A 121,896-nucleotide genomic window follows, 5' to 3' on the forward strand; every position below is an offset into this window, starting at 1 on the left:
AATTCTCTCTTTCACTCCATTTTCTCCCTCCCCATTTTCTCCTCTTACCATTTCCCCCATATTATTACAGTAGCACAGTCCTTCAGTAACTGTTACAAGTTTAACAATCTGCTTGTAAAGTGCATCATGGCATTGTAGATATAGACAAAGGTAGGAAAGCTAGAGCCCTATCATCAAGATATATTTAACTGTTTCATTGGGAATCTTCCTTCTATTTGGGAGAAGAGATGCAGACTGCAATATGTTATCTTGTAGCTGAGACTCAAACCCTCTGAGTCACCTACTTGATTTGCAACAGGATCAGGATGAAAGCCTGATCCCACATATTTCTGATATTTCTGTTAGATTGTTTTTTTTTCTGCTATATCATGGGACATTATCTTACAAGCACTTATCCCCTCTTTTTCCAAGCCTGTGGCATGTTGACTGGTATGATTGCTTTGGAATAAATCCAGTCCTGGAAGGGGAGAGGGAATTCAGCAGCCCTTTTTGATCCAGGCTCCACGAAATCACCAGAAAGGTTTTGAGATGATGTATTAGTCTCGGAGAGCTTAGTTTTCTATTTAGCAAATTTTGTTTGGCTTGACTTCACAAATAAGAAAAATGCTGAGTGATAAAGCTAATAAAATCATCTGTTTAACGTTTTCCTCAGTATTTCCAGTTTGTGCTTATACTCAGAACTTCATCCTAAGAAGCAAAGGTTACTTTCATGATTAAGGTCAAAGTATGCCTAAGAAGGCTTCCTGAGAAACCAAGATGTGTGTCCTTAAAATTACTGTGTTTTTTTTTTTTCTGAGAGCAGCTGATGATTCTTGCTGTTTGTAATCTGTCATGAAAACTGAGCATTTGAGATTCAAAGATTTGTCTAAACTACGGCTATCTTAAATCATCTTGAGGAAAACTAAAACAACAACAACAAACAGATTGTCTGGGTATTTTGGCTATTTCATGACAAACACATACCTATTTACAAATGTGCCTGCATGAGGTCTTTTATCATCATATTTACAATCATGGACCGAGATAAGTGCAAGTCTGTATGATCATCAAGGAAGAATTTGTGCTTACTGGAATATAGTTGGAATTGTAAGTCACAATTGTGGTGATTACTGGTTTAATGAATGGACCTAGTTTATTAGGGTATGAAACAGCACAACTCATATAATCAAAAATTAGTTGTAAGGATGGAAGTAACCCAGCTGTGGCTGGTGACTTGACTTGAAACCAGTGGGCTGTTGGCATAATGAGGTGCATTTCGCATACGAATGCTCATTAGGGAATTGTTCTTAACGTTTCAGTATAATGGCAGGGTCTCTAAGCTTTGAGCCTATTGATTACTGCCAGAAGAAACAGCCAGACATAACTTGCAGCTTCAAAGATTCACACTCATCTGGAAGTTTCCAAAGAATCCCTGATGCCTAGAAAACAGTGAAGAAAGAAACCTACAAAAGCTGGAGACTCTACCAAAGCAGGAAAGTCTGTTTTATCTACACTTATTTATTCTTCATAAGCTTCAGGGCTCAGAGTAACCTCTAGCAGCACGGCTTTGTTGCCTTGGTTCACCTAAGGGAAAACTACCTTTACGTATGCATTTATTATCTGGTGATGAATATAATTCACTGTTAATGACGCAGTAACTTAAGACAGCCTGATCAATATCACCTGCTCTGAGACCTTGTGGCTGACCACCCAGTGTTCATATTGAGCACCTCCTCCCCATTGGTTTATCTTATTTTCATCAAAAGAACCATACATAGCAGCACTGACCCTCTTACAATGCTCATGTGTGTGATTTCTCCAAGGAGGATAAGCCCAGAAAGATCGAACTCCTTGGCTATTCACTGTTGACCCAGTGTGTAGGACAGAGCGTGTCACATGAAAGATGGCACAGAGATATGTGTTACACGAACTTGTGAAAATTGAGGCACAACATCCCAATTAGATCTCTTTGCTTCCTAGAATAGAAGCTAAATTCCAAATCACCATGCAAATGTTACCAAAAAATTTATGGAAAACAGTTCTCTATACCAAACAGAAACTGGAAAAATTAGTAAATAATAACAATGTCAACAACAACAAAAAGATCATGTCTGAGTATCACAAGCAAAGCACAGATGTAAAGAATAGTATTACTTTTAAATAATTTTGCCAAAAGAAAGTAAATATTCAAAAGCAGAAATCAATTTGAGCAAAAATCAAAGTCTTGTATCGATTCAACATTTTTATTCATTTTCATTTTGAAAAGCAGAGAGATACACACAGAAAGAGACAAAGAGGGAAGAAAGGAGAGAGGGAGGGGCAGGATGTGGAGAGAGAGAGAGAGAGACAGAGAGAGACAGAGAAAGTGAGAGCCAGTGAGCTAGGAGATTGACCTTCTCTCTGGATGCCTGAATTGGCTGGACCAGGAGACGGCCAAGAGCTGGAACACCAGTCAAGTCTCCTACATGGCTGGCAGAGACCTCGGCATACTTGTATCTTTACCTGCTGCTTCCCAGGGACTGCTTCAGTATGGAGACAGAACTGGAAGCCGAGTCAGGACTCAAATCCCCTTACTGTGACACAGGATGGGGGAATCTCTGAGAGTGTTCCAATTGTTACACCAAACACTTGCCTCCCAATCCCAAGCTTGGCTGCAGAATTCAGATGCTTCTTGCAGTGATCCTTGGGAGTGAGAAGCTGGGCAGGTGAGCAAGGCAAAGCATTTGAATTTCTTGGTACCATAAAGAAGAGGCCCAACTGAAAATAAAGGTAAATCAAATCTTGATTTTTCCATTTTCTGTAGTGTGGTCTTAGGCTACTTACTTAGCCTTCTCAAATGTTGTATGAGTCCATTCCAGCTGCCATGATAAACTGCTTCAGACTGGGTAACATACAAACAATGGAAACAGATTGTCAAAGTCCTGAAGTCTGGGAAGTCCAATATCAAAGTGCTGATAGACAAGGTGTCTGACCAAGAGCCATAAACGGCCCATTCCAGGGATGTGAAGAGCAGAAGTCTCCCTGGTGTCTCTTTTATATGGATGCTAATCTTATTCAAGAGGTCAGGCAGGGCCCTCAGGACTTAATCATCTCTCATTCTCCAAAGGTAAATTATAACCTCCAGTTGGATGACCTCATGTGAAACGTGGAAGATGGAAGTGGAGCCTGGGCTGTTGTCAGCTGCTACAGACTGCATACATCGTTGGAGTAAGCATAGTCAGGAAGGTACTGTGTTTTCTTTTAAAATTTATTTCTTTATTTAAATTTTCACTTTATTTGACTCTTGTCAAATAAAGTGATATTCCATGCTCTGATTTATTCTTCATAAGCTTGCAGCAAGCAGTGGCAGGAAATTCAATCCAGGTCTCCCAGATAGGTGACAGGAACCCAAGTATTAGCTTCTTTCTGTTGCTTGGTGCACATTAGCTAGGAGCTGGAATCAGCAGCGGAGCTGGGGCTCAGACCAGGCACTCTCATGTCAAGTCACAGTCCAAAGCAGCATCACAACTGCTTCACCACAATTGTCTTTGATGTTGCTTGGTTTCTCCAAGATTGATTTATTTGTAAAGCGCAGTTATAGAGATAGAGCAAGACAGCTCTTCCATTTTCTGATTCACTCCCTAGATGGCCGCAGCAGCTAGGTTTGGGCCAAGTTAATGCCAGGGTCCTGGAGCTTCCTCCAGGTCTTCCATGCAGGTGCAGGGATCCAAGCACTGTCCCATATGCATTAGCAAGTAGCTGGATCAGAAGTAGAAAAACCAGGTCTTGAACACACACTCACTCAGGATGCCAACATTGTAGGTGGCAGCCTCACTTACTATGCCACAACACCAGCCCCAAGTTTTGTATATGATTCTGAAGCCTGCAGGGGACCACACACACACACCTCTAAGCACTTAACATTTGGTGTCTCATCTAAGTCACGTAACAACCGTGTAAGACATAAATCTTATTAATCCTCATCTTAAAATGAGAAAACTTAGTCATGCAGAAACTTAGAAAGCATGCAGTATCTTATAACTCTAACCTGTGTTTTGATTCCCGCAGCTTCCAAACCTGTGGACAGTGTACTTCTCTGCTTTAGAAGATACCCCTCATTGCAGAGCCCAGCCATGAATCTCATTTTAATTTAAATCAACTTCCTTCAGATATATTTTTATAGCTTAACTTCCTAGTCACTCTGACCACATCATTTAGTTACTACAGTAAAAAAAAATTAGACTCAGAACTGTCTTCTCTGGGAAGTTAAAGCTTCTTGGGCAAATGCTAGCCTTTTTAAAAGTCTAATAAAAGGTATTTAAATTAAAGAATAGCCTGGAGTAATAATTGCTTTCAGATACAAACTAAAAATTCTCTGATTTGTATAAATTAGCCTCGAAGTGAAGAAGAGCAAAACTGACCTTTAGGTCTATTCATTTTTTACAGAAAGCATTATACATTTTCAAGAATAGATAAAATAGTATTATTTTTACTGCAGAATCCAACATTCTTTTTTTCTTCCTAATCATGTTTTCACATTTTCAAGATTGCATCTGTAAGATTTAATAAAATCATATTATTCTTCTAATACCTAGAAATTAATAATGTAGAAGAAGATATTAGATGTCCAAAGAAACTTTTTACAGAGATGTGCAGAAACACACAATGAATGAAAGGAAATGGACTCGCTTTTTATTCTTTGTAAGATTTCTACTCCACAGAAGTTGTCACATATCAGTATCAAAAGGGAGGAATTCTTAAAACTACTAAATTGTCATTTTAATACTCACTGAGTTTGTTAAAGAAAAGTACAAGTTGAATTTTCTTTTAGCATTGTAGGCATTTTCAATTTAAACATAAGTGTATGTATTTATGAAGCACAGTTTATTTCAGTCCATGTATACCAGGTGTATAATAATCAGAGTAAATGGTGTATTCCTATCATTAAGCATCTTTTATTTCTTCATGTCAGGAGTACTCAAGGTCCTTGCTACAGTCTGTTTGAAATATGCAGCTTAATGGTGTCAAGCACTGTTGCCCCGTGCTGGGCTGCACAGTGGAGGTTACTTCCACCATTCAGCTGTACCTCCATACATCACCCTTCTGTATTTCCACCCCAGACAGGAGCATGTATGTAGCCAAAGTCAGTTTTATTTTTCCAAGCAGGAAAATAGGAACGAGTTGAATTCAAATTTCAGCTCTGTCCTGAACTTTATTGTGGCTTTGGACCATAATCTAACTTCAATATTAGTTTTCTAGTCTATGAAACTTAGAGTAAATAACTCCTACTTCATGAGGTGTTACAACGGTAACATAAGATAATATTAGTTTTTTTTCCTGGGTTGAATGTCTGCAGTTCTGGAGCTACAAAAGAAAAGAAAAAAAAATGCAACAGGCACACACACACTAAATAATCAGTCTGAGATAGTAGAGATCATGGGACAAACTGTCAAAGGACTTTGGATGAATATTGGAATTTTGCTCCTAGGCAATGTTTGTGGAAAGGACACACTTATCCTTTGTCAAAAAAAAAATGAAAGTTTTGATTTACTAAGTTTGCTGTAATCCTGATGATTCATGTTTTAAGAATATAAAGATAGAACTTCAAAGTATAGTTTAAAAGTTACACTTTTTCTTACATTCTGAAAACCATGAATTATACTTTTTATTATTTATTTTTTTTCCTCTTTTTTTATTAATAAAATTTATTTTGACATTCTTTACATACTTAGTTAGAGTAAGAAGGTTCAAGGGCTACAGGAAAGTGGATAATACTAGTATGTTTTCCATAATGTTACCTTCATGTTTAAAAGGGGGGTATTAAGGGAGAAGGCCCACCCAATTTCCCACCCTCCCCAAGTCCCGGGTGTAGGGCATGCTCTGAGGTTCTTGCTCAAGTGGTTTTGATATTGCAACAGTTATGAATCGCTGTCAATCTTGCCACTCCAAGCACTATGAGGTCTTTGAAAAATCCACTGATTGACATAGTCCATCATAGCTGAGATGGTTGGTTGACCCGTTCTGTCTTCTCTCTTTTCTTCGGTAGGGTTCTGAGTCCAGCATTTAGATTAGGAAGATCTCCAAAGAAACTTCTTGTATGTGCTAACAAGTACAGGGCCTGGCACCGTCCATCGCTCCAATCAGCTGGTGGTTGTAATTGCTGGGTTGGTTCTGTTTTCCCTCCCGACTTCCACTGGAACCAATGGGTGTTGCAGTCCAGCCTGGTTCTGCCCCGCACATACTTGGCCCTCACCTAAACCAGTGGGAGCTGCAGCCTAGTTGGAGCGACCCACAATAACCCCCACCAGGACCACCCCTACCCTGGTTTGCCAGTAAGTGTAGCAGTAATCCAGTCTGTCCCACACCCCATTCCACCCCAGCCACTGTTTAGTTTTATGTCCTCCCGTGGAAGTGGTGAATTATACTTTTTATACACCCATACTTCCTCTCCTTGTGTTACCTGGTTTTTCCAGCAAATGAGTCAGTTGACATGGAAACCTCTATGTATCTGATGTCATGTGTCAAGATGATGTTGAGGATATTTCCAGTTTGTTTTGAGATCAAGTGACATCACCAAAAATAATCTGCAATACTAGGATAAGTCAAAGCGATGCCTCTCCTTTAGTTACATTCCTTTTATTTCACAAATGTGTTAACTGACCCATGCTGCATGATTAGTTTCATGAATTAGACTTGCTTTTGTTTTGACAATTTGGACAGACTCTCACACCTTGTATGAATGAACCATTGGATCAAGAGGCCTGCAGAGGAAGGACTGGAAGGCTCTGGACCCAGACCAAGAACTCAGTTGCTCACACTGAAATTCGATACAGCAGACAAATTATGGAAAAATGGCCAATCCAGCAGGTTAAAGACCAAAAGAGCACCCCCCACACACACACACAAAAAAACATGAACAGAAGTGTTAGAAGTAATGTGGGTGTCAGGGAAATGAATGGCGTATTCAAAGTGCAATGGGGCTCTGTGAGGAAGGTGTGGCCAATTAACTACCTGTTCTGGTACTTAATACATGTTAGCTTGACTAGGCTGTGATGGCCTGTTGCTTAGCTGAACACCAATCTAGGCTTTGCTATGAAGGTATTTTATAGATGTGATGAGCACATATAATCAGATATTAAGTAAGGCAGATGACCCTCCATCATTTGGGTTGGTGTCTGAATCAGTCGGCTGAAGGACTGGAACAGCAAAAATCAATCGTTCCTAGAGAAGATGGGATTCTTCTTCAGGAAGCCAATACATAAATCCTGATTGAGTTTCCAGCCTAATGATCTCTTTTATGGATTCCTAACCCGAGATTGTAACAATAACTCTTCTTGGAATGTCTCACTGATCCGATCCATAGAATTCAGACTATGCAACCCCCATAATTACATGAATCAAAATCCTTAGAATCTTCTCTCTCATCCTGATTTCATCTTCCTCTCATTCCTCCTCTGCTTCTCTTCCATTTAATTTTCCCCCTCTTTATGATTCTTCTTCCCCCAACCCCAATTTATTGGTTCTCTTGATATTCTTCTTAGCCAATGTAAATTTGCAAGCCACAATTGGTATAAAACTTATGCTTGACACTGGAAGAATACGATCAAGCTGTGTCTCCTGGAGAAAGAGAAATGATTATTTATTCTTTATGCAGCACTTTTTCAACAATGCTACCTACCAGGCACCACATTAAGTACTAGGCAAAGGCTGGAATTGCCCAGAAGTAAATGCTAAAATAAGAATTTAATTATAAAGAATGTATTGGGGATCATTCCCAGAAACAGCTGTAGAAGGGAAGGTAAGAGATTAGGGAAGGGAAGATTGAACAGGGCATGGTAATGAGTACTGTAGGGCTGTGGGCCGCAGAGTTCAAAGTTCTTAGAACTTCTGTATGCTATGGGTATATAGTTCTATATCAGAAAGCATATTGAAAATAAGACAGTGATGTTATTTTTGATATTATACATTTAAAATGGTTTTATGTTACAATAGACAGCATATTTTGGAATTGTACATAGTCTCACAAATTTTTGACATAAAGCATGAGAACTCAAAACAACTTGAGCTAACAAGCATTGTTTTAGTGCATTCTTTGTCTTTTTCCCCATCTCTCATCTCCTTCGTATCCAACATTAAGTTCAATGTTTGAGAGACTGCTGTTCTTAAGACATCTAGTTCATTCCAGGGCCTTTGGCCTTGCTCCTTTCACTGCCTAAAGCTTGTTCCAGAATCACTGCTGGTGATAGACTCACAGTCCCTGTCCCAGACCCCCTTTCCAATAAATGGCGTCTCCCAGGGAGTTGCTGGTTGTTCATAAGAACTCCATGCTCTATTTACACACTGGCTATACTCCAAGACTACTTGGCCTCTGACACATCTAGTTTTATAACTTGATCCCTCTTACCCATTTGGATCCTTTTGGACAAATTCTTAACTCAGAGAATAGGTAGAGATAGATCCAACAGCAGTTGTCAGTTTAATCTCAAGTACTACTATTCTAGTTATCCCAGTCTCATAGGTATTCTTGTCCCGCACATGGTGCTGTACCTTTGCACATTGAAAGGAAGAAAAGATGGTAGATAGATAGCATGCAAACTTTCCAAGAGGCAGCGGAGGAAAGAGCCCAGAAAACAAGCAGGAGGGGCCAGCACCATCGTGCAGTAGGCTAAGCTTCTGTCTGTGGAATCAACATCTCAGCTACTCCACTTCTCATCCAGCTCCCTGCTAATGACCTAGAAAAGCAGAAGAGGACGGCTTAAGTCGTTGCGTACTTGCACCTGCGTGGGAGACCCAGGAGAATTTCCTAGCTTCAGGCTTCTGACTTAGCTTCAGTGGTGGTGGCTGTTTGGGACATGAACCAGCAGCCAGAAGATTTCTCTCTTGTTCTCTCTCTGTCTTTCCTTCTTTCTCCAAATCTGCCTTACAAATAAAAACAAACCTTTAAAAAAACCATTAAAAGGAGATTTCCTAGAATGGAAATATTTGAGTTATGGTGGCAAGAAGGGAGAAAATGAAAATGTGTGTGTGTGTCTGTGCGTGTGTGTGCTGTGTGTTTGTGAGTGTATATATGTGTGTGTTGGATGCAGTTTGGAGGAGATTGGAAAGCAGAATTATATGAACGTAATTTTGACATTCATGAAATACAGTGACGAAATAGATTTAGTTTGATGCAAACCTTATTGATGCACAGTTTTAAAATAAGATTTATTTATTTTTATTGCAAAGTCAGATACATGGAGAGAGGAGGAGAGACAGAGAGGAAGATCCTCCGTCCGATGATTCACTCCCCAAGTGACCACAATGGCTGGAGCTGAGCCAGTCTGAAGCCAGGAGCCAGGAGCTCCTTCGTGTCTCCTACATGAGTGCAGGGTCCCAAGGCTTTGGGCTGTCCTCAGCTGCTTTCGCAAACCACAAGTAGGGAGCTGGATGGGAAGCAGGGTAGCCGGGGTTAGAATCAACACCCATATGAGATCCCAGTTCATTCAAGGCAAGGATTTTAGCTGCTGGGCCACCATGCTGGGCCCTGATGCAGTTTTGAACGAATGCACATATTCCTGAGCTTTCCATAGACTGCTCATATGCACATGCTTCAACCAAGACAAGCTTATTTAAATCCCTTTGTATGAACTTTTTGGAGTTCCCATGCCTCATGATCAGAGAATTGAAGAGACCTTGAGGCAAAAGGATTCTGCTCTCCTATCTTACTTCAAACCCAGAGGAAGTGTCTAGAAGATAGAATTTCACTTACTACCAGTAAGCCTGAAATCAGTACACATTATACTAGAGACCAAACTGCTTCCAGTGTTCATTTCTCTGGGTACAACTAGAGAGAATCATCTAGAATCCCAATAGCCTATAGGTATAGAAAATCCTTAGTGGAAAGTAATTCATAAACAAGCTGCTCTTTCCTGGAGTCACCAATTCTTGTACTTCTTTTCTTTTCTTTTTTTACAATAACATCTGCAAATGTTCTGTGCTTGTCATATAATCTTGTACTCACAAAACTTATTTTGCAGAGGGCCAACATTATTTGTTTTTAGCTTTTAAAATGTCACTATGATATTGAGAAAATGCCACATAGCTAAGTAATATAATTTAGATTCTGAGCCTGAGCTGCACAGAATCAGCTCTGTGTGAATGGTAAGTCACCTGGATATTGCCCAAGTCATTTAATTTATTTGTGGTTTGATTGGACCAAACATCCATCAGAGATGCTTATTTACAATTGTCCCTATCACAGCAGTACCAACCAAGTGGCCATTCTTCTCCTTTGTCTTTCTCCCAACAGGTTCTATACAGATTTCCTTTAGCGAGGGTGGTCATGTGACACAGCTTCAGGCACTAGGGTACTTGATGTTTTCTTGAGATCTTCCTGCAAAGCTACTCCTCAGAAAAGAGAGATGCAAAAATCATTGAGAATGCTTTGGTTTTGCCCCCTTCCTTCCTGCCTTTTATGGCAGCAACAAGTCATCATGTTTGCCATAAAGCAGCCATGTTGAGACTGTGGCAATGTGCTGCAGAGGGAGTCAATATGCTGAGGATGATAGAATAAAACTTAAGGAAGGAGCATGGAATCTTGATGATGTTATTGAGACATATTGTGATTATAAATATCCTGTGAGTCAGAACATCATTTGCTGGTGTAATGGTGCTCTGTTTTCCATTACTAGAATTAAATGCCCGAGGCAGGCTAACTTTGCAAAGGAAAGAGATTCAGTTAGCTCACAGATCAAGGTCATAGCTCTGATATCGTTCAGTGTGGGGATGATCTCATGGCAGATGGTAGGTGTGAGAATGTGTGTAAGAGGAAGACAACACATTCTCAGACAGGAAGCCAGAGAGCAATTCAGGTGTTGGACCTGCTCTTAGAATCAAATACCCTTGGGTCCCATGAGAGCCACCTCAATGCCTTTCAAGGGCTGGGTCCCCAGTGACTTCAGGACTTCCCACTGAGCCATCTCCAAATGTCTTCACATTAAGGACCCACACCCCAAAACATCTGCCCCTGAAAAACACACCCAACCCACATCAGTGAGGTTTCCCCCTGTAAGCTTTCTGTTGCACATGGAGACTACACAGTCCCTGGGATTATTAATGGATCCGGTATCCAGTCCTCCTCACTCATGTGCAGGAAAGAGAAACGAACTAGCTTGATCTGATACTCCACACAGTTTACAAAGGAGATAATATCCCAACTATGTGAAGTAGCAAAATCAGAAACTTTGTGGATCTGGAGGTTTGGCACCTTTTGGGTTTTGCTGTTTTGGTAGTACTGACAAGCAACACCCTCAAGAGAAGTTTTAGGACTTCAGCCATCATCGCATCAAGTCAAGCAGAAGATCATGGATAGTTTTTTTCCCCCTGATCCTGAGGATCTCTGGGGGTAGAGAAAGACTTTGAAAAGGGCTGAGGACTCATGCTAGTTGGTGAGGTGCAGCTGTCTGGTAATCGGTCATCCACTCCACACCAGCATGAGCTTGGTTTTTTTTTTTTTTAATCAAAGATAGTGAAGCCTGTGGCATTTGTGACACACACATAAATGCAAATACTCATTTTGTTTAGCCTGTATAAATTCCTGTCTACATATATCTCAACTTGCTCTGCAGACACAGTATGCCAAATGTTGGCATCTCTGACAGCCTCAGAAAGCAGCTTGCTTTGTAAGTGGTGGGGTTTATGAGAGCATACTCATGTGAATAAGGCAGAACTGTGTTCTAGGCCCCCCTGGAGTGTGCCTCTGTTTCCTGCTGGGCCAGGACAGTGTTTCTGCGGTGGGTCGCATTCCTGTTATAGATGCTACTGGTCACCAGGTTTCTTCCTACTTCTAGGTGAAGTCCAGCATTCTATGTGAAATAGATCAAAGCAAAACAGGTCTGAGGAAGGCAATGTTGGACCCACAGCACCCACGCATGCATTCTGGCCTAAAATTATGTCTATTCTAAACCCGAGAAAATCTTGCGGAGACATCCTTCACATGCTTTCCTTTGAGCTGTCTACAAAGCTACAGCAACCCAGATGAGAGGAGACCCTCCCAGCTATGTATCTATTAGAATAGCTTATGGTTTGCTCTGAAATGTCAGAGTTGGAGCACTTTCCCAATGTCCACCCACTCTGGGTACCAGAAGAGTTCCAAGGTAAAATTCTCCTCCCCTTCCATGGGACTGTAATGAGAATCTTCACATTTATTCTGTTTATTGTTGGATAATGACTTTAAAGTAATCAAATTTCCATATGCTTGGGTGGGAGGCTACAGGAGTCTTCCTACCAGCCCAGCTGTATGCATAGACTCTCATTGTCGCTTTGGGTCTCAGAAGTCTTGGAGAGCAGGGAAAACTCACTTGCCTCAGTCAACCTGAGTTGGGCTCCTTTGCACTCCTAGTCTGGAGCAGGTGTTCTGAAAAGTCTTGCTATAGAGGGCCCTGCGCGGTGGCGCAGTGGTTAAGGTCCTTGCCTTGCACTCCCCGGATCCCATATGGGCGCCGGTTCTATCCTGGCAGCCCCACTTCCCTTCCAGCTCCCTGCCTGTGGCCCAGGAAAGCAGTTGAGGATGGCCCAAAGCTTTGGGACCCTGTACCCACGTGGGAGACCCGGAAGAGGCTCCTGGCGTGCGCTCACTCAGGGAGTGAATCATCGGACGGAAGATCTTCCTCTCTGTCTCTCCTCTCTGTATATCCGCCTTTCCAATAAAAAATAATAAAAATAAATCTTAAAAAAAAAAGTCTTGCTATAGAAATGGAGAAACAGAGCAGAAGGCATTCTAGAATTTAATTTTACTCTAACACACGTGTTCTATGGGAGAAATAACTTTTTGAAAAAAAAATTATCTTTATTTGAAAGGCAGGGTTACCTAGAGAGAAGGAGAAAAAAAAAAAGAGAGATTTTCTGATTGCTTCTTCACTCCCCATGTGGCCACGATGGCCAGAGGTGGACTGGCCTGAAGCTGGGGCTTGGAGCACCTCCCAAGTCTCCTGTGCATGTGCAGGGACCCAAGAAACCAGGTCATGCTCTGCTGCTTTTCCAGGCACATTAGCAGGGAGCCTTTTGGAAGTGGAGCAGCCAGGATGAAAACTGCTGGGCACAGGGAATGTCGGTGCCACAGGAAGGGGATTACCATGCAGCACCACCACTATGGGTATCTGGTTTGGAATAATTTCAGAATGTTTTCTCAGAGTGCTAGTTTTGTTTTGCTTCAAACATACATAAATTGGAAATTAGTTCTTGATGGTACTCGTGAGGTTATTCTAACATATGTATTATTCCTTTTGGCTCTCTTGCAATTGACACCAACTTTTGGAGAATTCATTTAATTAGTTAAATCAGCAACTTTATAGCTCTCCTAATCATCTTTTATTTATTTCTTTGAAGGCAAGGGTTTCATTAAACATTGTAATTACTCAAAATGTTGAGCACTGAATGAAATATGAATGAATGAATGCATGGAAGATGGGGGGTCTGGAGGGTCTATTCCTCAAAGACTAGGACAACGTCCTGCTCATCCTTAACTCATCAGTGCATCCCAGAAAACCCATCAACATTGTTGCCTGGTCGATTTGTAGCTGTCTCGTTATTTCTGGCATAAGAGTCCACAGAACAGAAACGAGGGAAGATATGACAGCAAGAACACTGTGCAGTCTGGGTAACTTGGCGATTATTACCTCAGATAGTCATCACATCATCCTGTGAGCTGGGTATTATTTTACACAAGTGGGAACTGAGTGCTGAAGTGTAAGCACGTTGCCCAAGTTCACTCAGTCAGTGTCAATCTGACAATTCCTGGGTGTAATTGGCTGTAGTGCCCATAGCCATGTTTCTGCAGAGACTGGGAAGTGCCAAAAGGCACAATTGCGTGTACCGTAAAATACAAACAACAGTGACTTTAGCTTTTCTTTGTACAACAGAGGCGCTGTAGCTTTGAAGCAAAGAGTTTGTGTTCCCACCCCTCAACTACTGACTAGGCAGGAACAATAGACCGCCAAGCTTCCTCCCTGTCCCGGTTTCTTTGTCCCGGCGGAACGCAGGTGCTGAGGCCTCCGGGTGGCGAGGGGGACCGCAGAAGGCGGGACACACGCCCGGCAGTTGCCTGGTAACGCCCGCCGGAGGAGTGCCCGCATAGTAAGGTCCCGGACAAGTGTCACTTGGCTCCTGGCGGGGCCCGGCAGCCCGTTCTCTCGGCGCCCCCGCGGCGGGCGGGCAAGGACAGGGGAAATGTTGCAGGAGGAGTCGGACCTGTCTCTCATGATAGCGCAGATCGTTCAGAAGCTCAAGGGCTCCAATTTGTACGCTCAGCTGGAACGGCAGGCCTGGGTGAGTGCGGCCGGGTGGGCAGCGGGATGGCCCGGCTCCTTGTGCCCCGTGCTCACCGAACCTGCACTCGCCTCTGCTCCGGCCAGCTTCGCTGGGATGCACGGAACCGGCTCCTGGGCGGGCCTCGGGCGCGAGCCGCTCCTGAGGCAGGGTGGGGCGCACCACGCCCTTCTCAGGCCCGAGCAGCGCCGGGCTGGCTCATTCATTTGTCTGCCTTTGTAGGCATAGGCAGGTGTGCAGAACCCCAGCTCGGGAGCTTGGAGCACCCTTCCGCCGCTGTTTCCTCCAGAGGGTGGATTTGGGCCCCCAGGGGCGTCTTGCTTTTGCCTCAAAGCATGCCTTTCTCTGCTGTCCCCTCCCTGTCCTTCTGCCAGCCCCTTAGTGAGTAGTTTCTGGAATTCACTGAGTACTTTCTAGCATTTGCTAAGTGCTTCTAAGGAGCCAGGCACTGCGGATGTGCAGATTGGGAATGCGCTGCCTTCTTGGTGGATGTAAATGAAATCTTAAAGAGTATTTTTAACTTTTTGTGCCTGCTTCCCATCTCTTGACAGGGTCGTCTGTGGGTGTTTCAGTGATCCTGGCCCTTTTTATTGCTGAGTAATATTTCATTCTTGGCGTGGCGTGCACCCACTCACTGGTTGATGAACGTGGGAGTTATTTAGGGTTCAGAGTTAAAGGCATACATGCTGCTGCTAGAGATTTTTTGCTTGGATACTTATTTTCTTTTTTTCTGGGACCAGCATGTGGGGATGGAATCGCTGTGTTGTGTGTAAGTGTGTGTGTCATTCAATAAGAAACTGCCCAACTTTTCCAAACGGGCTGCATCAGTTTACATTCCTGCTAACAATTTAGGGGAGTCCCAGCTGTGTTGTGATTTTTAAAATGTATTAATGTTTTATTAACTAATGACATTCTTAGTAGGAGCATAACAATAGTTTATTGTAGTTTCCTTGCACAATTTTGCTGACTAATTATTTTGTGCCTATGAATTCTTTGGTTAAGTCCTCTATTACAACCTTGACCATTTAAAAATCGTATTGTTTTATTGTTAAGAAGTAAGGCTGTGTATAGGATAAAAGTCATTTGTCAGATATGTTGTCTTTTCTTATGTTTTAATGTCCCTGAGTCTGCCGAAGAGCAAGGAAGCTTTTTTACTGTTATTTATGAAATAAAAATATTGTATCGACTGGAAGGATGTAGAGGTACTCCCAGGCTCAGCTGTATTTTGTGCGGATGGGAACTGAGAGAGAGTGAACTGTGTCACCGGCAGAGTCCAAAGACCTGGAAAATGGGGAGCCATGTGGCAAGGTCCTGAGCGGCTGGAGAGCTTTGCCTCCTACCGTTGTGTCCTCAATTAAAAATGTGCTGCACATGTGCTTCTGTCAGTTCCCTATGACCGTGCTTTTCTTTTCCCTCTACCTAGAAACTATGTCTAATCCAAGGGCTTTAAAAAAAAGTCTATATTTATTCTAGAAGCTTCATGCTTTTTGATTCTCTACTTAGGGCTGGGATCTGTCTTGAGTCAGCTTGTGTTGATGGTAATGCCTGTGGATGGTGCGGTGTTTCCGGGACCTAGCTGGTGAAGAACCTATGCTCTACAAATTTTCTAACATTCTTGTTGAAAGTCAGTTATACACACACACACACACACACACACACACACACACACACACACACACACAGAGAGAATAATATAGATATGCATGCACTCACACACAATCTCCATTACTTTATTATATACCATTGTATCTTTTTTTTTGGTAACTTTTTAACGAGCTTTGGAATTTGATAGCTCTCCCACTTGGTTTCTCTTTTTCAAAATTGGTTCGGCTAGAGTAGGTCCTTTATTTTACCATATAAGTTTTAGATTCAATTTGTGATTGACTACGAAACTGAATGGAATTTGGGCTGTGATTATGTTGAATCTATGGATCAGTTTTGGGAAAACTGACATCGTAACAATGTTGAGATTTCTGCTCCATGAACATGGTTTACATTGTCACTTATTTTTATCTTCATTATTTTCTCTTGTCAGTGTTTTATAATTTCAGTGTACTTTCTAGAGATTTTTCTCGAATTATTTATTTATTTATTTATTTATTTATTTATTTATTTATTTATTTATTTTTAAATGTTAGGGCAGGGATACTACTGTCAGGAGAAATGAGATTAATATGAGGTGTATTCAGGGAATAACATGAGTTATTTATAATTGAAAGTCACAAGCCCAGCTACTTTTAATGGTCAGATTTTAGTCACGACCATAAACTTTTATTAATAAACATTGAACATGCAGTAACTTCAACTGGAAAACTGGGTTTAGGTAAGCAATAATAAATCTAGTAAGTTGGAGATTATTTGCTTTAAGATATAATTAGTTTCTAATGTCTTCAGAGGAAGAGTATTGTCTCTGAAATAGACTACTGAAAATAAAGCTACTAATTAATTTTAAGCAGCATATTTCTGGGCATAGGTAAGAGCCAGATGGATAAAGAACGCGGGAATGCTTGAGGTTGCTCCAGATGGTTAAAACGAAGCAGGCCTTCTTTGCACATCACCAAAGTCAAACAGAACTGGTGGATGAGATTAATTACTCTGTCAAGATACTGCTCAGAGGAGTCTCAGCAGGTGCTTCTCTTGAATGCTTTGCAGGGTTTTTAGGGATAGTGTGTTCCCATTATTAGAAATTATTTCCCTTTCACACAATTTCTAAGTATTTATTGTTAGTATATCTAAATATAATTTATATTGACTTATTTGTCACACATTCAATGAAATATCAGGATCTTGGTAAATTTACTGGTCACGGTATCTTTTTTGTACATCACTTGAGGTTTTCTAGGTCCTTGTGTCATATGCACGTGTGCTTGCTCTGTATTTCTTCTCCTTGCCTTTTTGTGCTGGACAGTACTTCCAGTGCATCTTTAAAAAACCACCAAACTGAGGAGGCTCTCTTCTAATGCTGATTCTATCTTTTTGAGAATTTTGTCTTGAGTGGATATTGAATTATGTTAAAGTCTTACATACATAGAGATGTATGCCTTTTATGTTCACAAATATTTTATTTGAAGGAAATAGAGATACATAGAAACAGAATTCTTCAACCTGCTGATTCACTCCCTAAGTACATACGACAGTTAGGGCCAGGCCAAACTGAAACCAGAAGCCAGAAACGTAATATGATCTTCCATGTACGTGACAGGGGCCCAAGTACTTCAACATGATGTGCATTGCTACCTGCTGCCTCCCATGATGCGCATTGCTACCTGCTGCCTTCCATGATGCACATTGGCATAAAACTAGAATTGAAAGCAGAGCTAGTGCTTGAACCCAGTCTCTCTGATATGGAATGCCATCTTTTCAGTGACTTAGCTGATGTGCTAAATGTCCACTCTTTAATTTTTCCTTTCAGTATGATGAGGTGGTGAATAACAATAGTTAACATTTGAATGCTACACCAGTTTTTCATTAGAGATTATTACTTGATTATGATATATCTTTTTAATGCTAATATTTTATTGAAGTTTATGACTATATTCATAAAAGATTAGTTTATGACTTTTAAAAGATTTATTTCTATTTGAAAGGCAGACTTACAGAGAAAAAAGACAGAAACATTTTCCATCTGCTAGTTTACTCTACAATGGTAGTAAATACAGGAGCTGGGCTGGGCTGAAACCTGGAGCCAGGAACTTCATTCAGCTTCCACATGTGGGTGCTGGGGCCCAAGGACCTGGGCCATCTTCGGCTGCTTTCCCTGGCCACAAGCAGGTAGCTGGATCAAAAGTGGAATAGCTGGAACATGAACTAGCATATGGGATGCTGATGTTTGCAGTTGGAGAATTAGCCTGTTGAGTCATGGGACCAGCTTCAATTTATAACTTTTAAAAGTATTTCTTTATATTTGAAAAGTAGAGCCTCTCTCCTCTCTCTCTCTCTCTCTCTCTCTCTCTCTCTCAGAGAGTAAGAATACCATCCATCTTTGTGGAATGTTGAAACTCTTCCAGAAAATTTTCTAATACTTGACCAAATGTTTGTGGGGCTTCTGTGAAGCCTTGTGGTAACACACTGCAACAGTATTGTTTCCTTCACTTCCAGGATTTTCCCACTTAGAAACACGATCCCTGCTTTCTTGGTCTAAGGTCTAAGCCCCCTCCCCACCCTACCAATGTTTTAATTCCACCACCTTAAGCCATTTGTGTTCAAATGGAATCTTACTAAGGAGAGTGTGAAAGACAATGAGCCTGAAAATTTGATTTCTAGCTCTAATCTTGTAGAAGTCTATAGGATCCATCAGATTTTTGTTTTCTTTTGTTTATTTATTTGTTTTTCCTGGAAAATTGGAGTATTGCATCATGACAAGCAAGGTTCTAGTAACTCATCTCTGATTAACCTCTCTATCACTTGCTATAATCCTTCTAGTTTTCAATAGAAATGGTATATTGTGTCTTCTACAAACTTGAGATTTTGAATTCTCCCCTGTCCACACTAGGAGATCAATCATTTTATTTTCATAGGGTTATTTGTTTTGGGGTCCAGCACGATAACTCAGTGGCTAAATCCTACCCCCTGTAAGTGCTGGCATCCCATATGAGTGCCAGTGTGTGTCCTGTGTGCTCCATTTCCTATCCCGGCTTCCTGCTTGTGGCCTTGGAATGCAGTAGAGAATGGTTGAAAGCCTGTACCTGTGTGGTGTACATGAAAGAAGCTCCTGGTTCTTGGTTTCAGATTGGCTCAGCTCCGGCCATTATGGCCATTAGAGGAGTGAACCAGCAAGTGGAAGAACTTTCTTTGTTTCTCCTTCTCTCTGTAAATTTATGTTTCCAGTAAAAAAAAATAAATCTCTATAACAAATAAGAGTTATTGATTTTAGTTGAACATCAGAATTAGAGAGAGAGAAAGGGAGAGAGGGAGAATAAGAGGGAAGGAGGAAGGGAGCTAGGGGGAGAGGAGAGAGAAAGGTGGGGAGAGCAGATTGAGATTGATCTTCCCATTGCTGGTTCATTCTCCAAATAGTCACAGTGGCCAGAACTGGCCCTGGTCTAGACTGGGAGCCAGAAGCTTTCTTCAGGTTTCCCATGTGAGTGCAGAGACCCAAGGTCTTATGCTATCCTCCACCTCTTTTCCTGCTATAAGCAGAGAGCTGGATTGGACATGGAGCATCTGAGACTCCAACCAGTGCCCATATGAGATGCTGGTGCCACAAGTGTAGTATTAGCTTACTTTGCCATCTCACTGGCCCTAAGGATCAATCTCTCCTTCCTCTTCCTCAAGTAGGATACCCATTAGCACTTTTATTCACCTATATCTGCTCTTAATCCTAAATATAATCTCACAATCAAGTCTTGGCTCAGGAGATTAATTCCTGACTTAGGTAAATATTGGAACCTGGAATTCCACCCCCCTTTATTTCCAAGATTTTCAGTTTCCTGATGATTTCTGTGCCCCTTGGTTGATACATCAAGAAAGAACAAACAATTCTAATGTCAACCAACAATGTTGTCTCTTCCCTTTCAGGTCCCATGAAGTTCATTGAAGTTTCCTGGTGGGATGCACTCAGAAGAGACCCCTGAATTACCTAATTATCAAACGCTGTGAAGGAGGGCTACCTTGTCTTCTTTCTTCCATTCTGTATCTATCTTTCCACACTTGTAACATGTCTTTACAGTTTAAGAACTCCCATCTATATTTACCCCTAACCATTTGATGAATTGGTATTTCCCCATCTTTTGCAAGGGGAATCTGGTGCAGTCTCTTTTTAACTACTCTTGTTCTTTTAAGATTTATTTATTTATTATTGGAAAGGTAGATTTACAAAGAGAAGGAGAGACAGGAAGAGCTTCCATCTTGCTGGTTCACTCCTCTAATGGCCATAATGGCCGGAGCTGAGCCAATCTGAAACCAAGAACCAGGAGCTTCTTTCAGGTACACCACACAGGTACAGGTGCCCAAGGCTTTGGACCATTCTCTGTTTTCCGAGGCCACAAGCAGGAAGCCAGAATGGGAAATGGAGTACACAGGACACACTGGCACTCATATGGGATGCCAGCACTTGCAGGGAGTAGAATTAGCCAATTGTGCTGGGCCCTGAACTGCTCTCCTTCTCCTTTGGAAATAAGGATTTTTGCTTTTTTTGTTTTTGTTTTTTCTTTTATGAGAATTTTTCTCTACTTGCCTTAATAGTTCCTCACCTGATTTCTCATTCTACCCATTAATCGTTTTATTATTTTGCCAGATGTTAATTGCAAAATTAACTTGCAAAAATCTTTGTCCCATTGAGTCTTCTGTATGCAGTCCAGATGATTTGGTCTCTAAGTCTCTTTAGACAGCAGAGGAAGTTCTTCTTTTTTCTATTGAATTTCAAAAACCTTAGATACCTTTGTGACTTTGGAGCAGACTCTGATTTCTTTCATTGTTCATTCTTGGGATCCTTTATTTATGCTCATCTCTGGGTTCCTCATCCTTCCACTCAGGATCAGCATTCATAAACTTTTGGCTCATAAGACCATTTGGGGAAAAGGTGTTCCCCTCTTCCCCCCAAATGGCCTTGACTGCGCTCCTAATTGCTTCCCTCCTCTCCTGTGAACAATACTTTATTATAGATCCCAGTTGATTTACTAGCCCCAGATGATCCTCTAGAAGTGGCTTTATTCTCTTTGAGATCTCTGACCTCAGCCTTGGTAAGGGCAGCATTAGCAAATTCAATTTTCTCCTCGTCCACTAGAACTTCCCCAAAAGGGAGCATGCTCCATGTTTGTTGTTTGTGAGGAGGGGAAGATAGAGGTTTTCTAGGTCCTTTTTCACAGTGTTGCACTGATTGTACTTCATGTGATTCTTCTGTTGCTCCTTGATTTGCTTGTCCTCCATCTTGATGGACATAGGGCTGGGCTGCATAAGGGATGCCAAGGCTTTAGCTGGGGACTTTCCTCCTCATTTTCAAGGGGAAAACAATGGCCAGCTCCTTTATCCAGCAGAGAAAATAATCCTTGTAAAGATGGGCTTTTATTGTTCACACAGAAAATGAAAACCTGGCACATCAAATCTTCATCTGAGTTAAACTTGGACCAAAAGACTGAGGATTCATAAATTGGGTCCATAGGCCAAATGTAACAGCCATACTTAATCATTTTTTGGTTTTCTTTGTTCAAGGCCTGTGGATCATTCCTCCCATCCCCAGGACAACATGTTCTCTCCAGTGGGCTATCTGGGGGGATGTCAGAGGGACCTTCTCACTTTCCCTAGGGCTGGAATTCTTACTTCCCATTTTTGAACCATATCTGTGTCTGAGTTTGCCTGTGTACTCAATTTCCCATAATGAAAATTTCTAGCACAGTGCCACAACATTTACTATCAGCTCAACCCCTTGTAGTGGAGGTTTCTTTGTCCATCTCTAGTCATTTTCCTCATGGAAGAATGAAATCTTGAATTGGGAATCTGCATTCACTTTATATCTAGGATGGATCTCAGGCACATGCCCTCAATCCCTAAAATACCTGACCACCAAAACAGTACTTATATGTTTCCTGCCCTGATTCATGAACAAGTTTGCCTGGTTGCCATGGTATTGCCTTTTCTTTTGTGTCTTCCAAATAATAGATTTGAGCTTTTCTGTGGGGTTTGCAGGCAGGCTGGGCATCCAGACAGAGCATGCCACCCAAAATCAGGGTGGATATTTCTCCCACTCAGCTGGAGTCCCACTTCCCACTTCATGCAGGCATACAGATCCTGGTTGTGTCCCCCGCCATCCACTTATGAGTTGGACTCAAACTCAGGAAGTACAATGAGAGCTTTATTGTTGGTCTTATAAGATCTAGTGTCTTATGAGCAGGCACACCAGGAGGAATTAAGTGTAAGAGTTCCTGTCTTAGTACACAGATGTTCCCCTCTAAACCCCAAGTCCTCATGGGCTAAATAATGTATACACCTTATTTACAAAGTTACCTTCCTTCCTTCTCTGTGCTTTAATTTCGTGTTGTGGGTTGGCTGCTCCATAGTATCTTATTTGCCTATTGAGTTTCCTAGATCTGCAAGTAGGCTAATAATAATGTTCCTTACTGTGTTTGAAAACAGACCACCAGGCACTCTTTTTTTTTGAATAGGAAGATCAAGTTTTAGCATTGTACAATACAGTAAAATGACTATCATTAGAAATAATTTATTGTATATTTCACTTAGAAGAGAGGATTTGGATATGGTCCATGTTTGATGTGACAGAAGTGCTAATTACCTAGGTTTGATTGATGCACATTGTATACAAGTGTTGAGATGTCATTGATCTCTTTAAATATGCACAGTTTACAATAAATATATTCATACAATAAGCTTTTGCCTTTAATCTATATTATCAAATTTATTGACATAAAATTATTTATGTAATTCCCTATTTTGTTTGCAGTTTCTGTAGGATTTGTAGTGATAACTCTTCTTTCATTTTTGATGTTATATTCAGCATTTATTTATATTTTGTTAACTAGTCTGGATAGAAAACTACCATTTTTTAAAATCTTTTCAAAGAACTGTTTCTTATTTTCTTTGTTTTTCTGTTCTTAAGCTCTATGAGTTTTTTCTTAATTTTCCTTCTTGTTTTGATTTTAACTTTCATTTTTTAAGCATTTAGGTATAACTTTAGATTACTGACTTGAGACCTTTGTTTTCCTCTTGTAACAGATGCTATAAATTTTCATCCATGTACTGTTTTAGCTATTCCTCATGAATTATGTTCTACAGGGATACTTCAACTATTTGTAGAAAATGGAACTAAAATAAGCTTATTTTGTTGCAGAAATGTGAAAATCATGCAATTTTTTTTCATAATGTACATTTCTGGGAATTTTTTTGAAGACCTTTTGTATTTTCATTCAAAAAGTTTCCTATGAGTTGTTTCTAAATGTGCTATTTAGTTACTGACTTTTAGAAGATGTTGCAGATCTCTTCTCTGATTAATGTCTAGTTCAGTTCGACCGTGGTGAAGCATGTATTGTCCATTATTTAAGTTCTCTTAAGGGATTGTATTCTTTTATGGTCCAGACTGCTCTCTTACTGATGAGTGTTCCAGGTGTACTTGACAAGCAAGGTCCTCTGATGCTGTGATTCTTTAAGTTGCAGTTAGGTTCTGCAGGTTGTGGTTTTGTTCAGCATCCTGTATCCTTGCTGAGTGTGGAGAGTGTATCACCACTGTCATAGAGCAGGCCAGATTTTGGATTTACTATTGCATTCATTACATTATATTCATTCATTACATTCTGTAGTGGTAGCTTTTGCTCTTACTTTGCTCCTAAAGTAGGGATTGCCATCCTGGAGAGTTTTTCTCAGTGATTCTGATCTCAGCTTCTGACAGTTTCTGATTGCTTGTTCTTTATTTTTTTAAATATTTTTTATGGATTACATTGCATTATGTGACACTGTCTCATAGGCTCTGGGATTCCCCCAACCCCTCCCCATCCCCTCCCTCCATGGTGGATTCCTCCACCTTATTGTAGTATTTACAGTTCAAATTCAGTCAAGATTCTTGCAAGTCATTGCAAGCATAGAGTCCAGCATCTTTTTGTCCAGATAAATTCAACGGTTTCTTGCGGAGACCAGCTCTGGTCTGAAAGCAGAGCTGGCAGAATATCATCCCAATCAATTAAAAGCCACAACATAACATCAACATCAATTTACAACATTATGGGATTGTTCTTTATTTTTTAAAAAAGATTTATTTATTTTTATTGGAAAGCCAGATATACAGAGAGGAGGAGAGACAGAGAGGAAGATCTTCCGTCTGATGATTTACTCCCCAAGTGACTTCAATGGCTGATGCTGATGCTGTGCCAATCCGAAGCCAAGAGCCAGGAACTCCCTTCTGGGTCTCCCATGTGGGTGCAGGGTCCCAAGGCTTTGTGCCATCCTCAGCTGCTTTCCCAGATCACAAGCAAGGAACTGGATGGGAAGTGGGGGCTGCTGGGATTAGAACCAGCGCCCATATGGGATCTCGGAGCACCCAAGGCGAGGACCTTACCTGCTACACTATTGTGCCAGACCCTGCTTACTTGTTCTTTACAAGCAGATCTCTTTGCATGCTCTTGTCCCTTTTATAGCAGTAGTGTATTGTTAACTGGTCTTAGGTTCATGTTGGGTATATGAATTTTCTATTTGCTTTCTCAGATATGTGCCTTTCTTTTTTTCAATTTTTATTTTTATGATAAAGTTCCTTGACTTATAGATTTCTCCTTCAACTTTCTACATTTAACATCCCCACCCCCTACATTTTTATAATACATTGTGTTTTTATTTCCCCCTACATTATTTTAATAGTGTGATCCTTCAGCAACAGTCACAAGTCCATCATTCTTCTATTTAAATATATTGTCACATTATAGGTATAGATAATGGTAGGTAGTCCATCACCTTGTGTTCTTGTTGATATAAGGCAACCTTCACTCAAAATACAAGATTAATAGATATTTGGTAAACATGCATATACACATATTCATCTAGAGGTACTGTATACATGAGACTTATCATATTGGCAAGGGAAGTTACCTTGCAGTATGCATCTCTACTGAAGAAAAGATGGACTCCCAACAAAACTGTTAAAGGCATCTTGACAATAGGATCCTGGACTCCCTATCATTGTCTATTCCTGCAGTGTCATGTGCCTTTCTTGACAGTTCCTTCCCCTTCTCCTTTTGGTGTTCAAATGCTGTCTTGTATCTTTGGCAGGTACTGGTAATGGAGGTATATTTGCTCTTCTCCCGTGGTTAGGCTACCTTTTGCTTTGTGTTGGCGCAGAATCCTGGGCCCCAGACAATTTTTATGTATTTGTGAGTCAGAAAACATTGTAAATATCATGCCTTAAGAAGCATTGAATTGCTTCTTTGTGTTTTGAATGGGAGGCTTTATGCACCCTCTCACAGTGGTTAAGACCTTTACCCTGCGGCAGAAGACCTTAGCTGTGATCTCAGAATGTCCTTTATACTTTTCCTGCATTGGCTGCTTATCCCTTCTTGCATCCCTGTGCTTCAAAAGGGTGATCTGTCAGCAGCTTCCTGTCTTCCTCCAATTGTTTTTGTGCGCACCTGGTGGAGACTTCTGCAAGCAAGCATGCAAATTAATGTGAACTCCTCTTGTATTTTGTGCTTGCAGCTCTTCCAAACTGACAGCCCATAGCTAGTCTCTAACAGTCAAGGTTTTAAGTGTATTTTTTCTTAACCTCTTTGTATAGTAGCCTTATTTGCCTGTTTTCAGTTTTGCTAATTTGTTCTTCCTGTTTCTCTCTTGTCAACAACTGGGACGGTATTATCTCTTCCATTTTGCGATCACTTTTTCTTACCTCTTCATTGTCAAGGCAATCACTGCTCAGAGAGCCTACAATGGCAGCACACCCCACTCACACAGTCACAAGAGCAACCAAATGATCTTCCCAGTCCTCCGTATGATCACAGAACCCTCTGCAATGGCCTACCCCAAGTCTCCAGGAAGTCCCAAGCCTCTTAAGCCAAACATAGACACAGGGATTGCTTGGAGATCTAGCTACACTTCATGACTTGTTGTGTGGTTACAGAATTCCCGCAGACATAGCATGCAGGGTTCCCTAAGACCCAGAGGCCAGGAGATCTACTCTTAGCCTAGTGAGACAGAAGTGGCAACAGGGAGAGCCATATAGTCCCAGATTCAGGTGCTTGTTAATGCTTTTCTTTAGCAGTTCTAGTACAGATGCCAGTGATGTAAAGGGGGAGGAGAGTGCCTCACAAGCTTAAGTAGATGTCCCTTTCCCTACCAGTCCTGCAGGCCACTCCAGTTCAGTGCTGTGCTTTGAATTACCCTGCAGAGAGAAATCCCTAGTTACAGTTACAAGAACTGCGATGGCCTTCCCTTGCCTTAAGATAGAGCTTCCTTCTTTTTATTTCCCTAGGCCCAGTCTGGGTGGGATGGAGAGTGTGTGCTGAGTTCATGGGGTTATGTTGGCACCTGGTCCCACATTACTGTTTGGGGCTGGACTTGAAGTCCATGTGTGCTGCAAGATCAGGCAATATCACCAAAGCCAGGGACTGTTACAGTCACTGTCTGATACTGATTCTCACACTTGTAGGGGTGGATCAGATGAGAACAGCCCAACTTTTCACTGCTGAGTATGGTGCTTCTCAGAGGGAAGGATGGGATTAAATTAAGACAGCTTGCCTCCTCCAAACCTAGTTTGTCCTTTTCCAAACCAGTGAACCCCCACAGTGAGATAGAAGTCCATAGGTGGCTGTGGGAGTTTTTCCTGGCTGGAACTGCAAGTGGTGGGACAGAGAGGTGTGTGCCACCTTGACTGTGGAACAATAGTATGATTGCAATTCGCTGCACCATGCTGCCTGCAGCAATGTCTCCATCTTCTCTGTTTTTGATACACACACTTTTCACTGTTCTTCACTTATTCAATGAAAACTTACATCAGTCAGATCCCTGGAAAAGTGGCCCTTCTTTTATTCTTTTCATTCCACGGTAGCTGAAGTTAGGGTGACTATGCCCTACTCAGCCATCTTGGATCCCAGACTGGTGCTTTGAATAGTGAATCATTTTTGCAGGTCTACAGATCTGGAAACTGGCTTCTTCCATTCAAGTTGATTGCTATCAAGTGTTTTTTATTTATTCTGGAAGTTGTTTAAAAGAAAAGGACATTGTTTGCCAAATAAATTTTTGTTGAGGAATAGTTAATGCCAGGGTAATACTTGAGATGCAAAAATGTCCTTGTGCTTGAGTTTACATTTTACTCAGAAAGATAAGTAGGTGAGCTAAAAATCACATTGCAATCTACTAAGTGTTATAAGGCAGGGATATGGTGCTCTCTCTTTGCCAGGAACATTGGGAAAGGAGGTGATATTTGAGGGCTTTTGGGAAGCTAATGTTTGCTAGTGAGTACTTCCATTTGCGGAAACAACGTGAACACAAGTGTGGAGCCTAAAATCAGTGAATTTAATTCATTGTGACTAGACAATTGGGTTGTGTGAGGAGGTGGTGCGAGAAAACAGGGTGGTGTTTGCTGGGTGGAGCAGCAGAACACAAATCTGTAAAGATGAGTTGGTGCATATTGTGAAAGTCCACACATGCCCTGTTGAGAAATTTAGACTGTGATGTATTAAGTATATATGCTATTTATGCTAAATATGCTATTATAGTAGCAGAGTTATAAAAGCTGAATATCTTTTATACTTACAACCTCACATAAAAATGTAAAGCAGTCATAAACTACAAGCTCTTGTATTTTTAGCACGTCTCAGTGTTTAATCACAAATCCTGTATTTTAAGAATAGGTGGAAATTCTCTTTTATGGTTCTGTTCTGGATAATTCAAATAATGCTGTCTGTCCTCACAGGAGTGCACTTGGATACTCCTTTGAAAAAATTTCATTAGCATTATATATCAACCCAAATGATTTTTTGACCTCTTTTTTTCCTTTCTTTTCTTTTTTTTTTTAATTAGGCCTGTCTTCAGAGACCTGAGATTAAACTTGAATCACTAAAAGAAGATATTAAGGAATTCTTTAAAATATCAGGTTTGTATTTTTCTCTCTAATTCCTTATGGCAAAAATAAGGATATCTTTTATTCCTAGGATCTTAAGGCAAAACAATGTCTTATTCCAGCCCTTCAGTTACTCTTTCAGGATTGTGAGAACTGTAGTTGAGTAAGTTTCTATGTGGGGAACACTGGAACTAGCAGATATCCCAGTAAAATGACGCAAGCATTCAGAAACACTATAGGAATGAGGCATCTGCATTAATCTTCAATACTGTTATCTTTAAGTTCAGTATACAGCTTCAAGTATTCAGTATCTCCTTATTTGTGTAACTTGTCCTTTTATTTTCTCTTTTAGCTCTTTTTCTTCCACTTTTTGTCTACCTCCTTTCTATTTTTTTCAAAAATAAACCAGAAAGAAAGTCCTATTTTTGTCTTTCAAGAGCGAGAAGAACAGTTCCCCATTCCAACCTCTGCAATTGGGACCCAAGACATTAAATGGTAGCCCAAGTAAAATCAGTGACTCAACACCTGAGCCGACTGGTCAGCCTGGTGGTTACTCATGATAGTTGCTTCCGTTGTTCAATGCTCTTCTCACTGGTCGTTGTAACTAATTACTTTCGTCTGTCCTTGTCAGATGACTGTTTCTTGCCGTTCCCTTGGTACATATTCTCATAGCATTAATTACTCTGCCATTTGTTTCACCTAAGGCTAGGTTGCTGTTCATCTGGCATCTGGAGCCTGGCTAGGAAAAGGTTTTCAACAGATGATGCATATCAGTCAGTAGCACATTCCTACCACAATTGGTCTTGAGATAGTCAAGGGAGGAAGGGGCCTAAAAGATCAAAGAAGAAGGAAAGAATAGATTCCCACTACACCTGAAGGCAGAACTCCCTTGATTAGCATAGGATCAAAAGGGGAGTTAGTACCCTTGATTAGCATAGGATCAAAAGGGGGAGTTAACACTCTTGATTAACATATTGCCACAGGACGCAGCCCTAACAGCGATAATAGCTCTTTGGCTAAAAACGGCACTAGCAACATTAGCTTCTAAGTTCCTATTGACGTTTAACAGTAACTCCGCAGAGGCAGGCAATGCCTAAATAGATTACAGAATTCTCAGTGGGGTTGTCTGGTGTCCATGCAAAGGGAGGCAGAGCCACATTCAGGTGTTGTAGAGACATCCGCCAGGCCTTGCCACACAGCGGGAAGTTCCTTGCAACCTTGCCTGCAATGGAGCCACGCTCTTCACACCTTCCTGTCTTCCACCCCCATCACACGGACTCCAGCATCTCCCCCTTTCCTATTATTAAGTTGGAGGGTGCGGAGTTCTCTGCGAGTGGCTTGAATTGTGGAGCTTAAACGTTGGAAGATGACTGGGCCAAAAAACAATACAAAAAGGAGAATAATTAGTGTGATCCCCAAATTTATAAAAAATGAGTAGGAGGTCTTATCGGAAATAAAAGATGAAAGAGATTGCAAGAAATGGTTAGTAACGCCTCCTGCAGAGAGAGCCTGAAGGTGAGAGTGAGAGATGGCAGAAATCTAGGCATGTAATTCCTGAATGCTAAGGCTAGTGGATGTGTCATTCCATACACCTTGGAGATGAGTCTTAACATTACTCCAAGGGACATGCAAGTCATTATAAGGAAGGGGAGTGACACAAATCCATTTGTAAATACTATGGCAAGTGGTACCAAATCTGGTTTTTAAGTGTTGAATTTCATTGCCAATATAAATATCTGCTTCTTCTAATGCACCAATCTTGACCTCTAAATCTATCAACACTTTCCTATGAACTTATTGCACCAGCTGTAAGAGGTCCAGTAAGGGTAACAAATGCAGTCAGGCCCAAATATAAACCACAAAGCATGGACAAAGTTGTTGAAAACAATTCCAAAGCATAAAGATCAGCATCATACCATGGTTCAGTCAAATTTACAGTTAACATTACATATAAGGACCTTCTCAAGACACCAAAAGTACCAGGCATAAGGTTAGAATTAAGACAATTAGTGACAACACACTTAGTACAAGTTACAGTGTATACAGAGCCATCTCAGAAAAGCGAGAGGGAGCTTAAGGCTCCATCTTGTAAGGGAGGAATGTTACTTATCAGCAGTCCTTTTGGAAGTAGCTTGAGTCCTGCGCGGGGATGTCTTCGGTGGCTGAGGGTGGTCAGCAGATGTACATGTGACGTGTCCTCATGGCAGGTGTTGATCTTCTGCGCATACTTGGCCTTTAAAACAGTTCCAGGTGGAAGTGTCCATTGACCTCAGCAAGGGTAGCACTGAGGCTAGTGGAACTCTTTCTGTTGTTTTGGCCAGAGGGAAGCAAGAAGGAGAGACAGCACCAGGGTTCCTCCTGGGACCTAGGTCACTACTCTTCCTCTGGGCCTCTAGGAAATTGGGCTGTAAAGGCAGTCTTTGGGATGTCAGGTTTATAAGTTAGCCATACCTATGTAAATTCTGGAGATCTACCTGTATATTCTGAGAGGCCTTTTGGAGTTTCAGAGAGGAAGTAGAAGAGAAGTGAAGAGAAAGCTAATCACTCTTAGTAACAACATCAGGTGAAAACTATTAAATAATAAATTTAAAATAAAGATACTGGTTTAAATAGCACATTGAAAAGGCAGTGAGAATATACCATGAGTAACCTGGTTATTAAGTTAACTTGAGCACAAACGTATGGATGACTTAAAACATTTTCAATGACAGTCTGAGGCTTAAATTATGTGAGCCAAAAGCAACCTTAATTTAGGAAAAAGCAATAAAATAGTTTCAGTAATGATCTAAGATCTTAGACATTTTGAAATTATAAATTGGTTAGAATAACCTGTTGTTTGTAGTATAATAAGTTTGCATGGTTATTCAGATGGTTTCTCATCTGATCTCAAGGAACATTGAGACCAAACAGTAAAACACACACACATTCACTCCCTTTTTTTTTTTTTTTCTTAACTATAGAGGACTGTAAGAGTATAATTTCAAACAATTTTAACAAAAAGACATACAGCAAGACAGACATAGGTGGCCACCACACTCATTCAATTTTAAATAGCTAATGAGGGTCTCATATGGACCCTGACTCAAGAAGTTGTGTTGTATCCAGCCCTCTTGAGTCCCAGATGAGGATGAGTACTCAAAACAAGCAAATTTGGATGATGATGTAACTGTATATAGGCAGAGGTCAGCACAAATCCTGCGAGCCAGGAAGCCAGGACTGGCAGTGGGGCCGTGTCAAGCATCACGGTGGCCTCCCCAGACTACCAAGCCAGGCTCCAGAACACAGGATGGCTACTACCCTCTGACTGAGGCCTCCAAAATGTTACAAAATGCACGACAGATCATGTCAGATACATTTAGGATTTACTGAGGTGACTTTATAAACCAAGCTTGGTGATAGCAGTACTTATTAAAAAATTAGTAAGCAGAAAAGTCAACAATGATAACTCGGTCTGAATTGAAACCTGAGAGGAAAAAAAATTGGTCATTATCGAAGACCCTGATTTTAGTTATCTTAGCAATATAAATTAACCCAAGAGATATGCAGTCAACAGCCTAGACATATTTGCAAAACTGTAAACATTTATCCTTATCTGGCTTTTTGTTGTTAAGCATTACCTGTCCTGGAACTTTTGGAAATACAAAAATTTGAATTAGACTTCTGTAAATAAAAAAAAATTTTTTTGTAGTATATATTGATGACAAAATTTTACCCCACTTGGCATCTGACAGTATCTTTAATACAATCCAAATACCTACTCAGTTGTATCTACTAAGTAAAACTTTTGAATTTTTAAAATGCATAAGGGATGTCAAGATTTATAACATCTAGTTGAAATAGAATCTCTTCATAAAACACAATATAGATGAGATGTAATTATTGGCATTAAGTGATCACTTTAAATACCTATAAAATAAGTACATAACTTTTATCAATCTGAAGCAATGTGAACATACTGAAAGGCAGAAAACACAAAGATCACTTCAACATAGAATCTTATATGCTGAGACACTTCAACACAGTCAGGTCTGGAGTTCACTGGAGCTAACTAGAAGGAGGTAATCATTAATTAGATAAAAACAATTAAGAGGAGATGTTATAATAATATGTGCTTTCAAAACTTTGTTGTAATAACAGAGGATCAGACTTTAATTCCATGAAGCAATAATGAACATTTTAGAAAACGCTGCAAACAGTATTTTAAAGTCGATATATTTAAATATAAAGACTAGCAGATAAAAGCATGGGTGCATCCCATACCTGGAAAAAAATTTAACAATGGATTAGATGTTACTTTGATTCCAATTTATGTTTGGTGTAAATGTTACACTTTTAAAGGAATGTCTTAAACAATACCTTAAGAGTTATATTCATAAAATTCAAAAATTCAATATAAAGATTCAATAGAGTTAAAAAAGAGATGTTAATTATGAGAAAACATTATTTATAAAGTACAAGATGTTAGATATTTTTCTGTGGACCCAGGTTAGTTTATCTCCTACCCTGCTGTTTTTGGCTAAAAAAGGTTGGAGGTGGTAGGCTTGACAAAGGAAAAAAAAGTAAAAGGTCCTGGAGAAACTGCATCTGTGGGCTGAGTATCCTAACAGAGAGGAGGGGGAGGAGGTCAGGGAGTGATTGTACCTGCTGGAGAGAAGAGAGTTTAACCCTGAAGTTGCTGGACAGGAGGAGGAACTTCAGTAGAGGATGCTTGCCGCTGCAAAATGTAAATTGGGCAAGGATGCCTAATCAGTCGATCTGGAATCCACATCAGCAAGTCCGTGACCTGTGGAAAAATGAAAGCATTCCCTCCTCCAAATTTTAAGAGGAAATTGGGTTCTTTCCATTGGTCAGTAAGGATATTTTCAAAATCTATGATTAGAGAAACTATTTTGTTAGATGACCCATCTGTAAAGACTAAAGAAGCAGGTTAAGGAAACAAAAAAGGGTTAAAAACAAAGGAGTTAAGGAACAAATCTTTTGAAATATAACCGGATGACTTTTAACAAGGAGATTTTTAGTTAAATGGTATGAAATTGTACCCACAAGGGTTAAGAATGCTATTTGTCATGTCTCATCCTTGGATATTAGATAACTAAGCTGTTAAGAGCTATAAGGAATAATTATTTAATTTACATCTTTGCAAAAAGGCTCCTATTCCTATGATATCTCTTAATAATTAAGGTGGAGACCAAAGCACAATAAGGAGTAATAACCTTTTTATACATGGAAAGGAGATGCAGCCACTCTAAAGACCCTTGTTGTCACAAGCATCCAGTTGGGGTATGAACAGTAGGTAGTATAATTAATTGCCAAGGAAGATACCAACTTTTAATTAGCATTTCCATAATCAATATCAGGTTTTAAGTCTGTTACTCTTCTATAGGCACAGCATGGGTAAAATATTGCTGTCTTTTAAACCTCTGATTGTTTAGGGCCTGAGACCGGCCCCACCAGGAGTTTCCTGACAACAGGCGCTGGCCATCATGATCAATTTTAGATTTACATTTACATACTTTTGCCCAATGTACACCTCTGTGACATTTAGAATTTATCTTAGGGCATTGATCCTTAACAGTATTAGTGCCACATTTTTGAGCTAAAAGAGATGCTGCTCTGCATTGTTTTGGGAGGTGGCTAGGTTTCCCACAGTTAGAACACTTAGCATTCATTTGCTTCTGAATAGCAGTGGTTTGAAACCTTGCAAGGTGAGTAGGGTGTTTGAAAGTCCCCATGTTACCACAGGCTTTTAGATAACCAGATTCCCTTTTGGGTATTTGATTTCCTACATTCTTTCCATGTATGTCCCAATTTGCCACAATTATGACATTTAGATCTATTTTGCTTTAAACCATTGCTTAATGCAGCACTCATCATTTTAGTTTTATATCTTTCAGAGACAATATCCATACATGTCCTCATTACTTGGGGGGCCCAGGACAGGGCCCATCTCTCGTTTCCCTGCATCTCATCCTGTACAGACTGTTTACTCAATTTAGATCGACTGCGAGGCAATAGAACTGTCCCATTCTTGTGGAATTTAGACTGACAAGCCTTTTGCCAATGAAATCCCTTCTCACACCGTGGACAGACAGTGCGAGGAATATTTAAATTGGATTTAGGAGTGTCCCTATAAGTTTTTTCCTGTTTGAAATTTTGGGATGAGTTTCTGGCAGGACAGCTGTGGCTGAAATGCCCTACTCCACCACAAGAATAGCAATTGTTTCTTTTTCTATTTCTTTGATTGCCTCTTATGTTCTTTAAAATCTGAGTAGCAGTTTGACCTTGAAGAGCTGCAGGGATCGTTAACGCTTGCATGTAAGATGGAGTTACCTCAGCACAAGCTCGAACATAGTCTGACAAATCTCCTGTCCTTCTCACTGGCTGAATTAAGGTTTGGCAAGTTGGAGTAGCATTCTCAAAAGCTAGCTGTTTAACTATGAGATCTGTAGCTGTATTGTTAATTACTGTCCGGCTCACGGCCTCGGTGAGTCTAGCTACAAAATCTGCAAAAGGCTCCTCAGGCTTCTGCTTAACATTTACAAAACCTGGAGACTTTTGATCTGGAGATGGCAGGCGTCTCCACGCTCCCATTGCCAGGGAGGAGATAAGCTGTAATGTCTCCTTAGGCAGAGTAAGTTGTTCTGAAACGCCAAGATGAGTGCCCTGTCCTAAAAGCATGTCTAAGGTAAAAGAAAGTTTGCCATGCCTCACAGATCTCTGAGACTTTACTTCTGCTTTAGCTAATTCCTCATATTCCATTTTCCACAAAAGGAAGTTTCCGCCAGTGAGGCAAGCCTTAGCAACCTGAAACCAATCATAAGGAGTCATCCACTTTGCTGCTAGGCTCTCCACTATTGCCATAGTGTACGGGGAGTTTGGCCCGTAGTCAGAGACAGCATGCTTTAGTTCTTTAATAAGCTTATGAGGCAACGGTTCCCATTCAGGTTCATCGCATTCATAGACAACAGGAAAACAGAAAAAATCACCTTCCTTATGTGCCTGCTGCATTGCCCCATTAAAGCCAATCTTTGCTGGATCTGGTCTAGGTGGAAGGGGCTCACAAGGCTTAGCAGAATACCTTGAAGGCTTATCATCAACAGCAGGAGACCTATTATCATGTAACTCAGCCATTTGCCCCTTTTCACAATCTCTAACTCCTGATCTAAATATTTCTGGTTTTAAAAAATCTTCTTCCTCATCTGTTAAACTTCCATGATCAGTTTTACAATATTTTACATTATCTTCAGGACAGACACTTTCCATTGAGCTATAACTAAGGCCTAAGCTTCCCTTCTGAGGATCAAGAAGGGGAGTATGTTCTCCCTGCTGAGCTGAAGGCGCGGGATAAGGCTCAGGTCCCACATCTAGTGCCTGCCGTAAAACATTCCAAATGGCATATGCAGAGGATGGCATGCCCACTCGTCCATTACTCCGATACCACCTTTTCATATCATTCCCTACCTGGTCCCATGTGTTTAATTCTAAAGTGCCCTGCTCAATAAACCATGGGCTAACTTTTTGTACAAATTGTAAAAATTCTAATAATTGCTTCTTGCTAACTTTAATGCCCTTCCTATGTAAGGTATGTTTAATAATATCAGCATATAAACTTCTTTCACTAGAATCGCTCTGGCCCATTTTTACAGCACAGAGGGTACACAACTTCTCAATATAAGTTCTGACTATTCACCCCTCCTAACCTGACCTTCTGTCAGGGGGCCTGCAGCACCCTGGGTGAAGTCCTATCCACGCCGCAAAGAGAAAGAAAAGACCTACCTTCGTCGAGTCCCTGTTCAGGCGCCACTTGCCGGAGTCCAGCTCCAGCTGAGTTCGGAGCTCGCGAAGGGTGCGTGAATGAGGCGCAAAGAAAGAGACGGACCACTAGAAACTCTTGACCATCGTGGACCACGCACAAAAGCTGTCCGCTTTATTTATACAAAATCAGTCAAACTCTGGCTCAGGCTTTTTACGTCACGCTCAAGCGGGGGTTTCTAAAGATAACTCTGCCATTTGTTTCACCTAAGGCTAGGTTGCTGTTCATCTGGCATCTGGAGCCTGGCTAGGAAAAGGTTTTCAACAGATGATGCATATCAGTCAGTAGCACATTCCTACCACAATTGGTCTTGAGATAGTCAAGGGAGGAAGGGGCCTAAAAGATCAAAGAAGAAGGAAAGAATAGATTCCCACTACACCTGAAGGCAGAACTCCCTTGATTAGCATAGGATCAAAAGGGGAGTTAGTACCCTTGATTAGCATAGGATCAAAAGGGGGAGTTAACACTCTTGATTAACATATTGCCACAGGATGCAGCCCTAACAGCGATAATAGCTCTTTGGCTAAAAACGGCACTAGCAACATTAGCTTCTAAGTTCCTATTGACGTTTAACAGTAACTCCGCAGAGGCAGGCAATGCCTAAATAGATTACAGAATTCTCAGTGGGGTTGTCTGGTGTCCATGCAAAGGGAGGCAGAGCCACATTCAGGTGTTGATTAATGGTGCAACACCCAACTTAATAGAGAAGGAAGGAAATGTTCCTCCAACTTGAGAAAATGGCACCATAATTTTACTCTAAAAGTAGTATCCGTCAATGTCCTTGCTGCTCAGGTTAGCCAAGGGATGCAGTAAGTAGGGAGGAAGCAGTTGTATGATACTTTACAGCACGACTGGCAAATGACAAATTTCTTTCACCAGTGAAGATGATGCTAAAGTGTTTGTCATATACATTTTAACGTATGTTTATTAAAAAAAAAACTAATGGTCATTTCTTCTTAATAGGTTGGGAGAAGAAACTTCAAAATGCGGTTTATAGTGAACTGAGTGTGTGAGTTATTCCCACATATTTTAAGATACTGTTTTATTTAGTTTTATTTACTTTGTAAAGTTTGTGATCGATATTGCTCTGTGAATGTGGTATGGGGTCTGAAAGTCTAAGAGACTAGCACATGATGTTCCTACGTTCCAAAGAAGCCAGTTGGAAGTGATTGGGAGCAACATGGTTTCTTTTACTAATGGCTCAAGGCAGCCAACTGGTTGGTCGGTGAGGAAGTAATCCACCCACTGGCAGAGTGCATACCGTTAAGTAGCAGACATGATTCATGGGCACAATCACTTGGCATATTTGCCAGTGTTCTACAAGGCCATCAACTCAGAGATGTTAGCCTGGCTGTATTCAGCTTGCATTTGCCCTTCCCATCAGATTCTACAAAGATGTTTATAACCTGGAAGGGGCTACCATGGGCTGGGGAGTGGCAGGGACCTGGGGGAGGCTCATTGCAGAGGCCAGTGCCAGGCAAGAAATGTTCATTCCTGCAGGAGAGGGACAGTCTTACAAATCTTAAATTACTATAGCCCTGGCTATGAATTAAAAGTAGCTGGATTTTTATTATCAGAAATTTTATATTAACTCTTCAGTCATCTAATATAATTAGGGAAAAAGATATTTGTATTAAGTAACTATTTCTATATTTATAAATGGACCATTTTAAACCTTTTTTTTGCAAAGTAAAGCCAGTGACTAAACAAACATTTTAAATAATTTATTAGTAAAACATTTATTAATAATTTATTGATTTAGATTTATTGTAAGTCTGTTAAAGTGTATAGAACTATTGTTGGAATTTGCCTACTAAATGCTTAGTTTTTGTACTTTGTGCAGTATTGTTACTCATCATGTATTTATATAGTACCTACCTATGCCAGAACTCTTCTGGATACTAGAGAGATACAAACACAAATTTTGCCTTTATGAAGTTCCTAGTCTAATAGAGTTTTTATGTCTGCTTGTGTGCGTGTGTGTTTTCTTATTTTTATCTTTGTGTTTCTAGCATTCTCTGCAATTCTAACTCTACTCCCCCCTCAGACAATTTACCTCTTCTATTCTGTCATTAGTGGGAAATGAGATAACCCCACTTACTGTTTCTGATATAATTAAGTATACATTTTTAAAAAATAGATTTATTTTTATCTGAGAAGCAGAGTTTCAGAAAGAAGTAGAGGCCCAAATGGCCACAACAGCCAGGATTGATCAATTCCAGCTGGGAACTGGGAGCTTCTTCTGAGTCTGTCATGTACTTATAGAGCCCAAGGATTTATGTCATCCCCCGCTGCTTTCAGGCCATAAACAGGGAACTGGATCAGAAGTAGAGTACCCAGGACACGAACTGACACACTTGCAGGATGTTGGTGCCACAGACGGAGGTTTGATCTAACATGTTGGAGTACCAGCTTGATACACATTTTTAAAAAAGATTTATTTATTTTTATTTGAAAATCAGATATACAGAGAGGAGGAGAGATAGAGAGGAAGATCTTCCATCCAATGGTTCACTCCCCAAGTGGCCACAATGGCTAGAACTGCATCAACCGAAGGCAGGAGGCAGGAGCCTCTTCTAGTCTCCCACGCGATGCAGGGTCCCAAGGCCTTCGTCTGTCCTTGACACTTTCCCAGGCCACAAGCAAGGAGCTGGATGGTAAGCAGTGCCACCGGGATTAGAACTGTCATCCATATGGGATCCTGTCTGTGCAAGGCGAGGACAAGCTGCTAGGTTATCATGCCAGGCCCGATATGTGTTTTTAAATTAATGTCTTTTTCCTTTATTATTCCTGTCTTTCTAGCAAGTTTTTGAATTCTTAAATAATTAGATATAAGTGCTATCTATTAATTGAGATTGACTGCAACTTTACTGTTGGTATAGTAGGCACTGTAGGAAGAGATACTTGCTGTGAGGAATAACGTTTAAATTTATATTATGTAGTAGAGATATCTGTTGTGTGTAATTCCCAGTGTGGGATCCGCAAACTGAAGTCGTATAAACTGATTGCTATTTTTGTGATCCAGTGCATTTCTATATATGGTTCTGTGACTATCTGATGGCATGCACTGTTTCATTTTCCTATACATTAGAACATTAAATACAGTTTTCACCAATACCATTTTTTTTTCACTTAGGTGCTCAACAAAGTGAGAAATTAGATAAAGCAGAAAGGCAAATTAAAGGTCAAAATGACATTTTACTACTAATAAAAATTAAGTAGGACATAGGTTAGGGACACGTTTAGTAGATCAAGCTTCAGCTAAAGATGGCCACATCCTTATTGGAGTGTCGTGCTGGTTTCCATCCCTTCAACCCAGCTTCTTGCTAATGTACCTGGGGAGGCATCGTATCATTGCTCAAGTACTGCCTGTGTGTGAGACCTCCTAGCTTACTGCTTCAACCCAGCCCAACTCTGGCTGTTGCTACTGTTTGAAAAATGAAAGGTCTCTTCCTCTCTGATTCTCTCTTTCTCTCTCATTCTCACTGACTATGTTGTTCAAATAAATAAATAATCGCTATTTTTTTTAAAGAGCAGAATGGGTGCTTTAATTGAACTATGAAATTGTCTTGGGTCAGTGTGAGTGTGGATCCAATAACATTGAATCCGGGTGATCACGTACAGTTTATTCTTTCCAAATTTAAAAACTGGACAAGCATTAAACCTTTTCTGTTGTAAGATGAGACAAGTCCTGGAGAGAAACCAAGAATGTTAAGTAAATGGAGCTCTTGTTACATGAAAGGATACACTGGGAGTGGGGAACAAGTGTTTATCCAAAGGTAAATTAAAAGGGGGAAAAGTTGCCTCAGCATTTCCTGGTGCATGCCTTTTTTATTGGAAGCAGTCTAATGACCGAAGAAAGCGCCAAGTAGGAACATTCAGTAGATAATATTAAATGATTGAAGTAAACACATCACCCCGTGCACTGTGGTTGGTGGAGATATGGAATACCTGAACCCTGCAGGTCAAGCTGAACACAACTCACTTTTTTATTTGTTTTAGTTAACATTTCAATGAATTCAAAGACATTTGTTTAATAAATATAAAAAAAAAACCCTGTACTCTCTTATTTATATCACATTTGTGTTTTTGTTTTTTTTCTTTCCTTTTTAATTGTCATTTTATCATATAGATATAGATGATAGATGACTTACACTAGATTATAAGTTTGCATCTTTGTCGACATTCATAGTTTTCACTGGGAGTTGACTTGGGTAACTCCAGCTTCTAATCATACAGTTCTATGTCCTCTTCGTTTTCATTAATATTGTATATTTGCTCAGCTTTGTGCACTGAGCAAGGTACTAATGGTAATAAATCAACTAGCTAGGCTTTACTTTCATGGCTCTCCATCTCAGAGGTGCACATAGACGTTAAAGGAGAAATGATAGTACTGTGCAATAGTATTGTGATGACAAAGTAAAAGAGCCCATGGAGCAGGCACTTGAATATTTGGGGGGTTCTGGTAGCTTAGCAAAGCAAGCATTGTTCAAACTGGATCAGAAATCTAAACTGGAGTTTGCTGGGGAAGGAGCAGATAAGAAAAGGATGTTGAGCAGAGAGTAACATCAAGCTCCAAGGTTTAGAGGTAGAAAGGGATGCAGCCCAATGGAAAGCAAAACCATGGATGGATGGATGGCAGATTCTGGAAGGAGCATGGCAAAAATTATTCTAGATGTGCAGGCAAAGATTTACTTCTTTTTTTAAAAAAATTATTTTATTGTTCCCGGCGCGGTGGCGCAAGTGGTTAAGGTCCTCGCCTTGCACGCCCGGGATCCCATATGGGCGCCGGTTCTATCCCGGCAGCCCCTCTTCCCTTCCAGCTCCCTGCCAGTGGCCCGGGAAAGCAGTCGAGGACGGCCCAAAGCTTTGGAACCCTGCGCCCACGTGGGAGACCCGGAAGAGGCTCCTGGCTTCGGATCGGCATAGTATTGGCTGTTGCGCTCACTTGGGGAGTGAATCATCAGACGGAAGATCTTCCTCTCTGTCTCTCCTCTCTGTATATCTGCCTTTCCAATAAAAAAATAATAAAAAGAAATCTTTAAAAAATTATTTTATCTTTATAATCTTTCCATAATTGATTAGGGCACAGAGGGTCAAGGGCTACAGGAACATGGGTAAGACCATTGTTTCCACATTATTTTTTTTCTGTATCTGGGGTAAGGGAAGAGATAAAGAGAGAAGTTCCACCCAGCCTCCCACCCATCCCAGGTCCTCAATGTGAGGCATGCTCTGCGGGTCCTGCTCAAGCAGTTTTGATTGTTCAACAGTTCTGAGTTGCTGCTAATCTTACCATTCCATGCATGATGAAATCTCTTCAGAATCCACTGGTTGACATAGTCTTTTCATGGTTGGGGTTCTGACATCAGCAGTTCAGTTGGAGGGATCCTCAAAGAAACTTCGTTTGAGGTTATCCCCAGACTTGATTCTTGTTTGTGCTTGCCAGTACAAGGTGGCAGAGTTCATCACCCCAATCGGCTTATGCACATGGTGGTGGTTGTAATTGCTGCGTCAGTTCTGTTTCCAGTCCTGTCTTCCACACGAACCAATGTGGGGGCTAATTTTGTCAAGCTGCAAAACCACATGGAGAGTGCATAATTTGGGAGTAGGAGTGGCCCAGTAGGGAAATAGTGGGTACTTTGCTCTGGGGTTATCACTCCCATGTGAGAGCATTAAAAACCAGGACTGGGGCAGGGGTGGCCAGACAGAATGGCACCCACCAGCATGTGTGGTTGGGGCCTGGTTAGGTTGAACTAGGCTTTAATGCCCAGTGATATGTATAAGAACTAAATGGTATGTGAGACAGACTGGTTGATTCTGCGGTGCACACTGGCAAGCATGGGACGCAGAGTAGGGGCAGGCCTGGTGGGGGTTATTGGGAGTTGCCCCAACTAGGCTGCAGCTTCCACTGGTTTGCATGAAGGCAGAGTGTGAAGTGGACAGAATCAGGCTTGACTGCCAGATTTACTTCTTATTCAAGGCTTTGTAGACTGAAGCCTGTAAAGTACCTGAGTGCCGTTTAATAGTGTAGTCACACTTACATTTTCCTTATTTAACAAGGTAATGGTTATTTGCTATTTTCCACTGTATTCATGACATTAGTTATTATAATGAGAGACTTGGGGCAACTAAGGAAAGGTTTGTTTGGCTCTTCAGCTTTAAGAGTTTGAGTTCAAGGTCGGACAGCCCCATCAGTTTGTATCTGTTGATGGAGTTCTCGCTGACAGAATCCCAAGATGGTGCTAAGTATCACATGACAAAAGCCAGGGAATGTGTGTATCTGTGTCTGTGTGGTCTGTTATGAAGCCACCAGAGATGGCTTCCACACCCCAATGACCAAATCCATCTATTCATTCGCTAAAAGACCCACTTCTAAACCCCATAATTACATTGAGTTTTTACCCACTTAGTATCATTAACTTAGGACTTTTGGGGTTTGAAGTCCTATGTGAGTCTGAAGACAAAATTATATGCAGGCTATAGCAGCCAGGCATGTTAAATACTGTAAATACAATCACGGGAGGGGAAGGGAGTCATTGCTTCTGGCTAGTAGCCAAGAAAAATTGTAAAAAGATTGAAAATAGTTGGAAGCAAAAGAAACTGCTTAAGAACCTGCTAGATGAATGCAAGCAAGGAGCAATGATGTGTTGAAATAGGTTACTGTTAGTAGAAAATACAAGCTGTATTTAGGATGTCTCAGGAGGCAAGAAGAAGGCGCAAGTTTTAACCCTAAATTTTCACTTGATTAAATTTAGACATAGTTGTCATTGAAATAGAAGGCTTTTTGGAATAATACTTGTAAATCACATGCTCCTTTATACATAAGGGACATATTGTACAGTGTATGGTAAATATTTTTAGATTACCATGCATATAAGGATAAATCATAAAATGTTAAGAGATTGTTAGCTTCGTTTCATTTGTGACTGGGGAAGTATTTCAGTGGTTAAATAATTTACCAGGATTACATTAATTGGTAAACTGTCTTGTACAGTAGATGCGTTCCCTTCTTCCATTCCCAAAGCATTTCTTGCTGAAGACTTGAGCCTTTTACGCTTAGGTCCTGGGATGGATGCATGCCACAGTTCACTGTGGACCAGGAATTTCTTCAATGATTTTTGGTTATTAAAACATGGCTGTTTAGATGTAGGTACAAATCTTATGACTAATTTCATTGTGACTTGTATATTTTAGTAAAACGTCAGAATTTCTAAGTCAAATTTTTCTCTTGCTTTTTCTGTGACATCGCATCACTTGACACTTCAATTACTGTGTCCTAACTATTATAAATTCCTCTTATTCTTAAACTTTGCAGATGTTTCTGTCTCAGAGTTTTGTGCTTCTCTGCATTTTTGTTCTCCCAGATTATGGCCTGGTTGGCCTATTCTTGCTCTATCTTAGTTCGGATGAGATCCTATGGAGGTCATCACTGCCCTTGAAGCTACTTCAGGTTCATTGAAATTCATTTCCCATGGCACTTACCAGTACCTGATGTTATCCTGTTTATTTGGTTGTTTTCATAAATTGACTTTTTCACTAGGTCCATGAAAACAGGAAAGGATTGTCTTAATTGCCAGCATATACTTAGTACCTAGAGTGGCTTTATAGTTGTTGATGAAAAAATCTATTTTCTTTAAAAATTAGTGTTAATATAAAATGTACTGTTATTTGGAGAACAGAATTCATAATATGTTAAAATTTGAAGATTTTGTTAAATTTGTGAATTTGTGCCTTACATATTAAAACATGGTCAGTACTAAAATTAGTGCTTATATTATAATTTCAATGATATAAAAGAAATATAATCCTGTAGGCAAGGAGATTGGGAGAAATGAAATGAGTTGCTATATTGGTAGGTTAGTAGATTTCTTTAACCTTGAAATTTGTTTAACATTATAATACTTATACAATGTAATTAACTGGCCTGATGGTTTTCACGTGATCTTTTACAGAGATTAGTAATTTCTTCAATTACTTCAACTTGTGGATTCAGGTTATCAAGCAGTTTAATTTTATCTTATAATTAAAACTTTAGCCTAGAGCTTAATGCTCATAGAAGATAAATTGATGTTTTATTAGTCTCTTATACTATATGTAAACACAAAGAACTGCTAAACATATGCTATTTCATTTATAATGGGGACCACAGAGGTAGATCATTTCAATCTGATAGGATGGGTCTCCGGAGTAGTATTAATATTTACCCCCCTCTTTTTTGATCCTAGGTTTCCTTTACCTAGCCATCCTGCTGCCCCTCCCGAGCATCTTAAAGAGCCTTTGGTGTACATGAGGAAAGCACAGGTTGGCTATCGTTCATTTTTATTTTATTTTTTTCCATGCCAAGTAATATAATGCAAACCAAAATATCCTTGTTATATGAAGTGTATATTATTCATTATATGAGAATTTGGGTGAGAACTGCTGTGGTAATGTTACCCACTATAGCAATATTAATAGCATTTGCAAAAATCTTCCTTTTTTCTTTTCACTAACTATGGATCTTACCTATTCACTATAGAAATCTCGGGGGGGGAAAAGAAATCTTGGAAAAAGTTGAGTAAAAGGGAAAAAATTGTGTTTTATATTGGCCTGGATTATAAATATGGCTAAAGTATTAAGTAACAGTATTTTCCTTAATGCTCTGTGTTGTTGAAGGAATGAAATAACTGATACCTTCTTCCCTTAAAATTTTCCACCCTCAAGTTAGTGTTATTGATACTGTATTTAAAATGTGTTTTTTTTCACAGCATGTTGCCACATACTAATTTTAGTCTGTTTGGAACTCACATAAACCTGCTTTCAAAATGATCTGTCAACAGCTAAGAATCACTTTAAAAGGATAATATGATTTAAACAAAAAAACAAAAAAAGATGTAAAGCTGTTAAAAGGGAAAATCAGTAAGTTCTATTACATTCCTCCATCTTTTTACTGTCTTTTGCTTCTGCGTAGCCTTTTCTAATCCCCAACACACCCCACCCCAATGAAGCACAGAACTGCTTATGAGCTAACCTCTCTGTGCTGGGCAGTACACTGGTGGGATATTTAATGGGCATCACAGTCTCCCTCAACAGTCATTCTATAGCTTTGAGCTCAGAAATGAGTTCTAAGGCCCCTTTGTTATGAAAACATTGAATATACTAATACAGGACTCTCCTATGAAGCCATCACTCAGCTTCAGCAATGAATGAGCATCATGAGGCTACTGCACTTGAAAACTTTTCGTGTTTTGAATTACTGTTTTCCACAGCTGTGGATGTTAGATCCATTTTGATTTTTCAACACTTATTTTACATTTTCAGAAGCTGTCAAAATTAAATGATGAAATAAGACCATATAAACAAAAAAAGCTATGAAGATAGCTGATACAGTATATAATGTATTTCTACCTCTAACTGATACTTTTTACATATTTAAAAGTTTAGCTATTTATAAAATTACTTTAAAGACATAACACAAATTGAGCATCCCTTTCCATTATGCTTAGGGTCAGAAATGTTTCAGGTTTGATAAATTTCTGGATTTAGGAATACTTTTATAGACTTTACCAATTGAACACCCCTAATCCAAAAAAATCAAATTCAAAATGCTCCAAAACTGTCAATTTCCTGAGCATTATATTAGTATATTTTTAGGTTTAGCATGCTTTGGATTCCAGACTACTGGATTAAGGTACTTAAGCTGCAGCTAAATGATACATGTGTCATGAAAGAATTGTGTTGTATTTTGTTGTAAGGATTTGAAGTCAAGAAAGCAGAACTAACAAGATTGAGCATACATATTTTTATAAAGTTTGAAAATTTTACAAAATGTTTAGTAAAATATCAGTTTTAGCATATTAGATATAATAAAACATATTATCATTTTGAAAAGAGACGGAGAGCTAAAGAGTATGTCCATTTTTGAAGTCCCCAGATAGCTGTTGAGAATACATATGAAGGAGCAATGTTTTATTATGTGTAAGTATAAGCCACTCTTTGGGCTTACCCACTAGATCATGGATTAGCAAAGGACTGCTTGTGGGCTGGATAGAGCCTGCCACGTGTTTTCGTAAGGATGGAAAGCTAGGATTAAAACACATTCCAAAATATTTTTAACTGATTAAAACACCAAAATAAGAATAATATCTTGAGTGTACTCAACCTACAAGAATTAATAAAATATGTTTTATTGGGAAAGGTCATGTTCATTTATTTAATGCTGTCTAAATGACTGCTTCTGCAGTACGACGACAGAGCTAGAAAGTTGCAATGGAGACCTTAGGCCTGCAAATCCTAAAATATTTACTATGTTCTCTTGAATATAAATTTGTACTAAATTATTCATTCTTTAAGAGCACCGACTAATGCTTTTTATTTTCAGTATCGAGCGTATTCTTGGCTAGCAGAACACTCGCAGTATCTGTTGAACTGATTGTTCTGCCACAGTCCTACCAAGTACCTGCTCCTGGGTAGTGTCTGCCTGTCTTCCGGACGCACACTCCTTTTCCTGGAGACACCAGTTCTTCAGCTATCTGTCCTGTCCTCTTAGACTGTTCTCTTTCCTTTGATTGAAAGCTGTCTGGCTCTGATCTCACTTCTGCCATCCATCATAATCTGTTTTGCACTTCAGAATCTGTCATGCTAGCCCTCAGCCAAAGGCCACCACCACTGTCTAATTTTTCTTTCTCCTAACTATGCAGTGTGTTGGGAGTAAAACCGTGTAATTTCTGTGTGAAGCATTAGTCTAGTTGAAAATCCTTTATTTAACTTTTTAGTGGATTCTTTCTACTGCCTGCTATTAATGTTTGTTAACCTTTATTCATTATCTGCCTTCTATGTAGGTTGTTCCAGAACTTTCCCATGATGTGTACCTTCCAATTCTGTCTTTGTTTCATTTCTAACATTTGCTACTTTATTAAGAATGTTGAGGGGTGGGAGTAGAGCATGGCAAATGCATTTCCCATAAAGAAAGTAATGCATTTAAAGAGTGTTTAAGACGAAGCTATGAGTAATAGCCAAGGTAGAAAGATATCAATAGCAAATGATGGTGATGGTGTCACTATTTGAAGCTGTTGACATGTATTAGCATCCTTATTTGTTGTGACAGTCACATAAGGGAGCTATTGTTATTGTTATTTTACTTTCCTATTTCTAGGTTTGTTAAGTGGCCTTGCTGAGTAATGTACTGCATGATTCTCCCTTTTCTCCTCATTAGGTTTGAGTTTTTCAACTTTGGCATTATTTTATCTCAGTTTCAGTGAGCCAGAAGTGACTTGTAGGCATATTTCGGAATAAAGGCAAGATTTTTTGGCATTTTAGCTTGGCATTGAAAAGAATAATATATTAAAATGTGTTTTCTATTAAAATTATTTAGAATCTTTCGCTTGCAAGACATAGAGGTGATAGAGAAAAAGGTGATTAAAACTGTCGAAAATCAGCAACAAAAGTCAAATCCAGTTGTGACATATCCTTGAGGATAATTGGCTTAGACTCTATAAAAAAATAATTATTGGACTGTGGCCCTGGGGTATTAGGCTAAGCTGCTCTTGAAAGGTGCTGGTGTTTTCTATGGGCTCCAGTTTGTGTCCTGGCTGCCCCATTTCTGAATCAGCTCCTTGCTTAAGGCTGGAGAAAGCAGTGGAGGGTGGCCCACGTCCTTGAGCTCATGCAGCCATGTGAGAGACCCAGAAGTTCCTGGGTCCTGCTTTGGATTGGCCCACCTCTGGCTGTTGTGGCCATTTGGAGAGTGAACCAGCAGATGGAAGATATATCTCTCTCCTTCTCTCTGTAAATCTACCTTTCAAATAGCACTAAAGTAAATTATTTTAAAGTCACTATCTTTAAAAAGATACACCAAAAGTGTACTGCCTGAATTTTGAATGGATTCTGCTTTTTTTTTTTTGTTTTCAGAAATACTTAATTTTATTGGAAAGGTAGTTTTAAGGAGAAAAGGGGACACCTAGAGAAGAAGATTTTCTGTCTGCTGGTCACTTTCCAAGTGGCCTCAATGGACGGAGCTGAGCTGATTCAAAACCAGGAGCCACGAGCCTTTTCTGGGTGTCCCGCATGGATGCAGGGTCCCAAGGCTTTGGGCCGTGCTTTGCTGCTTTCCCAGGCCACACAATCAGGGAGCTGGATGGGAAGTGGAGCGGCTGGGATACCCATGTGCTGGGTGCCCATGTGAGATTCTAGCACATGCAAGGTACAGATTTCACCCACAAGGCTACTGCACTGGCCTCAATGCTGATTTTTTAAATTTGAATTTTAATTCATTTTAACAGACTCAGTGTGATTTGTATAAAATTCTAAGACAATAATGACATTCCTTTTCCTCTTTATGGATCCTATGTTTCTAAAAGTAACTAGGAAACTTCATTTTGGGAATATTGGAAAACTTTGAACTTGAACTAAATATTCAATGATATAAAGTGTCATTCATTTTCTTAGGTGATATGATGTTGTGGAAACCCTTATTGTAATAATATGCTTCCTGAAGTGTTAGTGGTAGAGTGTCATGTTTGGAATAATTACAATAGTAGTATGTACCCATTGTACCTAGAAATGCAAAATGCTTCCACCAGATGACTTGGGTTGTTTTGTTTTGTCTCTTCTTCCCATCCTCACCGAGAAGCTTTGTTCTGTGAGGACTAAGGCGTTGTGTTTCTCCAGCACCAAGGGCAGCCTCTGGCACACATGAGGCAGTGTCTCTCTATGGAGTGAACTGATGAATCAGGATAACCAGTCACTGCCATGTCTCATCACATGTAACTTTTTTTTTTTCTATTACTTTCAGCATTAATAAGTAGAAACAGTAATAGATTTTTATTTGTGTTTCAGGGAAGTTGGGAAAAAAGAATTCTGAAGAGTTTAAATAGCATGTGTACTGAACTGAGTATCCCATTGGCACGAAAGGTAATTTGAATATTTTCCTGTATTTTATTGACAATCAAGAACTAGAAAGGGTGATCCAGTTCTATAATAGGTAGGTTCATTGATGATTTTGTTTTTTTTTTACTAGTGTATCAACTGGCTTTAAGAACAAAATTTGTAAAAGGTGTATTTGCTGTATATGCTGTCATAATTATTGTGATAAAACCATACCTTTGAGATTATATAAAAATATAGAATACATGGTACAGTTTACTTAGTTATTTGGCTATAACAAGTATTCATACCCTTAAAGATTTCACTTGCCTTTCTTTATTGGCTAATTCAACATGTGAGTCATAAGAAATATGAAATTCAGGAATACGGTGATCCTGTAAAAGACAGTATGATGCCATTTCTTAGTGTTAATAAAGGCAACAGAAATAATGGTTTGAATGGTTTGTCATTTCTCTGTAAAACTGTAATTGTGTTTAGACCCATTTTTCCATAAATTATCTGTTGGTCTGGGATTTGAGGAGGGAAGTTGGAAAAGGAGAGTAAAACCATATGTATGTTCTGTGTGTTTACAACTGCTCACAAGTAGGAAATAGGTTTCCTTTCATTTAATCTTTCCTCCTTGTTGCTTATTCCACCTTGGACATGACATAGTGGATATAATTTAAGTAGCATTCCAAGGACAGGTCACTGAGTTCCCCAGAGGATTGGTGTAAGGAAAGGATGGCAGTACTGTGCAGTATGCTGCCATTCATGTAGGAAGATGGTGGTACTGACTCTCAGTCACTCTCGTGGTCAGTCCTTCTGGGCTGCTGGATGCAGTAACACATGCAGTGTGTGGCTGAGGAATAGTATTTCTTTGTGGAATTTACTGACCAGCACAGATCAATTACCTTCTTGAATTCGGTAGTACCCTATTCTAAATGGAGCTTTTGAGACAAGATATAACAGTTAACTAATAATTTAAGTGTAACTCTTCCCCAAAAGTTCTCTGGGTTTTGTGAAATTATTTTTCTTATGTTAGGGTAATTTGCTTACACTTTTAAATAAGCTATTGATTTTGGGTTTCAGCTGAATTGTTTAGCTGGAAAAAGTGAAACCAGTTTTAAAATTACCTTTTCTAGAGGCCTGTCGCAGAACAGAAAGAGCTTCTCAATAAGTGGAATGAAATGGGAACCGATGAACCAGGTATATGAAGAATCTGCTTTCAAAATGTAGTATTGGGAAAAAGAATTGCTGTCTTAGCTACAGATCAAAACAAATATAATTAGCACTTCTTTTGGAAGGATAGCAGCTTTCCCTACTAATTGCCTAAATTCAGTTTTGTTAAAGTTCTTTCTACTTTATAGTGTAAGAATTCCTAACTTTCCTCTGTGTTTTCCAGTATTTTGAGAATATTTAAATCGTGTATCCATTTTAAAGAGCATCTTAAAACATTCGTATAAAAACAAATCAAATTTATTCAGTAGGTTTCTGAGACTCTGAACTAAGATAATTGTTTTACATACTCAGTTACCTTGGTATGTTAAAATAGGGTAAATGCTAAAAAACGAGTTTTGTGACCTTAAATAATTTATTTTGGTATATTTCAATATTTAAAATCAAGTCAGTTTTATAAATGTATAATTAACAATAGCTATATTTTATTTACTGTGATAAATAGGTGTTGATTAATGTATAGAAGGACCGGTACATGACTCCTCTTCTTTCCTACTGCTTAAAAAATAAGAGTAGGTCACCACCCAAAAAAACTAAGTGCCATGGTCGAAGAAGTGATGTGCTATTAGAGTTTAAGTGAGAGCACAATTTAGTGCAACTAGATGAGTCTACTGAGAATATGTTCTCTGTATTCTGAGTACTATGAGAATTCTCAGGTAAAAGCTTTCCATCACATTTACATTCTTTAGCAAATTCAATTGTAAATAGCTAGTTGTCATTTATGAATAAGAGACTTAATTTCTTCTGGAATACATCATCTAGGCTGTTACTGGAAAGAGAAAAGAGAGTCTTTTCACTGATGTTCCCAGAATTTAACAGATTATATGTCAAATAACCAATACCCAGCAAATGTTTGGATATCTGTATAGTAACATATGAAAGAATCATTAACATGTAGTGTTAATAAAACCTCTATATAACTGAAAGTTTGTTTGAATCTGTCTTATTCTAGATTTGAGCCTTTTCAGACCTGTTTATGCACCTAAGGATTTCCTTGAGGTAGGTTCCTATACACATGGACACACACATGTACACACATGCACACACACATACGTTATTGAGGGAATAATTGGAGGGAAATGGTGAGGTAAGACTGTCTTGTGCAAAAGAATCACCACAGACAAAACCCCGAATCAATGGGGGCTGGTGTTGTGGCATAGCAGGTAAAGCCAGCATCCCATATGGGCACCAGTTCATATACCAACTGTTCCACTTCGATCCAGCACTCTGCTAATGGCTTGAGAAAAGTAATAGAAGATGGCATAAGTGCTTGGGCCCCTGCCACCTGTGTGGGACACTCAGTTCAATTTCTAGGCTCCAGATTTTACTTGGCACACCCCTGGCCACTGTGGCCACCTGGGGAGCGAACTAATAGCCTGAGGATTTTCTCTTTTTGTCTAGAGCTCTGGCTTTCTACATAAATCAATAAATTTATCTTTTCAAAAGACACAGTGTGATCAAAGCAGTGCATTGACTCTATCTAGAAGTTTCTCTTGAAAATACATTGGGGTATAGAAAAACTAGAGACAGAAATAAAATTATGAAATTTTAATTTTAAAAACAGTAAACATAAATAAGAAACCTGCTCCCTGGTGTTTACAGGGGTTCAGTAAGTAGCTTCGATTTCTATTTTTTCCCCTGTTCTAGTAGTTGTTACTAGACATCATGATGATCTGAACCAAGGAGACAGCTTTGGAAAGGGAAAGAGCTTGACAGATTTGAAGGCGACATTATAGAGGACTTAGAAACTGTTTTGGTATGGGGACTACCAGAAAAAAGAAACGATAAGGATGGCCTTCAAGTGCCTGCATCTGGTAGTTGGACAAAGGTGATTAGCCTTTGAGATAGAAGCCACAGTAGGAAGAACGTGTCCATGCATGAAGATGGTGAGCTCAGTGAAGTCTGAGAGGCATTTCAGACATTCAGGTGGAACTCTTCAGGAGGCAGTTGGAACTCAGCAATGATTTCAGTTCACTTAGCATTGATTCCCCTCTTTCTCATGAAGATAATTTTGAATTACCTTCCAAAATGTACCTAGAATCCAACCACTGCTTCTCTAGGTGACCATCCTCTCTTGTTTGGACAATGTAGTCATTCCTAATTGATCTTTCTCCTTCTGCTCTTCCTACCTAACCTCTGTCCATTGTCACAGCTTCCTGGGTGAGGCATGAAGCACAATTCAAAAGAAGCTGTTCTTCTTGTACCTAGTGGCTTATTAAAAGCCAAGGTCATGCTACGCAAGTCAGACATAGAAAGACAAATACTATCTATTCTCTCTCATGTGGAAGCTTTAAAACTTGAATGTAAAATAGTGGTTAGTAGACACTGGGAAGGGTTAGCAGACAAGGGGAAGATGGGAAGTTGAGTAATGGATACCCAAAGACTATTAATGGTAGGAGTAAACTTCTGGTATCCTACAGCGAGAAGACCATACTTCATGATAGACTGTTTTATCAATAACTACAATAGAGGACCTTGAAGTTTCTCTCCAAATAATGGTAATGGTAAGGAGATAGAAACATTAATGACCTTAATCTGATCAGTACAGATTACATAAATATATTGAAATGTCTCACTGAATTTTATAAATATTTACAATTATTACATGTTAATCAAACATTCTAAAAAATACTTATGGGGATGGAAATATTAACTATCTGATTTGATTACTATACATTGTATGCATATATTGAAATTACCCTGTAACTCACAAATATGTATAATTTAAACTTAAATGAACAAAAAATTCAAAACCAAGTCATGACAGTGAGCCTAAACAGCCATTTAATCAGATACCTCTTTCCTTCTCTGAGTTCATCTACAGATTTTCCTGTTGGTTTGTTTACTCCTTTGCAGACAGAGTCTGCCCCGGTTGCCTCCCCGCACACTCCCTGACTCCGCAGGGGTCGGCCTAACTGTTGCCTTCTCAGCCAGGTCTTCCCCGACTCCCCTGCCAGGAGTGCCCTGTACTTCTTTCCAGCTCTGTTTTTGCCTGCCTTCCTCTGATTCCAAGAAGCTTCCCAGTGGCCGGAACTTTTCCCTCTGTCTTCTTTGCTGCTGCATTACACAGGGACAGATGATTGACAATACCCACAAGGTGTCACAGGGTACACCCACAAAAGGCTCTCTTTCAGCAGGAGCAAATGCATAGAGCCACTTCCCCGCGGAGCTCTGATGGTTCATTCTCAAGCTTCTTGGGTTATGAACCAGCCAGGGCTGTGTGAGATTGCTTAGTCTAAGGAGATAAGGCCTGAGTTTTTAAGAGTAGTCTTTCCTGTACTGACTGGTTAAATTAGCTGCAAACATTTTCAGTGAACAGTGTTAACAGTGTTAAGAAATACCTTCGGGGAAGTTTTGAACATTGAATTGAATTATAAATGACTAGATAGTACATTTCTTCTATTGTGGGCAAGGATCACTACCAGGCTTCTAGGTATTCCGAGAAGAGATAACAACCACTTGTAAGTTAATCGTGTCCCTAACTGCTCTGTCACCAGCAGATAGAGCAGTGCTTAGTACATAGTTGTTCAATAAATATTTATGAATGTTTCACATTTATGTTTATCTCTTTTTTTTTGAGCCTGTTGTCTGATACCAGTTTGACCAGTTTAAAACTTTGCAAAGATTTAATTATTTTCTCAGAGTCATATATTCTGTATTCATACTTACAGAAATTAGATTCCTAGGTTAAAATATATATTTGTGCATATCTAAGAATGTTTATTAGTTTATATTTGAAAACTATATACATGGTCTTTTTGTTAGGTCTTCTCCTAAATTTTTTCTTTTGTCCTTGTGGATTTAGTTTAGAGGTTATATACTGCAGTGTTACTCCAACATCTTAGTAAAATCTTTGCTGAATTCTCTTTTGTTTATTTTAGTTATTCTAAATTTCAAACATTCTTTGAAAGGCAGGGAGAGACAGAGATTGATTCAGAGAGAGGAAGAGATTTTATATTTACTGCTGGGTCTCCCAGAAAGGTACCAGGGATCCAGCCACTTGACCCATCATTCATCCTACCTTCTGGAATATGCATTAGCAGGAAACAGGAATCCCGAACCAAGAGCCAAGAGCCAAGACTCCAACCTAGGCAATATGGGAAGCAGGTGTGTCAAACAATGGCTTATGAACTACTGTGACAAATGCCCATTTGAGTTTCATGGTTTAAAAACTGTTGTTCTTAAAAACTTTAGAGTTGATTCTGAGAATTTCCCTGACAGATACTATAATTAAAGATTTTTTTCTGTCAACCCTCCTGGGAAAATGTTGTAAGTAGTGATTTTAATGTTTTTTTTCTAACGTTTTATAAATATTTATTTACTTAAAAAGCAGAAGTACTGAAAAAGAGAGGGCAAGATGGAAGGGGATAAAGAGCAAGCATAATTTCACGTAGTCTTAATTTTGTGGTGGTAGTCCAGGAGTGTCACTACCAATTTGTTACATTTAAACATCCTATAAAGAAACTAATTTTGCTGACTTTATTTTTAAAGGTATTAATTAACCTTCGCAACCCAAATTATGAAAATGGTGATCCTCTTAGTTTCAGGACTCATTTGGGTTTAATCCAAGTTCCTCTGAAAGTTAAAGACATCCCTGAATTGGTAAGTATAAACATTAAAAATGGATTAGCATATGTTGGAAAACAACCATTAGAAACATATTTTAGTACAGCATGAATCAAAAGCACTAGCTTATTCTACTCACTAAAGAAATGAATAAGAATATTTCTTTTTTATTGAATATATAAATATATAAAAAGCAAGTTGCTTAGTGTGGGACTAAAATGAGCTTACATTGAATAAGCCTCTACTTATTCCTAGTTTTAATAAATGTCATAGATTTTTAAAACTTCCTGCAGTTCAAATGCCTGATGTATGACTATAAAACTGATTGAAACAAATTGTGAGTTTAATGAAATTATTTGTAAGAGAGTGAAGAGAGTGAATTTTATTTATTTCAGCCAACCTTTAGAGAACTCAAAACATGTCAAGGTGCTGAGAGAGACAAGGAAGATAAAAATGAATTAGCCTTTCTACTCTTCCTGTCAGTAGCACTTTGGTGGGGGACTTTACTTTTAAAGTGAGAAATGTGGAGATTTCCTTATGGTCTAGTTAGGATATTACCAAACCCTCTGTTATTAATCGTCCCAAAACAAGAAGGAGCACAAAAATGCAAATGCCATATTTGTTGAAAGTAATTAGCAAGTTATAACTGTGAGGTTTCATGGATTCATACAGAGGTTGAAAAGTGACTTAACCACAAGTTAGGGCCGAACCCTAAATGCAACTAGAAGACAGGAATTGGAATGAGAGGTACTATAGTCATCAATTGGTTATCCTGTAGCTCCAAATCCAAATATTTTGGCATTAAAAAAAAATCATTGTAAGAGTTGAAACCATAGCTGAGAAACATCTTTATTAGAAGATAAAGCAAAAAGCCAAAGAAAAGAAAAATAGGGAAGGAGATATTTTTGTTTTACTTAGAAAATCAGTCCAAGAAGTTGTATCCTATGGAAAGAAGGGATACTTGTAAGAAAAACATTAAAAAAGATAGATAATCTGCATGAAAAATTAATTGAAAACAGTCTTCAGAGTTTGTAAAAGATAGATGGAAATCATTAGAGAAATTTACATAAGTGAAAACATGGTATGACTATGAACAGTATGGAAAAATGAGTAAGAAATACAGTGTGCGGAGACCAGCACTGTTGTCTAGAGACACATATGGACACCAGTTGGAGTTCCAGCTGCTCCACTTCCTGTACAGCTCCCTTCTATTGCACCTGGGAGAGCACCAGAGTGTGTCCCAAGTCATGGAAGAGCCAGAAGAAATTCCTGGCTCCTAGCTGCTGGCCTCCTACCAGCCTAGCTTCAGCTATTACGGCCATTAGAGGGTGAACCAGTGGATGGAAGATCTCCGTCTCTGTGTCCCCCTAATTCTATCTTTCAAACAAATAAATGAATCTTCATTTTTAGAAAAAGTAAATGAAGCATATTTATAAATATAACATGACGTAGCAGTTAATAATACTTATCAAGTCATAATGATGTATAGTTTAATTTGGCTTTAATCAAGACGTTGTATATAATTATATGTGATAATGTATGGATGATGGAGGTTAAGATTAAGAATATACAAGAACCAAAATCTTCAACTGACATAAAATCAATGGATAATGCCATAAACTAATACATTAGCAATACCAACATACACTTGTCAGTTGGAAATAAAAATGTTGAAAATCAGAAGCAAAAAGCTAAAATGATTGTCCTTGGTATTGGGCCGATCATGCTTGTGTGTGTATGTGTGTGTTAGGGAAGAATACACAACTGCTATTTTACTGTCATTATCAAAGTCATTTAGCTTTTAGCTTACTTGACTTCTTAAAATATTTGTTACATATAGAAGCAGTATCGTGCAGTTATTAGGTGATGACACTGAAGTGGAGGAACCTGGGTTGAAATTCTGGCTCTGCCTCATACTGGCTGAGTGACCTTGAGCAAGTAACTTGTCTTTGAGACTTTGTTTCCTCACCTGTAAGACAGGGATGCAGATCAAGTAAGACACATGATGTGGGTTGAATTGCGCCTCTCTAGAGTTAGATTCAAGTCCTGTACGTACGTGTGAATGTGGCCTTATTTGGAAATTGGATCTTTGCGGTTTAAGTAAGATGAGGTCTTATTGGAAAAGGGAGAATCCTAAATTTCATATGAGTGGCAGCCTTCACAGGAGGAGAAGGAGAAGTGCCCACAGGAAGCATGTCAGATGACAGCAGAGGCAGGTACTGAAGTGACACATCTACAGGCAAAGGAACACGGAAGAGCGTCAGTGACACCACAAGCTGAAACAGGGAGCTGCCTCAGACCCTCCAAGGAAAACACGCCCTGCTAGCACTTGTTTGGGGATTTTTAGCTTCCAGTGATATGACAATAAATTTCTATTGTTAAAACCTGCTTATGGTATTCATTTATGGCAGCCCTAGGGAACTTATATACTACATGTGGTAAATGGTACTTGGAAAGGTAGGCTATATCCAGTAACCATTACTACTGTAACTTAGATTCGTTTTTAAAGAGTCATTTTTAAAATATTACAAGTCATGATAGTAGAAGTTTAGACTTTATAGAGAAAGTGCAGTGGCTGTACAGAAGGGGTAATTGCAGATTTTCTTTCTGGAAATGGTGGGAAGCCTTCTTCCCACAAAGATACTTCTGCTTGAGTTAGGTCTCTAAAGAGTTTAGTAGGTAAAGAAGCAGGAAAAGATAATTTAAGAAAAGATTTACTGTGTGTATGAGTGGGATCAGTATGTCTTCTGTTGTCTGTAGGGACCTTAAGCTGATGGGAATGCATTCTTAGCTAAAGAAGAACCAAAACCCATTATTAATTTTACAGACATTCTAACTTCATGCCCTAGCAGACTGTTAATCTTTCTCTTCTGCAGTTATTAGAGATAGTTGTCACTACCATCCCTCTGTTCATGTGACACAGTGATATGATTCTGACTTGTATGGTTTATCTCTTGATCCTGATCTGTTTTAAGCATTGAACTTGTTAAGGGCTTGGTAAGTCATATGACACTATAATAGAATAACACTTAAACCTAATCACAGTGCTATGAAGATTCATCCATATCAAATGGAAAATCCTTAAAACTGAAATTTGTTAAACTCCAAAGTGAAATTATAACTAATTCCTGCTTGCTGATTCAGTTGTGTAGTTTACAAAAATACTGAATCGTTCTATGTCAGGTTAGTGGGTACAAATATGCGTGAGACAGCCTTTGTCTCCCCAGTGCAGGTTAGGAGGGAGAGTAACAGTAAAATGTTTCACTGTGATGTGCGTAGGTGCTTGATAGAAATCAGCAAGGGTTAATACTTGTAGATGTGCATAAAGAATTGCTTGCATCACCTTGGAATATGAAGGAAAGCTTGTGAGAACCTGAGCACCAATTTTGAAGATAGAGATTTGGACCCACATCTGCTCATGTTGAGGAAGAAATATTTTGAATACAAAGCCTAGTATTGGAATGTTTATTGAGCCCAAGTTCTACAGTATAAAGAAGGAGTTTATTTTAAAGATGAAAAACAAATAAATAAACCACTGACTTCACAGAAGTAAAAGTGTGTTAAAATGCATGGAAAACAGTGATTGAAAGTAGAGGAACAATACTACATTTTTTAAATTGGTCATTAAATCATGGCCACATAAGCTGTTGTACTGTTTTTAAATTGTAGATTAAATCAAGTTTACTCAGGAATTGAAATATAATGGTGGCTATTTAAAAATCAATACAAAATGAAATGTATGTCTCTCTGTGTTAGTCTGAGTAACTGTTTTGTGAGAGATATTAAAAAATCACAGACTTAAATAATAAGATAATTAGGAAGGATTAAAACTAATTCCATTTTTTAAATGGAGAGGGAAGTATGGTTTTAGCAATTAGAATAGTAGCAGAACCCCAAGTCATATATTAATAGGAATATTTAGTTACTTAGGCAGTGTGTATGAAGCTTTTTAAAATACCAAACATTACTTTCTTTAGACATTGCTAGTTAAATAGAGGAAGTAGGAAAAGATGAATCTAGTTACATTTGCTTTAACTGAGAGCTCAATAGTCCAATTTTACATAAAGATGAATTTTGGGGGAGTATTTTTTGCGTTGATTAAGCACTGAGACAAATACCGTACCTTCGAAAGCAGAGATGTGTGATTATTTTACTAACTTTAGACGATGATTATTGGAAGGTAATAATTATGGTAAGTACATACACTGTGTGTCTGTTTGTGTATGTGTGTGTATGCATGTTTCAGAAGAAGTTTGAATGTTTCTACTTCTTGGGAAAATTATTCTTTGTTGATTAATGTACTACCTAAAAAGAAAATCGATTGTGTTAGGGAAACTAAAAAACAATATGGGCAGCACTCATATTTTGTAAGAGTAACATTCATTTCTAAATTTTGATTTTTTAAAAGCAGATATGTAGGTGAAGATGACTTTTGACTAATGTGTAGCAAAGTCTGAAACATTAATAAATGCTGTGTATGTTATTTTTCAGAAAGAATGCTTTGTTGAACTTGGCTTAAATACAGGACAACTTGGTATAGATGATTCCACACAAGTGCCTCCTGGTTAGTATTTTTCCTGTTTAGCATGTAATTAATGATAAGAAACAGATGATGTGATGATATATGAGATCTTGCACAGTTTTTGTGTTTATAGCAATGATGTACACATATAAGAAAAGGATTAGAAATCCTAAGACAACCCTGTATATTTTTGCCTTTTGAGGTAATCTTTAAGAGACTTTGGCATGGTAGTAGGGTACAAACTCAATGAGCATAAATCATTGGCCCTAGTATGCACAAATAATTCCATGACTGAGAAAGAACTTGTAAGTACAGACCCCCTTTAAAATGGCAGAGAACCATAAATGCCTTGGAATAAACCTAAACAAAAACATGGAAGACTTCTGATAGAAATGACAAAACATTAAAGAAAAGAAATGGAAGAAGACATTAGAAGATGGAGAAATTGGCCATGTTCCTGGATCAGCAGGATCAGCATAATCAAAATCCCCCCATTAAGTAAAAGTAATAGACAGATTTAATATAATCCCAATAAAAATCCCAACATCATTCTTCTCAGAAGTGGAAAGAATGATACAACAATTCATTTGGATACACATGAGACCATGAACAGCCAAAGCTATCCTGAAGAATAAAAATCAAACGAGGAATCACAGTTTCAGACCTCAAGAAATGCTACAGGGCCATAGTAATCAAACAATATGGCATTGATGGAGAAACAGAGAAGATCAGTGGAACAAAATAGAAACCCCAGAAGAGAGCCCACACATGCACAGCCAACTAATATTTGACAAGAGAAATGAAAATAATCCAGGGAAAAACAGTTGGTCTCTTTAACAAAGGCTGTTGAGACAATTGGATAGCAGCCTGCAGAAGTAAAAAGCAAGATCTTCACCTGTCACTTATACAAAATCCAGCTCTAAATGGATCAAGAACCTAAATCTGTATCCAGAAACCACCAAATTATTAGAGGAAAATATAGGAAGCACTCTCCAAAGAATAGGGAACGATTTTGTGGAAAAAGACTCCAAAATCACAGGCAGTCAAAGCCAAGATAAACAAATGCAGCTACATCAAACTAAGAAGCTTCTGTACAGCAAAGGAAATGATCAACAAAGTGAAGAAGAAGCAACCCACAGAATGGGAGAAAATCTCTGCGCACTACACGACAGATAGGGCGCTACTATCCAGGATTTACAGTATCATTTTGGCTGGATATAATTGAGTGTCACCGAACAGGATTTATAGAAAACCGTGTTAAATTATATTAGCCAAAGAGGCTGGCATGGTGGTGCAGTTGGTTGATTCACCACCTGCATCATGGACATCCTTTGCTCGAGTTCTGATTCGAGCCACACTTGGTAAGCATTAAGTTCCAAGTTGGCTACCAAGTTTCCAGAGACCTAGGCTCTACTCAAAAACAACAACAACAACAACAACAAAACCCACATATAAGTTTGTGTCCCTTAACACATGATTATTTCACTCTTTGGAGTTACCTGCTCCTGTGGTAATATATAGCTCCTCCTTCCGCAGGAGGTGGGTACGAAGAGGAAATAACATTAAGCAGTGAATTTTCTGTGGAATGGATAAAAGATTTAAAGTCACTCCTCCCACCACCCCCATTGCCATGATGTCATATTTGTTTGCTTTGTTCTAACTTTAATATGACTTTTAGAAGAATATATGTATGTATGTGAAGTTTTTCAAAGTAAATACACTTGTATAACCAGCCAGATCAAAAACAGAGTATTGCAGCATCCCAGCATCCCACATGTCGCACTTACGCATTTTCCCATCCTTCTCCACTGATGACAACTGAGATGACTGCTCACATCAAAGGCTTTGCCTATTTTTGTGTTTTATCATCACAAAAATATGTATTATGTATTTCTTTTTTTTGGTATCTTATTTTGTGCTGCTTTTAAGATCCTTTGTGTTGTGTAAAATTTTGAATCACATATTCCCTTTGTTGTGTTTTTGTGTAACTACAGTACCATTCATCTGGACTGTTGTTGATAATCCCTTCAATTGTTTCCACTAATTGCTTATTGTCAGTAGTGCTTCTGCGAACATTTTTGCACACGTCCCTTGGTGCAATATGTGTGTTTTATGATATATACCTGGTCAGGAATTGCTGATTATTATAGGATATTCATTGTTGGTAAGATAATGTTAGTTTTCCCAAGTGGTTGTATTATTAGTCTGAGAAGTACATTTACTCCATATCTTCGTATTTAGATTTGTTGATATTTTCTTGTTGTAGCTATTGTAGTGATTGTGCATTTCTTTACAATTTTTTAAAAAGATTTATTTATTTTTATTGTAAAGTCAGATTTATAGAGAGGAGAAGACAGAAAAATCTTCTGTCTTCTGGCTCACTCCCCAGGTAACCACCATGGCTGAAGCTGAGCCGATCTGAAGCCAGGAGCCACTAGCTTCTTCCAGGTCTCCCATGTGGGTGCAGGGTCCCAAGGTTTTGGGCTGTCCTCAGCTGCTTTCCCAGACCACAAATCAGGGAGCTGGATGGGAAGTGGGGCCGCCGGATTAGAACCAGAGCGCTTTAGCCACAAGGCTACTGCAGTAGGCCCATTATTACTGTTTTAATAGCATTTCTGGGATAACTAACGTGATTGAGCAACTTTTCATTGTTTACTCATCTTTTAGGTCATCATTTTTGTGAAGAACCTTTTGAAGTTTTTAGTCTGTTTGTGTCTGACAGTTGTTTGCCTTTTTCTACCATGAGTTCCTTATATATTCTGTCAGGATAAAAGTTCTGTGCTGGATATACGTGTTACAGATATTTTCTTCTAGGCTGTGAGTTACCTTATAACTCTCTTAATGGTGTTGTGGGTAAACAAAAATCTTATTATATTTTAATGTTGTCCATTTTATGAATCTTTTCCCATTACAATTGGTACTTTAAAAATTTATCTGCCCCATATACTTTTTGAAATGGCATTTTTATAGTTAGATTTTACCTGTAACACTATAAAACTTATAAACTGATAAAACTTTAATGATAGAAATAATAGATGTTAATGGTAGATTGGAATGGAAGTAGGACTTTGCAAAATGAACTATCACTATATTTTATTTTGAAAAGATAAAGAGTAGAAAAAAACATTTTTGTGTTATGAGATGATATTCTATTTTATCAAAGCGAAGATTAATTCATCAATTTTTTTCTGGTTAAACTTAAAGAGTTTTCAACATATGAATTAAATACAGTTTGCTATAGAGTCCTATGGCTTCAGAAATGGTTTAAGGTGTTAGAATGGAGCAGACCTGTGGCATGCAGCTGTGTGTGATGCTCGTATTGACGTGTTGGAGGTCAGGTACCAGGTCTACTTGTGACTGTGCACTTGCTCATGGAAACCCTGAGAGGCAGCAGGTGGTGGCTCGTGTACTTGGGTCCTAGGTTTGACCTGACCAGCCCTGGTTATTGCATGCATTTGAGGAGTGAACTAGCAAATGGATGAACTCTTTCTGTCTCTTTCTTTCTGCCTTTCCAATAAAAAAATAAATAAATACAATTTTAAAAATCAAAAAACAAATTACAGGAAAAAATGGAGCTGTTGTTCTAAGTGTGGTTGAGCGTATCTGTGATTAATAATTTTTTTTTCACATTTTTAGAACTTTTTGAAAATGAGCATGTGCGAATTGGTCAAAAAGGTAAGCTTTTAAATTTACTTATAGAGTTCTAAATAATTATTTTGTCATTGGTCACTGTCCACATTATATGTCCCCACTATGTCCTATATTATATCTCTGAAATACTGAAACAAAAGCAAATGTAATGTTTGTACTGGTAATATGAGGGAAGCTTTAGGAAGCAAGAAAATGCATCATGTTGACTTTATTGGTGGATGCTCAATGAAGTATGCAGCTAGTTCCCTGAGACAGAAATGCAGACACCCTGTCCTCAAGGAGGTTAGATTAATTTGTTCAGCAGAGTTTTGTTTTAAATTCAGAAGGCAGGATCTGCTTTTGATGCACCCACACGCTTCTCATTAGAGTTAACAAGCCCGTGTGCCTGCATGGGCAGAGCATGTAACTGAAGCAGTTCCTGCTGATTGTTACCAATGGTAAGACTTAGTAACCCAAGTGACTCTTTAGCATTGTAGCCAACAGCTTTTCCGTATATTTTCAATATTCTCCTCATCATTTTTATGAATTCTCCTTTGTCTTTGAAATGAGAAGCACACATAAATCTTTGTGTCAGAATGAGATTTGTACGGCAATTCTATTGTCATATACAAAACTTCCTAGGTCAATTTAAAAATAATATTCCAAAGACTTTGTTTTGGTTTGAGCTGACACCTTCATTAAATGCAACTGCAGAGTAAAAAGTTTATTTCATCTATTATGCTATTCAATATGATTCTTTTGTTGCTTTTGGTCCTATCATTTTCATTTGGTATACAGTTTTTTGCGTTTTCAAACCTTTAAGGATAAATATAAGAAAGCAGTACTCCTAGACAATCATCAATAATTGAATAGTGTGATGTTTTTGTATTTGGCTTTTTGGGGTATTAGTTTCAGACTGAATAGCTGGTATTTTTTATTAAAGAAGGTAAACATGAAATATAAATGTTTGTACACTAATTTTGTGAACTTGGCTGTTTTAATAGTACATTTTGCCTTCTTAAAAGATTCTTAGATCTTTGGTTTTGGTTCTCAAGAAAAAAAGTTAGACTTCTGTTCTGTTGATTTTGCTAGGCCAAGCAAGTCATCTAACAGAATGGATCTTAGCTGTGGTAGCTCACTGCTGCCAACTATCAGAACACTCGTGACTTAATAGAATATTACAGGATATATGTGGCTGGATTTAATCATAGAATCCAGCATCTATTTTATATGTATATGCGCACACATACATCAATAATTCAAATCCATAATAACTAAATCAAAGGTTTCAAGGTTACGTGTATTAAAAAGCCTTTGTTACACTGAGTAAGAGGTGAAGAAACTTAAGGCTTTTAGCTTGTAGGGCTGTGAGTGGGGTCATATAATATTCATAGAGGAAAAGGGCAAGATATGTTATAGTTGTGTCAGTTCTAAAAGTTAATGTTTGTTTCCCAAAACATTTATAATGAGCAATTCAGTGATGTTTCTTACAACTTTCTAATGAGATTTGAATGTGTCTTTGACAGTCCTGGCAGAACAGGACAGTGCTGCTGCTCAGCAGTATATCAGACAAGGAAGTCCCACGGCACTGCGAGCTGAGCTGTGGGCTCTCATTCTGAATATCTCCAGTCAGCCTGAGGTAAGAAGGAAAAAGAGCAGGCCAAAACTCAGGTACTGGTGCTTGTTTTTCAAAGACCAGTTGCTGAAACTAGAAATGATTTTCTCTCTGGATCTGTTATCTACCTACCGTTTTATTTCCAAAATTACCATGGTTTTGGTTCCTAAGGTATGATTTAATGTGTAAGTTAACCAGCATGCTTAAATAGAAAATGTTGTACGTAATAGTTAAATAGTATGACTTTATTCATACAAGAAAAACTGAGATAATTTTTGAGAAGTGGAGTCTGGTAGTTTAGATCAATGAAGATATGTGGTGGCTCTGTGATATTGAAATAACAAGAGATGAAATACAACCAACATAAGTAAATGAATTCTTTGTCAATATAGTTGTCTTGGAAATATAAACTTTTTATGGATGTAAAAATGGTTAGATTGTGCAGAAATATGAATGTGAGAGAAATCACCAAGAGAAGACAGATTAAAGAGTCAATAAAGAAAAGTTATCTTATACAGAGATTATTCTAGAAATATTCTCAATGGGGATTTTTTGTTTCTTTGTCTATTAGTCAAAGAAGGCAATCTTTGAGAACATTTTGATGACTGAAACATCAGTAGTTCCCTAGCCTCGTGACTAAAAACATTGGTTCTGAAATCATATAGATCCAGTTTCAGGTACCTGCTCCCCCAACATTCTAAAAATATGTCATTTGAAGTGGTTCCCCAAATTTCTTTTTTCTCTGGACCTTAACTTCTCAAATAAAATAGGAGTAATAACTGTTTAATTTTGTTTGTATCGGTTTAAATGCGTTAACTTTTTTTTCTAAGGAGAGAGATTTTTTTTTTTAAAGATTTATTTTAACTTATTTGGAAAACAGAATTGCAGAGAAAGAGATGAAGATCAAAGAGGATCTTCCATCCTCTGATTTAATCCCCAAATGGCTGAAGTGGCTGAAGTGGGGTCAGGTCAAAGGAACCCAGAGATTCTTCCTGGTCTCCCACATGCATGCAAGGTCCGAGCATTTGGTTCAACCTCTGCTGCTTTCCCAGGCACAGTAGCAGGCAGCTGAACTAAAAATGGAGCAGCTGGGACTTGAACTGGCACCCATATGGGATGCTGGAATTGTAGTTATCAGCTTTACCCAGTGCTAATCCAATGAGTTAACTCTTGCAAAGTGACTAAAACTGAACCTGGCACCTAGGAACTAAAAAATGTTGCATTTTTTTCTTAAATTATAATTCAAATATTCAGAAAATATTGATTGAATATTCACCATTATTATGCTAAGAAATGGAAAATAGGTATATTAATATCTACTATTGATCAGACATAGGAGTAAACAATAGAAAAAAGTTTCACCTTGTGTTGAGTAGTGCTATTAATGACTATTATTTATTAAAGTTGGAGGCTGGCATAAATGACCTTTAATTTTTTTGCTTATTTTTAAATTCAGGATATCTTATATTATGAGCAGCTAAAGACCAATGTGATACAGTATGATCTTTTGGTGGACCGTTTAACTTATAAAGTAAGTACACGTATGCATAATTTTTCTATCTTATTAATATCAGTAAAATCAAGAGTCATTAATATGCAGGGCTTATATTAAGTATAATGAAATATATTAGTGAAAATATTAACATTCTTTAGATCATTATACATATAGAGCTGAGGCTGGCCTTCAAGATGGCTCAAGTAGTTGAGTTCCTGTTCTCCATCTGGGACACCTAGACTGAATTCCCGCCTCCCAGCTTCTGGCTGGCCCAGCCCCACTGTTGCAGGCATTTTGCCAAGGCATGTAACAGAGGATGAGAGCCTTCTCTGTCTCTGACACTCTCTCACTTGGTCTCTCTGCCTTTCAAACAAGTGAAAGTAAGTAAATAACAGCTCATGAAAAGACAAAGAGTAGAGTTGTGCAAATTATTACAACCAGAGTCCTAACAAAGAAATAATAGATAGCTTGGAGAAGAATTGAACCACTCAGGCTGGGTACTCATACAGAAATGATTGAAAATGTACAAAACAGGCCCAGAAAAATGTAGATGGAAGTAGTGCTCTGGCCCACTGGGGATGTTGCATCAATCCAGACAATCTACAACATGAATATTTTCAGGAAGGTATCTGCATCTGGCTGTTTTTGACTTTTGTCATTTGGGCTCTGTTGATAATGAACATTATTAGGTGGCTGACATTGTGATGCAGAGTTAAGCTGCCCTTCTGATGACAGCATCCTATGTCAGAGTTTCAGTTTCAGTTCTGGCTGTTCCTCTTCTGATCCAGCTTCTCACTAATGCACGTGGGAAAGCAGCAGGAGATGATTCTAGTACTTTGACCCCTGACGTCTAGATCAAGATGGAATTCTTGGCTTTTGTCTTCAATCTGGCCCTGGTTTATCTCTCTGTCTCTTTCTCTTTTTCTCTGCTACTTGGCTTTTCAAACAAATAGAATATTTTAAAACATAAAAATAAATAAATAACTTGAGAATTTGTTTTATCTCCCTAAGGCAAAGACTTGTCTATAATTATTTTACTTGAAGGAGACGGAGAGGGAGAGACTAAGAGAGAAACAGAGAGACAGAATGGTTTCCTATTTGCTGGCTCTGTCTCTCAGTGATTAGAGTTGCCAGGGAGCAACTGAAGCCAGCAGCCAGAAACTGAATCTGGTCTCCACACATGATAGTGGGAACTCAACTATTTGCATCATCACCAGGGTGTGTAGGAAGATGGGATAAGAAGTGGAGCTAGAACTCAAATCCAGGAATGCCAGTACAGAATACAGGATGCAGATTGCCCAAGTGCATCTTTGTTTTCTAAGATTTGTTTATTTATTTTCAAAGAGTTAGAGAGAAAGGAGGAGAGAGAGAGAGAGAGCTGTGCCCTCTGCTGATTTACTCTCCCAAGTGGCTAAAACATCCAGCGCTGATTCAGGCTGAAGCAGGAACTTCATCCAGTTCTCTCAGATGGTGGCAAGAACCCAGATAGTTGGGCTGTCTTCTGCAGGTACATTTGCAAGGAGTTGGATCGGATGTGGAGTACCTGGGACTTGAACCGGTACCCATGTGAAATGCCAGCATTACAGATGACACTTGACCTGCTACTGCATAATTCTGACCCTCAGGTATATCTTAACTGCTTCACTATACACCCACCCCAACACTTGTTTTAAACTTAACTAAAAGCAAAGTAGAATTAATTTAGTGCTTAAAGGCATGAATGGAATAAGGTGGTACTTAATACAGAACATTATCAAACCATTCCTAAGCTAAATTATTAAATGATACTGTTTGAACTGTATTTTTTTCACACCTTGCCTTTTTCTACACCTAGTACAGTTTTATATCATTTACCTTTGTCATCGTACTACTTTAGGAAAAAAAAATTCTTTCTAGTAAGAAAGATTAAATATCAAAGAATTTCTGGTATTTTGCTGGATAGTGATGTACTTTGGAGATTCACTTAATATCAGCCTATGCTGAGAGAGTCTAAAAAGATAATGAGTTTAATCGGGATAAATGAGTCCTTTGTGAATGTGGACTGCATTAGCAAAGAGCTTGACCAAGAGCAGAGCCTAGACTTGGACCCAGATGCTCCATGATGGAATGCAGGCATCCTAAGCTGCATCTGAACTACTGACTGCACCAAACTCCACGCTGCCCCTACCCCTTCCCGGCACACCCTCATAGCCCCCTCACTCACCTACCACGGACGACCGCTGTAAGACTCGAGCACTGAAGCCTCAACGACACCGGAGCGGTAATTTAAGGCCACATTGTTGTGATTGCTTCAGTGCGTTATAATCACGTCTAATTTTCTTTTCCAGCTGTAAGACAACTAAATATTAGAGGGAAAGATGACAATTTTTAAATTAATAATGCTGATGAGTCTGGAGTATGTAAGAAACTTAAGGGCAAATAATATATCACATATATTATTTAGGAAAATACAGGAAGGCGTTAAAATCTAATGGAGAGGTTGATAATCACAAAGTATTGCATTTATTGCAATAGTGTTTCTAAATATTGTTTGCATGTTTTAGTAATGTAGGCAGATTTATTTGGGTTGTTTTCAGTACTTTTCACTTTCAATTATAGGATGTGAAGTTGACAGCAAGCAACGATGATTATTATTTCGTGTTTGAAGATTATTTGTATCAGGTAAATTGAAACCTACAGTATTTTGATTTTAGGTTGTATTAATCACACCTTTGGGGATAGCTGAGCTGTTAATGAGCCCCTTCTGTAGTCTAAGGCAGATGTGTCAGGTTAATGTTCTGCGCTGTGGGAACAGGTGAGAGAATAAGAGTTTCCCAAAGAGTTTTGGGTCTGTTCCTTTCAGTTAAATATGCAACAACCAGGTATTGGCAGGTAGGTTTTCATTATCGCTGTGGGCATAAATTATTGAATTGAATGTCAAATTCATATTTGATCTACCTCATGATCTTTAGAGAAAACATATGATAGTATCTATTAAACATATTTAATAAATAATTTAATCCTTTAGGATCTATTTTGAGGTGTTAGGATGGTTCTCCAGTAACTTCATATGCTGATCTTTGAACTATTGGATCCCTACAAAAGTCTTTTTTTAAATAAAATGATTTATTATAAATAGGAAATGTGTGCTTCATGTAGACCTTGCTTACATAAGTGATATCTTTCTAAATGTTACACACATGTATATATATATTTTTTATTAGTAATTTGGTTTTGAGTAAAGGTTAATGAAACTGTCATGGAGGAAATATTCAGATTCCACACAGCAGTTACTAATGTGCATGTTGTGTGTTAGTCCCAGTTGTATGGACAAACAAGTTTTTGTCATGTAAATGTCAATAATAACAATAATGTTAATAATGATAATGATATTGTTGATGTGTATAATTTAAGGAAAACATAAATTTAAACCATAATCTTATAAAGTTTTATCATACATTTCAAAGCCCAAAGTTTACAGTTAAAATTGAAGATAACTAAACACAATTTTAAAAGAATTCTGTTATTTTAAAATTCTATTCTCTAATATGTTACTTATTGGTAATGGTTAAAACATATAATAAGCTGCTAAAAGTTTGTTAATTTGTAGCAATATACCTACTTTTAGTGCTCAGTAAATTTTTTATCTTTAGTTATAGTTGAAACTTAATCTATATAGTATTGATTTACTGATAATCTTTGTGCTTCAGAAATACTGAATGAGAAATTAACACTTTCAGAATAATGGCAGGGGTGCTGCATCAAGCTGTCCCACGCCGAAAGCCAAAGCTCTTGAAAGCTTTTTTTTTTTTAAACAAACAGAAACATTTAAAGTCTTTGGGTGTTATTTATACAAGTCAGCAGATGAAGAAACATTTATTCAAAACAGACGCCACTAAATCTTAGTAAAAGCAGTTTATGACTCTTGAGCCGTGACCCACTTTTTCGCCTCCTCCCAGTTCAGCGTGACAGACTTGAGCTGAGTACGGCCCAGAAAGCAGGACTATCCTTCCAGCTCTTCACGAGAGGGGCAGGTGGCCAGTGTTTCTTGTTCCTCTCAGCTCTTGCCGCAGATACCCAATTCCAGAACAATGCAACTAAGAAGATGGGAGCCTGCTTCTCACAGAGTAGAGATCTGGCCTAAGACGGCAATAACCAGTAAAGAGGTGGGGGGTTCTGTGCTGGGAAATGCAAAGTGAGAGTACCAAAAGCTGTAACCGCGCCCGGTCCCTTTCTCGTAAAGCAGAAGTGTCATTCAAGAGAAGTGGATCTGTGTTCCTATCAAAGAACTAAGCAAATAGATAAGCCAACAATAATAACCACAAACCCAAAGGTCTTAATGCTGGACTTCATATACACCAACTTTGAAGTAGCCATTATAATTATATGAAAAGAACTCAAGAGGAAAGTATGCATTAAATAGAAAGATATAACCATATATTGGCAAATGGAGAGATTGATAAGGAAACCGTAAAAGTTTTCAAAATGTTAATGCGAGAGGTGAAAAATAAAGTAACTGAAATGAAAAATTCCCTGGAGGCCCCAGTAGTATATCTGAAAAATCAGAGAAGAATCCTTGAAGATAGACTGATGGATATTTGCCATCCAAGAGTGAAGAATGAAGATAAATGAATAGAGGTTTAGAGAAATTTAGGAAAGCATCATGCTGATGAACATTAATGAATATGAGTACCAAAAGGAGAACAGAAAAAGAAGTATTTGGGATTTTTTATTAAGATTTATTTATTTTTATCGCAAAGTCAGATATACAGAGAGGAGGAGAGATAGAAAGGAAGATCTTCCATCCGATGATTCACTCCCCAAGTGAGTGCAACAGCCAGTGCTGTGCCAATCAGGAGCCAGGAGTCAGGAACCTCCTCCAGGTATCCCACATGGGTGCAGGGTCCACATGGGTGCAAGGCTTTGGGCCGTCCTTGACTGCTTTCCCAGGCCACGAGCAGAGAGCTGGACGGGAAATGGAGCTGCCAGGATTAGAACCGGCACCCATATGGGATCCTGGTGCGTTCAAGAGAAGGACTTTAGCTGCTAGGCTACCTCACCAGGCCCGAAAAAGAAGTATTTGAAGAAATAATGACTAAAGCCTTCCCAAATGAAGTGGCACTAATCTGCAAATTTAGGAACCAGGAGAACTTCAAAAGCACATAGACCAACTATCAGCAGCAAAAGCCACTGAGAGAATCTCAGAAGTGCTAAAATAAAAACTGAATGACTTTTTTTTTATTTTTGTCTAATTCAAATTTTGGCAGGTCTGTCTTCCGATGCTTTTAGAGTTCTGAGCAATTCACCAAACTTCCATGGGCTTTCTTGTTATCAGAATAATGGTTAGAATTAGACCTACTTCATTTACATGACAGAAGTAAAACAAGCAAAAATATTATTAATGTGCTTTGATACAAAAAAAGCAATTGGGTTTTCCCTAAAGTCATTTATTGAGATTGATTTTATTGTTTAAACTTGAGTTTTAGGAATCTTTTATTAAGAATTCTTAAGAAATTCTATTATTAAGAATTCTTAAGAATTTTTAGGTCCATAGGATTTTACCTGTTGGGATTTTCATTATTTATTACAGAGGAAAATTCCATTTGTTTTCTCCTAAAAAACCGGCAGTTTTATTGACAATAATCTGTGGGGTTTTGTTGCATGTCTGTTACAACTGGAATATAAATAGGCTTGCTCAGCCATTCCTCTCCCCGAATGCTGAATCCATTCATGGTCTTTGAAGAACACTGTGCATTTCAAGCCGTCGTGTGACTGAAACGAACAAGACCTGAGTCCTTCACCCATCTGCCCAGTCCGGCCCAATGTGGCCTGTCTCTTCAACCTCCCTGAGTCTAACTAGCCACCCTGTCTTTTCTCACTCCGCCTGTTTGCTATTCTCCTTTCCACGTCAGGGCTAGATCTGTCTTCCCCCCTTCCCCTCTGTTTTTCTTCTGCTCTGTTAAATATGTACTGTACCTTCTCTGGCTAGCACAGACACAACATGGTTCTGACTAATCTGGACTTTTAAAGAACTATGTAGGACTTTTCATAGATTTTGTTTATAGTACTTTAAAGAGCTTATGGATTAGTACTTTTAATTTAAAAAAAAAAACAGTTTTATTTGGTTGTAAGTCACATACCCTGAAATTTAACCATTTAAAATGTACAGTGTTTTATAATATATTCAGAGTTGTACAAGTACAACTACAGTTGTAGTGTATTTTATCACCCCAGAAAGAAACTCTGTCTCCGCTAGCATGTCTCCTGCCCACACTCTGGGCAGCCAGTCCATTTCTTGTCTTTGTAGAGTTCTCTATTCTGAACGTTCCATGTGAATGCAATCACAGGCTTCATGGCCTGTGTGTGTAGAAGATTTATTGATTTTTGCAATATGCATCAATAATTTAATCTGTTATTACCAAACAATTTTAATTCTTTAGATTAACCATATTCTGTTCACCCGTCCAGCAGTGGATGAGCATTTAAAACTTTCTAATATGATGAATAATAATTCTGTGGATGTTTCCTATACAGAGTTCTTATACATTTTCATTTCTTAAATACATCGAAATAGAATTACTGATCTCTGACAACTTTGTTTAAATTTTTGAAGAATTGTCAAACTGTTTGCAAAGCACCGCATCATTGTTTATTTGCAACAACAATGTGTGAAGGTTCTGATATCTTTACATCCTTGCCAAAACTTCCATTATCTGTCCTTTAATTACAACATCTAATGGATATGAAGTGATATCTCAATAGAGATGTTGAACATTTGTCATGATTATTGACCACTTGTATTTCTTCTTTGGAGAAATTGCTTCACAGACTCTTTTCTAATTTTAAAATTAGATTACATATTACTTACTATTAAGTTACAAAAGTTTAATATGTGGTCTGTAGAACAAGTCCTTTACTTAGTGTATAGCTTGCCAGTATTCCATTTAGTAGCTTGTCTTCATGCAATTTTATTTTCTTCTGCTCACATATTCTTTATTTGAATAAAGAGCATTGTTTAAATTTTTCATTTAATTGTATGTTTTATGAGTTGCATATAATTCCATCCATGTATGCGTTGTGTTACGGTGAAATGTTACACAGGGTAACTAGTATCTTCATCTTGTACTGTCTTTCTGTTTGGAGCCCTTGAACTCCTCTCTTCTCAGTCCTGACAACTTTGTAATACATTACTGTAACCTGCTGTGCTTGGAACACTAGAACTTCTTCAAGTGTAACTATTATTCCTCCTCCTATACCCCCACTCTTCCTAGCCCCTCATAAGCAGTATTACACTCTTTTTTTTATAATGTTTATTAATATTTAATCCAAGTTATGGTACTTTTTTAGATTTAACATAAGTTTTCATCCTAAGTCTCATGACCTTGTGCGCTATTACTAATTTGGAACCAACATCAAATAAGCCCTTTTTAATGTTGTGGGAAGAACACCTAATACGCGGTACATAGTATGTAGGTATGTTGTGTTGCTCTTAGATATGGGCGTTATGGCAGAACATTTCTAGAGCCTGTCACCTCATGTCACTGTCATCTTTCTACACCCTCCAGGCTGCATCCCTTTTCAGCTTCCTCTCTTCCTGTGGCTAAGCTCGGCCTTGGAGATGTCGCATAGAAGCAGAATCAGTGTTTGTCTTTCTTGGGGCTTATCTCACGTCGCACGGTGTCCTGCACATTCATCCATGTTGTCACATCTGACAGCATTTTCCTGTTACAAGTTGCGTGATATTCTCTTGTATGTACCTACTGCATTTTCTTTAGTTATTCGTGTGTCTAAATGAACATCAATATGTAAATTTTCTTCCTGATAGTAAAATAATAAATAAAAGAACAATTACAACAAGCTTCTGTCTTTGGGAATTATAAAAGAATTAAACTTTTCTCATATGGATAATTTATAGGTAAACTTTCCTTTGTAGCACTTAAAAAAAATTTTTTTTTGTTATTGGAAAGGCAGATATACAAAGGGAAGGAGAGACAGAGCGGAACATCTTTGGTCCGCTGGTTCACTCCCCAAGTGACCTCAATGGTTAGAGCTAAGCCATTCCAGAGCCAGGAGCCAGGAGCCTTTTCTGGGTCTCCCATGAGGGTGCAGTGTCCTAAGGCTTTGGGCCATCCTCTACTGCTTTCCCAGGTCACCAAGCAGGGAGACCACTAGGTTATTGCACTAGGCCCTTGGTAGCATTTTTTTATTCTTTTGTATGGATCTGAATTAGAAGTAGAAGTTATCTGTTGCTATTAAAAATATGTCTAACTTTATTCACTACAAGCAATATTCTGTTAGAAATTGAGGTTGTTTTTTTTTTTTTTCTGGGAAGAAAATCCACAGAGCAGTTTGTAAGACAGAGGCTCTTCCTGTCTTTAGTACAGGTTTGCTGCCTAATAGCACAACAGCCTTATGGAAAGTTGTTGATGATAAGGGAATAAATTCAGTATTTCTGACTATTCTTTGGGTTTGACCCATTGATTAGATCTTGTGGTAACTGGCTGCTCTAGTATATGCTTAGCAGAAATGCTGAGATGTTGGATTATGCCATAATTATATGCCATAATTACAGCTGTTTTAATGCCATTGAACATAGTAAGGTCAAATATAATCAGATGTCTTTTTTTCATGTATCCATTTAGTCAAATTCTTGGAGTGCATTCTGAGATAGGCACTGTGTTAGGCAAAAGAAGATACTTACCGTACAAATGAAGTTAGTACAGTGGTACAGTGCTCATGGTGTTTTCAGAATAGAAATGTTGTAAGAAATGTCTGGCTCTTAGAGGTAAGGCTAGGAAAGGTAGAAGTAGGCATGATCTATGTCTTTCTGTGATTGGTGAAGCAAGATGAGCTTCTTATGGCAGTGCGCAGCAACAGCAGTTGGTTCATGTTGGAGTTCAGTGAGTAGTACCTGGTAGAGACTGAAGAGATAGAGAATCAATGTGAAGTATATATCAGTAGCATGATCTATCATTATTACCATTTACTCTTAAATATATATTCAGTCCCCGTGCCCTAGTAGAATCATTTTACTGCTTCCTAGTAGAAACATAACTTCCCTAGTTCCCTAGCTGTAATGTGCACTTGAATGCGAATGGACACTAACTTCCAGTCTTAGCAATTTCTGCTTAGCAATTCAATTTCATTCCCTTAAGTACATTCATTATAGCCACTATCCCTTTTGCACTTTGTTTCTGCAGAATTCTATCCCTTCATTCTCAGCTGGTACCCTTGCTTCCTTTTGGGGGAAGGTGTGGAGAAGCTGTGGGAAGAAAATCTTCACATGCTCCCATCTTCACATACCCACCTAGGTCTGCACACAGATACTCCACTTTCCCTTCTGTTGTTTTGGGCACGCTGCTTGACCCAACATGAGGCCAGGCTCCGCATTTAGACACTCCTCAAAAACATTGCAGTTGTCAATTTCCCTTTTTTTATTGGATTTTCTTCTTGTATGTAAATTTCCTGTTATTCCTCCCATGCTGAAGACAAAACAAAATGAAGTAAAACCATCTCTTTTTTGATGTTATATCTCTTCCAGCTGTAGCTTTATCCCTCTGTTTCATTATTTCACAGAACTCCTTTTAGAAATTCTGGAGACGTTTCCAGTACTTAACTCGTCATTCTTTCTTGAATCCACCTTACCGAAATGTGTGTGTGTTCAGGCACTCCCTAAGAAGTCACAGTAACATCATATTGCTGAATTCAGTGATCGTTTTTCACCTCTCACCACATTTTATTTGGAAATTGAGTTGATCAGGTTCTTCCCGGGTTTCTTCTACCTGACTCGCTGGCATTCTCATTTACTTCTGCTGCTTTCTCCTTATCTTCCTGTCCCTCCCTTGTAAGCTCTCTGGAGGTCCTCGAATCTCTTCTTGATTTTTCTTCTGTCCTTACATTTTATAATCTCATTTATTCTTCTGGCTTTAAATATTATTCATCTCCAGCTTTTACTGTCTTCTGGGACTTCAGGCCTACCTGTCTTTCCAGGGAGTTGTTCCTTTGCTTGAGATTCACTTCCGGATCACCTTAAGGTGCTTACTTAAAACAGATAGCTCCTTCCCATTCACATGAGCAGAAATGTGTTTTATACCTCTTGTCTGCCTTCTTTTCTCTATAGCACTTAACATTGTATGGCATACTATTTTGTTGCTTTGTTTCTGTCTCCTTCGACAAAAACATAGGAACAATGAAGACAGTTGTTTGTTGTCATTGTTGTTATGTTTGTGGCTCTAATTCTTGAACAGCGTCTGCCACATGTTAGATGCTCGATAGATGTTGGATAAGAGGGAGAGAGGAAGGAACAGGGGATTAGCAAGCATCAAAGTGGGGGTAAGAGGATTTTGGTAGAGAGATCGAGAGAGAAGGAAGGGATCAAGAATGACAACGTTCTTAGGTTTTGAGTCGTTAACAATGATTGTGTGTTTGGAAATTAATATCAGAAATCAAGGAAGGATGGACCAGCTGGAAGTCAGAAAAGGAGAAAATTTTAACTGAGAGCCCCATGCCTAATTAAGAAACTGATTCAAAAAAAGTTCCTTATTTTTCTGCTGTTCTTCTCAGTGTTCTCTTTTTTAATTTGATCACATTTTATTAATCATAATGTGGAGAAATTAAAGTGCATTGACATTTACATAGCATGCATTCATGAGGCAATATTTGTAAATTCATACCCAATACTATGACTTCTACTCAATCTGTGTACTCTATATTAACCTCTACAAATGAAGCACTTGTCTTTCTGGGTTTGGGTTATTTCCCTTAGCATGATCTCCGGTTGCATCCATCTTGTTGCAAGTGCTGGATTTTCTTTTTGTGATGAAATCCCTGTGTGTACTTACCACCACATGTACTTCATTTTCTTTATCCGGTTATTGGCTGATGAACATCTGGGCTGATTCCACTATCTGCTATTGTAAATTCAGCTTCTGTAAACATGAGAGTGCATCTTATACTGATCTCATTTACTTTGGATACATTTTTAGCAGTTGGATCACTGTTTTGGTTTTTTTTTTTTATTGTTTCATAGGCTCTGGAATTCCCCCAACCCTTTCCCAAGCCCTCCCTGCATATTGAATTCCTCCATATTGTTACAGCAGTACAGTTCATAACCACTCATGATTCCTTCATTGCGGGCATGGACCCTGCAGAGCCCAATATCTTTTTGTCCAGGTAATTTCAATAACTTCATTGGGAGGCCATCCTTTGTCTGAAAGTAGAGCTGGCAGAATATCATCCCCTCCAATGAAAAGCCGTTACTTAACTTCAACAGGAAGAAACATGGACTTTTACAACATCATGAAGTTAATTAACATGACATTGAGTGACTGATATGTTAGAAAATGCAAGTTCTTAACCACATCCTGTAACTACTCCTTTAACATTTCAATTTTATTTTATACACAAACAGCTGCTATAAACCTTAAAATGGTTATAGGGCACTATTTCAGCTGTCTCGTGTCTGTTTTCATTTTTATATTTAGCAGCTTATACTATTCAAGCGTGATTTTTACTGAACTTCACGAATTTTGGGTTTTATGGTAGACCTTTTAATTTCCTGAGGAATCTGTGCAGTGTTCCATGTTAGTTGTACCAATTTGCATTACCACTAACAATGTATTAGCATAACTTTTTCTCTGCAACCTCACCATCATTTGCTATTTTTTTTTAAACATTGATTTATTTTTCTTGGAAAGGCAGATATACAGAGAGGAGGAGAGACAGAGAGGAAGATCTTCCATCCGATGATTCACTCCCCAAGCAAGCCACAAGGGCTAGAGCTGAGCCAATCCGAAGCCAGCAGCCAAGAGCCTCTTCCAAGTCTCCCAAGCAGGTGCAGGGTCGCAAAGCTTTGGGAAACTGCTTTCCCGGGCCACAAGCAGGGAGCTGGATGGGAAATGAGGCCACTGGGATAGGACCTGCGCCCATATGGGATTCCGGGTTGTGTGAGGCGAGGACTTTAACCACTATGCTATCCCACCAGGCCCATCATTTGCTATTTTTTGATTTTTTGGATAATAGTGATTTTACCTGGGATGAGGTTATGTCTCACTGTGGTTTTTGTTTGCATTTTCCTAATGACTAATGATCCCTATGTTTTTTTTTTTCATAAATTCATTGGTGATTCTTGGACAAATATCAGTTCCTACCATTTGCTCTTTTCTTAGCTGCATTGTTTGATTGTTGTTGAGCTTCTGTTGCTCTCTATGTATTATGGATATTAATCTTTTATCAGATGCATGGTTTGCAAATATTTTCTTCTGTTTTTTCTCTCTTTGCTTTATTTTCTTTGCTGTGCAATAGCTTGTTAGCTTGACGTAGTCCCATGTTTTTCTTTTTTGTCTGTGCTTCCACAGTCTTGCCCAAGGAGTCTTTGCTTAGGTCACTGTCTTGTACTGTTTCCCCAGTGCTTTCCTAGAGACTTGACCATTTCAGGTCTTGATTTAGATCTTTGATTCATTAAAAGTTGATATTTTCATAAGGTGGTAAGGCAGGGTTCTTATTTCAAGCTTTTATTTGTTAATTCAATCAATCCAAGAACATGGAAACGATTTTTCCATTATTTTGGTATCTTCGATTCATTAGTATTTTGTCATTTCAATTGTAGATATGTTTACATTTTTGGTAAATGTATGCCAAAGTGTTTGATTTTGTCTCATAGCTATCATGAATTGTTTTGATTTCGCAAGTCCTTTCTTCATTCAGAACATTGTTGGTGTTCAAGAGTGCTGTTGACTTTCGTGTGTCAATTTTATGTTGTGCAACTTTGACATATTCTCTTATCAGTGATAATTGTCTCTTGGTGGAGTTTTTTAGTACCATTGCAAAGGATCGTGTCATCTGCCAGCACTGATAATTTGATTTCCTCCTTTCCAATTTGCATGGTTTCTTTTTTCTTGCCTACCTACTCTAAAACTACACAACTATACTGAATGATAGTGGTGGGTGTGGGCATTCTTGTCATATTCTGGATCATGGTAGAAATGCTTCCAACTTTTCTCTCTTCAGTATGATGCTGGTTTTGGGTTTTTCTTATATTGCATTGATTGTATTGAGGAATGTTCCTTCTGTGCCTGGTTTCTTAAGATTTGTATCACAAAAGGATATTTTAATTTTTTAGATGCTTTCTCTGTGTCTATTGAGATAATCATCTGGCTTTTATTCTTAGCATTGTTAATGTGATGTATCACATTCATTGATTTGCATATGCTGAATCATCCTTGCACACTAAGAGTATATCCAATTGAATCATTTGGAAGGATTCGCTCCTTTTCAATTATTTGGAATAATTTGAGAGTAATGAAAAATTTTTTTTCTAATCATGAAGTTTTAAAATATCTGTTTTCTGAATATGAATGCTTTAACAGGTACATAATTACAAATATTTCCACATGCTTTGAGTTGCTTTTTTACTGTGTTAGCAATGCTGTTTCATGTAAAATTCTTTTTAAATTTTTGAGGAAGTCAAATTTATTTATATTTTTCTTCTGTTGTCTTTGCTTTTGGTGTCATATGCAAGATGTCATGGAGTTTTTGCCCTCTTTTCTCCTAACATTTCTATAGATACAGGGTTTTTTTGATATATTTTTGAGTTTTTTGGGGGGTATAGTATTATATAAATATAAAACTCAGGTTTTTTTGCATATGGATGGATATCCAGTTGTCTGAACACATTGTGGAAAGATTATTTTTTCTCCACTGCCCAGTCCTTTCTCCCTTGTTGTAATCATGTGACCACATGTACAGGACTTGATTCCTGGAGTCCATTCTAGTCCCTTAGTCTATGTGTCTGTCTTTATTATTTTTTAGGTTTATTATTATTATCATTATTATCATCATCATCATTCTATAATACAGTTCCATTGGCCCCTTGGATTTTCCTAGTCCCCTACCTCCCCAATTCTCTCCCCTACTCACTGAGTTCCCCTATATCATTACTATAGTATAGTTCTCTAAACACAGTCAAATGTCTATCATTGCAGGCATGGACAATGGCAAAGAGTCCAGCATCCTATTGTCAAGATACGTAACAGTTTCACTGGGAATCCATTTTTAGTCTGCAAGTAGAGATGCATACTGCATTGTATCCTCACATCTGGACACGATAGTCTCCATTAAACCGTTATTGCACATCCCCCTAAATGAAAAGCCACAACACAAAATCAACAACTGCATTTATATGTTAGCACCACAGCTTATAATGTTATTATGGCTTTACAATAAATTTTTTTTAAATAAGAAATTGAAAGCTTTTGTTTTACTTAACTTCTTGGCTTTCTGCATTTCTGCCTTTAATTCTCTGAGCATCTTTAAAATAGTTGCTTTTGAAGTCTTTGTCTAGGAGATCTGCCAGCAGGTTTTCAGTAATAGATTCTGATTTTGTTATTTTTTTGTTTTCAGTGGGCCATATTTCCCAGGTTCTTTTTATTACATGTGATTTTTTTTTGTTCTTAAAAAGTGAAGTTTAAAATATGATATTGTGAGATTTTTGGAAACCAGATCCTCTGTCTTTCGCAAGTTTTCCTGGCTTTTCTCGTTGTTTGTTTTGTTGTTGTTGTTGATGATGATGATGATTGTTTTTATTTCTTTGATTGTATTTTTTTTTTTGCTTCCCCAAGTGTCACCATGAAATATAAACTTGAGGCTTTTTAAGTTTTCTGAACTTACACCTTTCCCTGGTCATACATGATCACTTTCTAAGTTTTTCCCTTGTATACAGTTCTTTGTTAATGTCCTGTATTTTAATAGTTGTCTCTACAAAAGGGAAAAAGAGATAAATGAAGAATGATACTGAGCTTCTAAATTTCCTGAAAGTCATTTTAGCCATAAGAGTAGGGACCTACAGCAATGCAGGGGAGGGTATGCCACAATAATGACCTCTTGTATCCATACCTCTACCTCTATGTCTAAACCTCTGTGATCAAAAACAACAATGAGAAATAAAAAAATACAGAGACCCAACATTTGAGGATTTGCCATGAATGCCTCAAATGTGTGCCGGCTGCTCGTGGAATGCATGAACAGCTGCCTTCCGAGAGATTTGAAAGAGAGGGTACTACTATGGTAACTTATAAAATTGACATTTGTGTGCAATGAAAGCCTTCCTTTGCACGTTTTCATTTTTATTCTAATATAATGACATTTTCTAGCAAGTTTGCAATTGGACTGTTTTTACCTTACGGATTACATTACATTAGAGTCTCGGGAGTAAAAGCAACTCAAAATGAAAGTTGTAAGTTCTTTGCTTGTATCCCTGGGTTGTACACTGTTACATACTAAAACACCACCTCTGGCATTATCACCTTACAGGACCAATTTTCTGCTTAGAGCAGTCTCAGATATCTTGTCTACCCAGGGGCAGCAGAGACTCTATTGGAGTATATTTAACAGGACTTCTAAAATTACTGTGCTCCCATCAGTTTCCTAAACTAGAATGTTAATATAATATTTTTAGGAACATTTTTTCACTTTCAGGCATTGGTAAGAAGATATTTGTGAGTTTACCAGTATTTTCATCTTATATTATTTTACTTAACTTCATTGTTGTATTTGTTTATTGTTGTGTTGGCCTTGTTACACCTATAGTAAACTACAACAAATGCAGGAGCTTTAAGTGTATTCTCTTACAGTTCTGAAACTCAGAAGTCTGTAGTGGGTTCCCCAGAGCTAACTTCTGAAGGTGCTGGAAGGGAACCTGTTCCCTTGCCTTTTCCAGATTCTGGAGTACACCTGCACTCCTTGGCTCATTCCCTTCCACCATCTCCAAAGCCAGCAGGATGCCATCTTTAAATCTTTCTGACTCTGACCTTGCTATCTCTTCTTTCAGTATTGCTTTTTGAAGATTTAGTAATTTTGTTTGAAAGGTACATTTTTACAGAGAGGGCAGGGATCAGAGGGAGGTCTTCCATCCACTGTTTGACTCCCCAAATGGCCACCACGGAGCTGATCTGCAGCTAGGAGCTTCTTCTGAATCTCCTACTAGGTGCAAGGGCCCAAGGCCCAGGGCTACCCTCTGCTGCTTTCCCAGCTCATTAGCAGGGAGCTAAATTGGAAGTGGAACAGTCAGTACATGAACCAGCACCCATACAGAATGCCAGCACCATGAGCAATAGATTAGCTTTATATGCCACCATGGCAGCTGCTGAGTATGCTTTTTACTAAGATTTATTTTTTATTTATTTGAAAAACAGAGTTATGGATAGAGTCAAAGAGGCATGCAGTCAAGGAGAGAGAGAGATTCCTTTCTGCTGGTTCACTCCCCAAGTGGCTGTAACTTATTGGTCATGAAAAAGGCAGGAGCCCAAAGCTGCTTCTGGGTTGCACATATGAATGCAGGAGCCAAAGCGCTTGAGTCATCCTCTACTGCTTTTCCAAGTACATTAGCAGGGAGAGGAACTTGAATGGAGCATCTGGGACTTGAACCAGTTTTCAGAAGGGAAGCCTATGTTACAGAGGCCAACTACTATACCATAGTGCCAGCCCCAGTTTATTATTTTCTTTGTGATTACATTGTGCCCAGCCAGATAATCCTAGATAATTTCATTTAAAGATCTCAAGTTTAATTACCTGTGTAAATCTCTTTTGTCATATAAGGCAAGATATCAAATTCCGAGAATTAGAATGTGGACATCTTTGGAGAATGTTGTCCTGTGTACCACAGTGATACATCAAAGTTTGGCAAGATTCATATTTTATAGATTTAAGCTCTTAAAGCTTAGTTATTTTACATAATCGTAAGACAATATTCATCACATTAACAGGTCAAAAATTAAGTATGATTATCTCATTAATACTAAAATCACATTAGAAATTGTGCCAAAATTCATTTTAAAATGTTTTTGAATATCTATTTACAAGTCAGAGATGCAGAAAGAGAGGGACAGATAGAGAAAGAAAGATCTTCTGCTCACTAGTTTAATCCCCAAATGGCCACAAAGGTCGGGCTGGGCCAAACTAAAGCCAAAATCCAGGAGCTTTATCTGGGTTTCCCATGTAGATGCAGAGGCCCAAGGACTTAAGCCATCTTCCACTGCCTTCCCAGGTGCCTTTGCAAGGAAATGGATAGGAAATGGAGCAGCCAAGACTCAGGCTGTTATCCACATGGAATGCCAGCATAACAGACAGCAGCTTAGCCCATTAAATCCCATTCAAGTTGAATAAACAGTTGATGTTGTATAGTTTTCATCGTAGAGGTCTTCCATGTCTTTGGTTAGATCTATTCCAAGGTATTTAAGATTCTTTTCTAATGTTTTAAAGGAGACTGTACTTACATGTTCTTTCTCAGCCATGGAGTTATTTGTGTATGCTGGCATAGATTTATGTTCATTCATTTTGTACCCTGATACCCTCTGTTATGAGTTCCAATGGTTCTTTATTGAGTCTTTTGTTCTCCTATATATCTAATCATGTTTTCTGCAAACAAGGATAATTTTAATTCTTCATGTTCAATTTTAATTCCATTTGTTTCTTTTTCTTGCCTAATAGCTCTAGTGAGGAATTCCAATCTGATGTTGAATTGAAGTGGTAGAAGTGGACATCTTGTCTAGTTCCAGATCTTGGTGGAAAATGCTGACATTAAATTTTTCATATATTGCTTTGATTGTGTTGTAGAATGTTCCTTCTATGCCAATCTTGTTTAGGATTGTTAGCAAGAAGTGGTTTGGATATTATCAGATGCCTTTTCTCATCTATTGAGATGATCATATGCTTTTTATTCTTCGTTTTGTTGATGTGGTGTATCACATTTATTGATTTGCATATGCCAAATTATCACTGCATGCCAGGGATAAATCCCACTTAATGTGTGTGAATAATCTGTCTGATGTATTATTGGATTTATTTCCCCAAAGGACAAATATCATATTTCTCTCTGATATAGGAAACATTCATGCAAAATAAAAAAACATATAGGTAAACATGTATATAGGTATAAGCTCATAGGTGAACTGTTAAAAAAAAAAAGACTAGCATACTGGGAAGTGAAAATACGTTGCAGTATGTATTTCTACTCCCAAATAAAAGGACTCCCAATGAAACTGTGAAATATACCTTGAAAATTTGCCTACCATTGCCTAAACCTACAATGCCATGATACATTTAAGTAGCAGAATGTTGGACTTGTGACTGTTGCTGAAGGACTGTACTATTGGAATAATATGGAGGTAAGCAGTGGGTAGGAAAAGAACAGGCAGGGAAGAAGGGAGGTGAAGAGGGGAATCCCTATATCCACAAAACTGTAACATGGAAAATAATAATAATAATAGTAATAAAGGAAAAAGTTGAACCTTATAAATAACACAAATGCAAAACTGAATATACTAGGAGGGAAACTGTTGACCATAGAAGAAATTCATATGAATAGTAGTACAGCTAATATTCATATTGTATGAATAGTTAGTACTGCTAACATTTTAACAGTACCATGTGCTAGGGCACTGTTTCAAACACTTTATGGATATTAATCAATTTGTACAACTCAGTTTGATAACTTACCTAGTGTCGCTGAGATAGTAAATGGTAGACCTGCAGTTTGAACTCTAGAAGTTTAGTGTCAAAACAAGTTCTAGATGGATAAATGATCTTGCCATAAAACAAATCTGTCAGATGGTGGTTAAAATTTTTCTGCTTTAGTCAATATTATTATCCTGTGGTAACCTAAAATTAAAAATCCTGGAGCTTTAAGCAACAAAATTGTTCATGTCCATCCTAGTGAGGATAGGTGCCAGCTCAGTTTTTTTTCTACCGTGTAGACTGCTAGGCTAATCACTAAACCACTGATGGTTATTGTGAAAAAGGGAATGCAGTTAGCTGTGTTTGACTCTTGAAGGTTCCATTTGGAAGCTCTCATGTGATGCATGCTTGTTGCATTGAATGAAGGGGGCAGCCTTTGTGGTCACACCTACCACCTGGGTGGTGAAAAGAGACAAACTAAGATATATTCTCAGACGTAAAGAGCCAGAATGTTTGGTGCATAGCACCCTTGATTTGTATGATTTAGATGAATATATAGAGAGATTGAATGTACATATTAAAGAGAGTTTTTAAGCATGGGAGAAAGTATTGGTAGATTTGACCAAAGATACATTTAAAACATCTCTGTATAAAAAAAAATGATAAACTTTTAAGCAAAATTATCTGTAAAATAGGACAAAGGTGAGAATTTTTAAAATAAACCAATAATTTTAAAATGCCAAATTATAAATGGAACAGGATGGTGAATCCCAAAATACCAAAAGACTGTGCAAAGTCAATCATAATTCATCATTCAGATCATTGCAAATGAAAATTAAAGCTAGATAAGAACCAGGTAGGGGCAGGCATGATGGGGTTACTGGGAATCACCCCGACTAGGCTGCAGACACCCACTGGCTTGTGTGAGGGCCAAGTGTGAGGTGGGCAGAATCAGGCTTGACTGCAACACCCATTAGTCGTGTGGAAGACAGATCTGGAAACAGAACTGACCCAGCAATTGCAACCACCAGCATATGCATAAGCTGATTGGGGTGACAGTCTGCTGGACCCCGTACTGGCATTCACGCACAAGAATCAGGTCTGGGATCACCTCCGACAAAGTTTCTTTGGGGATCCCTCAACTGAGTTGCCGATTCCAGAAACCCAATCATGAAGAGAATTGCAGGTTCCACGGTCCAACCATGGAGGGCAGGTGTCAGAGCTGAGCCTCCTCAGAGGCTCAGATGGATCAGTGGACAGAATATCCAAGTGCATCTGGAGGAAATGGTGGTTCATCAGAGCCTGCAGAGGACACCTGGTACCACAACAGAGGACCCTAATGTGGACTGTGTCAGCCAGTGGATTCTGGAGAGATTTCATCATGCATGGGATGGCGAGATTGGCGGCAATTCAGAACTGTTGAGCTATCAAAACCACTTGAGCAGTGCCCTCGGAGCATGCCCATATCAGGGACCCTGGGATGGGTTGGGAGGTTGGGGGCCTTCTCCCTTTGTCACCCACCTTACCCTAGATACACACAGGCACAAAAATGTAGAAACAATGGTCTTACCCACTTTCCTGTTACCCTTGACTCTTTGTTCTCTAATCAACTATGTAAAGTTTATCAAAATTTTAAAAAATAAATGAAAAGAAAATTAAAGCTAGGTACCACTTTTAATCTACGACATAGTAGTAACTTATTTTGGTGAGGAGAACAAGAGAACACATGCATCATCATGAGGTTGGAGGAGCAGATTTTAGTTTAGTGGTTAAGTTGCCAGAAGACATCCACATTTCATATTCAAGTGTCTGAGGTCATTCCCAGCTCCAGCTCTCAATTTCAGCTTTCTGCCAGTGAGGATCCTAGGAGGTAGCAGGTGACAGCTCAGTGAACTGAGTTCCTGCCCCCCATATGGGGGACCTGGATTGAGTTCCAGCTGCTGGCTTTGACCCAGCTACCCCTGGCAATTGTAGGCGCTAGACTGAGCCTTAAGATGAGAGCACTGTCTTTATTCTGCCTTAGTCAATATCATCCTTATCTTTATCGTCCTCTCTCCCCACCTCTGCCTCTCAAATTTTAAAAATATTTAAAAAAATTTTTTCCAACCATCTGGTAGGCAGTTTGGCAATGTATATTACAGATTTTAAATTTAAAATGTTCATAGCATTTAATTACACAGTCCATTTTCAGGAATTTAAACCATTAAAGGTTTACATAAAGACCTTGGTGTAAAGAAGTTTGCGGTAGTATTGCTTACAACTGGGGACAAATGGAAATAATTCAAAATGTTCGCTATTAAGGAAGAATAAATAAACTTTTGTACATCTGTACAGTCGAATATTCTGCAACATTTAAAAAGTGCACATAATTATTTTGTGGAGATAAAATAGGTGTTAATACAGCATGAATAATCATTTTTGCTTGAAAAATTTATATGTGTATTTACAACTGGTCTTAAGAAGTGCACATCAGTAGTAACATCAGGGCCTGACTCAATGGCTTAGCAGCGATATCCTTACCCTGCACACACTGCCATCACGCATGTTTAGCAATAGAAGGCACACTTCACTTTGCAAGGCTTGTTACTAAATTTGAACAGGTGCACCTCAGTGCCTCCCAAGTAGGAGATAGCAATTAACTATCTGGTTTTATGGCCATGTTTAATTACTTGTTTTGTGTTTAACTGCTTTTCTTCCCCCCAATGTTATACCCAGGTTTTACTTTGTTTTTCCCGCGATACATCTGTGTTGGGTCACTTTGCATACAACTGTGCTTCACCACCGAAGTCATACATAAGAGGTAAAGTCTTAGTTATATTAAGGAAGTATTCTTGTTAAGACTTATGCAATTATGCCATGAATCTTTATTTTATAACATATATGGTTGTTGGCCAATTTTTTATTCTAAATTTCTTAAGATCTCATCAGTAGCCATTCTTCCACTTCCATTAAAATCAGTGGTCAGGCACCTTGTAACAAATCAGCATTTTAGTTTTCCTCCTTTTGCTTCCCCATTTTCTTTCTCCTCTATTACTGTTTTGTCTTATTTGCTGGACTTGACTTTTTTTTTTTCTTTTCTTGCTGTGACTTTGTTACATGGAAGGCTTCCCATCCCTCTACCGACTCCGCACTGAATCACGGGTTTCTGAGTTAACTAGCCCATACTTCACCATCTCCACCAACCTATAATTAATTTTCCTGTTCTGATTTCTAAACACATAAAGCCTGTGTCAGAAAAGTTAGCAAACAAACCTTAATGTGCCATGGTTCAGTCTGCATTATAAACCACATGGTTAAAGGACAGTGTTTTATATTATTCTGTTTGCTTCTCAAAACAGTTCAGTTGTCTGTCTACATGTCTGTTTTTATTATTATTCCTTTCTTTCCTTACAAGATGTGTTCCATTGTCTACACCCGAATATAAAGTGCTCATACTTCTTGTTTCTTTCCTCTCTGCAACATAACATAACATAACAACAGCAAAACTTTAATTCAGAACTTTACAGTCAAGTGCAAGAAAGCGTTTGACTTCAGTGGAGTTGGAAAACTCTCAAAACAGACATTCACTAAAAAATGTTCAATGAAAAGTGGAAATAAAAACTGAGAACCCTTCAACTTTTCAGGGAAAACTACTTTTTTAAGATAAGGAATTCACTAATAGATTAGATGTTCAGGACTACAGCAAATATATGATAATTACCACATCACACTCTCATCAGTTCTCGTGTTAATGTGATAATAGCATCGGAAGAACAGATTCAGTGTGGTTCATAGATACAATTCTAAGGGTATAATGCTTTCTTTTCTCCCTTCCTCCGTGGTCTCTCTCTCTCGTTTTCACTCGTTCTTTCTTTAAGAAAAAAACTACTTTTAAAACCTCTGGTAATATTTAATTATAGCAAGTATAGCTTGATCATTTGGGACATTTTTGATTGAAAATATTTATCCCTATCATCAGATCATATGAACTGTTTTAGGATTCAGAAAATATTACCACCACATGGCTAAAGACTTTTTAGCATATTCCATTTAAATGTAAACTAATGAGGTATTGGAAGGTTAAATTTGCTTTTATGAATGCGTTAGAATTGCTTATAATTAGCAAGCCAATTTTTGTTGTAAATAGTTGCTTCTCTTGTTATGTACTTAAGGAGTTTGATATCTATTTTCTTTTGATTATATTGTACTTTAGTTTGTATTATTGATTTTGACTGTTGAAAGAGTTTGCTAATATCAAAAGACTGGGTAACAAATGTTCAAATTCTTTCATGAAATGAGATCAGACTGTAGTCATTTTGAAAATTTCACTATTAGCACATTCTCAAACTAAATTTTGTGATTTTTAAAAAAAGATTTATTTTCATTTTTATTGGAAAGTCAGATATACAGAGAGGAGGAGAGACAGAGAGAAAGATCTTCCGTCCAATGATTCACTCCCCAAGTGAGCCGCAACGGCCGGTGCTGCGCCAATCCGAAGCCAGGAACCAGGAACCTCTTCCAGTTCTCCCACACGGGTGCAGGGTCCCAAAGCTTTGGGCTGTCCTCAACTGCTTTCCCGGGCCACAGCAGGGAGCTGGATGGGAAGCGGGGCCACTGGAATTAAAACTGACGCCCATATGGGATCCCAGGCACATGCTAAGCCAGGACTTTAGCTGCTAGGTGACCATGCCAGACCCAATTTTTGCACAACTTAGAAATTGAGAGAAACAGAGGGTTCCCAAACTCTATTTCACTCCTGAACCTTGCCTGGTGTTGACTCCAGAGCAGGACATTCAATTCGGGTCTCCCACCTGGGTGGTAGAACCCCAGCCACTGAAGCCCCGCTCTTTCCTCCCGGGGTCTGCATTAGGAGTGAGCTGGAATAAAGAACTGTGGAGCATGGGTGTCTTCAGTAGCACATTGTCTGAGCACTTGCCTCAAGTTAATGTTTAGAGATTTGTTTGACTTAATCATACTGACACGCTCTGTGATTTTTCTCTTTTAGGAAAAATAGGACTAGAAGAATATGCTGTCTTTTATCCACCAAATGGTAAGAGCAATGTTATTGCTTCCTCTAGTGGGAAATAGGGAAATTACAACTTTCCAAACTGAAATATCACCACCTCGTTCTCAATCTTTAAAAGGATGGTAATTCATCATATAAAATAGCCTTTCATAGAGTGTTTATTTTACTTTTCTTTCTATATTTGTGGTAGATCTGTCCTACTATGTTTACACTCTCTGGATAACACAACTGTGAGGAAGCTGAAAAGCTTAGATGTCCAGGGTGCTCTGTCTTCCACTGAACAACACTACACTGGTAGTCCAGCGAGGGCCCTTCCTTTGTTAGACTGGAATAGTGTTCTGATCAGTTCAAGGCTTGCCTTGTGTTGCATTCTGTTTTCATGGTTTGACCAGTGTGCTATTTATGAAATAAAGATTTACAAAACACAGTCCCGAAATAATCTGTTTGATGATATAATGTGACCAAATGTGTAATTACCTCATTAACTACTAAATATTGTTAGACAGTTTTTAAGATCTACTTTCTGGAGAAACAGTATGTAGCAATCCTTATTTTGCTAATATTAAGCTGCATCCTGAAGAAGTTCTTTTACTTCAGCAGAATTAAGAACATGGGCTTTGTAATCCAGCAGATCTGGGTTCAGATCCCAGTTCTGCCAGCTCACCCTATCACCTGGGGTAAGTTACATGACTTCATTGAACTTCAGATACTTCACCTGTGGCATGTGCATAATAGATTAAATAAGATTTGAAATATAAAACAGCAGAATACCCAGCTTGAAGTGAGAGCTTAGAAAATGAACTATTACTGAACATGTATAACTTCCTTGTCCACAGTATCTGATAGTCATCCTTGGCCTTCAGCGCCCTTCTCTGCCTCTCTGTGGGGCGTCTTCAGGGTGCCCTTCTGTGCCTCTCTGTGTGGTGTCTCAGTTTCCCTGATAGGCTGTCTGCCTCTGTACCCTTTGAACAACTCCCCCTTGATCTCTTTTCCTAATATTTCTTCAAGACTTCCATTTGTTCTCACAGCTTCGTTTGTTAATTTTTCTAAAATTTCTATCTCCATTTCTGACTTCTTTTATAATTATCTCAGACTTAGTATTCACAACCTAAGCTCATTTTTTAACTTACCTAAACATGTTTTACAAAAGTAAAACACCCAAAAAAGGAAATCACAGTAATAAAACACAAGAACACATCTTGGGGACTTTTCCTACCAGCAAGTCCCTGAAACCACTGGGGGTAAGGCAATGATTTCTTCTTCAGCCACAACAACCACCACAGACAGCCAGTCTGTTTGTTGTAAAGTGAGCACAAACTTATACAGATCAGGAAAGGGGCAGCCAGAGGGGCGTTCCCCAACAGTGCTGCCACCCAACATTGACACTGTAACTGGCTAGAGGGCACGTCTGTCTCTCTAGATCCTCCAGCCAAGTCACACAAAACTGGAAGCTGTGCCTCAGGTCACATTAACCACGTGTGGCTGGCACATAGGCTGTGGGTGGCATTTGACTTATTCTCGCAACTCATCCAAAGACAAGAAAGAGAGAATGTGGTGCAACCCACTGTTCTTGCTGCATGAGCAGTGAACAGGCTAGCTTGAGGTCTCAAATAGCTGAAACCATTGTCGGGGTTCCTCCAGGACACGGTGTGCCATGTACTTGTGACTTTCCACATAATCTAAGCAGACAGAGATCAGGGGCAATCTTCCACAAGCACACCTGTTCCTCGCTCAGGTAACTGTATTATCATCCACCCAATAACTAGGCCTGCAACCTGCCCATCATCCTAGGTCCCTCCCTGTGTTGTACCCTCCTCAATGAAACAAGTTGCCCAGACCTTCCAAAGTGTCTCCAAATGCATCTTTGATCTTCTCGCCTTTTTCTGTAGCGGCTCTCTTGCCATTACCAGAGAAATGTTAGGCAATACCTAAGATTTTTTCCAAATAGTACCAAATACCAGGCAACACAGTAAATACAGTATATATAGTAGCATATTTAATCCTTATGAGAACCTTAAGAAGCGTCGATAATAATATTCCTATTTACAGATAAAGAAATGGCTGTCTCTAGCTTGCTAACTGCAATGGTCACCTTCCTTTCCCTCTTCCTGCAGCCTTTGCTAGTCTGACTCGGACAGTGCAGTGTGAGGTGTTTCTCTAAGAGGAACATCTAAAAACCGGTATTTTTCTTAAAGTTTTCTTATGGCTCCCTATCTCTTCAGAGTAACATTCAAGCCTTTTGGCATGACAGATGAGAACTTTTGAGTCTCCATACATTCTGCCAACTACCTTTATTTCTCACCTTTGCCTATCCCATCTTTTTTGTGGTTTTATGATACAGTTTAGTTGACACTGGGGTGCTTATCTCATTTTTACAATCACAGAATGTCAAACTGTTTTTTCTTCACACATAGCTATGCAAAGATTTCTAAAAAGTTATGGGAGGTAGAATTTAAACATAAGTTTATTTTTGTGTAAAAACATCTTTGAAAAGGATGTGCTCCTGGTCGGGGAGCTCTCCGTGACTCCCCAGGTCAGCTGAGCCCTTCCTTCAGGCTCCCACATTACCCAGTGGAAATTTCTGTAGTCTTCTTAGTCTGTTGTTTTGACACTGATTGTGTGTATGCTTTTTCCTCTCTCTCACTAAAAATATCAAAGTGCTGGGAGTTCAATACAATGTCACTCATTTTTCCCTAGTGTCTGTCATGCATTAGGTATTTAGTGGATGTTTACCTGGAATTAATACTTACAATTTTAACATTTACATGTAGCCTTTGTTGCACCTCACCGTAGAAGCTGAATTTTCTAGTATCTTTTTCTAAGAAATAATACATTACCTCTGAACAGCCTAAAGAGTGCAGGTTCTTGATTCTTATTCATGGAAGTGTTTGATCGACTGAATTTAGAACCCATGAGATCTTACTTAATACAGAAGTCTAACAATAGTTTACTATTTTTATGTTCCCTATAAAACTAGAGGCAAGGAAAAAGACTGACATAGATATGGAAAATAATAAATGACAATGAGAAGTGAAAATCAGAGACTTCAAAAAGGAAAAATGAAAACACTATAGATAGCATAAAAGTGAATTTCAACAAATCAGTCTGGGAGTATTTAATGTAAAAATCAATGATCTCTCAAAAAGTGTCACTAGGTTGTGAAGTATTATGATCTGAGATATTTATGATGAGCTTGAGGCATCACAAGCACATATTCCTACAATAGTCATTGTAGCAAGTACTTGTAGAGGCAATATCTAGCATTTTCCAAGTAGTACCCAATTGCAGGGCAATGCAGTGAGTACATTATATATAGTAGCACATTTAATCCTTATGAGAACCCTATGAAGCAGTCAGTAATATTCCTATTTATAGATAAAGACATGAAGTATTAACTTGTCCAGCTAGTGGTAAGTAACAGAGCAGGGCTTTGAACCAAAATTGCCTAAATTCAGAACCAGTATTCTTACCACTTGTACCCTAATGCCTAATTATAGTGTCTTTTGGAAGAAAGAAAAGACATAATGTATTGAAAAAGTAAAGGATGCTTTAAGAATACTTCAGAAGGTTCATCAAAAAATGTGCATTGTGTTTTAAATCTGTTTTACTAGACCTTTCTTGAAGTACCCGTGTATGCTAAATTCTATAAAAATGTATATCCAGATTTAAAAAAAATTAAACCTTAGTGGGATAAACCTACACGTGTACATAGATTCAGTTCTACCATCATTTATTTTCTCAAGTTTTAAAAGTTACCAGAACAGTTGCACAAGAAGAAGAGGCAAAGACCCTTCAGTCTAGTGTTGTATTCTCTTCACCTTAGGCAATAATAAGCAACAATTTTTTATTAGCTGCCTGTTTTCTAACTGCTGCAAAAGTTGGCGTTATTTTGCAATCTCAAAGACACCTATCACTGTTACCAATAAAACTGGCAAACTTCCTTGGTCTTCGGGGGCCACACATCACACTGACACTCTCAGTCCTAGTCAGGGCAGTGAGGGTAGTGATGGGAGCTGAAGGCAGAGGCTTTCACACTACTGACCCCACACACCTGAGAGGGAAATGACAGGTGGTGATGACTGCAGGTGCTACTCAATCAGTGCCTCTGAGGTGTCATCAGTGGGTAAATTTCCTCTACTATATTCGTTAAACAGCTCCTGAGCAAAATTTATGAGCTGAGGGAAACCTCACAAGCTATTTTAAGCTTTTAATACTTTCTCCTTTGTGCAACCTGCACACATTGCTCTTTTGCATTTGATAAATTCTTGTTTAACCATGTCTTGACTCAGTGTTCTAGGTAGGTGATTTGTAGTATATGACACAAAGTATCTGTTGCCTAGGACTCTAGGAAGGGATACATAAAAGGGGGATGATTCTGGAGACTGATGAAGTGAGGAATGAACGGAACAGAAATTGTATGGAGTTCATGAAGACCTGGCACTTTTAGATGATGTGATCGTAAGGTGCTTCTGAGGAAGTAGAATGTGAACAGAGACCAAAATATGCCACAGGAGCCATGACACTCAAGGGAGGAGAACATGGCAGAGGAGGTACGCAGCATGTTCAAAGGCTGAAGGCAGGAACAGGATTGGTGGTGTAAAGAACGCGGAGATGCTTGACTGGTGATAGTGAGCAATGACGGATACAAGATGAGGATAGATCCAGTAGGAAAGCAGCTGGTGGAATATCTTCTCTAGCAAGTCTGATGGCTAGATTCTCAGAGCCAGTTTCTCTTAATGTCTCCTTTTCTTGCTAATGGGCTCTACATATTTTCCTTTTCATGCTTAGTAATTCTTTTGATTGTTGAAAAGAAGATATCTCTAATATTGTAATGTAACTCTGGAAATCAGTTTCTCCATCTCCCCAGAATTTTTCCTTGTCGGTAGTGACTTTTCTAAACTATTTTTGTAAAGATATTCCCTGTTTTGTTCCCACTTAGCTCCCTGTTTCACTAGCTTAATGGCCAGTTAGTGATTTTATGGAGATCTCATTAAAAATTCTCAGTGAAAAATCGAAAGAAAACAACCTCCTACAGTCTTTGCAGATTGACTTAATGATAGGGCACATTTCCACGGAGTAACAATCAGGTCACATGCAACTCTGCCTTAGCCTTCACTTCCTGTTTACACAGACCCCCTGAATCAGTCAGAGCTAAAAGGTCTTTTCCACATCGCTCCTTTACATAGGAACTTTTCAAAGCTCTTACTCCCCTACACATCTTCTTCCCCAGGATCTTCATCCCCAGGCTCTTCAATATGTTTAGTACTTATCCCATCTGTTATTCTTTCTCCCAGATGGCTGTTGCTAGTGTATTTGCTGTTAAATGCTTTTGACAAATGCAGCCTGGCAGGCTGCTTCAGTCCTTAGAAAGCTCTAAGACAAGGCTAGTGAAACAACTACAAACTCTTGAACCAATCCCTTAAGTAGCTGCTAGTCTACTCAAAAAAAAAGTACAATTTGTGAATGCAAGATCTGTAAGATCTGTTTTGCTGCCTTTGGCACCTTCAAGCTGCTTTAGGAGTGTGAGCTGCCATCTTCATGCCAAGCTACAGAGCAGAGGATTCAAAATTCCCTAACACTCTCTTAGTGAGATGTTTTCTTCCTTAAAAATACCCCTGGTTATAAATTGTTGTATTTTAAAATTCAAAAAATTAATTCTGGAAGTTTTTTCCAACTTCACCATTACTTCATGGAAGAGGTGGCATTTAGGAGTACTTTTTGACACTATTCTCGGTTATATCTCTTCTCCAATTTCTGATTAATACTTTGAATCATTCTGGATGATCTGTTAAAGCATAAATGGTACCCAGTGCTAGTAAAATAGAAGCAAGGAGACCCAATTTCCAGGAAAACACACTCAGATTTGACAGAAACTTGATTACAAGTGATAAATAATCTTTCTATTTTGCAAATTCCATTTGTTTCTGACAGACTAGACGAAATAGTTAATTGCTGGTTAACACTGTGAAGGGATGTTTCAGGACTCTGGAGTCGTGTTTCTCAACCAAAGTTAATTCCAACACACACAAATGCAACACACAGGGATACTGGCAATGTCTAAAGACATTGTTGTCACAGTTCAGGGGTACAGGGTGGACTGCTGCTAACCACACGCAACACATAGAACAGCCCCTTACAACAAGGACTTTGAAAGGTTTTTAAAAGTAATAAGAAAAGTGTGTTGCCTTAAATTTCCTTATAAATAAATGCCAGGTTGAAATAGCAATGTACTTATCATTTACAGTAATTAAATAAATAAGTCACAGGGTGAAGTTCTAATTCAGAAAGATTACAGAAGTAACTAGAAAACAATTTAACCATTGTTCTGTTCTCTAACCTGTATGCAGCATGTGTTATGGTATGCAACAGATAAAATAACTATCACAATAAATGAATTAAATAAACTATGCTATGTAATCCTAAACAAAGAGTGTAGCCATTGCTTTCAACTGAGGTGAAAATGAAGCAAATAAGGGGCAGGAAATACAGTATACTTATAAATGCTAAACATTAATGGAGACAATGAAGAAGGAAAGGAAGAATACACAGCAAGCTCAAAGCATGTTAATACTTGGGGTATCATATGAGTCATATTTGCTATTCATATCTCATCTACTTCAAGATTTATTTTTGTTGACAGCGTTCACCATCCTGAGCTTTGGTTGAAGCCCCATTAAAACACTGCTTAGGTTATTTATATCAAAGGGAACAGGCAGTTAATATTTTAAACTTTTTTCAGATGCTTAAGGGAAGGCTAGGATCTCAGAGTAATTATTCATAGCAGACTTGTAGATCTTTGAGGACTAAGATGCCCTATGTCTTTTGTGTCCTAATGTTTTTGGAAGCACAGTTGGATAGTACCCAGATTAACGCAACTTGACCCTTGGAAGGCTGAAATGATGAGAAGCAAAGGAAAGAGTTTTAAAAAACCAGCCAAGAACATGACAACGTCTAAGATCAAAGAGATGTTCCAGTTGGTATGCACCCTAGCGTGTTAGTGGATTTTTCACTGCCTCTTAGGTCTCATCATTTTTTTTTCTTGGTCAGAATTTGACTTTGCCCTTTCTTGACAAAGTAGATTGTGTGTAGCTTAGATTGTGTGTAGCTTTTGTGGGAAAACCCTGGCTACTCTTAACTAAACTAAAGTTATCCAACACTGATGAAAAAAAAAGATTTTCTTAGGTTTAAGACAATACTAAAATGTGGTCTTTTCTCTGCAGAAAGCATAAATTAACCATGTTACTCAGCATCATGTGTATTAAATATTATACTGCTGCACTTTTAATAGGAACTCACTTATGCCTAAGTGCAACCCAGTGAAACTGGCTTTGTTTATTTTCACTTCAGGAGTGAAAATAGGGATTAAGAGAGGGTTGGCAATTTACCCTAAAGAGACTCAAATTATCTATGGGCTTAAATTCATGTTATTACAGCTTCATGAGTTAGTTATTCTTTCAACATTAAGCTGTTGAAGACCTCCTATGCTGTATTTTAATTTCTTACGTGCAAATGAATTTTATACTTCAGTGTTTTTTTTTAGGAATGCCTGATTGTACTTACAAATACCCAAATTGCCATCATTAACATATTGAGCATCTCACCTATAGACAAAACTGGGCTGGATGCTGAAGATGAAGATAATCCCCAGTGTGAAGTATCCTTGCTTCAAATGGCATATTACCTGATGATAGGAAAGCCAGATTTCAGATCTTGAGGGAGATGAAGTAAAATTGAGAGATGAAGCACAAATCATCTAAATATATTCATGCATCCTTTATTTGTATTTGTCAATCCACTAATTCATTCATTATCAGCTTCCTGTTCTGATCTGTTTGTTCCTAAATTTAGCAGATGCTTAATAAATAATTGTGTAAGTTGAAAATAATGATAATGAGGTTTTCATTTCTGCTACCTGGTTGTTGAAGTGTTTCTGCAGTGGCTTATCAGAGGAAGTTGAAATTATTCTTGAAGTAAGAATATATTAGGGTTTTGTAGAATAATCTCATTTGAAATTTAGTATTTAGAAAAAGAGAAGACATATTTATATTCCAGTAAGGCACCAAGATATATCTTTGTTAACTTGTTATTCATCTTAGCTTTCCTTTCACATCAACATGTTTACAATCAGTGAGGCCAACCTCATGGTGCTATGGAGTTAGTCTCCATGCAGCGGCAACATCTCTTTGCAGCACCAGTTCAAGCCCTAGCTGCTCTGCTTCTGATGTGGGTCTTTGCTGAAGCATCTGGGATGGCAACAGAAGCTAGCCCAAGCAGCAGAGTGAGACCCAGATGGAATTCTGGGCTCCTTGCTTCAGCCTGGACCAGCTTCAGCTATTGTGGCTAATTAGGGAATAAACCAGTGGATAGCATGCTCTCTCTCTCTCTCTCTTGCTCTTGCTTTCTCTCTCTTTCTAGCTCTGTATCTTTCTAACTCTGTCTTTCAAATATATTTTTTAAATCTTAAAAGATGGAGAAAAACAGTGAGAGACTAGAACAAAAATGACCTTAGAACTCTCCTAAGCACTCCGTGAAACTAAAGCTGGTGACTACAGCATCAATTAAGCATCTATATGACCTTTATGTTAATCTAATCCGGTTTTTAATGTCTTCAGTTTGTAGAAACCAAACAACCTACAAGTTGATAAAGGATCTTACTATGGGAAGATCTTCATTTGTTTCATTTCTTCAAGCCTCCAAGTTACATTACTGTAGCTATAATTGTTAATATAAAATTTTATAGTCAAGCAACAGTTCTTCTTTGTTGCTTTATAGTCGGAAAAGTAACTGACTTTTAGAAGATTCAAAGACCTTCCTAAGGTTTCTCAGCTGGTTTGTGTTAAGCCCTCAATGGAAACGAACATGACTTTTCTTGCTGCTTCTCTATTCATCATTTCCCCATCTATGCTCCAGCTCATTCATTCACCAAACATATGCTCATCATCAACCATGTGTTACCAGGAGATACATACAAAAATGAACAAAATACATTTCCTATCCTCTGGTACAATCTGTTAAAACATCTAATTATAACACAAAATATGTTGAAATCATATTGTTGGAAATATGAACAAAGTGCTATGAGAACATAGCAAATGAGCACTTAATTATGATAAAGAGATCATTGTTTCCCTGAAGTTGTAGCTGAATGTAGTAAGATTTTCATAGGCTAAGTGGGATGTGGTGAATTCTGATGATGATAAGTAGTCTAGCTTTGGACATGCAATAAGGCGACATTTCTTTTTTTTTAAGATTTATTCATTTTTATTACAAAGTTAGATATACAGAGAGGAGGAGAGATAGAGAGGAAGATCTTCCGTCCGATGATTCACTCCCCAAGTGAGCTCAACGGCCGGTGCTGTGCCAGTCTGAAGCCAGGAGCCAGGAACTTCTTCCAGGTCTCCCACACGGTTGCAGGGTCCCAAAGCATTGGGCATCCTTGACTGCCTTCCCAGGCCACGAGCAGAGAGCTGGATGGGAAGTGGAGCTGCCGGGATTAGAACAAGCACCCATATGAGATCCTGGCGCGTTCAAGGCGAGGACTTTAGCCGCTAGGCCATGCCGCTGGGCCCAATAAGGCACTATTTCAAAGGAGAGCAGAAACATCTTGGACCGTAGGGACAATTTCATACTCCTTTGAGTATTTCTAGAGGCTATCAAGTAGATTCTTCAAGTAGTAGTTAATTGATTTAGTAGGAATTCAGTAAGATATGCTGGATATGTGACTGATCAGTGGAAATAGTGAGCTGGAGGTCTTTTTCATGGTCTCACTAATATTTTCTGAAGATTACTTGAGCCATTGTGAAAGTTGGTTGGGAAGCTGAAAGTTTAGAGAAAAGGGATATACCAACTAGAAACTGTGTAGAATGATAGTAAGTGTTCTTCAGACCCTGAACTTGGGCTCTGACAATAAGGAAGGAGAAAAATGGTTAAAAAAAAAGCAGTAGAGGCAGATTCTCTAGGGCATCATATATTCATTTTGCAACCATTTAATGAGTATCTAATTCCCTAGGCATTGTGCCTGCCTTGGGGTGGAGATAATTAAGAAACTGTTCCTTTACTCAAAGGAGTTATTCTGTTGGGAGAGACAGAGTAATAAAAAAAAAATTATATGATGATAAGATCAAGGAAGGGAAATAACATTTGTTAAGTACTGAAACTGGTATCAAATATTATGCCCATTATATCAAATGTCAGATATAATCCTCAACACTTCATTGGTTTTGTCTCCATGTTGTAAATAAAGGCAGCTCTCTTCCTAACTTTCATAGGGTCGAAGGCAAGAGTAAAAATGAGGACTGACTTACTATAAATCTAAGTATTTATTTTTTGAATGAGTCTAATAAACTGCTAAAACTTGCCGTTTTCTTGCTTTGATGCATAGGTCATCTTAAGAGTCTGAAAGGCCAGGTTCAAATTTGAAATTCTCAGACTTTTCATCAGTCCCTCCTTGTGCTGTCCCCAATTCCTTTCATCCTGGGTCCTGCCCACCTTGCACCCTTCACACAACACTCCCTTCTTCCCTCCAGCCTCTGTCATACTTTCCACATCTAGCTATCCTTTGGCTTCTTCTCTCTGCTGGGATATATACTCATAAAGAGACCATGCAGGCCTGAAAAAGCTGGCTTAGAGGACTTTGGGCTGGGAATTTCAGAGTCTTGAATATCAGAGGCGTGGCTTGAAAGAAGAAGCTTGAGCTCTGATGAAGGGTTAAGCCAGTGCAAGAGCACAATGCAGTGCCCTCAGCACAGGCCTCTGGACCTCCTTGCTAAGTAACTGGTTACTTAGTCTACTAAGAGAAAGCGATGAAGGCCAAATGGCAAGGTGTCATGCCCAGAGAAGGACTGAGAGCATGTGAACTCATACAAGGCCACTGATTCATGAATTGCTTGATTATTAGATATTGGGAATGATCAGGGAGATATTTCTAAGAGGAAATCCTGAGGGAGTGAGGCAGGGATAGGACCAGAGGTGAAGGGGAGAATTGCCTTACAGCTCTTGTCCCCTGCCCACAGGTTATAGGGTAGAAATCACTTTGGCAGGAGTAGAGTTGCGCATGTGGGGATGCTGAGGTTATGTGGAACAGTTAGGTCCCCATAGCTCAATGGCCACCAGAAAGGGACATAATCACATGGCGGTATAAAGGCTAAGAAGAAACGAGAGAACTGAAGATGGTGCAAAAGGTTCCCTCTTACATGACTACAGAAGTGACAGCTTCCTTACAGAAAGAGAGATCAGAAGAAGTTTCAGGTAACTGGAGAGGAAAGGAGGGGAAATTGATGGGACAGAATTCCTAGTAGGGCTTTAACAACCCCACCAGATGGTCAATTTTTTTTTCTTAACCACAGCCTCTATCCCATAGTATTCTTTATTGTTTGTGTAAATAATCGTCAAAAAATGTAAAATCCGATGCTTGCTCACTACACATAGCCTAGACCTATGCACAGGTTGGCAACAGCTGTGACAAAGAGAAAACAGCATTTATAAAGAACAGATAAGTGAGAGTTTCTGTCAGTGAGGTGAAAGTGAGGGCTACAATTGGATGTTACATACTCTAACAATAGGAAAGTTTTGAAAGAATGAGGTGGTTAGATATGTCTTTTTTTTTAACTTTTCTAAAACTGTTCTTAGAGACACTAAAGAAAAGACTGTTTTTTTTGAATTTTAGTATTAACATTTTTACATGTCTCGTCTATGTATTTGTTAATGACCAACCTACAGCCATTGGCTCATTTCATCATATGTGGTTTGTGCCAGTATCTTGGATTTACAGAGGAGGGAATTGAAGGTGGAGAACTTTGGAAATTGACCAAAAAGGCCCCCAGAGCTCTCCAAGTGACAGGTTCAGATGGACCCTACCAGTTCCCACTTCATTTAACAGAAGAGATGCCAAATAATGAATTGATATCAGTGTGAAAGCCCATAGGCAGTGCATGCTGCCTCACAACTCACTCCTTTAGCATTTTTATACTGCTTTAGGTGAAGACATACATAGGGTACTTACCAAATTTTCTAATAAAATGAAACCAAAAGGAGTATCTCAGATAAAAGAATGAGAATGTAGGGCTATCTCCAATGGGAATGGCTCACCAAATAAGGAACGTGACTGAAAGAATATAACCCTCCAGTGCCATCTTAGCTAAGGGATATGTTGGGAGGAAACAAATGTTTACAGGTTTTAGTCACCTCATTTTAAGGACTGCAGTGAGCTGCAGCTTAACCAGAGGAAATACAATCAGGAAGCTGCTTGAGACTACTTCATCTGAAGAATGATGAACGAAATCCAACAGGCATCAGAGCAAAAAACATGATGGCAATGGGCTGAGGGAGAGAGCAAATGTTTTCTGGGAGTTTTGTGTACTATAGATGGTACAAAGAAATTTGTTTTGTGTGACTTTTGCAGTTAGCATCAGGGATAGTAAGTACCAATTACAATTTAGTGTAAGAAAGAACTTGAATCAAAACTCAAAATTGTGATGGGTTGCATGGTGAATTGACATGGACTCTGTCGCTGGGCATATCTTAAACTGAGACTGAACTGTTACTTACCAGAACTGATTCTCGGTGGCCCACCACACTGAGCATGCCTCTGAACACGTCAATTAGATAAAACATTTCTGTGCTGCTTTTTTTTTTAAGTGAACATCTCAACTTTCTTCTGTAGTGCTTTTGCAACTTGATTTAGTGTAGTGTTAAATATACAATGTTATACATTACAGAACTTCTGTTTGAAAGTTAAGCTGCACAAATTCTGATTTTTTTTCCTTCAAATATGAAGATGTTTGACATACCAAGTTAGGCTTTGAGAATTTAGTTGAAAATTATCTGTACTTATCGGCGTTAATTCTTGCCAAAGATTATATGAACTCATTCCAAATTCCGATCAGTAGTTCTCTTAAACCACCTCCTATGGTGTCTTAGTAGAGTTTCCTGGTATTTTCAAGAAATGCCTTTGAGCAGATTGGATTCGAAGGTACATAACAAAGTTGTAACCTTGTTTTTCTATATACAAAGTTGTATTTTTTCTAGCATTATTAATAAAAAAGTTAACTGGGTAGATATGTGGACATTTGTAATTAGCTTTTCTAAGGTATTAAAAACACCTTTTATTATTGCCATCACTAAGTTTTCTGGCAGTCGTGAACAAAATTCATGGAAAAAGTGGGAAATCTTTCTTCTATTATCAGTTCTAATCTTTTAACGTTTACCTAATATTCAAGGGAAATATTACTTTTATCTTTTAGGTGTCATCCCTTTTCATGGATTTTCAATGTATGGTAAGTTCATTGTTTTCTTGTAATTTGGAAAATTAAATATAAAAATCACACTTTGTGTTACTTCAATCACATACTTAACAGATTTTTATTAATATTTTAGGGCATTGTGTTTACTATTTTCGCTTATGTCCAATTTTTTTAATTTAAAAAATTAGGGTAATTGTTAGCATAATTGTTCAAGTGATTATGGTTTGATAAATTAGAACATATTGTGAAAGTTACTGTGGCTTATCCTATTACAAGCCAATGGAATGGAGTTCTACCTTAATATTTAACTCCAATTAGTGAGAAATCAAATTGTTTGGCCTGCTGAATGAATTCTGAGTCTCTTTAAAAAAGCAGCAAGTCAGACAGAAGGTGAAGGGTTAAGATGAAGCTCGTGATTTCTCAGTGATTGCGGGATGCGTAGCAACAAAAGCATGCAGGATCCGTTATCCTGAGGAGGAAAAGGCCTGTGTAAGCTTGGGAGCTCTGCATGCCTTCTGGGGCTCACCCCTTAATGAGCAATGCAAGAAAAGCACAATAAAGATTGGAGACTGGAAGAATGCTATGCACCCTAACATGACTTAATTTTTAAATTTTAAAATTTTTGTGTGTTATGTATAAATTTGTTAAAGGATGGCATTCCCATTTTTCCCCCTACCTTTAAGAATAAACAGAAGCATGTTGGTGTTTTGCATCAGCAATTAAATTAACCTTTTCTTTGTAAGAAACAGCTCAGTGTTCAACATCAGATAGTTATGGTAAATGACATAAAACTTTCAGAGCTAGTGTACAAGTTGCTTCTCACTCATGGAGTTACTTGTGTATACTGGTGCCATTGATTTATGTTCATTAATTTTGTATCCAGCTACCCTGCCAAATTCTCTTAAGAGTTCCAATAGTCTCTCAGTTGAGCCTTATGGTTCTCCTATGTAGAGAATCATGTCATTTGCAAACAGGGAGAACTTTAATTCCTCGTTTCCAGTTTGAATTCCTTTCATTTCTTTGTATTGCCTAATAGCAGGAGCTGATTTAGTTTGACATCCACCAGAATTATCTGCCTGGGAGCCAGCACAATGGCTCAACTGACTAATCCTCCATCTCCAGGCATGGCATCTTATATCTGCACTGGTTCATATCCTGGCTGTTCCACTTTCCATCTAGTTCCCTACTTATGGCCTGGGAAAGCAGCAGAAGATGGCTCAAAGCCTTGAGATCCTGCACCATGCATGGGAGACCTAGAGGAAACTCCTAGCTCCTGGCTTCACTTCAGCTCAACTCTGGCTGCCAGGCATTTCAGGAGTGAACCAGCAGATGAAAGATTTTTCTCTCTGTTTCTCCTTTTCTTTGCTCATCTGCCTTTTCAATGAAAATAGATAAATCTTTTTTTTTAATTTTACTTCTTTTTATTATTATCATTTTATGATACAGTTCCATAGGCCCTGGAATGCCCTTATCCCCTCCCCATTTCCCCCCTACTCACTGAGTTCCCCTGTATCATTACTATAGTATAGTTCTTCTTCATACACAGTCATATGTCCATCATTGCAGACATTGACAATGGCAGAGTGTCCAGCATCCTGTTGTCAAGATATGCTTAACAGTTTCACTGGGAATCCATTTTTAGTCTGCAAATAGAGATGCATACTGCATTGTATCCTCACATCTGGACATGATAGTCTCCATTAAACAGCTATTGCACACACCCCTAAATGAAAAGCCACAATACAAAATCAACAGAGGAAGAAAAATAGAAATTTACAGTGCTATGAAGTTAAATAACATGCTACTGGATATGATAGTCTCCATTACACAGTTACTATGCATCCCCTTAAATGAAAAGCCACAAAACAAAATCAACAACAGGAAGAAAAAAGAAATTAACAACACCATGAAGTTAGTAGCATACTACTGAGTGACTAATGTGTTGCTGAAGAAATGAAAAAGAAAATCAAGAACCTTCTTGAAAATGATGCTATTGTATGATCTATGAGTCACTGAGGAATTTAATCAGAAGAAAGTGTTTTGAAGAGATCAAACTAACAGAAAAAATCAAAATAGATGAGATACAGTTTTCACTGATCGTTGTTGGTGAGATATGTCTCCTGTAGGCAACAAATAGATGAGTTTTGTTTTTTAATCCAGTCTACTAATTTATGACATTTGATTGATGTGTTTAAGCCGTTTACATTCAGGAATAATATAAATGGGTGGTAATTTGGTCCTGTCATTTTAGTAATGGGTTGTTAATTGATTTAGTTTTCTGTTTTTATTTTACTAGGACGTTCTTCACATTTGCCTTTGGTTTTGTTAGGCATTATTCCTTTTCTGTGACAAGAAAATATCTTTAAGTATCATTTGTAGGGCAGGTTTAGAAGAGGCATATTAACTTCTCTGGACTGTGGAAGAATTTTATTTCATTGTCAAAGACGAAAGAAAAGTTTTGCTGGGTACATTATCCTAGGCCAACAATTTTTTGCTTTTGGAATCTGGAATATGTCACTCCATTCTCTGCCTGTAGAGTTTCCTGTGAGAGGTCCCCTGTGAGTTTAATTGGCATGCCTTTATATGTCAGTTGTTTTTTTTCACGTTCACATTTAAGGATCTTTTCCTTATGTTCGATTGAAGAGAGCTTGATGATCATGTGTCGTGGTGAAGATCACTTTTGGTCAAGCCTGGTGGGAGTTCTGTGCCCCTCCTGGATCTTGTTTCCCAATTCTTTCTCCAGATCAGGGAAATTTTCCCTTACTATTTCATTGAATACATTTGTAAACCCAGCTTCTCCTTCTGCACCTTCTGGGACTCCCATAACTCTTATATTTGGCCTTTTAGTAGTGTCTTTCAATTCTTGAATACTTTTTTTGGCCTGGTCCGGCTCTGCTTCTAGCTTTTTGTCTGTTTCTCCCCGGCGACAGGAAATATCTTCTAATTTTGAGAGTCTTTCTTCTGCCTGTTTCATTCTATTTTGGAAACTCTCCACTGTACTTGTAATTTACTCCACTGTGTTCTCCATTTCTGATGTATCATCTTTCATTTGATTCATTTCCTGTGTAACATATTCCTTAAATTCCTTGAATGCCTGCTTTATGTGCTTCTTGTTGTTGATAAGAAGTTTTATAACAAGGGTTTTGAATTCTGTATCCCCCATTTTCTCGATGTCTTCCTCTGAGGTTGGCAAAGGATTTTGCTCCTTTGCAGGGGAATCTTCAGTGATATTTATTGTGCCTCTGTCTCTTCTTTTGTCCTTGGTCATTGTACTTCTGGTTATCGAAGTTATTTTTTATTTGGGGCAGATTTCTAAGCTCTGTTACCCACAGGTGTACAGTTCAATTTTACTTATTGCAGTTGGTACATGGCTCTTTGTTTGCAGTCGTTTGTACCACTCCCTCCAGCAAGTTCCAGGTCTGGGTTCTTATGTTAGATTTCCACAAAGAACTCCATAGCCCCAGCTCCTGGCTCACCACTCTGCACCTCCTGTGATACCATGCTGAGGCTGCACCGTTGTCTGTGCAACCTTTCTCCCACTTCTGGTTGGAGCAGATTCCAGGATTAGGGAGACACCAAGTGTCCCATACAGTTAAGTTGTTGTTGGTACTGATCTTGTTGGAACCTGTTGACCATTAGATCTGAGGGCCACACAGATGTATTTTGACCTGTATGATGCCATATTTGGTAGTTTTTCCCTGCAGGACCAGTGCAATGCACTGAGCTCTTAGGTTTTGCCAAGTTCAGCTCATGCCCAGGTTACTTTTGTCCCTGCAGTCTTAAATTCTTTGCCACACTACATGTAATGGTACCTGATAGGCCACTACTAGAGTTCTTGATCTGCTGGCCATCAAGTCTGAGGACTACCTGGACCTGTCTTGGGTGGAATCTATAGGATGCCACATTGTTGGAGTTTGCTGAACCAGAAATGAGTTCACTCCCAGCTCACTGTATGCACAGTACTGTCCATAGCCCTTGCCTCCTTAAACAAAATGGTACCCAATATAACTCAAGGGGGTGGACTGAGCTGTGAAATCCATGCTGTTCCCGCACCATCTGTCTGGGATCTGCTGCTCTGTCTCTGCTCCTGGTCAATGCAAACAGACCAGCAGGATGAGCAGCTCCTTTTCACCTCCTGAGCTCCGAGTGAATGCCCCTTCCCACCTGGTTGCAGGTGTAGCTCTGGCTGCAGGTGCAATTCAGATCGCTGTTTAATGAATGCCACTAGGATATTGGTCACTGCAACACCACACCATTGTGTCTGCTGCTTTCCTGTGTCCTTCAGTCTCCAGGTCCTCCTCTGCTGTCATTCTGTCCTCTCTTGTTTTCTGGAATGTGCCCTCTTTGCTTCATACTGGCTAATATTTCTCCATTTGTTTAAATGTGTCTTTACCCTATTCCGCCATCTTGATTCTCTGAAAATAGATAAATCTTTAAAAAAAAAAGTATCTTCCTGAAGGTTGTTTTATTTTAGGTTGATGAAAACTGTCTTGGTTCATATGGAGATAGGCCAGAATATACCCATAATGCAATACTGATTCTTGACCTTTTTAAAATATTGACTTTATGGAAGACTACAATTCCAAAAGCTAATCACAAATCATCTTATAATGTAAATACCTGAATCCCCAAATTAAAAATTCAAAAAGTGACCAAGTCCTTTGTGGGCCAAGTAAAACTGAATTGTCTGCCACTTTCTTAATGCTTCAGTTTAAAAAGAGACTTGATTTTACGTAGTTTTCTAAAATTACTTTGAACTTTCAGCATCCTTATATTTTTCCTTTATATCATTTCTAGTCTAGAATGCCTCCTTTGTTCATGCTGAGAAAAGTCAAACTTAAACACGTGGAGTTTATTTGAATTATTAGAAAGAGCAACATCTAAAACCCCTTTGTCAAAATAGATGTTCCAGGTTCCTGGAGAGGTGTTTTGTCTTCAGTGTTTCCTCAGTAGAGAATGCTGATTTAGGTTTTATATTATTTGCTCTTCCACATCTCTGCATGTTACCATGAGATATACTTGTACATACCCAGTAATACACAGATTATGTGTCATTCTGACTTGATTTAGAAGCTAGGTCAGTTACTGAGTAACATTTTTGCATCTCTATTCCAGCAAGTACTAAATTGGCCCCCCTAAAAAAGTTCTGTTTTTGATACCATTACAATTTTATTCTCTAAAAAAACACTCCTATACAGTGTATAATTTGCCCCTCTCTTTATGATATTTAGTGGCTGTTTGAACTTTTTATATGTAGATATTCTTTTCCAAATTAAAAAATTATCTATAATTCTAAACTTATCTATGAATGTCTATGATCACAATAAACTAATTTATTTTTGATATTTCACAAACTTTAAATTTAGCAATGTTACACTAGTATCCCTTTTTCTCTTGCAGTCGCACCACTTTGTTTTCTGTACCACGAGCCTTACAAATTGTATCAGATTTTCCGGGAGATGTATGTGCGCTTTTTCTTCAGGCTCCATTCCATCTCTTCTCATCCTTCTGTAAGTTCAAGGAAAATTGAATCAAATCCAACTCTATTCCGCTCTTTCTTTCCCTTCAGAAAAAGTCGCCTACCAATTAGGTTACAGAGAATAAAATTTAATTTGTCATGCCAGGCAGCATGTTTTAAATGATAATGGAAAAGAAAATGCTTAAATATTCTATTATTAAGGAGAAAAAGTCTCTTATCAACTAGCTATAAATTATTTCATATGTTTAAGAGAAAAAAATAGATAGTATGGGTTATTGTCCCCGATGAAGATGCCTGCCTTCTTGACTGACGTCCCCCTTCATGAAATGAGATTTATATTTTCTAAAGAGCTGAATGTTACTGATTGATTCTTAGCAGGTGCTCAGAAAGGAGATGACTGTTGCAAAAAGAAGAAGGGCCTTGTTATTGATGTTATGGATGCTATACTTGTGATCATCAAAGTCTCTGTTAGTGACAACCAAGCATCTATTCATTAGTTGTTTTTCAGTTTTTTGTTTGGCTAATTATCAGTGCCTTTTGCAGTTATTCAATGCAAAGTTCTTCAATATAAGAATCAAGGAAAACAGGTTGAACATTGTATTTGTTTTATTTTGACTGTTCCCTTATCATATCTTTTGCTTTTTCATTTTTCCACAAGCCTGAGTAAAGGCAGAGTTTCTTTCAGTTTTACTGTGAACATGCTCTGGTCCGCTTCTGGTTAAGCTGACTACTTCTCTAGGAGGCCTGTTCAGTGGAAATGGATGTCATGGCTACTAGATTTTTCAAAAGAGAAGACCATACTACTGCTACTAAATTTAATAACTGTTCTTTATTCCCCCACCCCAGTGTAATCCTATGCATCCTATCGCACTTACCCTAGTCTTCAGTTCTAGTTAGTTGCTAGCGAAAGCTGGAACTAACATTTCCAGAATGTTACAGATTAAATAAAGCACCAGGAATTATTTTGAGTTTCTTCTCTCTCCAAGAATTCTTACATTAATATTTAACCTAAAATTATCTGAAATATTAGCAATAATATTAATCCTTCTGCATTCTACTATCTTATCCTTGGGAACAGATTTCAGACTTTTGAATTTAACATGCTGTGCCATTTTATATATCAACATTTTTAAGAGCACACCAGGTGCGGTGCCCGGCTCAGTAGCCTAGTAACTAAAAAGTCCTTTCCTTACATTCACCGAGATCCCATATGGGCGCCAGTTCTAGTCCCGGCAGCCCTGCTTTCCATCCAGCTCACAGCTTGTAGCCTGGGAAAACAGTTGAGGATGGCCTGAAGGCTTGAGACCTGGTACCCACATGGGAGACCCAGAAGAGGCTCCAGGCTCCTGGGTTCAGATCATCTCAGCCCCAGCCATTGCAGCCACTTGGGGAGTGAGTCAGCAGACAGAAAATCTTCCTCATTGACTTGCCTCCTCTCTGTATATCTGCCTTTCCAATAAAAGCAAATAAATCTTAAAAAAAAAAAAAAAAAAGAAGAAAGAAAAAGAAGAGCACACCAGGTGTTCTCCTGACACAGTGAGCTAGAAGCTGGCACGAGGCAGTTCTGGATAGTTCTTCTCTGTCTCCAAGCCGGCCCTGAGGTGTCCTTTTCAGATAATTCATTGGCCCAGAACTCCTCCGCACTTTCCTTGCACAATTGAATCAAGATCTGTAAGTGGTCATCTCCTCTTGTGGCTTGCAGCCATGCTGAACTGTCTGAAATCATGGCAGTGTTTTTTCTTCAACAACTCAATAAGTGGATTAAAATTTAAGAAGATCAACCCCCAACCCCACCCAGGATTGCTGAGCTGCAAGAGGGATTTCATTCAGAGTAGTCAAATAACAATGCGCTGGAGAAACCATCTGCTTAAACCCGTTGCTTCTTGTACTTTACAAATAACATCCTTTTAAACAAATAGATTTCAATTAAACAAAGAAGAAGAAAAAAAGCCTTGCTGCCCCTTCCCGATGCACATGTCATGCCGTCAGCCATCTTTTCCTGGGGAGGACTTCAAAGAAAGTTTGAGAAAAACAAATATTTCCCCAGTGGGTGAGGCTGAAGGAGAAAAGATAAATGGAGGGAAAGAGTAAGGAGGACAGCTGTAGCACCAGGGCAATACCTAGACGCTGGGATACAACCGGAAAATAGTCCGATGGCTCAGGCCCAAGTGATATCCACAAATATACAGTTTGCAAAGTGACAGACAATCTGCAAAGTGATATTTCACTCAGACTCTCCAAGTATTGCATGTGGGGGGAGGGGGCTGGGTGCATACTGTGTTACGGAAGTGTCTTGAGTGTGGCAGTTCACAGGGGGAGAAAGGTCATCTTTTAATACAGTCTATGTGTTTCACTCATGCATCTCTTACCAGCTGTTTATGTAAAGGGTGTTTATGTAGATGCCATCTCTCATATTCTATTTGATTCATTTCTATTTCTCTTCTGATTTACTGTTGTCCCAGGGTATTGTGTCGCTCTGTTTGCTGTTTGAAAGTCTTCTTCAAACTTACCTCCCTCAGCTCTTCTATCACTTACGAGAAATCGGGGCTCAACCGTGAGTATTTTTCTCCCTTTATTGCAGGATAATTTCCTGTGAGAAAGCTCTTTTCTCAGCATTTAGAGCACTTACAAAGATTCAGTATTGCTTTGGAGAAATTATGCTATTACATCAATAAAATGATAATTATGAATAAGTAAGTGTAAGGGCATACTAAAAGCATAATAAAGTCTTATATACTGTGATTTCATGGCTAGCACAAGCATCACCAAAGCTATTTAATCACTATTCATAATGAAATGTTTTGTCCAAATTTAAGGGAAATAAATACTTCCAGAGAAATGTGATAATACTTTGTAGGTTGAATTTACCAGAGAACAGCCTATGAAAGCTACATAGGTTAAAGTTGACTATCTCTTGTCAAAGGAAACCAGATTGGCTGTCTACCCATTCTGTATTCTGCGATTTCTCCTTCTAAAAGTTTGAATTTTGTTACTTGATCTCAGAGTGAGCTATAGATGAATACTTGGAGCAGTTCTTGACTTCTGGATTGCTGGTTCTCTCTTTAATAAAAAAAAAATCTAAAGCAACAGAAATCTCTAAATGTTTTATCAGCATTGTATTCCTATCTTTTTGGAGCAACTGGTTTACTCTCTGAAGGAAGGCCTTTTTGAAAAAAAGCATGAACTCTGAAGCTACTGAGGGTGTTCATGGGAAATATAATAATGTAGTATATCTCTTACCAGAATGGAATCCACAGCAGATGGGTGGTGGAGTGGGTGGAAATTTAACCTAGATTCAAATTTCCTTCCAGTTATGCTGTATAATCTTGGCAAAGTTATATAATGCATCTACGTCTCAATTTCTTTATCTTTAAATCAAGATGATTCCTTTTCTTCATTTTAAAAGTCAGATTTCCTACCTCATGAACTGATTTCGAGATGGCATGATTATAGAGCTAAAGATAGGAAGACAGGTACCTCCTCTCTGTAAAGCACCGTGGAATGTCAGACCTCTCAGAAATGCCACTTAGAAAGAATATTTCATGTCGTCCATCAAAAAAGCTGAACTGATACTCCTTCCTTTGGGGCCACTAAATGCCAGAATTCTATTAATAATTAACATTGGAAAATAAGAATGTGACATATATATTTATAATGAACACAAGAACTTTTCATAAGCTTGTTGTAAATTCACTTACTTGTTATTGTGAAATGAGCTTTAAAATATAAAGGATGAAGAAATTCGATTTTTTGCTGGAATCTGGAATTCTTAATTTTTCTAGCCTTTTTATACATTTTAATCACTAAAGAATAAATGTATTTCAATGACAGTAAGCATTCAAATTCTTCTTTAGGAGGAAGTATAGAAATTCTGATTTTAACGTAAATATCATTTGTAAAGCCTTTTGTAAAATAGAAAAAAAATCAATAGAACTGAAAACAGTTCTTTCTATAGACGAAGGAAATTGGTAAGTCTCTGGCCAGAAATAGGGAGAAAAAGAGTGATAATACAAATACTAATCTCGGGCCCGGCGCGGTGGCGCAAGTGGTTAAAGGTCCTCGCCTTGCCCGCCCGGGATCCCATATGGGCGCCGGTTCTAATCCCGGCAGCCCCGCTTCCCTTCCAGCTCCCTGCTTGTGGCCTGGGAAAGCAGTCGAGGACAGCCCAAAGCTTTGGGAACCTGCACCCGCGTGGGAGACCCGGAAGAGGCTCCTGGCTTCGGATCGGCATAGCATCGGCCCGTTGCGCTCACTTGGGGAGTGAATCATCGGACGGAAGATCTTCCTCTCTGTCTCTCCTCTCTGTATATCCGCCTTTCCAATGAAAAAATAATAAAAATAAATCTTTAAAAACAAATACTAATCTCAGCAGTAAGAGTTATTATAAATAACTTTATGTATTTAATAAATATGTAAATAAATAAATAACTTAAGAATTATTATAAATAACTTTATGTCAAATTTAGATATGTACAGGTTACCAAAGCAAACTCAAGAAGCATTAAAGCTAATTTTACATCTTAAAAAAATCAGATGAAAAACCTTCCAGAGCAGATACTGAGGTATGCTGGGTTAAGGCACAGTTTGAATGTATGTATCTCGTATCAGCATATCAAAGCATTGGTTTGCATGCTGGCTTCTGTGCCTCTAATTCCAGCCCTCAGCTAACACATCTGGGAAAGTAGTGGAAAAAGGACCAAGCACTTGTGCCCTTGCCACCTATCTGGGATATTAGGATGGAGTTTCTGGCTCCTGGCTAAAGTCTGTCTCAGCCCTGGCTGTTGCTATCATTTGGGGAGTAAATCAGGTAACAGAAAATTGCACTCACTCTCTCTCTCTCTCTCCCTCTCTCTCTTTCTTGTATCGGCACTATGGCTTAAATGTACACTTTTAGATTAGAACAATCATTATCAAATACTGAGAAATTTCTGAAACTCAGGAATCTTTTTCAGTCTTTAGAAAATTGGTACAATGACACTAAAGACAATTTTTGAATCCCTTTTTCTCTTTTAACAGAATAGCAATGGCATCTATTGACATAAAGTTATAATATTTCCATCACAGAATTTGGCTAGCACCTCCCAAAGTCAGTCATGTCATTTGTAGATGCTTATAGACAACACAGGCATGTGGAAAGCTAGTTGTCAAGATACCAGAACCCCAAATCTCATTTCCTGATTTTTAGAGATAAACTGTAATAAGAGTGCTAGGTGCCATGGCCCAGTGGATAAATCCTTGCCTTCCATGTGCCAGGATCCCAAAGAGGTACTGGCTCATGTCCCGGCTGCTCCACTGCCCATCCAGTTCCCAGCTTGTGGCCTGGGAAAGCAGTCACGGATGGCCCAAAGCCTTGAGACACTGCACGCATGTGGGAGACCTGGAGGAAGTTCCTGGCTCCTGGCTTCGGATCGGCTCAGCTCCAGCCATTGTGGCCACTTGGGGAATGAACCAGTGGATAGAAGATCTTCCTCTCTGTCTCTCCTCCTTTCCATATATATCTGCCTTTCCAATAAAAATAAATCTTTTTAAAAACTGCTATTAGAATATAAGCAAATTATTAGTAGTGGAATCTCATATATCTTAGAAACTTTTGTTTTTAGCAAAATGGAATTAAACTTAATTTTTTGGTTGATCATTCATAGTTCTGATATCTTCCTTATTAAAATGATTAATTGATTTTAGGTCAGATGCCCAACCCTAATGTATCTAATAGCTTAAAATGATTTGTCTTTGTTCATTTTACTATTTTATTTTATTCATTCTACTTAACAGTTTTTCTGACATATAGGAATGTAAGAATTGGAAATATGAAATTATAGAAGTGATTAAAATTCAAATTACAGGTTATCGTGCCTTACCTGAAATTGTTACAAATATTAGAAGATGAGCTCATTGCTGACTAATCATTGTATGTTCCAAAAGACCCAGTGGAGATGAGAGCGCTGTGGTGCAGCTGATAGAGGCACTGCTTCTGACAGTGGCATCCTGGGATCAGAGCTCACATTCGTGTCCAGAGGCTCTGCTTCTGATTCAGCTCCCTGTTAAATGTACCTGGGGTGCTCAGGCCCTGCCACTTGCTCAGGAGGCCCGGATGGAGGCCCAGCCTCTTGGCTTTAGCCTGGCTCAACCCCAACCTTTGTAACCCCTTGGGAAGTGAACCAGCAGATGGGAGATTCTATCTATCTATCTATCTATCTATCTATCTATCTATCTATCTACCTACCTACCTACCTACCTACTTATTGATCACTTTGCCTTTCAAACAAACCAATACATCTTAAGCGTGATACAGAAAGGAATTTTATAAAGAGCAAAACTCAGCAGTGATCATATGTAATTCTGCTTCATACTTTTGGACCATCTTAAGCACTCAAAGTTTCTCACTGCTGTGCTTTTGTAGCGTTGGGGGAAATGCGTGAGTTTTAAATGCCTTAGTGGCTTCCAAGGTTCTCAAAGCACAGTAGTTGGATTCTTCTGATATTGCCTTTCTGATAGGAAAAATTCTAGTGGTGTAATTAATTTTTATTTTTCTTTGCTTGCAGACTTCGCATATCATTTAAATGGATGGCTCGTGCCTTCTCTGGATATTTAGCTACAGATCAACTTTTGCTTTTGTGGGACAGAATCTTAGGATATAACTCTTTGGAAATTCTTGCTGGTAAGGCTCGATTACTTCTTTGTAAAATACATGCCCTCTCCGAAGCAAGATCCTTCTCTTTCCTAAAATCACGGTCTGTGTTCTGACTCGACAGTTGTTACTTTTTTTTTTCTTTATGAACAGAAACTGGAGTACGCGTTCTCATTTTTAATTTGTTAATGTTTAATAGATTTGTCGGACTTGGAAATCAGCATTAAGGCTGCACAATGTGACACTTTTTCCTAAGCTCGACCTGGCATCCCTAGGCTTTCTTCTTGGTTCCCTGGGAAGTCCGTTTCCCCTTCCCATCCCCGCCCTTCAAGTTATCTTCCCTTCTTACTCTTCCCTGCCCCTTCTCTCCAGCCACAGCTGCTGTATCCAGCATCCTGGGAAATCTGCAGCAAAGTGTGGCTATATTTCTGTCCAACTCCAGGCTCTCCGCAATGTGTTGCCATTTGTTCTTTGCCTATTGCAGCTGTAGTGGTTGATGCAATTGGAGTGAATTTATTCAAGGCATGGCTCCGCTCGTCATTCCAGCGTCCAGGTGTGCACTGGAAGGTGGCCGGTGATTACTCTAGTCCTTGAATCTCTGCCCCCCTGTGGGATACCTGGAGTGAATTTCCTGCTCCTGGCTTCAGTCTGGCCTAGTGCAGCTCAGCCTTAGCTGGTGCAGCCATTGGTAGAATGAACCAGCAACTAGAACGTCTTTGTCTCTGCCCCTGTCTTTCTCTGTCTCTTTGCCTTCCAAATAAATAAATAAATAAAATTTTCTTTAACAACGTTCTCCTTTTTGCTAAACTTTCTGATTTCTGCCCTGGGGTTGTGTTTCTCCCCTCCCCGCTCTTTTTCATTTCATCACATATTTCATGGAAAAAGCAGCAGTGAGCCATGGTTCCCGTCAAGGAGCAGAGTTCTCCTGGCATCAGTTACCGTAGTCTCACTTGCAGCAGGTGCATTTGCACTCTGAATTTGCCATTGCCAGTACAGGCAGAGGAGCCGCCAGTGGCACAGAAACAAATGGGGTCCATTTCTGGTGTGCTAAGATCAGAGGTTTGAGACATGAGGCCAAGTGGCTGCTGGGTGGGCAGAAGACCCTGTGGTTTCTGCTCTGAAGTATTTTCTCAGGCTGAAGAAAATACATCCTCTCTTTTTCAGGAAGCCACACAGTCACCTGTCATTTAATAATTAGAGAGTTCATACAACAGATACACACCAAAAGCAACTGAAGGATAAGACAAAGGGAACCGATTTCTTATTAATTATATTATTTTGCTTCCCGTATACACAACAGAAATGGATACATTTATCAAAGCACAGGTGCATCGCCTATGGGACTGTTTGGCCTTGTGTCCCCATTCGATCTGTTTCTGACCCTCGTCTCCTGCTGATATGCAGGTGATGGCTGAAGTGCTGTGGTCCCTCCCCATCCGGGGAAGAAGTTGGGATTGAGTTCCACACTCTTGGCTTCCACCTGGCTCAGCCCTAACCGCTGTGGGCTTTTGTGAGCTAAACCAGCAGATGAGACTCCATCTCTCCGCCTTCCAAGTAAAAGTAAAGAGCTAAATATTTTTAAAACTCAGATTGAGAAGAAAGATACCAGGAGTTTTTAAAAACATCAGTCAGTGACATCTTTGATTACCCCCAAAATAACTGGGCCTCACAGGACTTTATTACTTAATTTTCCCTTTTGAAATGCCACCTAATTTTTGTAGACATCTCAGACTTCAAGAGTATGTTACAGGCCCAGCAATGTAGCCAGGCAGCAAAAGTTCTCACCTTTCATACATCAGGATCCCACATGAGTGCTGGATTGTGTCCTGGATACTCTGCTTCTCTCCCAGCTCCCTGCTTGTGGCCTGGGAAGGCAGTAGAGGACAGCCCAAAGCCTTGGGACCCTGCACCCTCATTGCACTTCCTGGCTCCTGGCTTTCAATCAGCTCAGCTCTGGTCATTGTGGCCGCTTGGGGAGTGAACCGTTGGATGGAAGATCTTCCTCTCTTTCCCTCCTTCTCTCTCTGTATCTGACACTCCAGTAAAAAATAAATAAATCTTAAAAAAAAAGAGAGAGAATGCGTTACTAGGATATCTGGGGAATCCCCAAACTGTAGTCTTCCTCAGTTAGGTATTATTTCCACCAAGAGGTTATATTTATTTTATTTATTTTATTTTCCTCAAAGAGGTGATTTCATAACCCTATCAGTTTATAGTAAGAAAACACTGCCAAATGTTCTACTCTCCACATATTGTTGTAAACACCCATAGCTATTATTTCAATTTCCTGGCAATCTCAAACACCTACTCCACCCTCTTTTATTGATTTTTATTTCCTTGAGAGGCAGAGACACAGAGCTCCCATCTGCTGGTTCACGTCCCTTAATTTCCCCAGTGGCCAGGGCTGGGCCGGGGCAAAGCTGAGAGCCAGGAACTGAGTGGGTAGTGAGAGCCAGCCTTTTGAGCCATCACCTGCTGACTCCCAGGTACAAATGAACAGGAAGCTACAATCAAGGACAAATCCAGGAATGGAACTCAAGCACTCTGATATGGGCTGCAGCCCTCCTAAGTGGTGTCTTAATTGCTGGTGCCAAACCCAGCACTGCAACTTTTGGAAACATTTCTGACCAGAAGTGTTCAAGCCCGTGTTTGAATGCTTCAGCGTTGAATAATCCTCACCTTACTATGAAGCTTATTTCATTTCTGGTTAATATTGTTAAAATGTGTCAAGCTTTTTCTACCCTCCCAAGCTGCCTCTCCCCCAAATCCTCTGTTTTTCAGGTTAAGTAGCTTTGTTGTCTGCTACTGTTTTTCAAGTGACAGGAGTTTAGACTTTCTATCTAATTAACTCTCCCTTGGGAATTCCAGAAATTTTGCAGAGTAGTGTAAATTCCATTGGGTATCATTTGAAGAAGACAACAGAGCATATTAAAGAGTGAAATAAAAAATAAAAATTGGCTTCCTGTCAACCGAAGAAGCAAGAGGCTTTATACTTGAAAGAAATGTTGAATTATAATACCTCTCAGACTTGTCTCATTCTGTGCCTTTTAACCCCTTACCAAGCTAAAAGAAAGCAGAAATGAGTGCATGTTGAATACTATGTGTGCTGTAAGGCTGGAATGTTGCCACTTGGGACAGAGTTACTGACAGATAGGTAAAAGTGACATACACCCTGCTGTGAGCACCTACTCCCTGGATGCTTCCTAAGAATCAACCAGGAAGAATTCTACAACATCTAGAGCTGAAACTAGATTAAAGGCAGCTTCCCTACCATGAAATTCATACAAAAGCCATGTGGTCATTCCATGAAGATGTGTAGCTATGAAATTTGATTATTTCATGTATTGTGGTAATGAATATTTTGGTACCAGCTTTTTTGATCAAGTGAATTATTGTCAAAACTTTCTGAATAAATACCACCAGCTTTCACTGTGAATTGGAGCCTTTTGAGGAATAATATAAAGTAAAGGTGTCTTCATTACCTTCATGTTCATGATAGTGCTGCTTCAGCTTAAAGTGTTGAGAACAGGTGAGAAGACAAAAAATAATTAGAGTTTTTACATTTTATGTGTGAGTCTGTTGAAAATAACCCAAAATACAGACCTTTTCTCTTGGGCGAACAAACCTATTCTGTGGGAGGGTTGGGCAAACCAAACATGAAGCATCAGAAAGGAACTTCTGTGATGTGACACCAAGATAAATAAGGGCTATGAGCACACAGACCTTCGGGGTATTTTGGATGCTGAGGTCAATTAGTGCACTGCTCCTTCTCCCCTACTGCCCATTCTACCTTTGGGAAATGAGCTTCCTGCTACCTGAAACTCTTTCCTGCTACAAGATAAAATTTGTCCATCCTACTGTTGGCAACTCTTTCAGTTGTACACAAAAAAAGGAAATAGGGTTTGTAGTCCTTAGGTTCTAAAATGTCTCCATTGTACAAAATATGGTTCCAGATATTGGGAAGCTGAAAAGCATTGCTGCTCCACAGGAATTGTTTGCTTGATACTCTTCTAAACATAATGTGCAATGGCTTAAAAATACTTGAGTTACTTCTTGTCGACCAGAGAGTAAATTCTTTGCCCCAGACAGCTGATAGCCCTTATTATAAGCTGAACAAACCCAGATTATTGGCTTTGTAGATTTTGTTAAAACACTGCCTACCATCTACTTTTTTCCTCCAGAATTTTCTTCTTTAACGGTTTCTGTTGCTTTTGCCCCAGACCATCCAAACTCTCTGGTCCTTTAGAAAAGTGCCTTGTGCTTCTCACTTGGTGGTTACAAGCTGCCTTCCTCTAGAGAAGGGAAGAACCCTGCCTCCTAACTTCTGCTCCACAGGCACAGTCACCTATTCCGCATGCCTTAGCTCAGCCCCAGAAAAACCATTCTGACAGACAGCTCGCCTCTTGTTGCTTCAGAAGGCACATAGAGATTGATGGCAGGGATGAGCCACTAATGCTTTTCGCCTTCAAAGAAGTCATCACATGGTGGTTAGATGCCTAGTTGCCAGAGCTGGAGTTGGGGGTTGGCTATTTGCCACCTGTTTGAATGTGCCATCTGACTCACTGTGCCACAGTTGCTGCTTTAGTAAGATTGTGCTAATAATAGTACCTAGGTCTTAGCATTAGCACTATTACTATTATTATTCTTACAATGAAAATTGTATGTTTGCCTTAGCTATGCAGTAAATCGAGAGCCATTCTTCTAAGTAATTCTGAATAATTTGTAATTATTTGTTTCCTCAATTTCAACTACTTGTCAGGTGGGGAATGTGTTATCATCACTGGTGATGGACGCAAAGGGAGCATTGGGGGAGTCAGGAGTTATCCCAGACAGTGCCGTCTCCTCTGAAGAACACCTCCTCTCACTCAGGTCCCTCTGTTTTTTGACTCACTCCCTCACATGGAAGTGTTTATGGCAGTCTACTTATTAAGCCAAATGTTGCATTCTGGCATTATTTTTTTCATATGTTGAGTGGAAACCATAATCCAAACATTAGTTCCTGCTGGATATGTATTATTAACCTTCAAAATATTCTAGGGTAGTCTTTTTGACAAAGTTTCAGCTTTTGCCTGTTACCACCATTGAGACTGGTCCCTTCTCAGCCCTATCCAGTGTGTATCCATTTGTAGCACCCTGTCTTAGAGTCACTGTGAAGTATCACAGTATAAATAGAACAGAATGGCATAAAGTATATTTTTATAAGAGGTCCTATTGCCATGTTTCTTTCAGGACAGCTTGGTACATATGAAGCATATCTATTTTAAAGTGTGGTCTCTGTAATTTTCAGAAGCCTCTCCATTTCTTTAGTGAGAAACACTTGTGTCAAAGAGAACCTTAATTTACAAGACAGTCCGCAGATCTTCATGCCACTGAAAACCTCTCAAAATTTTCATTTTAGCTATGAAAGGACCGTTTCTAGAGATAATTTTGATTAAACCACTGAATTTTCTTTTTCTCAAAACCTTTAGATTCAGTTTGCTTATCCACCAGGCACTGTTCTCTGGAATACCAACTTCCACTGATCCCAGCCCGTAACTCGGAATGTGGGGGTGGCGTCGTGCAGAGTACTCTTTCTGAGGCTCTGGTAGTGACTGTGTGCAGGGCCCATGAGTAGGCCAGCAGTTGACATACTGTGCATTCTTTTCCAGTCCTGGCAGCTGCTGTGTTTGCTTTCCGAGCAGTGAACCTGATGGAGGTGACATCACTGGCTGCAGCTGAAGTAAGCATAAGTTTCCCTGAGAGGGAGATGAAAATAGTTTCCGAGAGGTTTCCAGACTGTCACTTTAGTGCCTGATGCATAGGACGCATGTTATTACTCACAGAGGAATGTTTTAATTTGGGTAGAACCTGTAGGTTTGCAGGTAATTAAATTTACATTAACATTTCACTAATCACTTAAACACAACCTTTTTATGAAGGGTTTATAAATAAGGTAAAGAAATGCAATTACAAGAAGTTAAATAGCTGGTAGTTTTAATAGCAGTTATTGGGGCTTATGTACATTTTCTGGTAAGTCACATGCATGAATTGTGCTTATAGAACAACAATAAAAAAGCTAGTTGTGGGAGCTAAATAGCATGTTATTGGATGATGCACTAGCGGCTCATCGGCCTCTTTGATTGTTCTAAACTGTAAACTAATTATTCATTGCCAATTTATTCATTGGCATAATATATACCTGAAATATGGTTCAATTAAATAGAGCTTACCATATTACTCTTTTTGGTTTTGTTCTCTCTCATTGAAATGTCCATTTTATTCTTAAAATAGCTGCCTGTGGTCTTTGTTTAAAGGGAAGAGGATGTTTATGCCTCTTGCAACTGAATAAACATTAGTTCCATTTGAGAATGATTTCCTGAAGTCAGTTGCTTCTTACACTAAAATAACAAGACTAGGACTCATAATGTACGCTTATTTATAGAAGCAACTTGAAATGTTAGACCTGTTATAAACTCATGCTACCTTGTGTATTTGAAGAAGGCCCAAGGCTGAAGTCCGGGTTATTTTTTGCTGCACGTTGTGGCCTTTTGCACATGTACTACCACTAAACTATCAGCGAGAAGGGGAGTTCTAACTGATAAAAAGATGCAAGACACGGCTGAAGATTTTTAGCGCATGTGTTGATTCCAAACAATAGTTCCTGTATTTCACTTTGCTATTAATAATCCCTTTTGTTTCTTGTTTCAGGCAGTTCTTGCTGACATTTCTACTTTAAAAGTTATGCCTCTTCTTCAGATTTTTTTGTTTGCGACCATCACCTGATCTTCTTCAAGGTCACTGACAACTGACTAGCTTTTTCATTAGAAGATAATCATGAACTATGCAAAGTCTGCATAAAACCAAAATTAAATTTTGCAAAAGCCAATAAAGATCATGTTCTCTCCTCACTTACACCTAAGTAGTTTTTCACTTTTTGAAACAAATAACTCTGCACACCAAATATTGCATTGCATGTGCTGATTTTCAAGAGAAAAGCAATAGATGTGACTTCTGCTAAATTGAGCATACGATAGAAAATTCTGGCTTGTAACAGGCATGTAACAACATATGCAATAAGAACTAAAGATACTATAATAAACTTCCAGAGGTAATGTAGCTTTGTAGGCAATGGCTGTATGTTACTTATAAGTTTTATTCTAGATAATGTAATGTTTTGTTTTATAAATCACCGTTCTCTAAGAACCAGAGATGGGGAGTAAGGTATAAGAACACTTTGGGAACATACTTTTAAGTGAGAATAGATGAGGTCTTCACTATTTTTTATTCACTCATCATGGATTTTCAGATCCTTTCCCATCTTTCCATTTTGTTTCTCCCTTAACTCGATTGGGGAAGGTCAAATATGATTTCCTCCATTTCACGTGTTCTTCTTCATGCTCTGAAAGTCAGAAGAATAATATGCTGCTCTCATCACACGTCTCGACCTTCCTTTTGCCTGGAAGATTTGACGCTGCTGAGACCTGCTGCCAGATCCTGTCATGTTGCAAGTTTACAACTGAACACCCAAGGGAAGGAAGGGCACGTCCACTTGTGCTGAAGCTTGGTTTAAGTAGATTTATTTCCAAGGCAGAGCAGCTGAGAGAAACTTGAAGTAAGTTAACGGAGACTCCAGAAACGGAAAGCATTGCAAAAGGCATCAGTCTTGT

General features: G+C 38.8%; 1 protein-coding gene across 2 annotated transcripts; it reads left to right on the top strand.

The window, feature by feature from the left end:
* The first annotated feature begins 14,076 nt into the window (after positions 1-14,076).
* TBC1D19 (TBC1 domain family member 19) lies at positions 14,077-121,141 on the top strand. Of its 2 annotated transcripts, XM_040965834.1 has the most exons (21): positions 14,077-14,262; positions 27,709-27,781; positions 36,525-36,570; positions 43,787-43,862; positions 48,378-48,452; positions 49,547-49,610; positions 50,593-50,639; positions 54,132-54,242; positions 58,698-58,770; positions 62,365-62,403; positions 63,885-63,997; positions 65,430-65,504; positions 68,067-68,129; positions 86,613-86,697; positions 88,882-88,926; positions 102,144-102,176; positions 107,544-107,653; positions 110,085-110,176; positions 114,165-114,280; positions 119,899-119,969; positions 120,938-121,141. In XM_040965834.1, exons 1-21 carry the CDS (start codon positions 14,164-14,166, stop codon positions 121,010-121,012), a joined length of 1,581 nt encoding a protein of 526 aa, XP_040821768.1. In that variant the 5' UTR covers positions 14,077-14,163; the 3' UTR covers positions 121,013-121,141. The 2 variants fall into 2 exon arrangements, with proteins under 2 accessions (XP_040821768.1, XP_040821769.1); XM_040965835.1 differs by lacking the exons at positions 27,709-27,781; positions 36,525-36,570; positions 43,787-43,862 and having other exon boundaries at positions 14,097-14,262.
* The last annotated feature ends 755 nt before the right edge of the window (positions 121,142-121,896 follow it).

This window comes from Ochotona curzoniae, unplaced genomic scaffold, assembly GCF_017591425.1.
Source record: "Ochotona curzoniae isolate NIBS_2020 unplaced genomic scaffold, NIBS_Ocur_1.0 scaffold_4505, whole genome shotgun sequence".
NCBI lineage: Eukaryota > Metazoa > Chordata > Mammalia > Lagomorpha > Ochotonidae > Ochotona > Ochotona curzoniae.

Excerpts from the sequence above, each read along its gene's own strand:
- TBC1D19 (XM_040965834.1), top strand. The coding sequence starts at position 14,164 with ATGTTGCAGGAGGAGTCGGACCTGTCTCTCATGATAGCGCAGATCGTT. Across the intron at positions 49,611-50,592 it reads AATGGGAACCGATGAACCAG|ATTTGAGCCTTTTCAGACCT; the intron begins GTATATGAAGAA and ends GTCTTATTCTAG. Across the intron at positions 119,970-120,937 it reads CATCACTGGCTGCAGCTGAA|GCAGTTCTTGCTGACATTTC; the intron begins GTAAGCATAAGT and ends TTCTTGTTTCAG.